At 42.2% G+C, this 140,379-nt stretch overlaps 8 protein-coding genes and 2 long non-coding RNA genes across 13 annotated transcripts in view; 5 read left to right on the top strand and 5 right to left on the bottom strand.

Annotated features, from left to right (window-relative positions):
• The window catches only part of tefb (TEF transcription factor, PAR bZIP family member b), an 8,442-nt gene extending 4,684 nt beyond the window's left edge, over positions 1-3,758 (top strand). The window contains exons 4-5 of the mRNA XM_083779173.1: positions 716-933; positions 2,092-3,758. Coding sequence (XP_083635299.1) covers positions 716-933; positions 2,092-2,307 — 434 coding nt within the window. The 3' untranslated portion in view covers positions 2,308-3,758. The remainder of the gene's footprint in view (positions 1-715; positions 934-2,091) is intronic.
• Positions 3,759-11,698: 7,940 nt separating this feature from the next.
• Positions 11,699-16,618, bottom strand: tob2 (transducer of ERBB2, 2). The gene is made up of 2 exons (XM_083780603.1): positions 16,438-16,618; positions 11,699-14,014 (listed from the first exon to the last, which is right to left on the bottom strand). The coding sequence occupies exon 2, from the start codon at positions 13,753-13,755 to the stop codon at positions 12,463-12,465; it is 1,293 nt and encodes a 430-aa protein (XP_083636729.1). The 5' UTR covers positions 13,756-14,014; positions 16,438-16,618; the 3' UTR covers positions 11,699-12,462.
• Positions 16,619-19,092: 2,474 nt separating this feature from the next.
• Positions 19,093-55,015, top strand: LOC310869887 (aconitate hydratase, mitochondrial-like). Its single transcript, XM_083780859.1, has 18 exons — positions 19,093-19,149; positions 23,695-23,837; positions 26,109-26,367; positions 27,699-27,791; positions 29,491-29,649; positions 30,953-31,103; positions 36,162-36,266; positions 37,542-37,633; positions 39,660-39,765; positions 44,266-44,423; positions 45,245-45,318; positions 45,901-46,012; positions 46,268-46,450; positions 48,996-49,091; positions 50,744-50,935; positions 52,090-52,222; positions 54,160-54,281; positions 54,839-55,015. The coding sequence occupies exons 1-18, from the start codon at positions 19,114-19,116 to the stop codon at positions 54,968-54,970; spliced, it is 2,346 nt and encodes a 781-aa protein (XP_083636985.1). The 5' UTR covers positions 19,093-19,113; the 3' UTR covers positions 54,971-55,015.
• Positions 31,884-33,037, bottom strand: LOC310869576 (echinoidin-like; the record flags this gene model as incomplete). The annotated part of the gene is made up of 3 exons (XM_083780388.1): positions 31,884-31,894; positions 32,242-32,589; positions 32,812-33,037. 3 exons carry the CDS (start codon positions 33,035-33,037, stop codon positions 31,884-31,886), a joined length of 585 nt encoding a protein of 194 aa, XP_083636514.1.
• LOC310869197 lies at positions 33,829-34,712 on the bottom strand. Its single transcript, XR_014570138.1, has 2 exons — positions 34,596-34,712; positions 33,829-34,343 (listed from the first exon to the last, which is right to left on the bottom strand). It is a non-coding gene; the product is annotated as an uncharacterized lncRNA (long non-coding RNA).
• A 945-nt stretch (positions 55,016-55,960) lies between the features above and the next one.
• Positions 55,961-58,655, bottom strand: LOC310868786. Its single transcript, XR_014570095.1, has 3 exons — positions 57,274-58,655; positions 56,923-57,200; positions 55,961-56,795 (listed from the first exon to the last, which is right to left on the bottom strand). It is a non-coding gene; the product is annotated as an uncharacterized lncRNA (long non-coding RNA).
• A 1,299-nt stretch (positions 58,656-59,954) lies between these two features.
• polr3h (polymerase (RNA) III (DNA directed) polypeptide H) lies at positions 59,955-66,067 on the top strand. Its single transcript, XM_083778896.1, has 6 exons — positions 59,955-60,087; positions 60,518-60,614; positions 60,800-60,886; positions 62,436-62,499; positions 63,919-64,177; positions 65,759-66,067. Exons 1-6 carry the CDS (start codon positions 59,977-59,979, stop codon positions 65,807-65,809), a joined length of 669 nt encoding a protein of 222 aa, XP_083635022.1. The 5' UTR covers positions 59,955-59,976; the 3' UTR covers positions 65,810-66,067.
• Positions 66,068-71,192: 5,125 nt separating this feature from the next.
• On the top strand, positions 71,193-82,282 carry csdc2b (cold shock domain containing C2, RNA binding b). 4 transcript variants are annotated; one of them, XM_083779835.1, is made up of 4 exons: positions 71,193-71,336; positions 73,078-73,271; positions 77,039-77,161; positions 82,104-82,282. In XM_083779835.1, the coding sequence occupies exons 2-4, from the start codon at positions 73,084-73,086 to the stop codon at positions 82,267-82,269; spliced, it is 477 nt and encodes a 158-aa protein (XP_083635961.1). In that variant the 5' UTR covers positions 71,193-71,336; positions 73,078-73,083; the 3' UTR covers positions 82,270-82,282. The 4 variants fall into 4 exon arrangements, with proteins under 4 accessions (XP_083635961.1, XP_083635960.1, XP_083635958.1 ...); XM_083779834.1 differs by having other exon boundaries at positions 71,193-71,340; XM_083779832.1 differs by having other exon boundaries at positions 71,193-71,344.
• Positions 82,283-88,492: 6,210 nt separating this feature from the next.
• pmm1 (phosphomannomutase 1) lies at positions 88,493-111,949 on the bottom strand. Its single transcript, XM_083779719.1, has 8 exons — positions 111,588-111,949; positions 109,458-109,578; positions 105,001-105,077; positions 103,411-103,502; positions 102,874-102,973; positions 99,607-99,682; positions 93,246-93,361; positions 88,493-89,501 (listed from the first exon to the last, which is right to left on the bottom strand). The coding sequence occupies exons 1-8, from the start codon at positions 111,666-111,668 to the stop codon at positions 89,379-89,381; spliced, it is 786 nt and encodes a 261-aa protein (XP_083635845.1). The 5' UTR covers positions 111,669-111,949; the 3' UTR covers positions 88,493-89,378.
• A 19,103-nt stretch (positions 111,950-131,052) lies between these two features.
• gucy2ca (guanylate cyclase 2Ca) overlaps positions 131,053-140,379 on the top strand; it is a gene marked incomplete at both ends in the record, with an annotated part of 47,020 nt that continues 37,693 nt past the window's right edge. Inside the window, 4 exons of the mRNA XM_083779172.1 lie at positions 131,053-131,278; positions 133,077-133,189; positions 136,944-137,011; positions 137,817-138,038. Coding sequence (XP_083635298.1) covers positions 131,053-131,278; positions 133,077-133,189; positions 136,944-137,011; positions 137,817-138,038 — 629 coding nt within the window. The remainder of the gene's footprint in view (positions 131,279-133,076; positions 133,190-136,943; positions 137,012-137,816; positions 138,039-140,379) is intronic.

Genomic DNA, 140,379 nt, shown 5'->3' with positions numbered 1-140,379 from the left:
AATGGGTTAAACTCTGTTATTTGCATAGATATAAAATAGTATAGATGAATCTTAGGTACTGTACCATGCTTACGTGTACATAGACAACTACTGTGCTGGCCCGGGGGGACCCGATGATGCGTATTGCTATATCATAATCAACATGTCATTATTATATATCGAACAGACTTGTGACAGAGGCCCCCCTGGATTGGTTACCTCCTCTTTCATGTTTTGACACAACAGGCAACAGCGTTGATAACATGAATGGATATGTCTGTTCCATACATTTATTTCTATGGTGTCTTGCTTTTCTTTTCTTTTTCAAAGCTGGAAAGAGTAGTACGTCGCGCATCAAAAAACATTGGATGTAGGCCTCCCTACACTTTCCTCACTCTATTCCACCAGAATAATTAGGAAGACAAATAAAATCATTGCAAACAAACTCCCATCCTGCACATCACCTCTTCAATCTCCTCCCATCAGGCAGGAGATATAGAAGTATCCAGAGCTCAACATCTGGCTTCAGAGATAGCACTTACCCCGTAGCCATTAGACATCTGAACATAATTTCCTATGCTGCTGGTTTTTGTATTGTATTGTCCTTCTTGTTTGTGTATCTATGGTTGGTTGTCTGTTATATGTTGAGTATGAACCAAGACAAATTCCTATCAACTTGTTGACATGGCAAATAGATTATTGAATCTTGAATCTTGAATCTTTTCCCCCCCTATAGAACGTAAGGGTGTAGGTCGAAACACACCCTCCCCTATCGATCCGGAGGCCATCGAGGTGGACATTAACTTCCAGCCGGACCCGACGGACCTGGTGCTCTCCAGCGTTCCGGGAGGAGAGCTGTTCAACCCACGCAAACACAAGTTCTCCGACGAGGAGCTCAAACCACAGCCGATGATCAAGAAGGCGAAGAAGGTGTACGTCCCAAATGAACAGAAGGTGAACAGAATGATTGGTTCATTCACACTATAGTATATGCAAATGTGGTGACAAGAACCTCACCCTGAAAGATGTTCAGTGTTGCTCACACATAGATCGCTGGTAGTTAATTATCCCATTTTGACCTGAGATCAGATTCTAAAAATGTCTTCTACATCCTGACAGTTTTCTGAAAAAGCTATGTTTCTACGTCAGTCGTTCTTCGATTTTTCAAAAATAGCAGACCTACAAGCTCGTAGCGCGCCACTCGGTGGCGCGCTATGAGCTTGTAGATCTGCTATTTTTCAATAGCTAAAGCATAACATAATGCTAACACCAAAAGGGTTATCTATCAATGACATAGGAGCTATCTACGTTATCTATGACAGGTAAAGGTAATATTGGAGATATTGCAACCGCTTTAGTGGTGAGTTTAGGCAATTATAAATGAATAGTAATGTCAGTGTTATAAAAGGATTAGATAGATTGTTCTCACTATTAATAGTAAACTTTTAATATCCTGTTGCCTGAAATAGCAAGTGTATATGCAATGGGTTTGAGACGGGTGGCTCTACGTCACCATGTTTGTGATAATTGGATGGGACAAGATTAAAGCACTATTACTGTTGCACGCAGAGGCTTGAAACGAACAACAATAAAGGCATGTCGGTGGATTAAAGAGCAACGATAGGGTGGATGTTCTCACAACACAGATGTCTGTTGTGATGTCGTCATCTGTCCCTCAAATCCTTAACCCACTTTGGGCGGGGGAAGGAACCCCTTTTGGTGTTAGCATCATGCTATGCTTTAGCTATTGAAAAATATCAGATCTGCAAGCTCATAGCGTTATACGAGCTTGTGGGTCTGCTATTTTTGAACGTTTTTAACTCAAATCTTTGCTTCTGGGAGGTGGGTCCCTGAAACAACACATTTTCAGATGGGGGGGTCAGCGGCCAATTTCATATATTTTTGGGGGTCCTTGACATGAAATATTGAGAACCACTGATCTAGAAACATGAGGTTTTTCAGAAAAAAATACATTTTAAAAAAGACATTTTTTAAATTTCGACGTCAGGCCAAAATGGGTTAACTCAGCTCCCCATCACTTTTATATCTGACTCCTGTTCTCTCTCTCTCTCTCTCTCTCTCTCTCTCTCTCTCTCTCTCTCTCTCCATCAGGACGATAAGTACTGGTGTCGGCGGAAGAAAAACAACGTGGCGGCCAAGCGCTCGCGCGACGCCCGGCGCCTGAAGGAGAACCAGATCACGGTGCGCGCCTCCTTCCTGGAGCGGGAGAACGCCGCGCTGCGCCAGCAGGTGGCCGAGCTGCGCAAGGACTGCGGCCGCTGCAAGAACGTCCTGGCCCGCTACGAAGCCAAGTACGGCCCGCTGTAAAAAAAGACACCTGAGCAAGAACCTTATACTTCTTATCTTCTTCTTCTGAAGTAATCAAAGAATCACTGACGAGACAGAGAAAAGAACTCCCGATTTCCCCCCTGCTGAATACAACACAGACACAACAAACATCCAAGGGAAGATAAAACTAAATAACTGCTGTTATTGTTGACCAGCGCCGAGCTCCAGGCGCTCCTGCCGCCAACACGATGGTCGTTGGAGTTGTGGATACCGACGGGTCGGGCAGGCGGTGTAAGGGCAGCTATATACAGGAGCAGGTCTGTGGAGAGAGAGCGCCTGGCTCCTACACCATGTAGAGGAAAGGAAAAAACACGGTGGTTCTGGGGGCAGTCCACACTGTCTGTCAAACATACAGGGAAAAATATGCAAACATTTCATAACACTGACTTGTTGGTCTTTCTGAATGGGTTGTCGAAAGTCAGGAGATGATGAGAGATGCGAAATGAATAGGCTTGCATAAAAGGACGCTGGCCTTTTAAATGCACATATGTACTAACATGCAGCGATTAGTTTCTGAGTGGACCAAAGCATGGGTATGGCATACAGTAAGTTGTGAATATTCAAAGGCACACTTCTTCAATTCTGGTACCCTTCCCCCCTGTCACTCACTTTAGTTATACATTTGAGCCTTTGAGGCTCAAAAGAATGACATGTGAAATCATGATTTATTCACTATGGGGCAGGAGAGGAACATATTAATAGAAAAAGTTTGGAGGACACTCAGACCCGACCTGAGAAAGAGGGGAGTCTAGAAAGGTAAAGAGCTAATGTACCTCCCCAGCCATGGGAGAGGTAAGGGAGTTGGTATTAAGCAGTGCAATTCAGTCATAGTTCTTCCTTTTGCAGTAGCCGTGGCTTGTAATGTAAACACATACACACAGATGTGTGTCTTGTACCAACATTCACACAGCACGCAAAAACTTGAAGGAACTCGTTGTGTATATATTCTTATTCTCCCCACACCATCTAGATGTGTGTAAACATTTCTTTTTTGCACTCTTCCTTGGAAAGCGACACTGTGCCCGAGGATTCAGTATCACAGTGGTGGTGAAGATGGGCAGACTCCTTATTTGTACTGATGATACCACATGGGGTGAGACCTGAGAGTTAAAAACTAAACTAAAAAACAATGCATGTTGTAAAATATTGTTTTTCCTTTTTTTTGTTTCTTTTTTTAATTTCTTCTCTTTTCTTTTTTTTTTTTACTTTAACAGCTTCCAGTGTCTCACACAGAGTTTCTAAAACAAGACCATTATTGGGGATTTCCCCAATGATGACTTTTATTATGAAAAGGAGGCTAAAAATGTGTTCTTCAGTTTTATGCTCAGTAGGTCACTGCCTGTTGATGAAGGCGATTGGTCATCATGATGTTGGGTGACTTTTTCTCGGGCCCTCACAGGTGGAGGGGTAAAGTATAATGTAGACTTGTTTATTTTACTGCAAAAATAGCAGACCTACAAGCTCATAGCGCGCCACCGAGTGGCGCGCTATGAGCTTGTAGGTCTGCTATTTTACTGCACACTGCAAGTGGGTTATTGAAGGCTGGATTTATTTTCTTTTTTTTGCCAGACCCAAAGATGTCTGCTCTTATGATGCTTGTAAATAAATGACTACCGGTATGTCATTGTCTTTTTTTCTTTTCTTCCCTTGTTGTGAGACTAGGGATTCTGTTTGTGTCTTTATTAATGAAATCCACTTATGTTTGCCAAATATACCCAAGATATGAAGAGTGCTGTTATTTATTCTAAACGGTAATGGTGATGTAAAAAAGGCATCCATTGATTGTGATGTGTCAGGTTATTCTATATTTCCCATTGAGGAACAAAACTCTTAACTTAACCAATGACAACAACGCAGGGACTTCAAAGGGTAAACTGTGCTTTTGAACTCTTTTTTTTTTCTTCCCTTTTTAAACAGCTTTATAACAAAACCCCCCCAACAGTTATATGGGAATCATTTTCATTTTTTTTTAAATATGTAAACTTAGTACAGGGCAGGCAGGTTCACATTTACCTCATACAACACTTTCTTTCATGAAAAGCTTCAACAGTAACGATTTTAAGAAATCGTAATCTTTGGTTTCTTGTGTTTCATGGTTACCACAAGCAATGTTGGGTTTAGAGAGCAGACTTCAGGCAGCTTAGCTTATAGTTTGGCAAAACCTTGAGTCAGAAAATTATGAGTTCAGAGTTCTGTGTCTGTATACATTAGTAAATACAGTACATGACAGACTGTTAAGCAATGGGACTCAACATCTCAAGTGTCTTCAGCTGATAGAGACTATATTGTCAGCTTGTGCTCATTATTGACATTGTATAAAGTTGCAGACGTAAAACGTATGGCAATAATACTCGATGATATTCAGTGCTTGTTTTTATGTTTGTTTTGTTTTTCAATGATGTTATTATATGTAAAGTCGCTATGATATTAAATAGACAAAATGCCCCCCCAAAGTCATTTGTGCTTCCAGTTTAATAGATCCCTGTAGTTTGGGATTATGATTATGCTGCATGAAAATCCAGTAAAATTGTCTTTCTGCATATTTTACACCAAGTGTACTTACTGTCTTTAAAAGTCACACTGAAACAAACAGTTGACATTGAAATAATTGTTATCGTATGGGTATATTCATACATCTGTGTGCTGACGACATTAGCAAAATATATTTTCTAGACCAGGGGTGGGCAACTTTGAGATGGAGAGGGACACTATATTTCCACACTCACTCCAAAGGGCCAAAAAATAGCCGATCTACAAGCTCAAGTGCGACGCGTTTTGAGCTTGTAGATCGGCTATTTTTGCTATATTTGAATTTAAATCCCGAATTATTTAATTGGATCCTGAAAAATAACCTTTTTATTTAATTTCAAATGCATTGTTAGTTATGTTAACTCGGCAAACTAAATCCAATTACATTGATTGGACACAAAAAAAGACCAGGTCATGTTTGTATGTTTGGAATTTTAAACAGCTGAAATCAATACTGTATCAGTATTCTGATATTAACATGTGGGGGCCGCATTAAGTGAAGGGTGGAGGCCGCATGTGGCCCCCGGGGCCGCCAGTTGCCCACCCCTGTTCTAGACATACAACTACTTCCTTTGTTAATGATTTGCATTGTAGCGCCACCTCATGCACCGTGCAGTCAGTGTTTGACCTTGGGGGCGAAACATCAGTTGAAAACAAATGGCTTTGATCACTGTGTTGATTGCTTTTAATTTACTAAAATTCTAGTCTATTATAAATACACTGGACTGTGTCTGTCAGTGCTTCTGTGATGGTACATTACGTTGTTGTTTTTTTGTTAGTTCCTGATGGTTCCAGTATAATAGATATTTTTTCAGTGAGGTGGTTTTGCATTGACATTCAAAGTCAAAACGTGATTGCGTTATGCTGTTTGTACACTATATGGCTCACTTTCTATCCAAATGAAATGATGTCTTCTGCACAAGACTCATTAAAAGGTACTGGGTTGATAGAGCCTATTACAATAAAATCACAGTCATATTAAGATGTCATATGTAGCAATCACCTTTTTTCTACTATAGCTATATAATACTCTTGAAACCGCAGCTATCAAACATATTTTAACTTTTCTGTTTGTGAGGTCGGATCAGTCTAAATTTTCTCAGTTTTATATGATGGAATTTTGTTGTGATTTCTATTGTCCTACAGGTATAGGACATAAGTGTGATAGCAGTACCATGTCCTAAACTGTATCTTGTATCATGCATATTAAATAAAGTAGAATCTAATGGAACACACGATCGCTGCTCTGTTGACCTTGCCCGAATCATCGACCAACTGCGGTATATAGCTTTGGCCAGCAACACTGACGGGAGGACGGGAGTGATGCTGAGAGGGGGAACAGTAACACGATGAAAGCAAAAGCGATTGTGTAAAAAAAGGGGGGGTTGGTTTCGGGGGTGGTGGTGGTATATCTTTGACGGGCAGAATAGGAGATGTCCTTCATGCACACATACGTCGCACACACACCCACACACAACGAGATAAAACATGTTTTAATGTCCTTTGTTGTTGTCTCGCCCATGTCCCCTCCTTGACTTGTCCTCCAGTATCCTCATCAGTATTCTGGCGGAGTCTGAGATGTGTGTTACGTAACGATCACATCCACTCACAGAAGAGCAGTGTTGCATAATAGCAGTATAGCCTCGTAGGATTCAAGGGGGGGCGCGGGGGGGGGGGGGGGGGTGGGGGGGTGGGGGGTGTGCGGGGGGGAGAGAGGATGGAGCGAGAAGAATTAGGAGAGGGGATTGGATTGTCGGTTGGTTGGATGGATGGATGGAAGGATGGAGTGGAGAGTGGAGAGTAGTGGTGGTGATAGAGGTGTGGGGTAGTACATGGGAATAGGTGGGGTGAAGGAGAAAGGTGGAGGAGACAGAGTAATGGGTGGGGTAATACATGGGAATAGGTGGGGTGAAGGAGAATGGTGGAGGGGACAGAGGGTAGTACATCATGGGAATAGGTGGGGTGAAGGAGAATGGTGGAGGGGACAGAGGGTAGTACATCATGGGAATAGGTGGGGTGAAGGAGAATGGTGGAGGGAGGGAGGAGGTAAAAATAGGGATGCAATGTGGAGCGTGAGATAAAGCAAGGCATGTGAGCCAAGAGATGGAGATAGGGAGGGATACGCTTCGATGTGGTGAGTGAGTGAGTGAGTGAGTGAGTGAGTGGGCGATGGAGAGATGGTGGAGAGAGCTGAGGAAAGGCCCAGGAGGGGCAAGGCAGCCATGCATGTTAATGTCAACCCATTACAGGCTTACTATAGGAGGCGAGAGCCAAATGGATTCCCCTCACAGCGGGGAGCCATAGGCTGACTACATGATTGCCAGATATACAACACAACCTTAGACCAGACTAGAGAACATTCCAGTAGAGGTAATGTCGACTATATATAGGATCCCAAGGTCCAGCTGAAGTGGGTGGTGGGTGGACAGCCTCAACTGAATTTTGAGCTATGGATTGTAATGGTAAAATGACATTTCAGTCTATGTAAGATAACTGCTGACAGAGGTAGTAGGTTAAATACTCTTTCACCTGTTACCAGCAGTCAAAACCCTATTTGTGTGAATTCTAGCAGACTGGAAGAACAGCCATATAAGGCCATGTGTTAAAGGAGTGTCTTGTTGCTTTTCAACCATGTGTTTTCTTTATTTTGGGAACTCTCGAATTGTATAAGAGAGGGTGGAAACTTGTAATTGGGAGAGGTTCAATGGTCATGATACTTTGGTGTTGTGTCATTCTCCAGGAGCGCTCTTGTAATAAATCCGTGATTGTGTTCTCAACACTTTCCTTGATCTGGACTTCAACTTCATTACACTTTGATTGTGAGTTTAAGATATCCAGTACAGGATCAAACTTAATTTAGCTTACTGTAATGACAGGACATTTAGATCTGAGGTTCTCACAAGTCAATTAAGGTGCATTTGTCAACAGCAGCACATTATTAACTGGGTAGGCATAAGGAGGTACTCAAACCTATAGGAGTTTACTTTTTCAGTGAACCACATTCTTTGATATTGTCTTTTCTGAGCGAGCATATAAGTGCATACCTGACTGTATACTCCTGCAGTCTGCACTGCAGACAATGAGGACAAGACAATCAGGGTTATTTTCCATGCGAATTTTTAGCCATTCTGTTTTTTTTTTATTACAAACATAAAAAAGAATCTGATACGATAAGAAACTGCAGTAGTAACTCCCCATTCCCACGGGGTAGCACAGAAAACAGGTCATTGCATTTCAGTAGTGAAAGTCAACGGACATCTACAAGCGAGTACAGATATCGGATACAAAATCGGAAAGAACAGAAAAAAACTTAAGGAAAAGATAACAAAATACAGGCAGAAAAGAAAGCACTATATTATATTATCATCTGTACTTTATCAGTTATATCCAATTGATTCTTAAACATTACATAGAAAATAAACTTCTTTTATAACAACAAAATATTCCAAAGTGCAAAAAAGAGGGGGGGGGGAAAGAACAAAGAAAAATACATACATAGTACATAATAATAATAATACTGTAAGCCAAAATACAAAAACTGCGTTTTCCCACCTCAGTAATTTTCAATCCTGATTGTAGATGAGCCTGCTTTGAGACTGGATTTACAAAAGAAAAACACCCAACCATCTTGAGAGTACCGCCCATTCCGTTCCATTCATTTTAAAAGTGAAATCCTATCCAGTAATTAATAAAGCTGACACAGCAACACAAGGTATAGAAGAAGGTGCAAGATGACACTTTTGCAGATTTCAGTTCCAGTTTCACACCCACTCTCAACTAATTTCCCTGGATTTACTTCTAATCTAACAGTTGGTAGCCTACTTTCACCACCCACCCCACCCCACCCCACCCCACCCCACCCCACACACCTCCAGACCTACTTTGTAGACAGGAGGAGGAAATTAAATACAACTCATATCAGCTTACTCTGAGGGGTCTGATAAAATATTGAAGCAATACGAACACCAGAGGCCAGAGACTATATTGGGATGTTTGCGTTTGAGGGGAGGGAGGGGTGTGTGTGTGGGGCATCATGGGGAAACAAAATAGGCCATCTTTCATCCAGGACTGACGAATTACTGATCACAATCAAAAATCAAATTCACAGCACATTCATTGCCTTCATCTTTTCAAACCTGCTTTAGTACCGATGTTTTATACAGAGGAAATATATCAACCTTTGTTTTCAGGGTGAAGAAGCATGTATATTCTTAATTATGGCATTACATTGCACTAGATAAGAGTCAGTATTGGTGTAAAGACAGTCTGAGATATGGCTATAGTTTCAGGAGCACTAGACCATTTAAGGGACCATGTGACATGCATGTTAAAATGACATGAATTATAATAAACAGAGGGTAGAATGTGGTAACCGGAAGGGGTTTCTGTTGACTCGCCCTCAACCTTCGAGTGGGGCTACGGTTGGAAGCCATCGTATCCACAGATTAATGGAAAGATGTAGAGGCTTTATAGTCAGTAATAGGAATGGCATGGAAAATTAAACCAGATAAATTAAACCAGGTTTGAGAGGCACTAATGTATGGCACAAAGAAATGGGAAGAGCCAAAGGAGAACTTATGACTGACGGGGCAGTAGCAGTATAGTGTCGATAGATCTTAATTTATAAACGGAGATGATCTTGGCATTAACATGAAATGTATTTAAAATAATGGAATTGGTTGTTTCGTTTTTGGTTTTAAAATATACTCATGTGTTGAGAGCAATTAGGGGCATATAGCGTTGTCAAGACTGCCTTGGAAACACAAGACAAGCGACATTTAGGCATCTTAATATCCTACTATACCAACCCATTTGTAAACATTCATTTCTGAACCTCTCCAAAAGCCCATCTTGGAAAAAAGGAATACATTTACCCGTCTTTATTGGACAAATGCTGTACAATGTACCATTACACATTCAATACTTTATTCTATACATCTTTATTTTTGTCTCAACTTGCATATATTCATAGTTATTTTCCTGGAAAAATAACCTCAGCACATAAGGAATCTGAACATAAGAACTTTATATATATATATATATATCTATATATATCCCTAGAGTTATATCATAATCTCTTACTTTTACAAATGTACTTCATAACTCGTTGAAAAAAACTATATATAGAAAATTGTAAATAAATTATAAACGAATGTAAAAAAAAAAAAAAGAAAGCTCAACAACATTTATAAAGAGATATGTGAACCTCCCCACCCATCCCCTTTGACGAAAAACAAAACAAAAGGAATAAAACTTGCATGACTGCATGCATGCATATGACATACTGTCAGCAATACCAGAGTGAGCAACAAGTCAAGGGTCCTCGGGTTATAAGCTTATCCAAAGACATTTTTTACGGGTACAAATCTTGAAAACATTCAGTAAATGAACAAGACTGAGAACGGTCGGTTCCCCCCCCCCCCCCCCTCCCCCCGCGCCATCATAAGAGCAACAAAAATACAAATCCATTACATCTTTGAAGCCTTTCAAAGACAACTGTAACAAAATGTGCCTTACCATTTTTTCCGAGGGCAGAAGGAAGATTAACCTCCCGTGGCTATGGGGGGGGGGGTCACGCACGGCTGCGGCCGGGAGGGAGCCTTATAATATAAAGTGCTGAATGGCTCATGCTTCATTTATAGGATGGTGTCACATGCTGAAAAAACAGCAGATCTACAAGCTATAGGTCTGTTGTTTTCGCCATGCGACACAGACGTAGGATGGTGTCACATGCTGAAAAAACAGCAGATCTACAAGCTACAGGTCTGTTGTTTTCGCCGTGTGACACCGACGAACAACAAAGCAAAAAAAAAGAAGATCAGGCATGGGGAGGTATGGGGGTTGCCCAACGTCTGTGACTATAACCAATCACAAATAGGACACAACAGATTGCCTCGATACAAAACAGAAATATGCCAGAGATCAAGACACATTTTCCTATATATTGACGATAAAACGAACAGTGAAGGAGGAACATTCATTATAGTCTGAAATACTGCAACTGAGGTGAGGGGGTAAAAAAATAAAAGATAAGACGATTAACAGTAACATTAACAGTATGATCCTGGTTTGCTCATTGGTGGAACAGCGATAACTGCAGGATTTTAAAGAGCAAAGGGAAACGACTCGTGTGGCTCGCCATAAACATGCAGTAAAAACAAAAAAAAGCTAAAAGAAAAGAAAAATCACTTAAGTCACTCTTAAGTCTAAGACAATACATGTTGGACCGGACGCCAGCAAAAAGGTTAAAATCCTCCGCTAGCCCTCCCATATCTCCCTGCTCTCTTTGAACACCGTCTTCTTCATTCTGCCCTCATCTTCTTCCTCCTCCTCCTCCTCCTCCTCCTCCCCCCTGCAGAGCAAGACCTCTCCTTCATAGTCAAAGTCATGCTAAGCCATTTATCACCATCCATACCGCTGCGTCCCACACCACCCGTTCAACCTTCACACCCCGTTGACTGGGATACTGTGGCGTGTGTGTGCGCGCCTCATTTGTATCGAAGTACATACTTACGTGACAGTGTTGTATAAATCAACCAGAGATATTAATACACAGATAACACTATGGAATGGTCCACATAGGACAGACAGACAGACACGCGGTCATTCGTGACACATTATAATTCCCTGAACAACTCAACACTCGCCTCTTTGCTATACTACTTCCCACTGTGCTCACTTCTTTTCGAAAGCACGCCGTGTGCACATTTCAGCTGACTGGCAACAATTCCTTTTCGATATACGATAACATGACAACATGTATAAAATAAAATAAACACTGTCCACAAAGACCCACCATATATAAATAACAAGTCTCTCGATTACAATAAGCCACAACAAAACAAAACCAGAAGACTGCACGTCAAGCCACACACACACACACACACACACACACACACACACACACACACACACACACTACTGTCATTTATACTTCCGTTTGTGTGACAGCCTTTTTCACTTGAAGATCAGTGATTTTGGGTGAGTGACATGGCCGTGCCAACAAAGTATACATTAGACTTAAGACAGCACAGCCTCCCTCCCTCCATGTATTTGTGGCAACTAGGGCAGAGCAGATTGCAGTGCAGAATGCTGAGCTTTACACAGCCATCCTTCCCTGCAGGACTTGGCTAGGTCCTCTCTCTCTCTCTCACAGCATGACAGTGCAGTGCAAAATGGAGCTATTATATATATATATATACACACACACACTGCTGTATATACTAACTGGGGCCCATTATACTTTTAAGTATTAACGGACATCAATCTCTCTCAACGTCAACATTCAATGCAAAAATAAATAAATAATAAAGTATTGCAATATAGTATAGAACTCAACTTCCGCAGACAAAAACAAACCAAACCAGAAAAAGTGTGATATACAGAGGAAGAGAAGGGTTGGAGGGGGGGGGGGATGAAAACAAGAATATGCAGTGAACAATGTTTTACATTTAATTCTTTGTAGTAAAACTAACCCTAATCTTGTTGAATTAGCAGTAAGAACAATTCATTAGAAAAACTGAAAATATTTGGGCGCATCGCCGGCCTATGCTAAACTCTTGCTACAGCGATACTCATGGTAATTTTCATCCTTAGTAAAAAGGCTTAGTTGGCCAACACAACAGGCTGGAAGGACTGGCTGGGATATTGCAGGTTGTAGCTCCCCAAACCCTCCACAAAGGATGGCTTCTCCATATACGATATTCCACCGTTGCCTCCATTAATGATGCCTACCCCCGGGGCGGGCGGAGGGCTAGAGAAGGGGTCGAAGGACGGATGCGAGTTGACGTTGGGGTGCTGGTGGTGTGGGGGCTGAAAGGGGCTGGCGTGGGGGGGCGGAGGCATGGGCTGGCTGTCGGGAACGTCGAAGTAAAGCGGGCCCGGTGAACCCGGATACACAAACTCTTTGGCGTTGGGGGAGAGCTGGCTGGGGACGGGGGGCGCCCCGCCGAGGGAGTGCAAGGACAGGGAGAGGGGCTTGTGCTTCAGCAGCTCCGGCGGGGAGATGGTGGTCGTCGGGGAGCGGGACAGCATCCTCTGGGGAGGACCAGGCCCACCAGCCACGACGGCGGAGCTGCCCCCTGCGGAGCCGCCCGAGCCGCCGCCCTTCTTCATCTTGGTCGAGCCAAACTTTGTGGCGGCGAAGCTGGCGGTGGTGAAGGTGATGGGCTGCACCGGAGGCCGGGGAGCAGTGGGCGGCATCGGCTGCTGCTGCTGCTGGGTGGCCAGGTAGGGCAACCCCCCGTTAGGAGGCGACGGGGTGGAGGTGTTGGAGGAGTGGGAGGTGGCGTTGGTGCTGGGAGTGCTGGAGCTCGGGTAGCTGAAGAGCTGAAGAGGGCAGGAGGACTGGGAGGCCATGCAGGGCGTGGGCGAGCTGGAGAGCGACGGCAGGAGGACCGGAGACACCTGTCCCCCGATCGGCACGAACACCTGAGCTTCCGGGTTGAAGCCTTGAAGAGTCCTGGCCTCCTCCACTTCCGTCATGTCCCCTATGCTCTCACCGGTCACCCCCTCGGCCCGTTCCCCGCCGTCTCCCCCCAGGCCCGGAGGGTCCTCGAGGTACAGGACCTTCACGGCGCCCTTCTCTCCGATCTGGTAGGAAACCTCATACGGGTCAATCCACACGCTGAGCTCCGCGGGGACGTTGGCGCGGACCTCCTCCGTGTCCAGGCCGCTTCTCCTGGCGGCCAGCTCCACCAGAGGGTCCCGGGGAGCCCCGAGATGAAGGCAGCGGAAGGCGGAGCCCCTGAGGGGGGACTCGGGGTACCAGTGACCCTCGAAGCGGGACACCAGTATCCGTTCCAGCTCCTCTCCGAACAGGTCCGCTCGACGCCGAGGCAGCTTGTTGTACAGGTAGGAAACGATGAAGTTAAGAGCGACCTTCACTTCCAGAAGCATGGTCCGACAGGTCCGACACTGCTATAGCAAACCGTGTCAGATAAAGAGTCCAAACAGATGCAACGCAATAACCGCTAATGGGGATTCTCTCAATGACTGTTAAGTGTGCAGCGATTTTGCCATCATGGTAAAGAAGGCATCTTGAAGCCAGGATCTCTGATTTGCAGGTTAGTTAAGAGTCCATTGGTGCTTTCCTGAGAGGTTGAGGAGAGGTCCAATTGTCTTCAACTGCAACATCCACTGGTTGGTCGAGTCCCAACTGTGAGGGGAAAAAGAAAAAAGTCTGTTACAATGTGAGGAAAGAAAGTACCTATACCCATAGGCTACCCTCTTTTTACCCTATATATATTATTTTTGAGTGGCGCTAGCCCCTCCTATGCCCATCTCTGTGTGTGTGTGTGTGTGTGTGTCCGTCCAATAGCGATGATTTGATTGGATGAAGGCTTAAAAGGGGTATCAGGTACCGTCGCCCATAATCCATCTCGGTGCCCGCTCGGTGTGGCGGTTCCTGTATTCTTTATATTGTTTTACTGAGAATAAGTTTAGGTATAGGGTTATGGTTTAGGCATAGTTTTACTGTTAAGGTTAGGAACAAGGTTAGGTTTAACTGTTTAAGCATAATTTACTTAGGTTACTTTAGAATACCCGGGGCAAGTTGGTATAAATGGGCGACTCGTTGGGTATTCTTAAAAAGCGGGGATAAAAAGTGCGGACGCCAAAAATGATTGCCTGGAATGTGAAGATGTATGATGATAAGACTAGTGCCCCTCACTTCAAACGAGTGTGAATTTTTTTAACCTGAGAATATAAAAAAAGCCAATAAAAAAACAAAAACAATAAATTAATTGAATATAGGCTAACCCATTTTATATTATATTCATAAATATATTATATTTTGTCCTTAAAATAAAATCCCACAGTGTAGACAAAATGCAAAATATTATTGAGCATGATAAAAGAAAATGGCATGCAGGGTCCAGGGCAGATTGTGTGAGACTGTAGAAGAACACCATTTCCCACGATGCCATGCGCATAACGTCATCACAACGTGCAATCGTCCACCCACCCCCGCACATAAACAATTCGCTCAAATCCAGTAGGCTACCGTAACCCTATGCCTGGCAGGTGGGCTTGATCGTGACTTCGTCGACTGTTGGTGTCACGAAATCTTCTACAGTAGAGTTAGTATAGCCTACAACAGAATTTGATTATTATTACCAATAGGCCTATATAAGAATGCACAGTTTTTGTTGTTGTATCAAAGCACAAATATAATGGCAGGATATTATCGAGATTTGGGCTACATTAATCGTATGAAAAAGGAGACAGTTGCTGGGTGATTTAGAAGGCGCGCAGCTGCATGCGTAATAGACTATAGTCTATAAAGTAGGGTATATACTTCAATAGTATAAATTTTGCGACATCTGCAAACAAACTTTGGATGTGCTTTTCCAATGTTTTCCCTCAGTAGGCCTATAGCCTACGGTTGTTAGGTAGACTATATGCATCAGTTGATTGTAGATAAACGTGGTCATTTTAATGACACGAGGATCCGCGGAGGGCACAAACGGCAACTTTACATAAAAATAAGCCAAAAATAAATTCAAAATTAAATTGATATTTTGCACGTCGGTTTAATAATTGACATAGGCCTAGTTGTATATTTATGAAAAATAAGATTCAATGTCATCCAATGTCATTAGGCTACAATTAGACATTTTAAATGTGCATATATATGCTTGACACGTCGACTGCATCCACCTATGACAGACCCTGTTGTAGGCTACCTTTGAAAGACACCTTTTCAGCCTCATCTCCCATTTATTTACAATCTCATATAAATAGTCTTATACCCACTAGACCACAAATGAATTGGGGTGCGTTATGGCTGTATGTTTGCTGGCATCGATGTCAGTGCAATCCCGTGGCTATGCATTTGTTTACACGGAATCATTATGGGCAGACAGTGCTTTTGTAGGCTATCCATGTATCGGAGCCAGCATGTCCGCTTTGTGGCAGACTAGACTATAAATTATACCGTTCTCATATTTATGGGAACCCTGATGCTCATTAATGGATCTACTGAAATGCAAATCATTTCACTTAAATGCCAATTTGCAAAAAAGCAATAAGCAATTACAATTCAGCTGTTTACATTTGGGAATAAACCAGTATATGGTTTACATACGCATTTGGGGAGGGAACTAAGATCAATGGGATGACATGGGCTATACAGCAACCGAATGTAGCCTATTAAATAAAAGGTGAATATTACAATGTGGGATGAAACGACCCAATAGATACTTGGCAATGAAAGAGCGTATACAATCAATCCCCCTTCAGCTTAAATAACCCCATGTAATAAAACCAATAAAGGTTAAAGTGATATTTGACACGAATAGCATGCTTTATACTTTCATTTGGAGTTCTACGTTTTCCAGTATTTATATTCTCTGAGGGGGGGACAAAATACATCAGATTCTAAAATGGATGACCGAATCCATTACGATTCAGTTTACCCCCCCCCCCCCCAACAGTCAGTGCATTTGCCTGTATATTTGGTCGATAATTCTCATATAGAATTAACTCAGATCAGCTCCCACTATAAATGCCCCGTGTGCAAATAAAATTGTCGCACTTCATGGTATACGTTTAAACTATAGATACGCTTGCTATACTTACCAGTCTACTGATGTCAAGCGCACAAATTATTGCGTTTTTAAATCCTTGGCGTTAACGTGGATTTCAAGGTGATCTTGCGTGACATGCACCCACAGGAGCTCATCGACAGATGTTTCGGGATGATTTTTTTTATCCCAATGTTGATGGCAAAGAAACGGTGTCCCTGTTTCCTCAACTGACAGTTCGCGTGAAACGTCCAGAGAAAACTTTACTGTTTGACAGCCCTGCGTATTTATACAGCTTCACTCGCCCACACCCCCCTACCCTACCAACGTGACGACGGTATATACACAGAGCAGAGGAACTACTTTCTTTGATATTAATCATAAACCGTGATCCGTCTAATTGTCTTTCAAGTTATTTCTGTAGCCTATCTTTTATACAATACGTAATTTACCATTCAGCCCTTTCCGTTTGTGTGTCCTCTGTCTGAATAAGTAGCATATACCACGGGAACCGTTAAAATATATCACAACGGAACGGTGTTGTAGCAAATGTAATATGTAGCTATATGTGAGCATGTGGGTCCCATATGTTTTGTATAGATATTCAATTGTGCTCAAAATAGTTGGGCAATTCTCACTTCGTTTACTATAAATAAAGGGCTCTAATTTATTTGGCGAAGGGATATATTTGGAGTTGCCTGTGGTGGGCCGAACGATTGCTAAAAATATAAGCTGTGATAGCAACAGAATCTCTATTGGTTGAGATGGAGGAGGACCCGTAGTTTATTGGGTTGCAGTTCCCATTCAGGCAAGTAAAGAGATATGCCAATCAACAGGGGTTATGGGTAATGTCGTTCTTTGGCAAAATATAATAATAGTGAACTACTACTGAATTTGAAATAATTACATAGAATAAAAGTAACTGATGTTGTTAGGCTACCTTGATAGAGTACTTTCAATTGTCAGTATAGGCCCTATAAATCAAGAATCAAGAATAATTTACTTGCCACTAAAACCTTCAACCAAGTAGCTTACCGTGCTTCAACAGCAATGGCAATAATAAAAACAAAAAACTAAGATATGATATGAATACAAAATATATAACATGAAGAAGCCTTCTGCAGTATCAACAAGACCACATAAGGCATAGAGGGAAAAAATAATATAGGCCTATAGCTAGGATATAAAAATGTCCAGAGAGGACTTTAATTGTGCAACAGCCCTTAGCTGTAGAAAAACATATACTGCACTAAGGCAGCAATAATAGACACACTAATGAAACTTCTACTTCTATAGTAGTAGGCTATAGTAGTAGCCTATAGTATACCCTTATTATTACCAGTAAGACGCCTGAGGGCAAGAAGTCGTGTGCACGCAGCACGCATCTGCCTGGGTGACAGCAGACTGCTGGGCGATTGCTGGCGCTTTAGAATGGGTGGTCAGATCAACATATCCACCTGGGTGACAGCAGACTGCTGGGCGATTGCTGGCGCTTTAGAATGGGTGGTCAGATCAACATATCCACCTGGGTGACAGCAGACTGCTGGGCGAGCGCTGGCGCTTTGACATGGGCGGTAAGATCTTAATTTTCAGGCCTGTTAAGAGCTCTAGTTTTCGCCGGCTGCCGGGGCGCGGCTGCACTAATAACTTTGGGGCAGGCCCCGTCTAGAGTTTAAATGGACAGGTATCAGTCAACAGGCCCGTCTAGAGTTTAAATGGACAGGTATCAGTCAAAAGGGAGACATCGAAGAGGAAGGACGGGTTCAGAACAGATGTAGAGTTGCTGGCCAATATTGATGACATCAGGGATCTCCATATATGGGCTTAATATATGGTCTCCATCCCTGATTATGTCAAGGACTGTCTAAAGAGGACGGGACGCGAAGACCGTAAGGGCGCCGTCATGTTGCTCACATGGTGCTCCATGGAAGGAAAGAAACATGCGCAATGGGCTTTATGCAGACAACACTTCCTCGTTCAGCTTCCTTGGTCTCAACTGCGCATGTTTCTTTCCTTCCATGGAGCACCATGTGAGCAACATGACGGCACCCTTACGGTCTTCGCGTCCCGTCCTCTTTAGACAGTCCTTGGATTATGTCACGTGATGTCACATGCTCTCTCACCTGGGGTGTGGCCAACCGACACACAGGAAATGCACGATTACATAGTTTATTATTATTATTATTATTATTATTATTATTATTATTATTATTATTATTATTATTATTACTATTATTATTACTATTATTATTATTAGACAGTGCACTATAATTTTGTACGTTTTTACTTTTAGGTATCACAGCAGTATAAGTTCATTAAAGTCGCAAAAGTGTTTATTTTTATTTTATTTTTTGTTTATTGATTTATAGTGTATGCTTCATTTGTCAATTCCAACACTTTATAGCCGCGTGTCATGTCTTAAACTATGACATTTCTAGGTCACAAGAGAGCATTTTGATGAATTGAACAATGTGGACCCTGTTGTAAACAAGTGTAATGCTTAATTGGGTCGTCCACTCACAGTTAACAGTCTTTGTATTGAGTTTGTGCTTAAAATGTACTGTAATTCTGCAAACTGTTAATAAATATTTCAATCAATCAAAAGAGAGCAAAAAGCCATAAATAAACATAACGGTCTCCTATGTGGCTCTCTTTACAATTAAATCCCCGACGTCACATTTCGGCGACACACACACACACACACACACACACATCTTTGTCAGTGAGCAAAATGGCGTCTTACTGTCTGACTGTCACTAGGCTGCGGGTAAGAAATTAATATTTCATACGGTTACATCGTTTAAAGGCATATTTATGTTGAACGCACGCGTTGAGGTCGAAACTGTGTTCGACGTCCTGATACTCCCATCGTCAACGGAGTCACGACGGTGCGTAAACACTGAGAAGAGCTAACCCAGCTGCGTCGCTTTCCGCTAGGTCACAGTGTCCCCGGTTGACTCTTGGATGCAGTACGCAGGCAGCGGCCAGCCAAGAACCAACAATAACAATGTCGATTTAGACCACCCAAGTTGACCTTGAGCAGGGGTGGGCAACTTTGAGATGGAGAGGGCCACTATATTTCCACACTCACTCCAAAGGGCCAAAAATAGCCGATCTACAAGCTCAAAACGCGTCTCACTGCCACGCGTTTTGAGCTTGTAGATCAGCTATTTTTGCTATATTTGAATTTAAATCCTGAATAATTTTTTTGACATTTAATTGGAATCCTGAAAAATAACCATTTTTATTTAATTTCAAATGCATTGTTAGTTATGTTAACTTGACAAACTAAATCCAATTACATTGGACACAAAAAAGACCAGGTCATGTTTGTATGTTTGGAATTGAAACAGCTGAAATCAATACTGTATCAGTATTCTGATATTAACATGTGGGGGCCGCATTAAGTGAAGGTGGAGGCCGCATGTGGCCCCCGGGCCGACAGTTGCCACGCCCTGACCTAGAGAATGATTGGAAGTTGTCGGAATTGTCCAGTAGATTACAAGGTTACTGAATTTCTACACATTGCGCACTAGCTCTGGTCTGCAACGGCATTAGAGCTATGGACCAGAGCTAGCCCTGAAACATGACTGTCATGATAATCATGAGCGTCATGTGAACCAATAATGAGAACCATTCTTTATTCGTTTATTTGCTCGGGACAGTGTATATTGATGAACATTACATTACAAATGCAGTGTAAATAATAAATATACCAGATTTAGCAAGACTTGCTAATTTCCATCTGCAGTCCCCAGACATCAAACAATACAAACAGGACTGACATTCAGGACATATAGCATACAAATACCTAGTACATTTCAAACGTAATAAGACTAGTAGGAATAAGAAATAAGAAAAGATTAAACTATTAGATAAAACTATTATTAGGGTAGGTTTATTCTAATAATCACTTTAACACAGCATACAAAAGAAATACACCTAAAATAATCATGAATGGTTTCAGCTTTGGTTTTCAAGCAACCATTTTTTCAGATTGATCATTGCCAATCCCAATCCATGGGATATTTTGGACTATAGTGACGTGCGAATCTTGTTATAACGATCTCGAATCTTCTCCCAATAGATTTTGTGGTCATATGCTTTGATGAGGCCAACATCCACCTTTTATGGATCAAATTTGGCAGGGGATTTGGTGATTTTGATCTGGCATCGTTATTTTTGTTTTCATGTGTGTTTGTATTCTATGCATGCATGCAGTAATAGATGATGAAACATATTAAAATGGCATATTATTGATTTTAGCCTTTAATGCAACATTGTTCTCATGTTTTACAGAGTTAGCCTCCTACTTAGTCAACCTCTTCTATCTTTATTTTTTCAGAAGGAATGTGAGACACAATCACACAAACCATGCTGCTGATTGGTTGACTAAAGTCCTATTCTGTATTCATAGTCTAGTTTTGGGTGAAGAGGTGACCTCTGTAAAAAGTATGTTGCAGTTTTCGGTGGTCACCTCTTCACCCAAAACTGGACTATGAATTGGCCTTAACTATAACAGTATACTTCATACATAAGTAAAGTGACATTCCATTATGCTTTTGTAGCCTGTAAAGTAGGCTATCCCTCTAATTTCTCGCCATAGTGCGACTGGTGTGGCTTGAACCTATAAGTGTTATTTGCAGTAGACGTAAAGCCTAGCCATCTTAACGTTTATGATAATCACCTGTGGCCATGGCACAATGATTTGGATTGCTGTTTGACTGCAACTTGTTATGGCCCTTATTTACTTCTCTTTGCAGAAGTTTAATGCCATATATAGAAACTCTACCAGCTCAGTGGCCTTGTGGTTAGAGTGTCCGCTCTGAGACTGGGAGGTCGGGGTTCAATCCCCGGCCGGGTCATACCAAAGACTGTAAAAATGGGACCCAGTGCCTCCCTGCTTGACACTCAGCATCAAGGGTTGGATTGGGGGTAACATCACCACAACATATGCCTGGAGACTAGAGCAAGGTTTTACGCTTTACTCTAGTATGAGAGACATTACAGTTTTGTCAAAAAGTATCAGTGTAATGTTAATTTAATGTTTGCTAGCTAAAGGACGATCACAAACATCATCGACTGTAAACAATGAACGATGAGGGGAGTCATGTTGTCACCCATTGGTTTCTAGTTCTACAGACATGTTTTGAAGCCACTATTTCTGCAAATTCAAATTCATCATCTTGGAATTTTCCGGTCCCGAATGGAACCAGAAACAATGGTTTAAATGGTGAATTTATATAGCGCTTTTATACAAAGCGCTTTACATAGATTTGTGCATTACATTCACCCATTCAGTCAATGCTTTTAGCTGGAAGTGCAGTGAGGGTGGGTCTTGTTGTCGATTAAATAATCTTGCATGATGAAGGAATGACAAAGTTCTTCAGGGTGAAGTATTGAGAATTTATTAAGACGATTCAGCAGAGAAACAACATACAGACAGAGAGTGAGGAACAGGCCTCCTTGCCTGTTCCAGCAGCCCCTCCGGGTCACACTGAATGTCCATATACGGATCCGCGCTAAACATAAGGGCGACACACAAATAAGTATACCTTTGCTGACAGCGTGGAGGAGTCAAGTAAGCTGTTAAGATTGACAGCTGCATGAATTAGACTGAGAACATTGGTGAGCAAAGAGACGTAATGGAAGGAAGATAAATACACAATAATGCATATATCTGGCACTGTAGTTGGCATTCTAAAATTAATAGTCTTCACTCAGTAGAACCAGTAGAAGCCAAAGCGCTAGAGGCATACCCTACCTTATCATCAATGTACGCATATCATGATAATGGAAAGAAAACTTTAAACTAGTTACTGAAAGCATAACGTTTTTAAGATGGTGTTTAATAAGGTATAATCCAGTCCGCTCAAATGTCCATTGTGTTTAACCCATTCTGACCGGGCACCCATTTTGGTGTCAGCATCATGTTATGCTTTAGCTATTGAAAAATAGCAGATCTACAAGCTCATATCGCGCCACCGAGTGGCGCGATACGAGCTTGTAGGTCTGCTATTTTTGAAAAATCGAAGACACTTTTAGAATCTGATCTCAGGTCAGAATGGGTTAATGAAACTGTCAGGATGTAATAGACATTTTTAGAATCTGATCTCAGGTCAGAATGGGTTAATGGCATGAAAAGTCTTCTGCAACCTGCAGACACCCTCTAGGGCAGCAGGCCATTAATGAGAACTGCAGCGTTTTGCCGCCTGGGTTCATCCTGCAATCTGCTCAATAGATAATGAGGTCTTTTGTGCAAAGTTGACATTTTGGAGTTTTGGAGTTCATTCCACAAAGTTGGGCCATTGACGGAAAAAGCTGTCCTGCCCAACTCTGTCCGGGCCTGAGGAACCTTGAGCCTTAAGAAATCACTAGAGCGGGTCTGATAGGTGCTATTGTTCAGTTCCTACTTCATCATTCTTCATCATTCATCATCATCATCATCATCACAGTTTGTTACCTTCTTCCGGCAGCATTGAGTGCTCTGATGGAGGCAGGGACAAAGAAGTATTTGTACCTGTGTTTTGTGGTCCTAGGGACACACAAGTGAAGGTCGGATGGCAGCAGCATATACTCCGAACTGAGTGGGTGTTGGGTGGGCACTATTGGAGCGGATGGACAGGGCTTTTTTGAACAGCTGTGTCTATCATAAAAGAAATCAAGGTTTTTAGAAGCAGTTTAGACTATTCTCCCAAGGGATTTTTTTATCCTCGATAACGAGGTTACCGTACCAACAGATACAGGAGAAAGAAATGACGGAATGTATGTAGGCAAGGCACTATAGAACAGTTTCATCAGGCCTTTGTCAACATTAAACCTAGCCAGTAAAGCCAGTAAAGGCGTTGCTGGCCCTTTTTTGCACAGCATGTCACTTGTCGTCAGTGTTTGCATGCAAAGTTATTGTCAAGTTATTGTCGATAATTGTAAATTAAAGTTGATTTATTTTCATCATACCAACTTGAAGGCTTATTGTGTCGTATCCCCCAAACTCAAGACATGAAGTCTTTGTTTGTCTTTGAATTGACGGGCGGCGGTGGCTCAGGGGTAGAGTGCCTGGATGGTAACCGCAAGGTTGCCAGTTCGAACCCGGGCTGCCCCCAGAGTTAGTGTCGAAGTGTCCTTGAGCAAGACACTGAACCCCTAATTGCTCCTGATGTGCTGGTTGGAGCCTTGCATGGTTTCCGCTGCCATCTGTGTGTGAATGGGTGAATGTAATGCACGATCTATGTAAAGCCCCTTGGATAAAGGCGCTATATAAATGCACCATTTATCCATTTAATTGTCTTTTCAAACCTCTTTCTTGTTGCAGCTCGTCCTCGGCACCGGGGTCAGACGCCTTCATGTCTCGGCAGCGTTCAGCGCCAAGGCCAAGGTGGCCATGAGTCGCTTTGAGCCCGCCTCATACATCAACTATGAGACGCTGCACCAGAACATCAACATAGTGCGCAAGAGGTCAGGACACGCACGCACACACGCACCAGTGCTGTTTTTGGCAGCAAATTTCTATTTTCGTTTTAGTCACATTTTAGTCACCCGGTGTTAAGTCTGCTTTAGTCCACTAAATATAAGATTTTTGTCGACTAAATCTACAGGTGATTTAGTCGACTAAAATGTATCTGGGCGGGCCTTGATGACTGATTTTACACTTGCAGAAAATAGCCTATTTTCAGCATGCAACCAAGTGTACAATGACTTATACTGGATCTCTTGTCCACTAGTCCCTTCCTAACATTTTAGTCTAGTTTCTGTTGACGAAATTGTCAATACATTTAGCTTAGTTTTAGTCGAAATAGCTCAGTTTCCATTTAGTTTTCGTCAGTGAAAAAAGGTAGTTGACAAAAAATGTTCGTCTTAGTTTTAGTCAACAAAAACAACACTGGCGCGCGCTCGCACACACACACACACACACACACACACTTCTAGTCTTTACTTTTATGTTTACGTCTATTCTTGTAACTGGTGTCTGTTACTCTCTCATAGTAAATCCATTGACACTGTTGATATCTCAGCGCCAACAGGGCTTCACTAGACTAATTATAGATGACCACCAGACATGCCCCTCTCCCTTATGTAATCACTGGCTATATTCCAGGAACAGGAGCAAGTAGTATTTTGGATAAATGTAGTTAATAATAATAATTTTAAATATGATAGGTATCCGGAGAACTCGCCAGTTTACCAACTCGCCGCGAGTTAGTGCATTTTAGTTTTACTTCACCTTCAGAGAGAGAGAGAGAGAGAGAGAGAGAGATGAAGTTGTTTAGAGTTGACACTAGAGAAAGTAGGAATGCTAAAAGTTTAAACACCAAAGTAATGAAACGATGTAATTCATTAGTAAACAATTCCTGAAATGGTAGACCTACTTATCATTGGTATTCACATACTCACCTTTTTATCATCATCTAGCTGACCATTTAATTTCACAAAATAATTTGATCACTTTGTAAATGAACCATAACATCTGTGGGTTTGACATAAACTACACTGATGAAGACAGCATGTTAGCATAACGATGAAGACACTGATGAAGAATTGGCGAGTTCTTCGGTATCCGAGAGAGAGACAGGAAATGGTGAGAGAGACGGGACACATTGGGGTCGGGAGTGGAACTCGCAACACGCTGTCAGGTGGCATTAACCCATTCTGACCGGGCACCCATTTTGGTGTCAGCATCATGTTATGCTTTAGCTATTTAAAAATAGCAGATCTACAAGCTCATATCGCGCCACCGAGTGGCGCGATACGAGCTTGTAGGTCTGCTATTTTTGAAAAATCAAAGAGCGACTGACATTTTTAGAATCTGATCTCAGGTCAGAATGGGTTCATCAGACCAGTGTGTGTCCGGCGGAAACTTCGTATGAATCTGATCTCGGGTCAGAATGGGTTAACAGCCATAATAATAATGATGATAATAATAATAATGTATACGATGTCAATGTATGTAGAGCTTTTCTCCTCCCCATGTAAAAAGTCTTAGGGAAAAAAACCACTTTGCTACTACTACTAATACACATTATCTCTGTAGTCATGTGATCAAGAATCACATGACTTTTCATATTCTATTAAATATAAATTAGCATTAGCTTTTTTTTGTTGCAGTTTTTATCAGCCCCCACGCACTGGAAAGCCAGTCCTGACCACCAACGCAAACACATCTACTACCTTGCAGTGTTGTTTTTGGCAGGAAATTTCTATTTTAGTTTAGTCATAGTCTTTGGACTGAAACTTCATTTAGTTTTAGTCACATTTTAGTCACCTGGAATGTCTTAGTGTTAGTCTAGTTCTAGTCGACTAAATGTCATAAGATTTTAGTCGACTAAATCTACAGTTGATCTGGTCGACTAAAATGTATTTTGGCGGGTCTTGAATCTTGACGCCGTCGTAATGAGTGTTTTTACACTTGCTGAAAATAGCTGATCTACAAGCTCCCAACGCGTCGCAACCAAGTGTAACATGACTTATACTGGATCTCTTGTCCACCAGTCCCTTCCTAACATTTTAGTCTAGTTTTTATTTGTCGACGAAATTGTCAGTATATTTAGTCTTAGTTTTAGTCATCATAGCTTAGTTTTCATTTAGTCTCCATTTAGTTTTCGTCGGTGAAAATAGGTAGTCGACGAACATCTTTCGTCTTAGTTTTAGTCGACGAAAACAACACTGACGCGAACACATCTACAACCTTGTCATAAACCTCCCCTCCTCCTCCTCCTCCACCACCACCAGGCTCAACAGACCCCTCACGCTGTCGGAGAAGATCGTGTACGGCCACCTGGACGACCCGGCGGGGCAGGAGATCGAGCGCGGCCGCACGTACCTGCGCCTGCGCCCGGACCGCGTGGCCATGCAGGACGCCACGGCGCAGATGGCCATGCTGCAGTTCATCAGCAGCGGCCTGCCCACGGTGGCCGTGCCCTCCACCATCCACTGTGACCACCTGATCGAGGCCCAGACGGGAGGCGCCCAGGACCTGCAGCGGGCCAAGGTACTGTACCCCATCCGCTTCCCATTCTGACCTGAGATCAGATTCATACGAGGTTTCCACTTGACACACACTGGTCTGATTAACCCATTCTGACCTGAGATCAGATTTAAAAAAATGTCAAGTCGTTCTTCGATTTTTCAAAAATAGCAGACCTACAAGCTCATAGCGCGACGCTCGGTGGCGCGCTATGAGCTTGTAGATCTGCTATTTTTCAATAGCTAAAGCATAACATAATGCTAACACCAAAATGGGTTCCCGTTCAGAATGGGTTAAATATATTTTTTATCCCACGATTTTGTAACCCATTTTTCACCCCTGTGTCAATCATCTAATGTGATCCTGGGCTCTACACACCCTCCGCCAACCTAGTCCCCATATATGGGGGACATGGGGAGAGCAACGGACTTGAACTCATGCTTCCTTCATGCCTGAGTGTCCAAGTTGCTTCTTTTACACCTGACAGGGGGGAAGTTTCCCTGGTTGGACGTAGCGCGTGGAAGAAACACGTTATTCCAACCAGTTCCTTTCCCCTCCATCAGGCGCCCCGGCTGGCCAGGGGGAGGCTTGTGATTTGTTAACCCATTCTGACCTGAGATCAGATTCTATAAATGTCTTCTATACATCCTGACAGTTTTCTGAAGAAGCTATGTTTCTATGTCAGTCGTTCTTCGATTTTCCAAAACATAGCAGACCTACAAGCTCGTAGCGCGCCACTCGGTGGCGCGCTATGAGCTTGTGGATCTGCTATTTTTCAATAGCTAAAGCACCACATAATAATCACAAGTCAATATTATCCCATTTAGACCTGAGGACGATTCTAAAAAAAAAAGTCTTCTAAATCAGTTTTCTGAAAAACCTATGTTTCTATGTCAGTGGACCCTATTATGTAATTGGACAACGACCCCCATCTGAAAATATGTTGTTCCAGGGACCCTCCCAGAAGCAAAGATTTGAGTTAAAAACTTTCGCTGTGAAAGAATACAATATAATAGCAGATCTACAAGCTTGTAGATCTGCTCTTTTCCAATAGCTAAAGTATGATTGACATGATGCTTAAAACACCAAAGGGGTTAAATGCCATGGTTTGCTTGTATTATTCTTGTACTTCATATAGTTTTGATTGGGCCCTGATTGGACTGATATGATGTGATTATGCTTCTTGATTTTCACTGCTATGATTTGATCCAAAACATGGAAGATTCAGTCCATTTTATTAATAAGTCCCACGTTTATTCTCATTTATTCTTAATACGAAAAGGATGACTTTTACACGAAAACACCGTGTCCTCAAATGAAGCCCTATAAACTGCTCCCTGTTTCTTCTCACCCAGGAAGTGAACGAGGAGGTCTACAACTTCCTCGCAACTGCTGGAGCCAAATACGGTGTTGGTTTCTGGAAGCCAGGCTCTGGTATCATCCATCAGGTACAACGCTGTGAATTAAAATGTGACTACAAGGGACTGGGGCTGTTTGCAAAACAAATGGACTCCTAGTTACGGGTCCATTTGGTTCCATTTGTAAACTCTCAGAGTTACACACCCATACGGGGCCGGGCCATTTGGAACCCACTCAAGAACACGACCCGCGGGAGTGTTTCCAGTGAGCCACCAACACACACAATAGCAGCACCCTGACTCTGTTTGACCAGAATAGAGCGTTGCAGTCCCGCCCCCTCGAGAGACCCGGAAAATAAATCCCCGTTTAATCTTCCTCATAGACTTTTCAGAAAGTATTTATTTAAAGACGTTTACGCCGCGGACAAAGCCAACTCTTGTCGTGACAAATCATGACAATAAACACAATATTTTGGGCCAAACAAAGAATTAAAAAGTAGAAAGAAAACGGCAGGTTACAACACTTTTTTTTGTTGTTTTTCTTCTTTGTAATTATTTGTTTGGTCCAAAATATTGTGTTTGTTGTCATGATTTGTCACGACTCGAGTTGGCTTCATACGACGCTTAAAAGGTCTTTAAATAAATATGTTTTGAAATGTCTATGGGAAAAATGCATTGGGAACTATTTCCTGGGCCTGACGTCGTCATGAAAGGGGGCGGGACTGCGACGCTCTATAGCAGCACCCTGACTTTGTTTGACCAGAATGGAACAGGGCCTTCATTAGTATCATTGGTAACAGCTGTGAAGGAAGGAAGGAAGTAGGGAAGGGGCCCAAGTTCTTTCCAAAATGTCGTGTGTGCATATAATTATTGCCCTTTTGGATGAATGGTAGATCTTTGGTTTCCCATGTACAATTGAAGATCTCCATGTTCCTAAAGAAGGGCTAAAAAGCCAGAGGAGTTCTTGTTCTCCATAGCAGGATGCTTTCCTGAGTGTCACATAACGGCCGGCTGTGGCTCAGGAGGTAGAGCAGGTCGTCCAATGATCCCTGGGTCGGCGGTTCGAATCCCGGCTCCTCCTGTCCACAATCTTTCTCTTTGGGCAAGACACTGAACCCCACCCTGCCTCCAATGAGTCGGTCGGTGTGAGCTCGCCACCGTCGGTGTGTGAATGTGGGAAGTGAGGACGCTGGCGTCGACTGTTCACCGCTTCACCTCCCAATGTATGAATGAATGAACCTTCACCTCCCAATGTATGAATGAATGAACCTTCACCTCCCAATGTATGAATGAATGAACCTTCACCTCCCAATGTATGAACCGTTGTAAAGTGCTTTGAGCACTTGGAAAAGCGCTATAAAAATGCAATTCATTATAAAATGCAATTCGTTATAACATAACCTTCCCTTTCCCCACTCAACTCACCATAAATCAGACCAAAACGCAAAATGCTTTTAGACTATTAAGGGGGATCACAGATGTAATCAAATCCATTTCTAATAGTAATCTACAGTTACAGTAACACACCTTACAGGATTGTAAGGTGACCCGAGATCAGATTCTAAAAATGTCTTCTGAATCCTGACAGTTTTCTGAAAAAGTCAATCATTCTTTGATTTTTCAAAAATAGCAGACCTACAAGCTCGTAGCGCGCCACTCGGTGGCGCGCTACGAGCTTGTAGGTCTGCTATTTTTCAATAGCTAAAGCATAACGTAATGCTAACACCAAAAGGTGTTCCCGCCTAAAATGGGTTTTAACTAAGACAAAGCCTGTTTCTTCATTGTCCAGATAATCCTGGAGAACTATGCCTATCCAGGAGTGATGCTGATTGGCACAGACTCCCACACGCCCAACGGCGGCGGGCTGGGGTCCATCTGTATCGGAGTGGGCGGAGCCGACGCTGTGGACGTCATGGCGGGAATCCCGTGGGAGCTCAAATGTCCTAATGTGAGTTCTCTCATTTTGCTCTTTTTTTTATGGACTTACTATTTATTAAATTCCATTGAGTTTCTTTATTTTAGGCTTTCATATTTAAGCAATAGCTTAGCAATAGCCTAGCCACCGAGTTTGCTAGCGCTCTGGGAGAACAGAGCAGCTGAATTCTTTGTTTTGATTAGGTGGTGAACGGTGCTGGTTTAACCCACGGCTATAGAAGGCTGTTTCAACCAATCAGATTGCTTCCTCGAAACGACCTGTGGTAGAATTCTCCTTCTACAGCACCGCCAGCCAAGCGTGGGAGGCCCTGACCACCTCTCTCAAAAAATGCAGATCACTTTTACCCTCACTGTACATACACATACAGTTTTATTTTTCCTGTGATGATATTGAATTTGTGTTGTTATTCTTCATGTCATGTCTATGAATTGATTTCATAGGGCCTAAATGGAAACAAGAGGGCCTAAATGGAAACAAGAACAAGTGTTTGACTGTACTCTGTTGCTGTTTTTTACATTTCTGCCTAATCAACTTTTCAATCAATTTATCAAAACCTTTATAATTCTTTATCCAAGGCGCTTTTACAATGATTGTGTATTGCATTCACCCATTTCACACACACACATTCATGAAGGAAACCGTGCAAGGCACCAACCTGCTCATCAGAAGCAATCAGGGATGGGTTCGGCGTCTTTCTCAAGGACACTTCGACACTCACTCTGGGGGAGCCGGGCATCGAACTGGGAACCTTCCGCTTTCCCCAGAGGCCAGAGCCACTGCCGCTCCTTTGTTTTATTTCCCCCCCCCCCCATTATTAAAGGTCCACTTCACCACTTTTCAACCTATCTTCATATAATAGGTCCTCACTAATAATCATGAAATTTTCAATTACATTTTTTTCCACTCGGTCTGTGTCTCATAGGAGGGCTGTGGGCAGTTCAGAAACCGTCTTCCATCATCAATGGGGAATACAAGCTAATAAAAACAGCAGGCTTTCTAATCCTGAACAATTGCAATGCGAAAATGGAAGCCATCGTTCTCACGATAATGAAAATCTAAATATTTTTGTACAAAAAATCTTGTTTAAAACAAAATCTGCCTAATGATGATGTCACTGGAAGACGGTTTCTGAACTGTCCACAGCCCTCCTATGATACACAGACTGAGTAGAAAGAAATCGTGCCATTTTTTTCATGATTTAGTGAGGACCCATTATATGAAGATAGGTTGAAAAGTGGTGAAGTGGTCCTTTAACATTTTGAAACGTCTTTTCCATTTCTCTAACGGTGTTGGCTCTCTCTCTCTCTCTCTCCAGGTGATCGGGGTGAAGCTGACGGGCAGCCTGTCTGGCTGGACGTCTCCCAAGGATGTCATCCTGAAGGTGGCCGGAATCCTGACCGTGAAGGGAGGAACCGGCGCCATCGTAGAGTACTACGGGCCTGGAGTCGACTCCATCTCCTGCACCGGTGAGACAAAGGAAACCCAGTGGGTTTAGAAAGGCATGCTTTGTAAATGGAAGAGAATGGATTTCCTTTTTAACCCATTCTGACCTGAGATCAGATTATAAAAATGTCTTCTACATCCTGACAGTTTTCTGAAAAAGCTATGTTTCTATGTCAGTCGTTCTTTGATAAAAATACAAAAATCACACCTGTGTGAACTGAGTGGTGCAGCTCCCCCCCCCCACCTCTCTCTCTCTCTCTCTCTCTCTCTCTCATTAGCAGGCAACATTGCAGAACTATCTCTCTCTCTGTTTCTGGCGCCCCCTACTGGTACCCTATAGTCATATACTGGGGCTCATGACCACATGGTACATACATACATGACCACATGGTACATACATACATGACCACAAGGATACATACATACATGACAACATGGGTACATAGGTGTACAAGGACATTGCTGGTTGTAGGAGGGGTTGCACCACTCAAAAATAGCAGACCTACAAGCTTGTAGCGCGCCACTCGGTGGCGCGCTATGAGCTTGTAGATCTGCTATTTTTCAATAGCTAAAGCATATACTACCGGTAATACTTATATACCGAGATCTCATTTAATACTAATACTTATATACCGAGATCTCATTTAATACTTATATATACCGATATCTCATTTGGCTGACCAGTTGAAACACTCTAACCCCACTTTATTTTTATTCAAAGATTTACTGCACTCTCATGCAACACCCATTCTATTGTGTTCTTTAAATATGTGATGCATCAATGATTAAATGCACATTTTGGGTCATTCTCGCCCTGATGAAGATCAGTTAATGGTCGAAACAAGCCTTTTTTTTATTCAATAAAGGCTTTCCTCCTCTTTTCAACTTTGGAAAGTACCATGAAAGATGCCCGAACCCAACCCCACCCCGCCCACCCAGCCCACGGTCTGTTTTTAATTGAATTAATACCTTGAATCATTGTGATACCAATAACGGAGACACTCTGAAATGACGGCGCCAGTAAACACATGGATTATATTTATGTCATGCTCTTTTATTGTGGAGATGTTTATGTACGAAGTACACACACAGAAGACCATGTAAGAGAACACGCGTCGTCCCACCATAGATATGCACCGTATGTAATCGCACATTGTGTACCCTCACCACCATCTGGCTGATTACTAAGCGTAAGCCACTTGGTGTAGTTCACATCGGAGCCATCAGTCCACATCCATCCACCCTCGAGGGAGAGGTCATGCAGTCCAATCCAGGTGGGTTTATGTGGTGGGTCATAGTGCTGGATCAGCGTACGGACAAAGGTGTTCTCCTCCTCGCTGTGGATGGACGCCAGCTGGGCATCTTGAGACTGGCAGTTCTTCTCTGCGTCGTTCCAGGTCAGCTCTGTGGGTACGTAAGTGAAGCAGCGACCGTTGAAGCTGAACCAGAACATGGGACAGCTCCCACGCTCCAGCTTCAGCTCAGCAGAGGGACTGGCGTGCACAGGGCCTACGCACGCATGCACACGCACACGCACACACACACAGGGAGAGAGAGAAATAAAGGTGCCAAATGAGAGTGATGCCATAGAAGAACTATTTATGGTTCCAGAAATAAAACAGTTAAGAGAATAAAGGTATTTAAAGCAAGGGTCAAACTGGGGTCCTTAAAACCATATTATGGAAGCACATGAAAAACAATACAATAACAATTATATTACAATTCTATTACCTAGCGCGATGAGGCCCAGGAGGCACAGGAGTTGAGGACTCAGCAGCATGTCAGCCTGAGAGGTGGTCTCTGTGTCCGTGGATATTGGGGGGTCGGGGGCTTCTAGAAGGGTGTGTGTGCGCGTGGAGATCGGGTCAGGGTCTCCTTGAAGGGTGGTGTGTTGCTGACTGTCTGGGTCTGACTTTTTATGTGCTCCAAACGAGGGTGTTTTCACCGCTGGCACCATTTCATTGGTCGTGACACATTAGCAGCTGTGTAGTTCACACACAGTCAGTGCCATGATGTCAGGAGAAAACCTCATACAGTATGTTCAAAACTGTTGCTTTTCACCATTAAGTTTCTAATTCAGCAAAAATAGCAGATCTGCAATGCGACGCGGTTTGAGCTTATATATCTGCTTTTCTTTTGCTACTCGTGTGGCCGATGTAGTATGATTTGTGTGTTCATTTATGGGAAAATTATGAAATATAATTATGGAGATATGAGGATTCTGACCAACATACATACTAATACTTATATACCGATATCTCATTTAATACTAATACTTATATACTGATATCTCATTTAATACTAATACTTATATATACTGATATCTCATTTAATACTAATACTTATATACTGATATCTCATTTAATACTAATACTTATATACTGATATCTCATTTAATACTAATACTTATATATACTGATATCTCAGTATATATAACTTTGAAAGTACCATGAAAGATGCCCGAACCCAACCCCGCCCCACCCACCCAGCCCACGGTCTGTTGTCTGACCCCCCCCTCCCACCCACCCTACGGTCTGTTGTCTGACCCCCCCTCCCACCCACCCTACGGTCTGTTGTCTGTCCCCCCCACCCCCACCCCACCCACCCAGCCCACGGTGTCTGATACATAGTATAATATAATGTACAAATACATTTCATGTTGCTTTTAATTGAATTGATACCTTGAATCATTGTGATACCAATAACGGAGACACTCTGAAATGACGGCACCAGTAAACACATGGATTATATTTATTTCATGCTCTTTTATTGTGGAGACTCGGTACACGTCAGTGAGAGTTGAATCACACATTCCACTCAACAAGATGTTTCTGTACGAAGTACACACACAGAAGGATATTTGTAAGCACATGGCTGGTCCAACCATAGATGTGCACCGTATGTAATCACACATTGTTCACCCGTACCACCATCTGGATCACCACTACGCCACTTGATGTAGTTCACATCGGAGCCATCAGTCCACATCCATCCACCCTCGAAGAAGAAGTCATGCAGTCCAATCCAGGCGGGTTGATGCGTTGGATCATTGTGCTGGATCAGCGTACGGACAAAGGTGTTCTCCTCCTCGCTGTGGATGGACGCCAGCTGGGCATCTTGAGACTGGCAGTTCTTCTCTGCGTCGTTCCAGGTCACCAATGTAGGTGCGTAAGTGAAGCAGCGACCGTTGAAGCTCCACCAGAACATGGGACAGTTCCCACGCTCCAACTTCAGCTCAGCAGAGGGACTGGCGTGCACAGGGCCTACGCACGCACGCACGCGCGCACACACAGACACACACACACAGACACACACACACACACACACACACACACACAGGGAGAGAGAGAGAAATAAAGGTGCCAAATGAGAGTGATGCCATACATAGAAGAACTATTTATGGTTCCAGAAATAAAACAGTTGAGAATAAAAAATATTTAAAGCAAGGGTCAAACTGGGGTCCTTAAAACCATATTATGGAAGCACATGAAACCATACAATAACAATTATATTACCTAGCGCGATGAGGCCCAGGAGGCACAGGAGTTGAGGACTCAGCAGCATGTCAGCCTGAGAGGTGGTCTCTGTGTCCGTGGAGATCGAGTCGGGGTCTCCTTGAAGGGTGGTGTGTTGCTGACTGTCTGGGTCTGACTTTTTATGTGCGCCAAACGAGGGTGTTTTCACCGCTGGCATCATTCGATTGGTCGTGACACATTAGCAGCTGTATAAGTTCACACACAGTCGGTGCCATGATGTCAGGAGAAAACCTCATATGTCCAAAACTGTTGCTTTTCACCATTACGTTTCTAATTCAGCAAAAATAGCAGATCTGCAATGCGACGCGGTTTGAGCTTATATATCTGCTTTTCTTTTGCTACTTGTGTGGCCGATGTAGTATGATTGTGTGTTCATTTATGGGAAAATTATGAAAAATAATGATGGAGATATGAGGATTCTGACCAACAGCAACGGGCAGAATCCTCGTTTGACCCACCTTTACACACACACACACACACACACACACACACACACACACACACACACACACACACACACACACACACACACACACACACACACACACACACAGGAGAGAGAGGTAGGGGGTTGATATGATGCAATACATTCTTCAACTGGAGTTTACTGTATTCAAACATAATGCTAACACCAAAAGGGGTCCCCGCCTAAAATGGGTTAAAGTGAGCCAGTGACTGAAGCCCTGGCTTTCATCTAAAAAAAAGTTGGAAATGCTTTTATTTGTATTTCTCTCTTGTCTTATTATAAACCAGTTGGTAGATTTATTGTGTAGTGATTGTGTGTATTGACTGATTTGACTTTGAGCAACACATTATGTTTTTTTTTTTTCTTCTTTTGTGTTCCAGGTATGGCCACTATCTGTAACATGGGAGCGGAGATATGTTTTTTTTTCTTCTTTTGTCTTCCAGGTATGGCCACTATCTGTAACATGGGAGCAGAGATATGTCTGTGTATTAAATTATGTCTTTTGTCTTCCAGGTATTGCCACTATCTGTAACATGGGAGCAGAGATATGTCTGTGTCTGTGTATTAAATTATGTCTTTTGTCTTCCAGGTATGGCCACTATCTGTAACATGGGAGCAGAGATATGTCTGTGTATTAAATTATGTCTTTTGTCTTCCAGGTATGGCCACCATCTGTAACATGTTTTTCTTTTGTGTTCCAGGTATGGCCACCATCTGTAACATGTTTTTCTTTTGTCTTCCAGGCATGGCCACCATCTGTAACATGTTTTTCTTTTGTCTTCCAGGCATGGCCACCATCTGTAACATGTTTTTCTTTTGTCTTCCAGGTATGGCCACCATCTGTAACATGTTTTTCTTTTGTCTTCCAGGCATGGCCACCATCTGTAACATGTTTTTCTTTTGTCTTCCAGGCATGGCCACCATCTGTAACATGTTTTTCTTTTGTCTTCCAGGTATGGCCACCATCTGTAACATGTTTTTCTTTTGTCTTCCAGGCATGGCCACCATCTGTAACATGTTTTTCTTTTGTCTTCCAGGCATGGCCACCATCTGTAACATGTTTTTCTTTTGTCTTCCAGGCATGGCCACCATCTGTAACATGGGAGCAGAGATCGGAGCTACCACCTCTGTGTTCCCCTACAACCATCGCATGAGGACCTACCTGGAGAAGACTGGCCGTGGAGGTCAGTCATAATAATAATAATAATAATACAATTGTATTTGTATAGCACCTTTCATGACATGAAATGCAGCTCAATACAATGGAGAAAAATTGAAAAGAAAAGCAAGGCATAAACATAAAAAAAAACAAGCAGTAATGCAATACAGTGAGGACATGAATAACAAAAAATAAAAGATCAATTAAAAGCAAGGGTGTAGAAGAGGGTCTTGAGCTGTGCTTTAAAAATGTCCACAGAGGCTGCCTGACGAAGGTACAGTGGGAGCTTGTTCCAAGCCGATGGCCCGTAGAAGCAGAAAGCCGTATTTTTTTGTTGCCATTTCTTTAGGCAAAGAGAGCAGGCCAGCAGTGGAAGACCTTAGGGGGCGGTTTGGGACATATTTAGGCAGGCAGTCATGTAGGTAGGAAGGTGCGAGACCATTGAGAGCTTTATAAACAAGTAAAATTATTTTAAAATCAATCCTAAAAACAACAAGCATTGTTAACAAATAGAACATTGTAGTTTGTACCAAAACGCAGGTTAGGGTTTGGGGGGGTTTGAACATTTTGCTCAAAACAGGCTGGTGGTTAAAGGACCACTTTCACCACTTTTCAACCTATCTGCATTATAATGGGTCCTCACTAATAATCGTGATAAAATGGCACACCTTTTTTCTACTCTGTCTGTGTCACATAGGAGGGCTGTGGGCAGTTTACAAACCCGTCCACCAGTGACATCATCAATGGGGGAATCCAAGCTAATAGAAACGGCAGGCTTTCTAGTCCTGAAAAGTTGCAATGCGAAAAAGGAAGCCATCGTTCTCACGATAATAAAAATCTAAACATTTTTGTAAAAAAACATCTTGTTTAAAAAGAATCTGCCTAACGATGATATCACTGGTGGACGGGTTTTCCGAACTGCCCACAGCCCTCCTATGAGACACAGACTGAGTAGAAAAGAATGGTGGTATTTTTATCATGATTATTAGTGAGGACCTATTATAATGAAGATGGGTTGAAAAGTGGTGAAGTGGTCCTTTAACCCATTTTGGGAGGGAACCTCTTTTTGGTGTTGGCATTATGTCATGCTTTAGCTATTGGAAAAATAGCAGATCTACAAGCTCATAGCGCGCCACCGAGTGGCGCGCTATGAACTTGTAGGTCTGCTATTTTTGAAAAATCGAAGAACGACTGACATAGAAACATAGCTTTTTTAGACATTTTTTTTAATCTGATCTCAGGTCAGAATGGGTTAAAGCCAAAATCTAATTCCATTCTGTTTGTGTCCCTGTCCTCTCAGAGATTGCAGAGCTGGCTGATCAGTTCCAGGATGATTTGAACCCTGATGAGGGCTGTGAATACGACCAGGTGGTCGAGATAAACCTGGACGAGGTGAGACCATGTCCTACAGAAACTTGCTTTCTTTTCAGTGAAATTACTAATGGGACCAGGAGAGACATTGTGTGTTATTTCCAAACTCCTATATAGTCTTATACAGGGGTTTTTATACTTTATAACTCTATTTTAACACAATCAGTGCCGGAAGTGCTTCAAAATAGGAGCTCTGGGGTGGCCGGGGTTGTCTCAGCGCTTTTACTCTGAAAGCCATGACCCGGAAACGATCTAAAAAAAGTTGACTTTACATTGCTAGCTTACATTGCGATCATTTTAATTTATACGATATATGATCCAAAAAGCGTTCATATTTTGCGGGAGAAACGGATTAGGAGCAGAAATGAAGCGCCAGCATATCGATCCGTTCATCACCACGGAGAGCGCCCTGGATTAGGAGAGACGAGTCATTCTTTCCGCCGCGCTAACAGCTAAGTCAACGGCAAGCTAATAATTGCCCAGAGCGTAGCATACGGCAGCCGAAAGGCGAACGGGCCAAAAAAGAAATAGGAAAAATTCTTAATATTCTTATCTCGCCCCGTATCATTGAGGATGCGCTAGGACGTCCTCAGACGTTCTTTGTACAGCTCGGTTCGAATCCCTAAGACATTCCCATACGTCGGATGTACAGATTTAGTTAATGTGTGGTTAGGATTGCTCTGGCATGCTTTATATGGCCAGTTCACACTCCTATGTGCACACCTTCCCCGGGTTTCTTCGGATCCAGAAGAGAGCAGTTTGCCGGCCACTGCTACAGAGCCGACGATGAGGTTATATCTTCCCTTCTTCTCTGGAGTCCTGCCTCAAAGCGGACCAGAGGTAGAAAACTGTCGTTCCCTCTGATGTCATCGCTATAGGGGACACATGCTTCAGTAGGCAGGAACTGGGGGTGGCAATGAAGGACCGGGAAGTCTGGTGTAGCATTGTGGAATCCGTGATCTCGACCGCGGATGATGTGGAAAACGTCATAGTTTTTCCATGTATTTCAGTCGGCCTCATCCGTTGCTGAAGATTGTTGCTTAACAATGCAGTAAAATAGTTGAGATTTGTCCAATGTGTGTCACGTGGCATTGCAGCATAGCCGAATGGGTAGACAAATAGCAGACCTACAAGCTCGTAGCGCGCCACCGAGTGGCGCGCTACGAGCTTGTAGATCTGCTATTTTTCAATAGCTAAAGCACGACATGATGCTAACACCAAAAGGGGTTTCCAACCCAGAATGGGTTAAGCATTTTGGTTATGCTTTAGCTATTGAAAAATACAAGTTGAGCTACAAGTTGAGCTTGTAGGTCTGCTATTTTTGAAGAATCGTAAAAAATGTAGTGCAAATCTTTGAATATATATTCTTTCAGAGCCAAAGTTTTTAACTCAAATCTTTGCTTCTGAGGAGGTCCCTGGAACTACATATTTTCAGATGGGGGTCGGCGGCCAATTACATATAATCTCGGGGGTCCTTGACATGGAAATGTTTGAGAACGACTGACATAGAAACTGCCAGGATTTAGAAGACATTTGTAGAATCGTTGTCCGGTCTAAATGGGTTAATATAATCCAGTAACGGACTGGTGACTGTGGTAGCCAGCCACTCAAATAATAGAATCAAAAGGCAACAGTTGATTGAAGTTGCTCAGCGACAACACAGAACAGGGAAAGCAAAAACAATGCAGACTTGTGTGTGTAACTGCACCCCAGGGTGCAGTTTGAGATGTTCATCTGGGTTAGGTATGTGTGTAACTGTACCCCAGGGTGCAGTTTGAGATGTTCCTCTGGGTTAGGTATGTGTGTAACTGTACCCCAGGGTGCAGTTTGAGATGTTCCTCTGGGTTAGGTCTATGGCGTGTGAGGAAGGCATGGATGGCATGTGGTTTAGTCAAAGGAACATTTGAACGCCTTGACTTCAAATGAAAGCCAATCACCTTTTTTGAAGGATTTTGTGTTTTAGTAGCCGTTAACAAACATCTTAGATGTCAATTATTGGTCACATCTAACTAGACTACATGGTCTTTTGCTCCTCTTCCTCGGACAGCTCAAGCCCCACATCAACGGGCCCTTCACCCCCGACCTCTGCCACCCCGTGTCTGAGATCGGAGCCACGGCTAAGAAGAACGGCTGGCCTCTGGAGGTGAAAGTTGGTCAGTATCTAATGACATAGATATTGTTACCATATTTAGTTACCGCCTGGTATATCTGTAATGCTTTGTCCTGCGAAATTGGATATTATCTTCTCTTGTTTTCGATAAGATGTCTTTTATTGACCACTAGATGACCATGCCATGATATACGGCAGCTGTTGTCCATTGCATGGACATTTTGTTCACAGAGAATGCTAGCTAAATAGAATATAGTTACGGTCTGAGGTAATCGATAAAATAGCATTACGAATGTCCAGAAACATACTCTTTCTGGTTCCCCTTTGGTGCATTTTCCACCAGCTTTGCTGTTGACCATACATTAGTAATAATAATAATAATTAGTATTATTATACATTAGTAGAGGTTCAAGCCTGAAGGGATGAGAGACCCTATTGTTTTTGTGCAGGTTTTGTCTCCTTCTTTTTAAACATCTGTTTATTATGATTACAAGCATTTCAAGAATGTTTAATCAGTAAGTTACAGATTTGAAAAAAATAGCAGAAACATACAAACAAACAAAACAAGAGACTTACACTAAAAAGAGACAAAACATAACCATCAAAGAAAAAGACAAAAACGGACTGAAAAAAAATAATAACTGACATGGCTGATGACTATACCGTGCTCCGGACAGAAACAACATCACAATCAATTCTAGAAAACATTTCTGATATGTAAAAAAAAAAACATATGTATACATGTGTACCCACATAGACAATATAAACATACATACAGTATACACATAAACATTCATAGGGTTTTGTCTCCTCCTACTGCGGTTTTGCATATATTTGCATGAGCTGGTAAACAGTAGTGACATGAATGGCTGCAACTGTGCATTACTTTCACAACAAACTCTGACCTCAATCGGTCACAATTAAAGGTCAAAATGTTGATCTTTGATACAGTCATAAATGACCAATTGGCCTTCCAATACATGACCTTGAATGAACTTCTAAACTTCTAAATCATCTCAAAGCCTGTGGGATATGTCTGATATTTCAGGCTCCTCCTGTCTACATGTGGAAGTGTCCTTGGGCAAGACACTGTACCCCACATTGCTCCTGATGTGCTGGTTGGTACCTTGCATGGCTTCTGCCGCAATCGGTGTATGAATGTGTGTGTGTGAATGGGTGAATGCCTTGGATAAAGGCGCTATATAAATGCACCATTTACCATTTATTTGTATTCAAACAACTAATAGGGGGTGGTAGAATTACAAGTAATGAGCGTGGCATAAGACAAATTGCACTATAAATAAAAAATGTTTTTGTCCAATCTTAACAAAACTCACATAACGCTGTCATGTGTGTAATTTTGTTTTATTTTTAACCCATTCTGACCGGGCACCCATTTTGGTGTCAGCATCATGTTATGCTTTAGCTATTTAAAAATAGCAGATCTACAAGCTCATATCGCGCCACCGAGTGGCGCGATACGAGCTTGTAGGTCTGCTATTTTTGAAAAATCGAAGAGCGACTGACATTTTTAGAATCTGATCTCAGGTCAGAATGGGTTCATCAGACCAGTGTGTGTCCGGCGGAAACCTCGTATGAATCTGATCTCAGGTCAGAATGGGTTAAATCGCACAATAGGAGACAGCATTCAGTTCCTTACACATGCATGGGCCTTCATGGCGCATATTTGGCCAATAACCATTCAGTTTGTCCAGACATCCTCAAACTTGCTAGATGTTTTTAACCCATTCTGACCTGAGATCAGATTCATACGAGGTTTCCGCCGGACACACACTGGTCTGATGAACCCATTCTGACCTGAGATCAGATTCTAAAAATGTCAGTCGTATTTCGATTTTTCAAAAAATAGCAGACCTACAAGCTCGTATCGCGCCACTCGGTGGCGCGATATGAGCTTGTAGATCTGCTATTTTTAAATATCTAAAGCATAACATGATGCTGACACCAAAATGGGTGCCCGTCAGAATGGGTTAATGAAGCTGTTTGACTTGAAACATGTTTCCAAGTTCCTCTCCTCCTCCTGCCATGTTTCCAACATGCTTTTGAAATTGAACAGATGGCCCTTTTTAAATCAAATAAATAAAAATAAATGGGAGATAGTGGGCATAGTGCAAAAGTAAAAATGGGTGTCATCCAGCACATATTTGGCTGTAAACGGACCATCGTCTGTAATCATAAAACCTGTTAAAACCCTTCAAATGTCTAGACTCTAGACATTTGAAGGGTTTTAATAACAGGTTTTATGGGTCTAGAGACTCTAGGCCCTGCTGGCAGATTTAAACTTCCAACAGTCCGTGTTGGCTTAGATTTGGCTGTAAATTAATGAGTGTAATTCATTGTAATGAAACCTGTTGAAATGTTCAAATGTCTCCATAGAGCCCTCGCAGCTTTCAACTTTTAACAGTCTTGTGTTGGCTTCAACCCTGGCTTGAATTGCCTCTTATATAATTATTTCCTATTGCTCTCGTTGTTACGTAGGTTCTTCACTATTATCCTAGTTTACTAGTCCGTACTGCTCTCATTTTTCAAAGTGTATATAATCATATCATCATTGTAACATCCTCCGGAGGCTAATCTTTTTTTAGCTTTGATAACTTTAACATTTTCAAACAGGTTGGGGTCATATAAGTAATGAATGATCTTAGGGTGTCTGCTGACAAGAAACATGTATCCGTTCTCTTACTTCTAGATCTAACGGCTGCATTTGACACGATTGACCATTCAATTTTAATACAGCGTCTGGAGCACTGGATAGGCCTGTCTGGTACGGCCCTGTCCTGGTTTTCCTCCTACCTATCAAACAGAAGTTACTTTGTCAATCTAGCCGAGTTTGACTCAGACAAACATGACATCAGTTCTGGTATTCCACAGGGCTCGATTCTTGGCCCTCTGCTTTTCTCCTTGTACATACTGCCATTGGGCGAACTCATTACCAATCACGGAGTCAATTTTCATTTCTATGCTGATGATACCCAACTATATCCTTCTGTGGCTCCAGATGATCCCTGTGCTTTAGACCCGCTGTTGACCTGCCTGTCTAGCATCAAATGTTGGATGAGTGAGAACTTTCTCAAGCTAAATGAGGATAAGACAGAAGTTCTCATAATCGGTTCTAGTGAGCAGAAAGAATCAATAAGCAGACTGGGCAACCTAACTGTAGAAACTAACAGTACAGTAAAGAACCTGGGGGTTATTATTGATTCTGAATTGAACTTTAATTCACACATTAATCATGTCACCAAGATTGCCTTTTTTCACCTTAGAAATATTGCACGAATCAGAGCCTATTTGTCCTAAAACGCTAATCCACGCCTTTGTTTTTTCTCGGCTTGATTACTGCAATGCACTTTTTTCAGGACTGCCTAAGAAAACAACTGACAGATTACAACTTGTCCAAAATGCAGCAGCCAGAGTTTTAACTAGAACTAAGATGAGAGAACATATTACTCCAGTTTTGGCATCACTGCACTGGCTTCCGGTTGTTTTTAGGATTGATTTTAAAATTATTTTACTTGTCTATAAAGCTCTCAATGGTCTCGCACCTTCCTACCTACATGACTGCCTGCCTAAATATGTCCCAAACCGCCCCCTAAGGTCTTCCACCGCCGGCCTGCTCGCTTTGCCCAAAGAAATGGCAACTAAAAAATACGGGGAAGCAGCTTTTTGCTTCTACGGGCCGTCGGCATGGAACAAGCTCCCACTGTACCTTCGTCAGGCAGCCTCTGTAGACATTTTTAAAGCTCAGCTCAAGACCCACTTCTACAACATTGCCTTTAATTGATCTTGTATTTTTTATTTTTCATGTCCTCACTGTACTGCATTACTGCTTGTTTTTTAATGTCGTTGCCTTGCTTTTCTTTTATTCTCCATTGTTCTGTAAAGCACTTTGAGCTGCATTTCATGTCATGAAAGGTGCTATACAAATAAAGTTTTATTATTATTATTATATACAAGACCCTACCTACCATGGTCCGTCTGTGCCCGCCCCCCCTAAGTTAATTCATTAAACGAAAGCCCGATAGGCGAAGTGCCGCACCGGAAAACAACATTCGGCCAAAATGTCCTCTCAGTGCAGGGCTGTGTAAAATGGAATGGACTTCCTCTGCATATACTGTAAGGGAATGTGCTACATTTCCCTCTTTTAAATACAATCTGAAAAAATGGTTGCTTGAAAAGCAAAGCTGCAACCATTCATGATTATTTTAGGTGTATTTCTTTTGTATGCTGTGTTAGATAAAACTATTATTAGGGTAGGTTTACTCTAATAATCTCTAATAGTTTAATCTTTTCTTATTTCTTATTCCTACTAGTCTTATTACGTTTGAAATGTACTAGGTATTTGTATGCTATATGTCCTGTATGTCAGTCCTGTTTGTATTGTTTGATGTTTGATGTCTGGGGACTGCAGATGGAAATTAGCAAGTCTTGCTAAATCTGGTATATTTACACTGCATTGTTAATGTAATGTTCATCAATATACACTGTCCCGACCAAATAAATAAATATAATGTGTCTTCTGTAGGTCTAATCGGCAGCTGCACCAACTCCAGCTACGAGGACATGGGCAGGGCAGCCTCTCTGGCCAAGCAGGCTCTGGACCACGGTCTGAAATGCAAGGCCCAGTTCACGGTGACCCCGGGGTCGGAGCAGATCCGCGCCACCATCGAGAGAGACGGCTATGTGAGTCTGACGAGCTGTTATCCCTGAACTCCTAGAGAGCGTCGCAGTCGAGAGACCTGGAAAAGAATCCCCGGTCATTTTCCTCATAGACTTTTTAAAAAGTATTTATTTAACCCATTTAGACCCGGGTTAAAAACATTCACTTTGAAATAATATATATTCAAAGATTTGCGCCACATTTTTACGATTTTTTCAAAAAATAGCAGACCTACAAGCTCGTAGCGTGCCACTCGGTGGCGCGCTATGAGCTTGTAGATCTGCTATTTTTCAATAGCTAAATTATAACGTAATGTTTAAAACACCAAAAGGGGTTCCCGCCCCAAAATGGGTTGAAGACGTTTACGCCGCGGACAAAGCCAACTCTTGTCGTGACAAATCACGATAATAAACAAAATAAATTGGGCCGGTCAAATAATTAGAAGAAATAAACGGCAGGTTACAACACTTTCTTTGTTGTCTTTCTTCTTTGTAATTATTTGTTTGGTTCAAAATATTGTGTTTGTTGTCATGATTTGTCACGACTCGAGTTGGCTTCGTGCGACGCTTAAAAGGTTATTTAAATAAATACCTTTTGAAATGTCTATGGGGAAAATGCATTGGGAATTATTTCCGGGGCCTGGCGTCGTCATGAAAGGGTGGTGGGACTGCGACGCTCTATAGGCTGGGTTTAAAGCTATTGTAATTCTTTAGGTAGAGGTTGTGAAACTTTGGAGAATTGTAGTTTTAAGACTGACTAGTCTAGTCTTAAACTACTGTAATACAATTTATGGTCTTGAACTATGATCTTTTCCCATTGTGTTTTTTTTGTTTTACATTCCCAGGCTAAGATCTTGAGTGATGTAGGAGGAGTGGTCCTTGCCAACGCATGTGGACCCTGCATCGGACAGTGGGACAGGTACATTATGTTGTTTTACCTCATTCTTTATAGAGCGTCGCAGTCCCGCCCCCTTTTCAGAACGACGAGTGGCCCAGGAAATGATTCTCCATTCATTTTCTCCATAGGCTTTTCAAAAAGTATTTATATAAAGACGGTTACGCCGCGGACAAAGCCAACTCGGATCGTGACAAATCATGACAATAATTACAATGTTTTGGGCCGATCAAATAATTAGTAAGAAGAAAAACACTCTATTGCGACACTCTATTCATAAGTCCTGTTTTTTACGAAGTTCTAAGTGTCTGTACCGAGTGATTGAGGGACAAAGCTTTGACGATGAAGCAGAACAAGAAATGGTGCAGTTCCACACATCACTGACCTGACCTTGCCATTATGCTCTGTCTTACATCACTGACCTGACCATTATGCTCTCTGTCTTACATCACTGACCTGACCTTGCCATTATGCTCTCTGTCTTCACTGACATCACTGACCTGACCTTGCCATTATGACATCACTGACCTGACCTTGCCATTATGCTCTCTGTCTTCACTGACATCACTGACCTGACCTTGCCATTCTGCTCTCTGTGTTCTTCAGGAGGGATGTGAAGAAAGGAGAGAAGAACACCATCGTCACGTCCTACAACAGGAACTTCACAGGCAGGAACGATGCCAACCCCGCCACCCACGCCTTCGTCACCTCCCCCGAGGTAAATAGTAACCCATTAAAAAATAAGTCTTCTGAAAGAATATATATTCAAAGATTTGTGCCGCATTTTCACGATTTTTCAAAAATAGCAGACCTACAAGCCACCGAGTGGCACGCTACGAGCTTGTAGGTCTGCTATTTTTGAAAAATCGTGAAAATGAGGCACACATCTTCAGAGCGAACATTTTATTGTTTTTATTGTATTAAATGGGTTAAAGAACACTTTGTCACTAATGGTACCCCCTTGGCTCCCTAGATCGTCACTGCTATGGCCATTGCTGGCACCCTGGACTTCAACCCCGAGACCGACTACCTGACAGCCGCCAACGGAGAGAAGTTCATGTTTGAGCCCCCCAGCGGAGACGAACTCCCCACCAAGGACTTTGACCCCGGCCAGGACACCTACCAATACCCACCGGCCGACGGCAGCTCTGTGAAGGTGAGTTCACTTCACGGTAGTGCTGTCGCCTCACAGCTAGAAGGTCCTGGGTTCGATTCCCGCTCGGGAGAGCTGTGGGTGCTGGCGGCGTGTTTCCTCCTCCGCGTCATCAGTGCCCATACCCGAAGGCAGGGGTTGGCGAAAGGGCCTTTCTGTGTGGAGTTTGCATGTTCTCCCCGTGTCCCCTAGGGTAGGTACCCTCACAAAAAACATGCAGTAATCCTGGTCACTAAACTGCCTCCCCCTGGCCAGCCGGGGCGCCTGATGAAGGGGAAAGGAACTGGTTGGAATAACGTGTTCCTTCCACGCGCTACGTCCAACCAGGGAAACTCCCCCCTGTCAGGTGTAAAGGAGCAACTTGGACACACTTGGCATGAAGGAAGCATGAGTTCAAGTCCGTTGCTCTCCCCTTGTCCCCCATATATGGGGACTAGGTTGGTGGAGGGTGTGTAGAGCCCAGGATCACATTAGATGATTGACACAGCGGTGAAAAATGGGTTACAAAATCGTGGGATAAAAAATATATAATTAAAAACAAAAGAAGAAAGGGGGCGGGACTGTGACGCTCTATAGTCACATGATGTAAGTAGGATGCAAAGAGTGCTTCAAAGAAAGTGCTTCAAAGAAACCAGGATGCCAGGTAAGCATCAAACCTAAACGACACACAAACAAATCTATACCAAAACGTATCCATTATAGACCCAGTATAACTAGCACAAAAAAGGTGACTAAGCATAATGAATAATTCATATGACTCCTTAATAATGTATATGGTATAATTAATTTATGCATGATCTTAAAATACTGTGTTTTTTGCGGTCTGCTATGTCTTTGAGAAGAAATCCTCCTTTCCTGTGACTCACATAGGTTTTTCTGTACCTGTGCACTGCTATTAACAATTATACAGTAATATTATTTTTTACTACCATGCCTTGTTCCATTAACCTATTCTGAACGGGAACCCATTTTGGTGTCGGCATCATGTCATGCTTTAGCTATTGAGAAATAGCAGATCTACGAGCTCATAGCGCGCCACCGAGTGGCGCGCTACGAGCTTGTAGGTCTGCTATTTTTGAAAAAATCGAAGAACGACTGACATTTTTAGAATCTGATCTCGGGTCAGAATGGGTTAAGGATGAGTACCTAAAGTATATAAAAACCTAGATGATGACGGTATAGGTGTTTGTGAGAGCAGACGTGTCGTTTTGGTTTGAGAGGGAGGAGGTGAAGTTTGAGATATCGTAGCTATTTTATTTGCCCCACCCCCCCCCCACCCCCCCCATCGCAGAGCCCCCTCTATAGTAATAAAAGGGTACTGAAAATGGACTTGGTCTTTGAACTGAACTTTGCACTATTACATTGCACCAGCACTATTGCACTTGGGTTATTGTACAGTGTGGTTATTTATTTGATGCCAGTGGTGAAGCTCTAAACTGAATTTCGTTGTTTCATGCAAGCAATGACAAATAAATATCTATCTATCTATCTGTCTAGCTATCTAGCTAGCTATCTATAGCTATTTATTGAGGCATCGACCTACGCGTTGCGGTCCACGCATGTCTTACCAGGGTATCAAATTTGCACTTGAGTACTCTTATAGGCACCTCCTGGCTTACACGACAAATTAAAATACATTAATTTCATCTGCAAGTACATAAAATGCAAATGTACAATGCAGTGCACAGTAAAAGACTCCTTGTTCATTATTCAATTATAAGTCTACAATTTGTTTGTTAAATTAACCCGTAAAGATTTTACCGTGTGAGAGGCACTTGAAGCGCTTTTATCTTTTCTTTCTTTTTTTTAAAACATTTTTTATCCCAAGATTTTGTAACCCATTTTTCACCCCTGTGTCAATTATCTAATGTGATCCCCATATATGGGGGACATGGGGAGAGCAACGGACTTGAACTCATGCTTCCTTCATGCCTGAGTGTCCAAGTTGCTCCTTTACACCTGACAGGGGGGAGTTTCCCTGGTTGGACGTAGCGCGTGGAAGGAACACGTTATTCCAACCAGTTCCTTTCCCCTCCATCAGGCGCCCCGGCTGGCCAGGGGGAGGCCAGGATTACTGCATGTTTTTTGTGAGGGTACCTACCCTAGGGGACACGGGGAGAACATGTGAGGGTACCTACCCTAGGGGACACGGGGAGAACATGTGAGGGTACCTACCCTAGGGGACACGGGGAGAACATGTGAGGGTACCACTACCTACCCTATAGGGGACACGGGGAGAACATGTGAGGGTACCTACCCTATAGGGGACACGGGGAGAACATGTGAGGGTACCTACCCTAGGGGACACGGGGAGAACATGTGAGGGTACCACTACCTACCCTATAGGGGACACGGGGAGAACATGTGAGGGTACCTACCCTATAGGGGACACGGGGAGAACATGTGAGGGTACCTACCCTAGGGGACACAGGGAGAACATGCAAACTCCACACAGAAGCCCTTTTATCTAATGAATGTGTTGTTGAACCTCTGAAAGGTGGATGTGATCTAATGAATGAATGAATGTGTGTCGTTGAACCTCTGAAAGGTGGACGTGAGCCCCACCAGCAACCGCCTGCAGCTGCTGGAGCCGTTCGACAGGTGGCACGGGAAGGACCTGGAGGACATGAAGGTCCTCATCAAGGTAAGGGAGACCACCTCTTCTCACTGAGGAAAACTAAGCTATGATGACTAAAACTAAGACTAAATATACTCACAATTTCGTCAGCAAATAAAAAACTAGACTAAAATGTTAGGAAGGGACTAGTGGACAAGAGATCCAGTATAAGTCATTTTTCACTTGGTTGCATGCTGAAAATAGCAGATCTACAAGCTCACAACGCGTCGCACTGCGACGCGTTGTGAGCTTGTAGATCAAGTGTAGATCAAGTGTAAAAACAGTCATTACGACGGCATGAAGGCCTGCCAAAATGTCAAGGCCTGTCAAGGGAAACGACAAAGGACTCAAATAAAAGAGAAGGTATCCTTAAATGTGATGGATTAGAACAGGATTTGTATTGAAACCAGGGTGCATGGGTTAGGTTACAACATGGCATACTTTTCAATGAAAACAACAAAAGGTAGAGCGGCAGAGCGATTACATACATGAGTCCATGCAAAGACGGCAGCCTGGTGTCTTCGCCCCGGCTGGAAAAATCCAACTGAAGCCCTGGAAACGTTTTGTCGGTTTGATTTTATTCATCCAACTGAACTGACTCGGCTGAAACGGTGGAAAAAAACAATATACAAACCCTTTGCAAAGACGGGTCCATTTGGTTACTCTCCCAATTACTGGATCTACAGCCAATCGGTGTGCGACGCAAGCTAAATTACTTTTTTTTTTTTACCAATGCTGACCTGCGCTCCAAAATAAAGAGATTGATGCACCTGTAAACGGATATACTGTATATCTTCAGGTTTGAATGCACCTTCACTGCGACTAAAAGCATCAACCTGTATGAATGAGGCATCCCTAAATAGTTCCTCATCATGTTCCCGGTGTGTAAGGACTGTGTGAAATGAATGGTGTACTGAACCACTATGATGAAACGTTATTATCATTATAGTTAGTTACTGGGCAGAGTGAGGTCTAGCCAACACCAACTCGGGATTCCTGGATCGCTGCCCTCCGCATTTTCCTATCTAAAAATCAGGTTCTAGTAGTTCTGTAGTGTTGTTAGCTAAGCCGTTGCACCGCAGTATGTCTACGTAGGTGGTACGGGTATACGATCTTTCCCCCTCCTGGCTTTGCCCTGGGTTTGGCTCCCATAGAGTTAATTTACTTGCCTCTAGTTCTGGGTGTCTGACGCAGTGCCCTGCCAGCCTCATCCTTCTCTCTCTGACTTTGTCAAATGGTTGCTTGAAAACCAAAGCTTGCAACCATTCATGATTATTTTAGGTGCACTTCTTTTGTATGCTGTGTTGGAGAGATTATTAGCGTAAACCTACCCTAATAATAGTTTTATCTAATAGTTTAATCTTTTCTTATTTCTTATTCCTACTAGTCTTATTACGTTTGAAATGTACTAGGTATTTGTATGCTATATGTCCTGAATGTCAGTCCTGTTTGTATTGTTTGATGTCTGGGGACTGCAGATGGAAATTAGCAAGTCTTGCAAAATCTGGTATATTTACAAATAAACGAATAAAGTAAAGTAAGTAAAGTCTGTGACCCGTGGTACGTAGGTCCCGGTCCCCAATTTAATTATATTATAATGTTTTCAAACTTTTTCCTCCTCTTCCCACCTCCTTCTCCCACCTCTACATCATCTCCTTCCCACTCCTCTTCCTCTGCAGGTGAAAGGCAAGTGCACCACGGACCACATCAGCGCCGCCGGGCCCTGGCTGAAGTTCCGCGGCCACCTGGACAACATCTCCAACAACATGCTGATCGGCGCCGTCAACATCGAGAACGACGGCATCAACAAGATCAAGAACCAGCTGACCGCGGACTACGGAGGCGTGCCGGACGTGGCCCGTCACTACAAGGTGAGGCCCGCCAAGCACCTGAAACCGTATGTGGTCCTTTTGGGTTCCATTTGTACACTCATCCAGGTTAACCCATTCTGACCTGAGATCAGATTCTAAAAATGTCTTCTACATCCTGACAGTTTTCATTCTGACCTGAGATCAGATTCTAAAAATGTCTTCTACATCCTGACAGTTTTCTGAAAAAACTATGTTTCTATGTCAGTGGTTCTTCGATTTTTCAAAAATAGCAGACCTACAAGCTCGTAGCGCGCCACTCGGTGGCGCGCTATGAGCTTGTAGATCTGCTATTTTTCAATAGCTAAAGCATAACATAATGATAACATGAAAAGGGGTTCCCGCGCCAAAATGTGTTAAATTAACTCAAAGGATTTTATGATGTACTCTGTTGTTATATGACTGCGTACCTACTTAACCCATTTAGGACTAAGGCCGATTCTAAAAACACCTTCTTCTAAATACTGACCTATGTTTTCAAAAAATTCAAAAATGTTATTTTGCTTACTGAACAATTAGCCCAAAAGGGGTTCCCGTCCAGAAGGGGTATAAAACACCAAAAGAGGTTAATTTATAACAAACATAAAATTAGCTGAACTATGCACTCACAATGCCTCGCGATACGATGCATTGTGAGCTTGTAAATTGGCTGCGTTTTGCACACATCATAAAATGTGACTAACTTTGACTGAGGGACTGCCATTGGATATTTTTTAATTTGTCATATGAAAGCAGGGAATCATAGCTTCAAATTGACATTGGTTGTTCAGTTTGGCCCACCAGTTTTGGAGATATGATTTATAGAGTAATGTCTTGCAGAGAAACAGCGAGTTGAGAAAACAGGCTTGAAAGGTTCACTTGAAAGGGTCTCTAACATCACACCTAGCTTCATCTTTAAGCATTTATTTCATATTTACATGTCGATTTCAGCTCTGACACTTATTTCAGACATGCTCTAGTATGTGACGAGTCTGCCTGTGCCATTAACTCATTTTGAAAAGCTGTAATTTGCGCGGCGGCAGTCTCTCAGTCAGATTATGGTCACACATGATAAACTATATAATTGGGCTTAATCCTTGATATTTTGGCATGTTATCTCTCTGCCACTTCACTTCCCCCCACCAATGCCTATAATTCTGATCTCATGCCCCCCCCAGGCTAACGGAGTGAACTGGGTGGTGGTTGGAGATGAGAACTATGGAGAGGGTTCTAGCAGAGAGCACGCTGCCCTGGAGCCCAGACACCTGGGAGGACGCGCCATCATCGTCAAGAGCTTCGCCAGGATTCACGGTGGGTTGCTTTGAAACATGAATCTACATCAACGCATTCAGTGTTGTTTTTGTCGACTAAAACTAAGACGAAACATGTTTGTCGCAATGTCGCCTACCTTTTTAGACCCATTCTGACCTGAGATCAGATTCTAAAAATGTCTTCTACATCCTGACAGTTTTCTGAAAAAGCTATGTTTCTATGTCAGTGGTTCTTGAATTTTTCAAAGATAGCAGACCTACAAGCTCGTAGCGCGCCACTCGGTGGCGCGCTATGAGCTTGTAGATCTGCTATTTTTCAATAGCTAAAGCATGACATAATGCTAACACCAAACTAAGCTATGATGACTAAAACTAAGACTAATCTAGACGATTTCGTCAACAGATAGAAACTAGACTATAATGTTGGGAAGGGACTTGTGGACAAGAGATCCAGTATAAGTAAAAGACATTTTACACTTGGTTGCATGCTGAAAATAGCAGATCTACAAGCTCAGCGCGACGCGTTGTGAGCTTGTAGATCGGCTATTTTCAGCAAGTGTAAAATCAGTCATTACAACATTACATCCAGGCCCACCAGAATACATTTTAGTCGACTAAATCAACTGTAGATTTAGTCAACTAAAATCTTATGACTAAAACTACAGTAAATGAAAACTATTCAAGAGACTAGGACTAAAATCAAAATTTGCAGTTATCCTTATTGCCTTCTCATGATGCCTTCTCTTCAGAGAATACATAATTAATTTCACTTTGAAAAGTCAAATGTATAGTATTGCTAATGGAGCAATGACCACTATCATTGGCAGTGACAAATATCCCCAGTTTTAGCTTATTTTTCACACGGTGACAGAAGCATTGTCCTTGTTTATGGGGAAATGGAGAGGATTGCATAAGAACCTTATCTAGACAAGGTCTGATCATTTCATAGGAAAGGTACAACCAAGGATATCTTCCTCACATACTGTACATCTGTGAGTAGATGAGCATGGTACATTCTCTGACCTGAGATCAGATTCTAAAAATGTCTTCTACATCCTGACTGTTTTCTGAAAAAGCTATGTTTCTATGTCGTTCTTCGATTTTTCAGAAAATAGCAGACCTACAAGCTCGTAGCGCGCCGCTCGTAGCGCGCCACTCGGTGGCGCGCTATGAGCTTGTAGATCTGCTATTTTTCAATAGCTAAAGCACAACATAATGCTAACACCAAAAGGGGTTCCCGCCCCAAAATGGGTTTTAAACGTAGGGAATTACATTTAAAGGTTTTCAGCCTGGGCTCAAGAAATCGATTTTAACCCATGTTCGCGGCCATGGATTTTATGAAGTTTTAATGGAGGCTGTAAAATCATTATGAGGCCTGTTTGCACAAGAGAATGAGACAGGCCTGGAATAAATATCATTCTCTCTCTCTCTCTCTCATGCGCACGTTCAGAATATAATGTGTGCATTGTTCTCAATGACCTTGTGCTGCACAACGTAATGGAGCCGTTCTACTCGAGCTGAGAGCCCTTCTCTGTTTACAAAATGGGAGTTAAATATGACACATGTCACCGCCACCCTCCCTACCTGCTTCCTTTTCTCTTAAAGGTAATGCTCCTGTGTATACATGTGTGTAATCTGGCACCACTGCCGTATCAGGCACAAGTAGTCATTACGTCATTTGCTGCGACGGTGCGTACGCATCGAAAATGCTGGGACGGTGCATACGAGTCCCGGGGCGAAACTAGTACTTGCGCGCTCTGCTTGCGCAAGTAAATACACTGACAATTTCGTCAGCAAATAAAAACTAGACTAAAATGCCAGGAAGGGACTAGTGGACAAGAGATCCAGTGTAAGTCATTTTACACTTGGTTGCGTGCTGAAAATAGCCGATCTACAAGGTCATAACATAGGCCATCACGTTTGCCTTAGTTTCCACTTCCCCGTCCGTTTTTACGTTCTTGTTCTCTTTTCCCACAGAGACCAACCTGAAGAAGCAGGGCCTGCTGCCTCTGACCTTCTCTGACCCCAGCGACTATGACAAGATCCGCCCTGACGACCACATCTCCATCATGGGACTCAAATCCTTCACTCCCGGCAAGGTGAGCAGGCTTTTAACCCATTTTGGGGCGGGAACCCCTTTTGGTGTTAGCATTACGCTATGCTTTAGCTATTGAAAAATAGCAGATCTACAAGCTCATAGCGCGCCACTCGGTGGCGCGCTATGAGCTTATAGGTCTGCTATTTTTTGAAAAATCGAAGGAACGACTGACATAGAAACATAGCTTTTTCAGAAAGCTCTCAGGATGTAGAAGACATTTTTAGTATCTGATCTCGGGTCAGAATGGGTTCCACACACACCTCTAATGGTTCTTCTCAAAGGCCCCACGGCTCAACAAAGCACAACATGGCCCCAATGTGGCTTTGGCTAAAAGCTGTACAGACTGTAACTGTACCTCCTGTGTGATAAAAGTTGTACAGTTTGTACCTCCTGTGTGTGATTCTCTGCCATGTTTGCTTTTTGTACGTTATTTCCCTTTGCCCAGGGGGGGGCCAGGTGGGCATAACTCAAAACCATGCCTTTTGAAGAAAAGGAATCTGTAATAAATGAAATACCCCCACAAATCATCTTCTGTGTCTCCCCCTGTCTTCCTCATAGCCCCTGACGGCGGTGCTCAAACACAGCGACGGCAGCCAGGAGTCCATCGCTCTGAACCACACCTTCAACGACAGGCAGATCGAGTGGTTCCAAGCCGGCTCCGCCCTCAACAGGATGAAGGAGCTCCAGTGATTGGATGAGAGCGGAGGAGAGGCGGTGGCCTGAAGGGGCCAATGGGGGGGGGGGGGGGTCGGGGGGCGATGTCCCAGGACATTATGCGCCTGGAGAGGCTAAAGGGGAGGGGCTTCACCAGGGAGGAAGAGATGATGGGGATTGATTGGTAGATGGTTGATAGATGTCCTAATGTCTGTGTACGAGACAAGCACCACAATCAAAACATGACACACACACACACACACACACACACACACACACAATGTCGCTGTACAAATGAAAAGCGCACACGCACACACACAGATTAATGTGGAAGCGACACCGGTCGCACCCAAACACGCACAAATCCACATCACTGGCATCGCTTTTGTCTGCACTACACTGTCGCTGTTCTAGGCAGCGTTGGTAATGTCGGCAGCAATCATTGGTTTGGTTTCTAATTGTTGTACGTTTCTGTTCATTCCTACCTCGTGCGCGCGCACGGCACGCACGGCACGCACACCTAAACTAGCTCACGCCTCACACTCCGTCCTTCCATGTGTTTCTTTCTGCTCATTCCGCGTGTCTCTGACATTTTTAATTCATTCCATCCAAAAACGATTCAACGCGTTTAATGATATGTTGATTTATTACAATTCCATTATCACTGGACATGTCCATGTATAGTTCAACCAAGGTGTATAATTAATAACGTCATGTAGATTTTCTGTGGGTTTTCTGTACAACCTAATGGTAAAGAGTCCTAATGGCCTGTACAGTATATTGGCTATACACTGCCCATGTAGTGGATGTTTAGTGTAAGTCCTGACTGGGTTTTGGTAGCTGTTATTCACAACAAGAGACAAGTACGTCTCCACACGGTCACTGAATGAGTGCCGTAATTGGAGTCGGACATCTTGGCTATGAGAGTGTAAGAGCTACAAGACCACCTGCATGAATTTAATTTGTTGTGGTTTCAACAGTCACATTACAGCTTCTAGACTAACTAAAAAAACAACGTTATTTGGATACTGCCATAATACTATCAGTGAAACCATTGGCCTCCATGGCCATTATATTAATGTACCACAACACCTCTGCATCGGAGGTGTTGTGAGTGTATCACCGTATGTCTCTAAAAAAGAAAATGCTTTTGCTCCAGTTTGTGGCTCACGACGTCACTCCGAAGCACTCCAGCCAACACTCCGATGTTAGTATGCTCCATTTCCTGTGGTCTTTCTTTCTGTCTCTCTCTGCTGTTGCATGACTCGTACTGTAGGACTGTTGAACCAGAATACAACCTGCTGCTGTGTTTGTGTTGGTCTAGTGGCCATATTGTCTCTTTTTGTACCCCGTCCATTCATGTCCACATCCCCCCCATTCGCCTGTTGTCCTGTGCTCGTCCCGTCCGTGTCTCGCTTTTGGCTGTCACCAGTCATTAGACGTCTTCACTCCCATTCCCTGACCCTGTTTAATAGGGGATTGTGTTTTGTGTCACTATAGTTAACGTTGTTAACGGGGAGATATGGAGGAATGTTTGTGCTCGACTTGAAATGAATGCGAGTTTTGTCAGCTTAGGGTTTGGTCTCTCATCATCAGTAGCCTCGGGAGAGAGAGAGACCCTATTGTCGTCTTACGGAAACTTAACGCACAATTAAGTGTTCAGACACCTGTACACTAGGCACTGTGTAATATATATATATATATATATATATTAGGAAAGTAGTTGTATGTGTGCTTTGCCATTATGCTGTATTGTTTAACCTTCGACCATTTATTTATCTCCCAATTTAATATTATATTCCTGTGTATTATATATATATAGTCCCCCTTCTGCTGTCCCTACAGTTGGTCAATCGCGTGTCTTCTCTGATACGTGTGTTTGTTTGTTTGTATGCCCGGCCAAGCCAGAGGCACTGCAGAGGATTCAAGATTCAAACCCCTACTCTAGTCTCCATGGTGGTGGGCAGGAACTTTGCTCCTGCGACCACCTTGCTTTCTTTATCCTTTTGTGTAGATATATATATATATACCCCACTCCAATCGTTGTGTGTGATATTGTGGCTGAGATGAGATATTGACAATACATTCGGTACAAAGGCAAATATAAAGATTAGCTCTCATTCGGTGTTGATGTTGGCCTACAGTCTTGCGACGGTATGATTATGTTTTCTAAATGTTTCCATTTGCACTTGTGGCTGGTCGTCGGCGCTACTATAACCAAGTGATTTGTTTTAAAAGTGTGGTCTGTCCAGTGTCCACTGGACCACTGATAACCACATGTCTGTCCACTGGACCACTGGTCTGTCCACTGGTCTGTCCATTGGACCACTGATGACCACATTATGTCTGTCCATTGGACCACTGATGACCACATCATGTAGAATCATGTCTGCATATCTGTTCCAGTCTCCACTAACTGCTGCAGAATTCTGTTGAATGACAAATGGAGAAATCCCAGAATATATATATATTAATCACAGATTTCGGACCTGTGTGTACAGTAAATAGTGCAATATACAGTATATATATATATGTATAGCTTAACTTTGTATAGGGGTGTGTACATACTAAATAAAATAATATATGTGTATATATATAAGAGCGAGAGATGTGCTGTTACTGCTGTATGCTGCCTGTCTAAATGCAGAGCCTTTCACTCTGTCACGCGTTTTGTAAAATACTGTGATCTAGATTCAATCTTAACCAAATGGTTTTGTGGCAAATGACCTGTCTGTCACTCGTCCTTCCCTCAGCTTTATTTGTGTTGACGTGAACTGTGGGTTAAGAGTGAGTGAACTGTGGGTTAAGAGTGAACAGTGTTCTGTTCTGGAATTCTGCAAGTTCTGGAATTCTGAACACTGTTGTACTGAATGACAAAGTGTCTCTTGGTATGTTGCTGCATGACTGACATTTTGACCGATTTTGATAAAGGAAGTGGAGTGTTTTTTTTTGTTTGTTTTTTTAGGATTATGTTCAAGTGGTTTCAGATGTGTTAAAAAGTAGTGGTCCCCAGATAAAATAATGTTCACCGGTTTATTGCAGTAATCGCCACAGATGCCTCAATGAAATTGGTCACGGACTCAATCTTCTGGCCCCAAAACGTGTGATATAGTTTTCCACTTTTTTCCACATTTTCCACTTGTTTTCCACTTTTTGGATTTGTTAAGAATTGCTTCAATAATGACATTTCAGAATTCATCCATCATGAACTAACTGGGTATTGTCAACACAGCCTAATTCACTGCAATGCTGTGATTTTTTTTCTCTCTCCTATTGGCTAATTTACAGTAATACAACATCACAAATCATCTTTGTCTCGACAGTACATTCATAACAGGCTCTTGTGAAGCAGTTTGCTGATGTACCGGTACAAATAATACTTTGCTGTTCAGCTGGTTCAAGTCTGTGAGTTTCTGCTTGTTGCTAATGCATTAACGTTGTCCCACAGCGTGTGTACTCGGTGTGTGCTTCATTTGGATAGGATGTCTTCTTTGGATGTACTTTTAACTGTTGAAGATATTTGTCTGACAAGATTTTTTTTTTTTTTCATGCATCTACAGTATGGCAAAATAAATGAGAAATGTAATTAGTTGAGTCAATCAGCTCAGCTGTTGTATAGCAGCTTATTAAACAGTAAAAACAGTAAACCCTTCACTGATTTATTTTAAATGTTGATTCTGTAAATGTAGATGATTTGAATGCTTGAAGGTTTAGAACCTGTTACCTGCAAACCTAAAAGAAATGAGAGATCTCAAACATATTTCCAATTTAAAAGAAATTATACTTACCACTTTAATAAAGATTAAGCTTCCTTTCTGAAGTGGATTGTTTTGTTGAGCCCTTTCATATGTGTTTGAATAGAGGTAGACAGAGATTAATACACACACGTAGAAGTACAATTCTTGAATATTTTAGTAGATGGTTGATGTGTGTGTAAAGACTGTAATGGTTTGTGATACAGCCATGAATGTATAGTGTAAAAATAATCACATGCAATCCTCATGCCAGCCAGAGAGAGGCAGTATTGCGCTACACGGCAGATGGAATCAATGCCGTACGGCGTACGCGAATGACGCAAATAATATGCCGTACGCGGTGAAAAAAAAACTTCCTGTCGAAAAAATAGCTGCATGTTGGTGTTTGTTGCTTTAGTTTGTTGAAGATTCTTACAGTCGCAACTTTCTAAGACTGACATTATCTTAAGTGTCCAGGAACGTGTTAATGGTATTTGTGATTTATAACGTAACAACAATGTCTTGAAGATAAAAAAAAAGGAACAACTGAAACCAAACGTGACGACAGAGACAGACCCAGGTAAGCAAAGTGTGGACTGAGAGTAGTCTGAGATCTGAACCATGCAGCTGAGCCGTGTGTGTACCTTCCAAACGAATGTAGTGAAATTAGCCTAAGATTTAGGCTCTCATCGATGTCTTTCTTTTATCTGTATTGTACTGTGTTTTTGTATGGACGTAGTGATGGGTGTCTGCACATACGTATGCACACATGGCATCAACGCATGGTGTTGTGTGCAGGCACACTACCCTAGCCCCTCTCGGAACCCTCCATAAAGCTTTTCTGATGTCAAACGTCAGTACCATTGGGTTCTGCTTGTAGGGCTAGCACCCTACCCTACACTCTGTCTTTCTTTTATCATTCATTTTTTAAGAGCCTGCCCAGGGACTACAGATGTAATTTAGCTTTGGCTAACTCTGGCCCATTTACATTGATGTGAAAACTGACATGTTGATTAATGAGCTTTGTCCCCCAAATAAATACATAAATAAATGTATTTATCGATTCGATTCTGACATCACTCTGATGTCAGATTCTGACATCACTCTGATGTTAGACTCTGTCAGAACTCAGAATCGATAAATACATCTACAAGAGTCCAACTCTTAGTTGTTGAACTAGGGAGGCTTATGATCAATCATGCAATGTTATTATAACTAACACATGTTACAGTTACACGCATATCTTCCGTGCTATTTCCCCACACACACAGACAGACAGACAGCTCTGCTGAACCAACAACCTCAACCATGTTCGTGGTGGTAGAAATGGTTGACACGGTCAGGATTCCCCCCTGGAATTTCCAACGACAACTCAACGAAGCAATAGCTGAAGAGCTCAACAAGAAATTGGCGAACAAGGTGCGTGTGTGTGTGTGTGTGTGTGTGTGTGTGTGTGTGTCAGTGTGTGTGCGCCATCATGTGGTGCACTGGTGGCACATACAGTACTAGTACATAATATGCTTTGATTTAAATATTTATTAACAGTTTGCAGAATTACAGTACATTTCAAGCACAAACTCAATACAAAGAACTGTTAACTGTGAGTGGACGACCCAATTAAGCATTACACTTGTTTACAACAGGGTCCACCATGTTCAATTCATCAAAACATTTAGAGACGTACGAATAGACACTTCTTTGCTTCTGTCCAAAACTCTTATCAGGAGCCTAGGATTAAAAAAAAAAAAAATACCCTAGATACGTTCGACTCTGTAGTATAATGAATCATCATGAATCAATAATCATTTTACGACACACAAAAAGTTAAAATTAATGTTTATCCCCAAAGGTGGTCTACAAAGTTGGTCTCTGTATCTGCTTATATGACATCACCAAACTGGAGGACTCCTATATTTTCCCAGGCGATGGGGCATCTCACACTAAAGGTATTTTTTTTGCGGTTAATATTGTGGTATTTTAGAAGAATAAATTAAATACGATGAATTGTATTTTGTCTAGGCTTATTTTCCCCACATCGTTTTTTTTCTCCATTTCCTACAACTTTGGTTGTAGTATGATATTACTTACTGGGTAATGTCATTTGATTCGATGTGGCCTTTCTTTCTGTCAGTTCATTTCAGGTATGTCGTATTTCACCCTTTCCTTGACGAGATCCTGGTTGGAAAAATCAACTATTGCAGTCAGGAGGGTGTTCACGGTAAGTTGGCATCCTTGGCTGTAAGCGGGTTTTGGTCTGGGACAGCCATGCATTTTGGTCATCATAGCTCCCTGCTTTCAACCGCTAATAATGCCCAAATAGCTGATCTACAAGCTCACAATGTGAACAACACGTCGCAGTGAGTTTGTAGATTTTTGAACGTTTTGAAATTCTTTGAACTGGTGGGAAACCACCAGCGGGAAAGTGTTTTCCTCACAGATGATGATTAAAGTTTCTTTATTAGGAAAAATACCCTAGGGGCTCCCAACAGGGGCTCCCAACACAGATACATGTCACAACATTATTGTACATGTAAACGGTAAAACAAAACAAATTACATACACCTAACATGGACAGGACAAAACATTAAACATTGAAACCTTGAAAACCTTACAACCTCATTACGGCTTTGAATCCAATAATATAATGTAGCACATTATGAAGATTCTATGTCCTATACAGTGAGTGCATAAAATAAAATAAAATAATAATAGTAATACAAAATAAAATAATGAAATAAAGGAATAAACATGGTGATATAATGGCATATTTACCTACAAATAGACCTGCATTGCCTATTAGGCTCCCAGTCTACAGGTCTTGCACTCAAGTTGCTTTTATGTTGTGTGTCCTCCTATTCATAGCCAGGGTTAACTAAAATATAGAGCTGGGACTCGATTAAAAAAATTAATCTAATTAATCAGAGGCTTTGCGATTAATTAATCTAGATTGATCGCATTTTAATCGCATATCAATATTCAACCCGAGAACAGCGAGAAACCTTTTTTTTAAATGTTTTTTGGTATCCCAGTGAATCAACGAATAGTGGAAAAGAATTAGTAACAGTAACAAGTACATCTCAGTGACATCACAAAGCTGTACTTACTTCATATTGTTACTGTTTTTTGTCAGACCTCCAGTTCTAGGCAACACAAAATGGGGTGACTTTTTTATTATTTCCAGTTTTCAGTACTATAGAAAAGCGCCCAGTGAGAAACGTTCCGCGGTGAAAAAAAAGGTGCGATTAATTTATCTGTAGTTAATTAATCTAAATTAATTGCAATTAGTCCCGGCCCTACTAAAATACCATTTGAGCAAATCAATTAAGAGTGGAAAAACACCAGTAACCTCAAACCATTACATGGTTTGATCCAGAAATCCATCAGTCTAAATGAGGGTTACGGTACTGTAAACATGACCTCTCTCTTTCCACCCTTCTGCTACCATCATCACCACTGCCACCTTTCCAGTGACGTAAAAAGCCACTGGTCTAAAACACTGACTGCACTTAACACATTTTGGGTGGAACCCCATTTGGTGTTAGCATTATGCTATGCTTTAGCTATTGAAAAATAGCAGACCTACAAGCTCATAGCGCGCCACAGAGTGGCGCGCTACGAGCTTGTAGGTCTGCTATTTTTGAAAAATCGAAGAACGACTGACATAGAAACATGGCTTTTTCAGAAAACTGTCAGGATGTAGAAGACATTTTTAGAATCTGATCTCGGGTCAGAATGGGTTAATGACCCTTTCTGTTTCACACCCACAGTGACCATGGGCTTCTTCGACGACATCCTCATCCCGCCGGAGGCTCTCCAGCAGCCCGCCAAGTTGTATCCTTTTTTTTGATTGATTGAAATATTTATTAACAGTTTGCAGAATTACAGTACATTTCAAGTACAAACTCAATACAAAGACTGTTAACTGTGAGTGGACGACCCAATTAAGCATTACACTTGTTTACAAGAGGGTCCACCATGTTCAAATCATCAACACATTTAGAGACGTACAAATAGACACTTCTGCTGTATATAGTAAAAAAACAGGAATTCATCATAAAGGGAAAAGAAACATACAGTGAGGGGGGGGATTCAGATTTTACGGGGGCCAGTTTCCAATTGCAGCCGTCCGTAGGTGCCCTTTGAGAGCGGTTTTGAAGGAGTCAAGGGATTTGCATGTCTTAATGACTGTTGGTAGGGCGTTCCACATTTTGGTGGCATAGGAGCGAAAATAATTTTGTCCCTGCCTGCTTCGTATTTGTCATAACAGGGGTACATTTTCACTGTTGTTCCTCACTTTGCAGTCAAATTGTATGCCAACTGACGAGTCAAGTATTGGTACAATTAAGCAATATTACACGAGAGGGTGTGTGTTAACGTGATTATTGCCACGACAGGGATGCGGTCAGGAACGAGACGAAGTCGAGTTCCGCAAGCATCATTGAAGTGGCAATAATCACGTTAAACCACACCCTCGAGTGTAATATTGCAATTCTACAACAGTTACCCTTAAAACTAAGAAAATCGCGGAAAGATTTTTTTTATGACAGATGTAGTCACTACGACCACAAATGTCCCAAGAAACTAGCTAGCCTAGCCACCGAGTTTGCTAGCGCTCTGGGAGAACAGAGCAGCTGAATTCTTTGTTTTGATTAGGTGGTGAATGGTGCTGGTTTAACCCACGGCTATAGAAGGCTGTTTCAACCAATCGGATTGCTTCCTCGAAACGACGCCCCCCTCATCTAGACTGAGTGGCAAAACATTGAGCAGCATGGGAGTGTTGGAGTTTGGAAGCGCTCGTTGGAAATCACTCAACCCACCTGTTCCTAAATGTCACATAATGCAGGAGGCAGCAAAATGTTGTGTTATTGAAAACAAGCACTTCCAAACTCTGACACCTAGAAAAATAATCAAATGCAGGGCATTTCTTGACAGAAAGTAGCTCATAACGTTTCTATGGTGGATTCTTATGAAACAATAACTTTGCAGATAGAGGATAATTCAAGCTTTTCGTACAGCTGCAATGTTGGTGAGTTTAACATTGTTTAATGCAATCAGACAGGACTTTTCTGTTTGGATGAATGGGCTGTCAAGGCCAGAAAGTAGTTTTTTTTGCCACTCAGTGGGCGTTCCCACATAACGTCCAGGTACGATGATGTCACGCGCATATACCCTCTATACATCAAGTCAATCAACCAACCAGTGAAGCTGTGGATATAGCTTTCCTTAATTGAAGCGTGACCCGTTCCTCAGCGACGAGGCGGAGGTGGTGTGGCTGTGGGAGTACGAGACGGACGAGGGGGCTCACGACCTCTACATGGACGGAGGCGAGGAGATCCGCTTCCGGGTCACGGAGGAGATCTTCACGGACACGTCTCCGACGGGCCCGGCTAGCGCCGCCAAGAGCCCGGACGCTGCCGCCGCGCAGCCGGGACAGTCCAGCGCCGCTCCTCCTCCTCCGCCAGTGGAGGAGGAGCCTGTGCAGAAGAAAGAGGCGCCGTACACTCTCCAAGTAAGAACAGAGAGTCTTAACGTTTTGGTGTCAGCATTATGTTATGCTTTAGCTATTGAAAAATAGCAGATCTACAAGCTAGGTCTGCTATTTTTGAGTGGTGCAACCACTCCTACAACCAGCTTGCAATGTCCTCGTACGTGTTTGTGTGTCTGTGTGTCTGTCTGTCTCGTACTTGTTTGTGTGTCCGTGTGAGCATGAGTATGTGACTTTGAAAATAGCAGTAGGGGGCGCCAGAAACAGTGAGAGGGGTAGTGACTCTAATGAGAGAGAGTGAGAGAGGTAGTGACTCTAATGAGAGAGAGAGATAGAGAGAGAGAGAGAGAGGGGGGGGGGGGGATTGCACCACTCAGTTCACACGTGTGTGATTTTTGAAAAATATCGAAGAACGACTGACATAGAAACATGGCTTTTTCAGAAAACTGTCAGGATGTAGAAGACATTTATAGAATCTGATCTCAGGTAAAAACAGGTTAATACTTGACCAGTCCCTCAGGCTCTATACTATAGTAGTGACTTTTATGTTTTCGCTCTACACTAAATATCTTCGATGAAAATGGCTGATCTACAAGTTCACAAGTGTGTATGTAGATCTTCTATTTTCTGTGACGGTTTTTCCACAGAATACAGATGCTGGGGTTTTTATTGATTGATTGGAAATTGTATTCACAGTTTAGTAAAAATGGGTACAGTTAAAACTGCTACGAGGATGAAACCAGAAAAGCACTAAGACTTGTTTACATCGCCTCCATTTTCAATTCATCAGAACATTTAAAGACGTACAGATATACACTTCCATGATAAAAAATAAATAAATACAAATCATCATATATATATATATATATATATATAAAGAAAGTAAAAAGGGAAACACGTGTACAGTACAGTGTTGTTTTTGGCATCAAATTTCTATTTTAGTTTTAGTCTTTGTCTTTTGAATAGTTTTCATTTAGTTTTAGTCACCCGGAATGTCTTAGTGTTAGTCTAGTTTTAGTCGACTAAATGTCATAAGATTTTAGTCGACTAAATCTGCAGGTGATTTAGTCGACTAAATTTCTTTTTGGCGGGCCTTGATGCCGTCGTAATGACTGTTTTTACACTTGCATGCACTTGCATGCAACCAAGTGTAAAATGACTTGTACTGGATCTCTTGTCCACTAGTCCCTTCCTAACATTTTAGTCTAGTTTTTATTTGTTGACGAAATTGTCAGTATATTTAGTCTTAGTCTTAGTCATAGATAGTTTTCGTTTAGTTTCCATTTAGTTTTCGTCAGTGAAAAAAGGTAGTCGACGAACATCTTTCGTCTTCGTTTTAGTCGACGAAAACAACACTGGTACAGTATGGAGTTTAAGTGGTTAAACTAGTTCATTAATTAACCCTAAATAAACCCAAAATGGGGTGTAGTAATATAACAAAAGATTTTCCAGTGGGTCTCTGAATGAACGTGTACACGAGTAGTGTGTCAAAAACATGCATGTATAATATTATTATCAATAATTAATATATGTACGTAATAAAGCAATCATCTGTCTCAGTCACACTTAATAGTGTTTGTTTTTCGTGTGGGTTTTTTTTTTTAGGGCACCATCTGCGAGCCGGGTTTGGGTCTCCTGTCATGGTGGAACAGCTAACGGAAGGACCCAGACAGACCATCGCTGTAGTGGACACTGTAGTGGACATGGACACAGGCAGACCATCACTTTAGTGGACATGTGGACAGACAGACTATCACTGTATGTAGTGGACATACATGTGGAGGATCCAGCATTGAAGAACAGGTTCAGTGCATTGAGAGGAGGAGAACGAGGGAATCGTGAACATGCTGATAAACGGTGGACGTTTCAAGAAGAATCTCAGCTCGATGGACATGACATGGAACGCCTCTTTTTGGAAGCGCTATTATTTTTTTATTTTTGACAGAACAGTTTAACCCATTTTTAGGCGTTGAACCCCTTTTGGTGTTTCAAGCATTCCGTTATACTTTAGCTATTGGAAAATAGCAGATCTACAAGCTCATAGCGCGCCACCGAGTGGCGCGCTATGAACTTGTAGGTCTGCTATTTTAGAAATAGCAGCCGGTTTCCAGACAGAATGGAACTAGAGATGACGTTGTTCATTTCTCTACGTGGTCGACCTGCTGCCATCATGTCGGCTCCCTTTTGTGAAGCTCTTTTCATTCACTACCGTGGATAGCATGATGGAATCTTTAGCCATGGATAAACCGCACACTGATGCTTTTACCGAGTGTTCTGAGGAACCTGGAGCTATGCGTCACTGTTTCATTGAATTCCTTCAACGTTTAAAGAAGAGAGAGAGAGAGAAGCGTTGTCTTACTATAACACTATGCCTGCTGACATACCAGTATTTTGCCCGAGACGGATTCCTCGTTTCCAAACATGCCTCTGAGCATCACGTTGACATGTAAACTTTGCAAAGTTCACATCAGGCTATACAGGGCTGGATTTCAAATAAAAAATGTTACACATGCATGAGACTCACTCCACTAAAATGTCTATTTTGTTGTACAATTAAAATTGTGACATTTTAGTCAAATAGAACCTTGTATATGACTGCATCTATTAAATGTAGTGTTTGTGTTAAAGTTTAGTTTGATGACTTGTACATTTAAGACATTCCTGAAGCAGGCAGAAATGTTTTGTGCAATCAGTGTTGTTTTCGTCGACTAAAACTAAGACGAAAAATGTTCGTCGACTACCTTTTTTCACTGACTAAAACTAAATAAAAACGAATCTATGATGACTAAAACTAAGACTAAATATACTGACAATTTCGTCAACAAATAAAAACTAGACTAAAATGTTAGGAAGGGACTAGTGGACAAGAGATCCAGTTTTATGCTGGGTTGCATGCTGCTAAGATTGTAGATCTGCTATTTTCAGCATGCAACCAAAGTGTAAAATATGTCATTACAACAACATCAAGGCCTGTCAAAACACATTTTAGTCGACTAAATCAACTGTAGATTTAGTCGACTAAAATCGTATGACATTTAGTCGACTAAAACTAGACTAAACACTAAACATTCCAGGTGACTAAAATGTGACTAAAACTAAGTGAAAACTATTCAAGAGACGACTAAAACTAAAATAGAAATTTGCTGCCAAAAACAACACTGCTAGCAATATGATGCTTGGTGTGAGCCTCCCTTTATAGTGACTTAAAGGACAACTTTAGTTTTTTTCAACCAAGGTTCATGTTTTAGGTTGTTATTAGAGAAACTAAAAGGTGAATGTAAATTTTCTTTCATTTGCTGCTTTCTTTCGTTTTAGGGATTTTCGCCGTTTTTGACAGGGGGTCATTCGAGCATGGGGCTAAATATGTATTTCTTTACAATTTTTTATGGCGATTTTTTTTTTAAATTATTTACTATAGTCCTAATAAACCCCAAGAAATTACATCTGGCCACAAAAGATCACAGGATCTATTGAATGTGACAAACTGACATATTGAGCCTATACACACAGTATAAGCCTTCCCCCAGTATAGGCTACCTTCACATTCAGTAGATCCTGTGATCTTCTGTGGTCAGATGTAATTTCCTGGGGTTTATTAGGACTATAGTAAATAATAATAAAAGAAATCGCCATAACATTTTGTCAAAAAATACATATTTAGCCCCATGCTCGAATGCCCCCGCCCCCCTGTCAAAAAGAACTAAAATCCCTAAAACGAAAGAAAGCAGCAAATGAAAAAGAAATAACACTCATATTTTAGTTTCTCTAATAACAACCTAAAACATGAACCTTGGTTGAAAAAAACTAAAGTTGTCCTTTAACTAATGCATTATATAACCTTGATTGTAATGCATTATTTTACAATGTGTTATAATTGCATTGTGTGCTTATAACAGTAGGCTAATTATACAGTGTTATAAGCAGATTACATGTAATGCTTGACCATAATACACTTTATAATGTGTTTGGATTATTGATATGAAGGATTATGAGTTATTATACTCAGTGCAAGTATAATTATGCAGTTAATTAAGACGATTATAATGTCCTATAAGTAGGCCTATATGTTTATAATGCATTAGACATGGGATATCTTATACAAAGTGCTATCAATATTGTTTTACCATGCACATATATATATATATATATATATATATATATGTGTTAAAAGGTTTTGAATATCAGACTTTTTATAGCATACCAACTGTAGGATATTGTTTAAAGTTAACTTTAGGAAAATAAATGAGACTAAATTATTGGAAATGGTTAATGTATTACTATTAGCCTATTAAATTGTTATAAGTGAGTAAATTATTTTTTTAAACTATGCAAAATTAAAACTTGCAAAATCAAATGAGTCATTCGGCAGATGAGTCATCTTACCCCTTGACTTTTTTTTAAGAAGAGATATTTTCATGGCCCTCTGTTATAGATGCATACTTATTTAACATGACATCCTGAAATAAGGGTAGAATGTTTAGAACTTTAGATATAATTAGAGGACAACATTTGTGGAATCGGCCTCAGGTCTTTAATGGTATATTAAGTGTTTGTTTGTTAAACAGGGCCAGTTTAAGTGAAGTGTGTTTATGTGTAAAGTAGGCTTTGTTTGCTGTGAACACACGAACACCACACAAAACATTCTCTCGCTCTCTCTCTCTCACACACGCACACAAATCCATGCAAACTGCAAAGATAAAGATACATTAAATAGCAATTTATTGTATTGACATCTCTCTCTCTCTCTCTCTCACACACACACACGTCACACACACTCTCTCTCTCTCTGTGTCTCTCTCCTCTCTGACACAGAATCTGTGTCATCACGCCATTGGAATCTCCGCCAGCTGCGCAGCCTCACCACCACCCGGGTATTCCTTCCGTTCGTATCTACGCGGATTTAGTGGATTTATTTATTTAATTGCACATTATATAACTCAGCAGCGACACAGAAGAACACACACACACTGACTCCATCTCTCCAATCGACAAAACGCGCGCCGAACTGCAGCAAAGAAGTAAGTCAAACATTTAATAACAAAAGGCTGTCTGCAGGGAGTATCCATCCGTGGCATGCCTTCAGCCATGGCTATTGTTTGGGGCTGGATTTGTTCCGACTGCATGCTTGGCATACAGATCGTGACTGAATGATGAATGAATGACAGACGGACGGACGGACGGACGGACGGTGTGTTTGGTGAATCTATAGCGATATGTCACATTTATTTTTGCAGAATTTGCCCACCGACTATAGTGCTAAATCGTCTGATTTACAGTTGAGTGGAGAGAGAGAGAGAGAGAGAGAGATATAAAACCAGTTATTGTTTTGGATTCCTTGAAATGATATTCTGAGAGAATTATAATGTTACGGAAAGACTCGATGGTTCTGGGGATAAAAATGGAGCAATCACGCCCACAGCATGATGAATCATGGGCTCTAGAAAGGAGAGAAACAAAGTGTTGTGACACACTGTCACGCTGTCACGCTTATATGCATCAGTGTGTGGTGCCTTTTCTCCAAAAAAAATCAGACATGATTTTTTTTATTTCACGCCTACTACACACAAATGTAATGTTTTGGTCTTCTGGGCGATTCGTTGAGCCAATGGCAATGCAGGGATCGCACCGTGACGTCAGCAACACACCACTTGACTCAAGACAGTGTGAGTGTGGCAGTATAGTGGCGTTTTGCAGCGGCTCTGACGTCACGATGCCACCGTGTGTAACCTTGATGATGGCAGCAGAGGAGTGGGTGTATAGGTCTATACTCTAAGGTGTACTTAGCAGGGACCAAGGAAGGGAAAACAGACCCATCTAATAATTTAGGGCCCAAGCTACTATGCCTCTTGCCTCGCCTTCCTTTTTGCTATTAAGCTATGCCCTCGTGGCACATTAGCCTATTAAATACACTACAGTCTTGTCTCTTATTATAGCCTATTTTCAGATGATGATGATTATAGCCTGAGGTTGCAATGAGCAGCCAGTGTTTATTGTCTTGTTGTGTGGGATTATGGACATCAGCTGGTTAGGGTAAAAAAAAAAAACTGTATTAATGAGGTCTTTTTTAAGGGCTCCCTTTTTCTTTGCCCTTGAACAACGTCGTGGATCACCTTTAAAACCTTCATTCACCACTTTCATATTATAGAAGATGAGAAATTAATTGCAACTCTCGTCGTCATTAATTCACTTAACTGAAGGGCATGTGCTCGTAGATCTGGTGTTTAGCATTCATGGGCTACACTGGACGCCAACCGGCGGTCACTCCTTTTTCCACATGCTGTGTTGGACCATTGCCAAATGAGCCAAAGGGGAATTTCCCTGGGATTCAACAACCCAACGGAAATAGCTGTTCCTTTCAGTGTTTCTAAAAAAAAAAGGATACTACTGATGATAGCTGACACTAGTGTGGACACAGACAAATGTACCTGCTTTCTTTTACCACTTTTATTACCACTCCAATCAGTTGAAAACCATGTTATCATGTCCTATATAATAATAATAATAATAATAATAATAATATCTCAAACTTATATAGCGCTTTTATGAGTACCCAAAGACGCTTTACATGGGGGGTCTTTACAGAGATAACACAAAAAACAACTTTTATTAGAAAAATGAATGATCACTAGAAGCTAAAAAACATTAAAAGACAGTGAAAAGGGTTAGCTATAGTGAAGGCAATGTTGAAGAGGTGGGTCTTGAGGGCGGTTTTGAAGGTTTGGAGGGTGGGGGCATCTCTGAGTGCCTTAGGGAGGGCATTCCACAGGGTTGGGGCACTGCAAAGGAAAGTGCTCTGTCACCCCCATGTCCGGGAGTTTGGTCTTGGGGACGTCGAGGAGGTTTGCGTCACCAGACCTGAGGGAGCGGGAGGGAGGGGACATGACGTTTGAGGAGGTCACAGAGGTATGGGGGAGCCAGGTTGTGTAGTGCTTTGTAGGTGTTCAGGAGGGTTTTGAAGTGGATTTTGTGGTTTGACCGGTATATATATATGTGTCTCTTGTTCTCTCCCCTTTCATAGCTCAAAGTCCCCCTGACAGCCTTGGAAGTGACAGCGGTGAGCCGGTGACCGGTGGTATAATCGGTTGCCTTCTGACAGCGGTCGCAGGAAAACACGACCCGAGCGAGACGCTAAAAAACGACAGCCAGGCGGTGTCAGCGGTTCCTCGGCAGCCCGTGAGGAGCAGTGAGTGAGTGAGTGACAGCCGTCAGGGAAACCCAGACGGCAGCAGCAGCAGCTGTGTTGTTGTTTTTGGCAGCAAATTTAAGATTTTAGTTTTAGTCATAGTCTCTCGAATAGTTTTCCTTTTAGTTTTAGTCACATTTTAGTCACCTGGAATGTTTTAGTGTTTAGTCGACTCAATCTGCAGTTGATTTAACCCATTCTGAACGGGCACCCATTTTGGTGTTGGCATCATGTTATGCTTTAGCTATTTAAAAATAGCAGATCTACAAGCTCATATCGCGCCACCGAGTGGCGCGATACGAGCTTGTAGGTCTGCTATTTTTGAAAAATCGAAGAGCGACTGATTTTTAAAAAATCTGATCTCAGGTCAGAATGGGTTCATCAGACCAGTGTGTGTCCGGCGGAAACCTCGTATGAATCTGATCTCAGGTCAGAATGGGTTAATCGAACAAAGTGTATTTTGGCGGTGCCTTGATGCCGTCGTAATGACGCCGTCGTCGCTTGCTGAAAATAGCCGATCTACAAGCTTGTAGATCGGCTATTTTCAGCATGCAATTAATTGTAAAATGACTTGTACTGGATCTCTTGTCCACTATAGTCCCTTCCTAACATTTTAGTCTAGTTTTTATTCGTCGACGAAATTGTCGGTATATTTAGTCTTAGTTTTAGTCATCATAGCTTAGTTTTTTTATTTAGTTTCCATTTAGTTTTCGTCAGTGGAAAAAAAGGTAGTCAACGAACATTTTGCGTCTTATAGTTTTAGTCGACGAAAACGACACTGCAAGCAGGCAGCACCGTATACTATACACCAGGGGTCCTCAACTAGAAATGAAGGTCCACAATATTTTTTTGAATAAGACCGAGGTCCGGTCCCATGCGCGGCGTCCATCGGAGAGCGGGGCTCTATGCCCGTTTAGTATGGTCAAGCCAAGCTTATACAAATCAGATCCCCTTCCAACCAACCAATAATGGGGTGCAGAGTGCAGGCCCGGAGTGGAACTCCAAATCAGGCCGGGAGTTACACGCCCTGGCAGGCCACACTGTGCGCGCGCATAGCGCGCGCCAGAATTTTGGAGGCCCTTGGGGGACATTTTGGGGGCCTTTGCAGCAATTTCACATGAGAAATGTACCATCTGATGTTATTTATAATATTAAAACATTCTTTTTTTGTTTTTGGGTGGTCCGCAAAGAGGTGGTCCGCCAGTTGAGTACCCCTGCTATACACCATGTACAACCCAGATTCGGCACAAACAAGGGACTCAATTATTTTAGCTCCTATGCCACCAAAATGTGGAACGCCCTACCAACTGTCATTAAGACATGTGAATCCCTTGACTCCTTCAAAACCGCTCTCAAAGGGCACCTACGGACGGCTGCAATTCTAAACTGGCCCCCGTAAAATCTGAAACCCCCCCCACCCCCCCACCCCCCTTTTCCCTCACTGTGTATGTTTATTTTCCCTTTTTACCTCCATTATGATGAATTCCTGTTCTGTTCTTTGTCTATATAGAAGTGTCTATTTGTACGTCTCTAAATGTTTTGATGAATTGAACATGGTGGACCCTCTTGTAAACAAGTGTAATGCTTAATTGGGTCGTCCACTCACAGTTAACAGTCTTTGTATTGAGTTTGTGCTGGAAATGTTACTGTAATTCTGCAAACTGTTAATACATATTTCAATCAATCAATCAATCAAACGTTGCGTTTCACAAATGTTGCACTTCATTCCTTTGCCCTCCAGAGAGAGATGGCGGACCCCAGCCTGGCGTCGCCGTCGGGGACCCCCCTGCGCTCCCCCACCTCCTCCCTGTCCCTCTCCTTCCCCTTCCTGAGGGAGGGGAGCCGCGTGTGGGACGAGGGGGGAGAGCAGCCCCCCCATCGTCCCCGGGAGCTCCCCAGCCCGCTGCCGACCAAGCGCAACCGCACGTACTCTGCGTGAGTATAGAGAACTCTCCGTTTTAAACCATTCCGGGGCGGGAATAACCCCTTTTGGTTGTTTTAAGGCATCAGGTTATACTTTAGCTATTGAAAAATAGCAGATCTACAAGCTCATAGCGCGGCACCGAGTGCCGCGCTACGAGCTTGTAGGTCTGCTATTTTAGAAAGATCGTGAAAATGTGGTGCAAATCTTTGAATATATATTCTTTCATGAGTGAACGTTTATAACTCAAATCTTTGCTTCTGGGAGGGGTCCCTGGAACGACATATTTTCAGACGGGGATCGGCTGCCAATTACATATCATTTTTGGGGTTCTTTACATGAAATATAACCACTGACATAGAAACATAGGTATTTCAGAAAACTGTCATGATTTAGAAGACATTTTTAAAATTTCGATGTCAGGCCTAAGTGGGTTAAAAATTCAAATGTATTTAAGTCCTGAGACGTCACTCGCTCATCCCCTGGTTTAGGCGGAAGTAATTTCTCTATGGAGAATAACATTGGGTCATCTTAAAGGTGTCTCATATAAGAAGTGTGGTCCAAACTGTCTCTGCGATATTGTCTCTGTATCGTTTACGACAGTCAGTCACTCATATTTGATAGTCTGTTTCTAGCGAAAATGTAACTAGTGACATTAGTGTTTTCTCGCAGTCAGTTGATATGATTCTTTATATCCATATGAGATGATTTGTTTACTTTTCAAACAGTTCTTATATGAGGCGATCTGAGATCTCCCTATGGGGATTATAATACAAATGCAAACAATCACACCTGTGTGAAGTGAGTGAGTGGGTCCCCGGGGGGTCCCTGGAAGTTCCAGGGGGGCCGGGCCGAATCCGGCGAGCCGTACCACGTCCGGTTGAGAAATGACCGTGTGGGGGTCCCTCTACTGTACTGTACTGGCACACCCGAAATCATCATAATATACAGTTAATATGTGCGCTTGTGTGTGTGTGTGTGTGTGTGTGTGTGTGTTAGTTAGGTTGCACACAGGTGGTGAAAAACAACCATGCTGTTTTCATGCTCATACCCAGCCAGGCACCCACCCAGCCAGCCAGCCACACACAGCTTCGTAAGGGAGTGGTTTGCGCCACTCAAAAAAATACACAAACCTGTGGAATTGGCGCCCTCTAGCGATATTGACGCCAGACTTTGGTAACAGTGTCACATGCCGGAAATCTGTTATTTTCAACAAGCGATGCAACAAATCATAAATTAGACTTCCCTGGTTACATTCTTGGTGTTGACGGGGTCCAGTCTGCAGTCCTGTGCAGGAGTATGGTCCAATGAGGGCTGACAGCGGCGTCTTTCCTCTGCCACTGGGAAAGCTCTCTCCTAATCAATCAATTAATTAATTCCTGTCTTTGTGGAAACATTCAGCTTAAATCGGCATACAATGTGACGGGCTTAAAAGGATGGGGAAAAAAGAACATTGCTGTGGTATGACATCTAACTAATAATTCACTCAATGTCTGTCTGTCTGTCTGTCTGTCTGTCTGTCTGTCTGTCTGTCTGTCTGTCTGTCTGTCTGTCTGTCTGTCTGTCTGTCTGTCTGTCTGTCTGTCTGTCTGTCTGTCTGTCTGTCTGTCTGTCTGTCTGTCTGTCTGTCTGTCTGTCTGTCTGTCTGTCTGTCTGTCTGTCTGTCTGTCTGTCTGTCTGTCTGTCTGTCTGTCTGTCTGTCTGTCTGTCTGTCTGTCTGTCTGTCTGTCTGTCTGTCTGTCTGTCTGTCTGTCTGTCTGTCTGTCTGTCTGTCTGTCTGTCTGTCTGTCTGTCTGTCTGTCTGTCTGTCTGTCTGTCTGTCTGTCTGTCTGTCTGTCTGTCTGTCTGTCTGTCTGTCTGTCTGTCTGTCTGTCTGTCTGTCTGTCTGTCTGTCTGTCTGTCTGTCTGTCTGTCTGTCTGTCTGTCTGTCTGTCTGTCTGTCTGTCTGTCTGTCTGTCTGTCTGAATGAATGTCTGAAACACTGTCGTAGCTCCTCCCTGGCTGCACCAATCGCTCCGAGTTTTCACACAGGCATTGACCATAATATTACGGAGGTCTTAACGAAGACCCTTCTTTCAAATTAACATATTATTTTAGTAGTGAATAAAAATTCCCATCGACTTACATGGGAAAATGCAAAAACTCACATCAACTCTGTTTTAAAACATTTGTTGCAAAAACACAAACTTTTTGGGGTATAAATCCCCTCTACTTACACATGATCACCAGACTGATTACACCTCAAAATACATACATCAATAATCGGATCTATTACATCGCTGTACCCACACTGTACATCATTTGGTGTTCATATATTAATAACGGGTAAGGACTAGTTGTATAAACAAACAAATTTGCGTTTTCAAAATCAGAATCAAAATGAACTTTATTGTTACATCATGTGATTACAGGTGTGATAGAGTGGGTGAAAATATTTTGTGCAAGCTCTCAACTAAATGCAGAGCTGCAAAAACTTTTGAAGGACCTTAAAAAAAATGGATTACCTTTTTGAATAGTTAATAGTTATCTTGTATCTATTGTTTGAGAAGTCGATTGTCCTAGTATTCTTTTCCTGAATGTGTTTCCAATTTGGTAGTGAAATACATGTCATAATAAGTAACAGTTCAGTTGAGTTTTTCATTGTTATTGACAGTTCTTGTTTATCCATCCGGGTGACTGTGGCTCAGGAGGTCGGCGGTTCGAATCCCGGCTCCTCCTGTCTACATGTCGAAGTGTCCTTGAGCAAGGACACTGAACCCCAAATTGCTCCCGATGTGCTGGTTGGTGCCTTGCATGGTTTCCGCCGCAATCGGTGTATGGTTAAGAAAATTGTGTCTGACCCCTCCCATGTACTATACCCTGAGTATCGGCTAATGCCATCAGGTAGGAGGTACGAGGTCCATGCGTGCAAATACAATAGGTACAAGCATTCCTTTGTCCCTCTGTCAATCACACTCCTTAACAGTTTCCGTGCTTTGAATGGATTACTCCAGGTTAATGTCGCTGCCATATCGGACATACGCGACTTTTGTTTTATGTGTTTAATCCGCCGCAATGTAAAAAATAAATAGAAAATCCTTCTTCGCCGCGGAGATAGAGAGTAGATGCATCTGTTTTGATGAGGAAAACGGAAATCGTCACATGCTGTGGGCTGCTAGGGCTTCTGGGAAATTGAGGCCAATGCAAACGAATGGGGTTCAACGCCTCATGGAGGAGGCTCCTGTGCTGCGTCTTCCGGGTGTACCAAGATGGCGGGTGGTCCGGCCGTTCATAACAAACGGGGGAAGCTTTTTTCGCTCGATTTTCGCGGATTAAAAGCCCAAATAATTCAGCGTATGCTCTAAAGGTAATACAACAATCTCGGCAGTGAAGGGGGGTTGATTAAAAGTCTGGTAAATCGTTTTCCGCAGTCAAACTGTTAACAGAGTCCTTGCAGAGGGCAGACAGGGTAGGGGTCGAAGGTTATGAGGTGATGTTCTTCCTTTTTTGCACTAGGTATGTTGGTGTGTGTTTTTTTTTAAATGTTGTACGGTTCACTGTGTGCCTTTGTTGTATTGTATTGTATTGTATTGTATTGTATTGTATGCTGCAGAGCGGGTCCTTGGGGTCCAAAATAAAGAAACCTTGAATGTGTGTGTGAATGGGTGAATTTAATGCACAATCTATGTATAGCGCCTTGGATAAATGTGCTATATATATAAATGCACCATTTATCCATACATGTAACTTACTCTTTGTGTGTCTCTCCCCCCCCCCCCCTCTCTCTCTGTCTCTCTCTCAGTACGGTGCGAGCTCACTCAGGACCAGCATATAAAGGTGTGTGTAAGAACTTCTCCAGGTCACAGGGTCACGGGTTCCTCCGCCCCACCCACGGAGGGGAGGACGTCTTTGTTCACATCTCAGAGTGAGTCCGTTCTTTCTTTTTTTTTTACTTCCAACACTTATACAATAACGAAGTGAAAACATGTATCATTTTTTTTATGTTTCTGCATTTATTAACCCATTTTGGGCGCGGGAACCCCTTTTGGTGTTTTAAAGCATGATGTTATACTTTAGTTTAGCTATTGAAAAATAGCAGATCTACAAGACCTTCAGACCTTCCGTCTGCTATTTTTGAAGAATCGTGAAAATGTGCCTCAAATCTTTGAATATATATTTTACAGATGAACATTTTAACTCAAATCTTTGCCTCTGGGAGGGGGGTCCCTGGAACAACATATGTTCAGATGGGGGGGGGGGGGGGAGGCATATTACATATAATTGTGGGGGTCCTTGACATGAAATATTGAGCACCATTGATACAGAAACATGAGGTTTTTCAGAAATCTGTTTTTACAGACATCAGGCCTAAATGGGTTTAAAAATAAAACCTGCATTATTGCATTCATTTTCATATGGGGGGGGGGACCTTGTGAATCAATCAATCTTTATTTTTATTTGTCACATACATATTAAAAAAGTTCTTTAAAATGCAGTGAAATGTACGTAGGTCAGCCCCACAAAAGTGAGCAGTAAAACAGGACAAGAGGACTAAAACACTTCCAACCCTAAAAATAGCAAGACTATAATAAATTATTAAGTTAGACTGCAATAAATAATGTCCATAGAGGTATTAACCCATTCTGAACGGGCACCCATTTTGGTGTTAGCATCATGTTATGCTTTAGCTATTTAAAAATAGCAGATCTACAAGCTCATATCGCGCCACCGAGTGGCGCGATACGAGCTTGTAGGTCTGCTATTTTTGAAAAAAATCGAAGAACGACTGACATTTTTAGAATCTGATCTCAGGTCAGAATGGGTTAATCAGACCAGTGTGTGTCCGGCGGAAACCTCGTATGAATCTGATCTCAGGTCAGAATGGGTTAATGTCCAGTTCAATGTGAACTGCTTCTATTACAGCATCGAGGGGGAGTACGTCCCAGTAGAAACCTTGTCTCTGCTTCTATTACAGCATCGAGGGGGAGTACGTCCCAGTAGAAACCTTGTCTCTGCTTCTATTACAGCATCGAGGGGGAGTACGTCCCAGTAGAAACCTTTTTTCTGCTTCTATTACAGCATCGAGGGGGAGTACGTCCCAGTAGAAACCTTGTCTCTGCTTCTATTACAGCATCGAGGGGGAGTACGTCCCAGTAGAAACCTTGTCTCTGCTTCTATTACAGCATCGAGGGGGAGTACGTCCCAGTAGAAACCTTGTCTCTGCTTCTATTACAGCATCGAGGGGGAGTACGTCCCAGTAGAAACCTTGTCTCTGCTTCTATTACAGCATCGAGGGGGAGTACGTCCCAGTAGAAACCTTGTCTCTGCTTCTATTACAGCATCGAGGGGGAGTACGTCCCAGTAGAAACCTTGTCTCTGCTTCTATTACAGCATCGAGGGGGAGTACGTCCCAGTAGAAACCTTGTCTCTGCTTCTATTACAGCATCGAGGGGGAGTACGTCCCAGTAGAAACCTTGTCTCTGCTTCTATTACAGCATCGAGGGGGAGTACGTCCCAGTAGAAACCTTGTCTCTGCTTCTATTACAGCATCGAGGGGGAGTACGTCCCAGTAGAAACCTTGTTTCTGCTTCTATTACAGCATCGAGGGGGAGTACGTCCCAGTAGAAACCTTGTCTCTGCTTCCATTACAGCATCGAGGGGGAGTACGTCCCAGTAGAAACCTTGTCTCTGCTTCTAATACAGCATCGAGGGGGAGTACGTCCCAGTAGAAACCATGTTTCTGCTTCTATTTCAGCATCGAGGGGGAGTACGTCCCAGTAGAAACCTTGTCTCTGCTTCTATTACAGCATCGAGGGGGAGTACGTCCCAGTAGAAACCTTGTCTCTGCTTCTATTACAGCATCGAGGGGGAGTACGTCCCAGTAGAAACCTTGTCTCTGCTTCTATTTCAGCATCGAGGGGGAGTACGTCCCAGTAGAAACCTTGTTTCTGCTTCTATTACAGCATCGAGGGGGAGTACGTCCCAGTAGAAACCTTGTCTCTGCTTCCATTACAGCATCGAGGGGGAGTACGTCCCAGTAGAAACCTTGTTTCTGCTTCTATTACAGCATCGAGGGGGAGTACGTCCCAGTAGAAACCTTGTCTCTGCTTCTATTACAGCATCGAGGGGGAGTACGTCCCAGTAGAAACCTTGTCTCTGCTTCTATTACAGCATCGAGGGGGAGTACGTCCCAGTAGAAACCTTGTCTCTGTTTCTATTACAGCATCGAGGGGGAGTACGTCCCAGTAGAAACCTTGTTTCTGCTTCTATTACAGCATCGAGGGGGAGTACGTCCCAGTAGAAACCTTGTTTCTGCTTCCATTACAGCATCGAGGGGGAGTACGTCCCAGTAGAAACCTTGTTTCTGCTTCTATTTCAGCATCGAGGGGGAGTACGTCCCAGTAGAAACCTTGTTTCTGCTTCCATTACAGCATCGAGGGGGAGTACGTCCCAGTAGAAACCTTGTTTCTGCTTCTATTTCAGCATCGAGGGGGAGTACGTCCCAGTAGAAACCTTGTCTCTGCTTCCATTACAGCATCGAGGGGGAGTACGTCCCAGTAGAAACCTTGTCTCTGCTTCTATTACAGCATCGAGGGGGAGTACGTCCCAGTAGAAACCTTGTTTCTGCTTCTATTACAGCATGGAGGGGGAGTACGTCCCAGTAGAAACCTTGTCTCTGCTTCTATTACAGCATCGAGGGGGAGTACGTCCCAGTAGAAACCTTGTTTCTGCTTCTATTACAGCATCGAGGGGGAGTACGTCCCAGTAGAAACCTTGCTTCTGCTTCTATTACAGCATCGAGGGGGAGTACGTCCCAGTAGAAACCTTGTCTCTGCTTCTATTACAGCATCGAGGGGGAGTACGTCCCAGTAGAAACCTTGTTTCTGCTTCTATTACAGCATCGAGGGGGAGTACGTCCCAGTAGAAACCTTGCTTCTGCTTCTATTACAGCATCGAGGGGGAGTACGTCCCAGTAGAAACCTTGTCTCTGCTTCTATTACAGCATCGAGGGGGAGTACGTCCCAGTAGAAACCTTGTTTCTACAGCATCGAGGGGGAGTACGTCCCAGTAGAAACCTTGTCTCTGCTTCTATTACAGCATCGAGGGGGAGTACGTCCCAGTAGAAACCTTGTCTCTGCTTCTATTACAGCATCGAGGGGGAGTACGTCCCAGTAGAAACCTTGTCTCTGCTTCTGTTACAGCATCGAGGGGGAGTACGTCCCAGTAGAAACCTTGTTTCTGCTTCTATTACAGCATCGAGGGGGAGTACGTCCCAGTAGAAACCTTGTTTCTGCTTCTATTACAGCATCGAGGGGGAGTACGTCCCAGTAGAAACCTTGTCTCTGCTTCTATTACAGCATCGAGGGGGAGTACGTCCCAGTAGAAACCTTGTCTCTGCTTCTATTACAGCATCGAGGGGGGGTACGTCCCAGTAGAAACCTTGTCTCTGCTTCTATTACAGCATCGAGGGGGAGTACGTCCCAGTAGAAACCTTGTCTCTGCTTCTATTACATCATCGAGGGGGAGTACGTCCCAGTAGAAACCTTGTCTCTGCTTCTATTACAGCATCGAGGGGGAGGACGTCCCAGTAGAAACCTTGTCTCTGCTTCTATTACAGCATCGAGGGGGAGTACGTCCCAGTAGAAACCTTGTCTCTGCTTCTATTTCAGCATCGAGGGGGAGGACGTCCCAGTAGAAACCTTGTTTCTGCTTCCATTACAGCATCGAGGGGGAGTACGTCCCAGTAGAAACCTTGTCTCTGCTTCTATTACAGCATCGAGGGGGAGTACGTCCCAGTAGAAACCTTGTCTCTGCTTCTATTACAGCATCGAGGGGGAGTACGTCCCAGTAGAAACCTTGTCTCTGCTTCTATTACAGCATCGAGGGGGAGTACGTCGCAGTAGAAACCTTGTCTCTGCTTCTATTACAGCATCGAGGGGGAGTACGTCCCAGTAGAAACCTTGTCTCTGCTTCTATTACAGCATCGAGGGGGAGTACGTCCCAGTAGAAACCTTGTTTCTGCTTCTATTTCAGCATCGAGGGGGAGTACGTCCCAGTAGAAACCTTGTCTCTGCTTCTATTTCAGCATCGAGGGGGAGTACGTCCCAGTAGAAACCTTGTTTCTGCTTCTATTACAGCATCGAGGGGGAGTACGTCCCAGTAGAAACCTTGTCTCTGCTTCTATTTCAGCATCGAGGGGGAGTACGTCCCAGTAGAAACCTTGTCTCTGCTTCTATTTCAGCATCGAGGGGGAGTACGTCCCAGTAGAAACCTTGTCTCTGCTTCTATTTCAGCATCGAGGGGGAGTACGTCCCAGTAGAAACCTTGTCTCTGCTTCTATTTCAGCATCGAGGGGGAGTACGTCCCAGTAGAAACCTTGTCTCTGCTTCTATTACAGCATCGAGGGGGAGTACGTCCCAGTAGAAACCTTGTCTCTGCTTCTATTACAGCATCGAGGGGGAGTACGTCCCAGTAGAAACCTTGTCTCTGCTTCTATTACAGCATCGAGGGGGAGTACGTCCCAGTAGAAACCTTGTTTCTGCTTCTATTACAGCATCGAGGGGGAGTACGTCCCAGTAGAAACCTTGTCTCTTTCTTCTATTACAGCATCGAGGGGGAGTACGTCCCAGTAGAAACCTTGTTTCTGCTTCTATTACAGCATCGAGGGGGAGTACGTCCCAGTAGAAACCTTGTCTCTGCTTCTATTACAGCATCGAGGGGGAGTACGTCCCAGTAGAAACCTTGTCTCTGCTTCTATTACAGCATCGAGGGGGAGTACGTCCCAGTAGAAACCTTGTCTCTGCTTCTATTACAGCATCGAGGGGGAGTACGTCCCAGTAGAAACCTTGTCTCTGCTTCCATTACAGCATCGAGGGGGAGTACGTCCCAGTAGAAGGGGACGAGGTCACGTACAAGGTGTCCCGGGTCCCGCCCAAGAACCTGAAGGTGCAGGCGGTGGAGGTCAAGATCACGCATCTCAAATCTGGGACGAAACACGAGACCTGGTCCGGTCAGATCTTCAGCTCCGTGTAATAAGGCCTATATACCAGCCAGGTCAGAGGTCACACTGGATTCATTCATCACTCTATCGCACAGATCGACAAGCCCACAACGCATTGTGATGCTGCACGTGTTGTGAGCTTGTAGATTAGCCGTGTTCGGGAAAGGGGGGAGAATAAAAAAGTAAATCTTTGAAAATGGGACATATAAGCGGTTATGGGACTACTGTGGGGTCGTGTTGGGGTTTGGCTTGGAGAGGGGGGAGGGGGGGGGTGCATGAAGATGAGTGAGAGGTGCGGAGGAAAGCCTGAGACGGATTAACGCAGTTAAACACACCTCAAATTTATTTTCTTTCACCTATTTGTTAAGACACCGTATTTTACTATTTTCCCACGTTTTGACGGTTCCATTGCAGTCAAACTGTGGGGTAAAGACGCATTCCTTTGGTTGTTTGGACTGCAGGGAAATTAATTTGATTGATATCGGTTAAAATGTATCGGATCAGAACCAGGAATAGGTTTCAGAGGTTTATGTAGGGAAGAGTTTGTACTGTACGCGTGTCTTTCCTAGAGATGGACCCCGCATAGCCTGCCATGGTGCTTACGGAGCTTGATATACTGGCCATTAGGACCATGCAGTTATTCAAACGTAAGTTACGGTTTTAAGTAAGGTTTTTGCGTAAGTATAAGTTATAGTTGAGAAGAACGTGTTGTGGTCAAATGAAAGGCATGTATCAGCACCATTATAATTATTCCTCCTATACATGTACAGCCAAGTAGTTGCACACTTACGTACGTACGTATTAAACCGAAATAGATTTAAGGAACATTACGTTATGCTTTAGCTATTGAAAAATAGCAGATCTACAAGCTCATAGCGCGCCACCGAGTGGCGCGCTATGAGCTTGTAGGTCTGCTATTTTTGAAAAATCGAAGAACGACTGACATAGAAACATAGCTTTTTCAGAAAACTGTCAGGATGTAGAAGACATTTTTAGAATCTGATCTCAGGTCAGAATGGGTTAAAGCCTATACAGGATTGGTGTAAGCACCGGTGAGATGAGTTGTCTTATCCTACATTGATCACTTGTGTTTTCTTTTTATTTATTTTGTATTTATTTTTTTAAATAAATAAGTGCTGAGGTGAAATCCGAACTCAAAAATGAAGAAAGCGTAAGAACAAGTATAATGGAGGGAGTCATGGCTGAAGAGATGTGATGTTGACGTGGTGGAGGGAGTCATGGCTGAAGAGATGTGATGTTGACGTGGTGGTGTTGGAAAGAGGTTCAGAGCAGGACGTTTAGTGACGGCTTGCTGACAGTGTTTTGGTGCAGTACGTTTTGACTGGCTTTGGTTTGGGGACCCAAATGATATCTAAGGGCCGATTCATACTCCTATTTTACCGCTGTTTCGGCGCTGTAGTGCCGAAATGATTTCGGCTCGTCAGAAATTTTCAGTAGCACCGAAGAGCCGACTTTAGGACGGTACCCGCTCCCCCCGAACCTCAAATGACGTCACATTGTAGGCTCTACAGAGCCGAACCCACTTTTATTCGGCTCTAAAATAGGAGTATGAATCGGCCCTTATAGGCTTGACGTTGTGTTTATTAGCTATACCACAAGTGTTCTCCTAAATGAATTATTGCTTTGGGTTCCAACTCTTAGGTTGAAAAATCTTAGAGGGCAAGAAGTTGAACTGGCTATGATAAGATGGAAAGGGTAAGGGTTTTGAAGGATTTGAGATAAGTTAGAGTAAGTATTTTAGAAATGTAGTCTATGTCAGAAAGAGCAAGTGTGAAGGGAAACTGAGATTGAATAAGGCAAAAACACCAAGCATAGATGTTTGAAAACCTATTTATTTTTTACTGTGAATGGAAAAGTGAATATAAGTATTTTCCAGAGGAATGCATAACCGTGTCTGTATTTTCTCTTTTTGTTTTTTGTTATTGATTATTTATGTTATTTATTTTTGTCAATGATTTATGTAGATTTTTATGTTACATGAGAGATGGCTATCTTTACATTAAGGGTAATATAGTCCAAAAAAAACATTGCACTGAAAAGGTTTTGAACTTCCACGGAGAATAACCCATGATTTATGCTTGTTTTCACGTAGGTGTTGCACACTGAAAATAACAGCACATCACTCTGCAACACATTGTGAGCTTGTAGATCGACTATTTTCAGTGCACAACCCCCGGCGCACAACTAAGTATGAGTTAGCCCTAGAATGGCTCTTGTTGTTTCATACAGGAACCCCTTCACAATAAAAGTTTGACCATCCCGGGGTCCGTTACAGTATGTACAGTATTTCACATACAGAGCCATAGAACAGTCTGCTTAACTTCTATTCGTGTTGTAAATTGGCGGCCTAGATGTGATAAATGCTCCGTTTGTACTCGCCCATTAAATAATTCCAAAGACGTGGAGTGAAATATGGTCCTCTAGTTTTATATCGATGTGAAAGTTTTGGCACAAAACGTGTATTTAGCACATTTATCACATTTAGGCCGCCAATTTACAACCTGAATAGAAGTTAAGCAGACTGTTCTATGTATGCTCTGTATGTGAAATACTGTACATACTGTATGTAACAACAAGAGCCATTCTATAGGGCTAAGTATGAGTTACCCTCAACTGCCACACGTTTCGAGTTCAATTTGTCGTCCTGTTTGAAAAAGTCTCGTTTCAAAAGGTTTCAAGCCATGAATTGCTAAAAGAAAAAAAAACAACTTTCTAAACCATTTTCTATTGTTAGAGAAACAATATGTTACCTATCTGTGTGATTTCTTGAGCATAGTGTAACGGTGAACCACATAATTAATTTGTTGTCACTGAAATGTTGTAGTTTATTTATTATTTTATGTTAGCCTGGTATACTGTATACTGTGTGCCAGTTTCTACTGTAGCTACTGTATGCCATGCGTGTCTATGCATCTTGTCTGTCTGTCAATCTCACTGCCTGGATTTGTTCGACACGAGATGTTGTTGTGTTCAATTAGAATACAGATTCATTTCAATGTCACGTCAAAGAGCACTTTCTTTTGTGGACCAAAAGCCACCGTGGTGGTTTTATGCCATTATTACTTATCGAGCCTTGAAAGAACATTAAAGCATTTTATGATTCACATATTACGTGTCTTTATTGCTATGTAATTAACCTGTGTGTGTAGGCGATGGATGAAGATATATGGACCAAGAGGAAAGATTGTTGTTTTCTTAGGGCCTTAGACAATTATGTAGTATTGATTAATATTAATGTGCCTAGAGTGACATTTTGTTTAGTAGGTATGGGTGATATGGCTTTCAATTTAAAATGTCACAGTATTTTAAGGAATAACAATATTCAAAAAAACATAATTAATTTTAAGACCAAACTAACAAACCAATTATGAATCAGCATCAACATTGTCAAATAAACATTAGGTTATATTTTAACAAAGGAATCGGTAGTCTTTCTTCATGAAGATATAGTTTTAGTTGTAAATAATCTTTTTGGACTAGTCCATGTGCCCTCTCCCTACGCTCATTCTGTAGCTCCGAGATGAGGTCACACCCTGGGCCCCTCCCACCGCGGTTCAGAAACGGCGCATGTTTCCACAAGGAACGATTCTTACCCTTTTCTGCACAATGAATCCAAAAAGTGAAGGGGCAGAAAAGGTTTACACTAATTCAACCTTAGCAACGCCAAATAAAATCCAACTTTAAAAGGTTACACGAGCGTCAGAGCAGGTTGTTTAGCATGTTTTTCAAGGAAGTTGAAAAGCGTTAGCGCCTCCCCTGGTCGAACATTTCCAACTGACTTCAGTTCACTCGACATGCACGCGCACACGCGCGACTTCCTTGATAAACATGGAAGCGGCTGACTAAACAACCGCTGAAACGCTCGTGTAACCGTTTTAAACTGGGATTTTCTTGGACGTTGCTGAATTTGAATTGGTGTAAAACCTTTTTAGCTCTTCACTTTTTGGATTCATTGTGCAGAAAAGGGTAAGAAGCGTTCCTTGTGGAAACATGCGCGGTATTGCACAGCTGTTTCTCCTGACTGAGTTATTTGCCTGTTGACTGAGCAGATGGCTCAGTGCTCTGTGTGGCTACTGGCACAAATGACAGACCAATAGGCCTTGCAAATCCATCTCTGAATCTGTTCTTTCCAACTCTTGCTCAATTGCCCCACAGTGCCTGCTTTTTTTTTTTTGCAAAAGAAACATTGACCAAAAAGGTGTAGTGCCTACCCTTCTAACAAATAAATGGCTTTCATAGGTAAAATAATACAACAAAGCAAACAACAGAAGGGAAAAAAAACAAGAAAACAAAACAAAAACAAACAAACATAACATAAAACAAAAACAAAGACAGACAGGACAATACAGTTAACAGGAACAAGACAAAAAGAACAAAACAAAACTAGAAAACAAAACATATCAATGTTCTATATGTATCTACTATTTTTTAAATGTATATATTGTACTACAATTTTTTAGTTCGTCATCCAATCCATTCCACAGCTTGACCCCTCTGACCGATATGCACCTCTCTCTGATGTTTATTCTAGCATCTGTTTGTTTGAATATGGAAGTGCCTCTTAGGTTGTAGCGGCTCTCTCTAGGCCAGAACAGCTCTTGGATACAGCTCGGGAGCAGGTGATTGTGTGCCTTATACATTGTTATTGCGGTATTTAGATCTACTATATCTTGGAGTTTTAGGGTGTTTAAAAGCCAATGGGTTGGCCATGATACTGTAGCACGTTTGTCAGAGCATTAGATCACTACCATGCTCAGCAGTTGGCTGGATGTGTAACGCTAACCCCCCCTCCCATCTATCTACTGCTTAATTATATTAAACAAAATTTACGAATTACTTCACGTTATAAAAGTTATCTTATAAATTAAAGTTGCAATGAAAAACAACAACAAAGCAAAGTGTGCTAAAGGTATAAAGACCATTTTTGTTACATCCTTTATTTGAATAAATCACAGTTCATTACATCACAAGAAAGGGGCACCATTGGGCCATATACATGTTCAGTAAAATCATATATAAAAAAAAAGTTGTATTAAAATGAATTGACACAACATCACACAAAATACAGCTATCTTTCCTCGAAACATTTCAAAACAATGTGATTCACACAATTATGCTTGATGCAATATTATGATGACCAATCATATAATACTTTACAACAACGACCAGCAGTGACGATCGCTCAACGCCTCAGTGTTTAGGAGTGTCATAGTTTTCCCATAATCCTGCCATCTGTGCCCCTCACTCAATCATCAAATTCATGTTTTATAATGATCAATTAGTCACAAACAACGCCACTAATTCCTCGTCATAACCATAAACAAAGGGTTACCGCCCGGTATTACTTGATTCTCCCTACACATTCTTCATGTGAAAAGATGTACAGTTTCTACACATTTTTAATATTAATGCATGAATTCATATTTAAATTGTGATTAATAAAGCCCATGATTAACACTGTTGAAAAAAACGATGTGAATAGGAAATCAATAGTGGTTGATAATTGCAGGTAAAAATCCTGAACTTGAGCCACAAACAATTGAATGCGTTCACCAGTATTAAAGTATTTGGGCAGTGACATACAGATACAGTAGCTCATAAACATTTGTTCAAGATTAAAGAAAAAGGCTTTTGTTGACCCACTGACCTAATAGGCACGATGATATCATTCATTGGTTGAAATTGATTCATGGGATTTGTCTTGAATGAATAAATAAATGGTCAGTTCAGTTCCAAATACCCGTTGAAACCTTCTCAGTCTGGTGTGCAGTAGAACTTAGAAGCAAGAGATAAAAAAATCTAAATGTATTCTACATTTTGTAGCAGCAAATCTTTCCGCGCCTTTTGGATGATCTAAACACAACATGTCAGTGATGGTGTTTTGCAGTGTAGACCATTTAAAAAAAACGATATGCATTTCCGAGTCTTATAAAGAAAAACGTTACATACTGGAATGATTCATAGAGCAACGTCAAGGCAGGAAAGGCCAAGATATTTCAAGCATGAGCTTCAATAGCCTTATTTTCAATGTGGACACAGAGCGAAAGTAAATGTCTTCTACATCCTGACAGTTTTCTGAAAAAGCTATGTTTCTATGTCAGTCGTTCTTCGATTTTTCAAAAATAGCAGACCTACAAGCTCGTAGCGCGCCACTCGGTGGCGCGCTATGAGCTTGTAGATCTGCTATTTTTCAATAGCTAAAGCATAACGTAATGCTATAACACCAAAAGGGGTTCCCACCCAAAATGGGTTTAACAACACTAGTGCTACCTTCATGGCATGTACATAAGTTCCCATTAAAACAAAAACAAAAACTAAGCCAACATTAAAAAAAACAAAAAAACAAGCAGATATCATGACATTATTGTATAGCAATACTATAGCTCTTTACAGTATTAAAATCTCCAAAAATGAAAACATACACAAACGTACATGGAGTTTAGCATTCAGTTTAAAAGAAATGCTCTTGTCAATACTCACTGGCTTCGCCGTCCATTCACGTCCTAACATACAGACTCCCTGGTAGACCAGTCTGGTAGACCAGTCAAAAGGAATTAGTGAGGTGATCCCTCTGAGATTCTGCTCCAGGGGGGGGGACTTACTAAGACACTGCAAGAGCATGGTGCTTTAAAAGAAATGATCACATTAACAATGTGTAAATTTAGCTTACTAAAAATCAGTAGTATTATTATTCATTATTTATTTTGAACAGTTCCAAAGATGAACCTCCCTGCCTCAGCACCTCTCAAGGTGCTGTGTTGTACATAAAGTACATAATGGCTCTTTTGGACTGAAACCTTCCAGAACCCATGAAATTCTGCTTCCATTATAACCAGAACCACACCTGATGGGGCGAGGTACATCATACAAATAGAAAACAAATTATAAAAAAAGCAAAAATAGCCAATCTACAAGCTGTGCACTTGTATATTTTAGATATTTTTGTTATTCTCGGTTCTGCCTTCCCCAGAACTAGCACCTCCTCCTGAGCCCGTACGGCCCAAGTAAGGTTGTGAGAACCTTGTCTGAAACCCAAGTCAGCCACAGCGGAGTTTATGGTACCAGATCCAGAACACGGTTCACTAATAGTTCTTGTAGTAGGAAAAGAGCCTCGGTTCGATCAAGACTCGTTGGGCGGAGCGTCGAAGAAGAGCTCTCGACAAAGCCTCGCCGTGTCTTCTGGGCAGTAGACCGTGAAGCCGATCGTCCGCGGGTCGTTGAAGATTTCGTAATCATTTCCACCCTATAGGAGAAGAAATGAAGTAAGTAAGACAATAGAGGGTATATGCGCGTGGCATCATCATCATCAAACCCGGAAGTTATGCAGGAATGCAGGAGTGGCAAAAAACTACTTTCTGGCCTTGACAGCCCCATACATCCAAACAGAAAAGTCCTATCTGATTGCATTAAACAACATTAAACAATGTTAAACTCACTTTGCCTGTTGCTTTGCCACTCGATGTAAGCATGCGCATACCCCCTATAGAATAATCATGTAGGACTTAAAGGGACCCTTTTTTGCAAAAATAAATAAATGTTAATGACGTTTAGAAGATTTAGAACACATTCCTGGGGGTCTTTATGTGTGTAATATGTGGTTTAAGATATTTTAGATTTTAGCAGTGAGCCCAGTGTCTACAGTATGATGTCATGGACACTGGGCTCACTTACTTCCTGGACTACATCAAGGACTATTTTAAAGAGGAACGTACGGGAAGTGAAGACCGTACGGTGGACTCCATGTTGCTCCCTGGAAGGAAAGAAACATGCGCAGTTGAGACCAAGGACTGTCTAAAGAGAGGACGGGACGCGAAGACCGTAAGCCGTAAGGGCGCCGCCATGTTGCTCCATGGTGCTCCATGAAAGGAAAGAAACATGCGCAATGGGCTACATGCAGCCAACACTTCCTCGTTCAGCTTCCTTGGTCTCAACTGCGCATGTTTCTTTCCTTCCATGTGAGCAACATGGCGGCACCCTTACGGTCTTCGCGTCTCGTCCTCTTTAGATAGTCCTTTTTCAGACCAGGAAGTTGTACATGACAAATCATAGATATGGCACAAATGGCCCAGCAGGTGGCGTGATGCCACTGAAAGGAGAGATGCTTCTTACATAATGTCACGTCTGACCAACATTACTGTCTGTGTGATGATCCATGCTGGGACTTACTTATCCACTTGCTGTTAAAACGTTAATATAAAAAGGTAAAATGCAATGATGTGACATGATATATGTACAAGCATCTCTCCTGGGCCATATCTATGATTTGTCATGTACAACGTCCTGGTCTCAACTGCGCATGTCCAGCGTACGGTCTTCGCTTCCCGTCCTCTTTAAATAGTCCTTGGACTACATGTTGTCTCAGTAAAGGCTCATACATAGTCTGGATTTCCGGTGGTGAGGTGACCACCGAACTACAACATGACGTCACTGAGCCGCGGGGAAGAGCAAACCACCGCCCCAGCGGCCAGCCCTTCTCTCTGTTTTTACTCACCACCGCTCAACGTTATTTCGCGGTGTTCAGCGGTGGTCGCGGTGGTCAGCTCACCACCGAAAATCCAGTCTATGAATAGGCCTTGAGACAGCCCTCCCCCTAACCAGAAGGAGGATCAGTGCACCAAAGCATTATGGGAATTGTAGTCCAGGAAGGAAGTGAGCCCATGACATCATAAGACACTGGGCTCACTGTTAAAAATCTAAAATATCTAAAACCACAAGACCCTTAGGAAAGTGTTCTAGATCTTCTAAATGTCATTAACATATATTTTTTGTGTCCCTTTAATGCTGTATTAGTCGACAGTATTGCTTGTGCACAAACATGCCTATACATGTCTTTATGTATTGTGTTTCTGCTGTGGACGTGAAAACCTGTCTCTCCTACTTTGTAAAAGAAGTCAATCACAGACACACAAACGGCAACATTCTTTCCGCCACGGGTCAGCTCCTCTGACCCAAGTCCATGACCTTTCACCTTTGATCTTTTCCGACAAAAACATTCCACAACCCCTGTGTTATCTCTCTGTTACTAAACTCCTGGCAAAGGTTTTGTCACCGTCTTATCCTTGTCGACATGTCCACAGCACCACAATATCTATTTATATATCACTGCTCTGCACCTTTCACTCTCTCTCTCTCTTGACACATTTTTACAAAATTTGCGACAATACTTTTATACGCCTATAGATTTACATATAGTATGCAGGGCTGGACTGGCCACCGGGCATACCGGGCATTTTCCCGGTGGGCCGCGACCGTAGGGAGGCCGCCATGATTTAAAAAAGAAAAAGACCAGGAAAGGTCCGGGCTTGCTGCCATTCTGCCATCATGATAATGTCACTGTACCTGTATCAGTGAGTGACAAATAAACCCTCTACAAAGGGTTGTGTAGTTGTCTGTTGGTTTGTATCATTTATGTTGTTCAGTAAAAGTGGTGGTATTAGGGCTTGTTTGTTTGTGTGTGCCTCGACGGAGCGGGCGGTAGAGTTTCTGCTATCTGCGCGCTGGTTGTGGTGGGTCGGTCTGGGCCAAATTCACGCGAAAATGCCCCGGGCCGAATTCTTGTCCCAGTCCAGCCCTGATAGTATGTCATGGTCTGGCTCTCTGCTTGTCTATTCTTCTCCTTCTGTATCTCTTCCACACTTCCCATTGCATCTGTCAGTCCTAGTTACACACCTGGCCCCTAACCTAGGCTTTCCACCACCTCGGAGGAAAGCCTGGTCTCTGTTTCAAAAGTCTGTATGATCCTGTCGGGAGCGGATGATAATCGTTACGTCATGTTGTAGTATTGTTTTGTAGTCGACAGGCAGGAACAACAGGCGGCAACTTTATTGAGAGGGAAAAGGAAGGTTCCTTCCTTTTCCCTCTCAATAAAAGCTCTCGTAGCCTGTAGCTTTTATTGAGAAAAAAGGAAGGAACCTTCCTTTTCCCTCAATAAAGTTGCCGCCTGCTGTTCCTGCCCGTCGACTACAAAACAATACTACAACATGACGTAACGATATCATCCGCTCCCGACCGGATCATATACCCTAAATTAAATGGTGCCCAGGCTAGCTGGCCCCACTATCAGCCCAGGCCATTACAAACCTGTGAACTATTCTCCAATCTACCTGCTCCCTATAAATACTGGAGTCATGGCACACACACACTTTCAGAAATCATTGTCCGGTGCTCAAAGCAAAGCAAAGCAAAGTTCTTTGTTTACCCAGGGAAGTGGACTAAGCTCGAGATGCTTGTTTACAGCCACGCCCTGCTCATAGAACATTTCATGGTAGGGGTTCAATGCCTTGCTCAAGGGCACTTAAATTTTAACGTGCCGGTCCGGGGATTCGAACTGGCGACCTTCCGGGATCAAAACCGCTCCGCAAACCGTTCGGCCACCGCTGCTCAACTTTGGTCTTCCTGTGATCTACCGAGAAATTCTGGATTTCCTGTTATATTGCCTTTATACTTTGAAAAGCTTTGCCTTTTGGCTTTCCTGAGTTACTCCTTCACAACTGCTACTTTTGATTGTAAGCTAAGCTTCTTTTCTGCTTTCATGAATCAGTTATTTTCAAACTGCTCTTGTTAAATTTGTGCAGGCTCTGCATTTTGGGTTCAGTCATTCTGGAAACCGTGACAACATAACCTGCTCTAACCTCTAATAATCTACTATTCAAGTATAGTCATTGTTTTCATATTGCATTGTAATGTATACATTTAGAGTAGCCTTGCCTTGAGGCCATGAGGCCCATAGGGTGAGGCAGCTTGATGTACAAGTACACCCCCTGGACATGACGCTAGTATGTCGCAGGGACTTATACCCCCAAACCAACCCTTGATGCTGAGTGTCAAGCAGGGAGGCACTGGGTCCCATTTTTACTTCTTTGGTATGACCCGGGCCGGGGATCGAACCCCCGACCTCCCAGTCTCAGGGCGGACAGACACTCTAACCACAAGGCCACTGAGCTGGTTATACATTTAGCTTCATATTACAAACATTCTCTTTACTTACTAATGAGGTCTCGTTGCCAAAGAAGTAGATGGCGTTCAGGCCCTCCCCCTCTAAGGCCTCCAGACAGAGCCTCTTGTCCCAGCCCTCGGGGAACACGTCGAAGCTGATGAGGCCACCTGAGCAAATGGGATGGACATCATGGGTATTATTGCCATTTATATTGTGCTACTCCAATAATGGTCTTGGACCAGTTATGCCTAGAAACATAGAAAACGGTTTCCTTGAATTGAAAATTAAAGGGCAATAAAGGAGACACACAGACAGAGACACGCATCAAAAATATCATAATGTTGTCTTATCTCCCAGCATTATGGTGACCACATTTACAACTCCACACATGGTACGTCTGCATTTGTATACAGAGCTGGAGAACATAGTGTTTTCCATTCCCTGTGTGCGGTGACTGTGATCTGATGTTCTGGCTTTTTAATTGTTATTATGGTGAGAACTGACGTACATTCTTTGCAGACAGCCAGGTGGTGGAAACAGCCCCACTCACACTGACTCAACCCTAGCATCCCCTATTGTTGTGGGCATGTCATTGTAGGGGGACAGGTTCCCCGGGGGCCTTAATTATCTTCCACACTGCGCTATATCCCTCGGTACCACCCGTTAAATACGCACAAGGCAGCTGGCATGTAACGGACCGCCAGTCTATACCTTATTTTCATATTTCATATTTCATAATTTGACATTATTGGGCCAGCCGAGGATAATTGGTGATTGATTGGGACCCAGCTCAGCTGTGGAGCTGGGCGAAATGGCCCAGCAAAATGGACATAGTGGCCGAATTTGTTATTGCAGCGCTGGGCCAATTCTGGTCCGTTGACTATCATTGTGCACGTTCATGATGACACGTGAACGGCTGTTTCATACGTGAATGATTAGTCAACAGCACAGCGCGTTCACGATTTGGCCCAATCCATCCCAGAATGCACTCTGTTCCTACCCGGAAGGAGGAGTGAAATCGCCTCATGCGCTTTTTCTCATCTAAAGCGAATCCGTTCTCGTGTAAAAAAGGCAACGGCATCTGGCACGCTGATTGGTTTCATTAATGAGAAGAAACGTTGACACCGTTGTGTCAGGAAGGCCATGAGTATTATGACCCACCCCTCCCACCATCTCCTTGAACTCCTGCCATCTGGTAGGAGGTTCAAGAGCCTATAGGAGGAAGCACCAGCAGGCTGACCAACAGTTTCTTTCCCCAAACCATCAGGACACTGAACACTCGCCACATACTGCCCCCCAAGGAGGGATGAATAGCACCTTACACACATCCACTTTGAATGCATCAGCACTTTCTCCTGCCAATGTTGTCTGCTCCTTTTACCTTTTTAATGTTTTTTAAAAGGCTTTGCCTCTTTTTAATGTGTATTGTTTTTAAATGTGAAGCATCACGAGCCATGGAGAACGGTATTTTGCTCCTCTGTATGCCCAGTGTATATTGTGGAAGTGACAATAAATCTGATTGATTGATTGACGATGTAAAGTGTTCAGCCTTTTTTACGCATGGAATGTGACCGACAGATCCCCTGCCTTGCTTTTTTGAAAAGGAACAGATTAGATGCTATACTTCATCGGTTCATTCATTCCCACCCCCCTTTAAACTGAACAACTGAACAAGCGTGACAGCTGATGACGATCCAGCCAATGGGATTGTCGTGTTCCTCTCACACCCCCCTGACACACCTCCCTCTGATTTACTGATTTACTACCACTGTTTCCTTTGCTGACCCCTCCCCCGCTGCATCTGTATAGACCCTCTTGCACAAACAAGGGACTAAATTATTTTTGCTCTTATGCCACCAAAATGTGGAACGCCCTACCAACAGTCATTAAGACATGATGCGAATCCCTTGACTCCTTCAAAACCACTCTCAAAGGGCACCTACGGATGGCTGCAATTCGAAACTGGCCCCGTAAAATCTGAATCCCCCCCCCACCGCCCCCCCTTTTCCCCTCACTGTATATGTTTCTTTTCCCTTTTTGCTTCCTTTATGATGAATTCCTGTTCTGTTCTTTAACTATATATTTGTACGTCTCTAAATGTTTTGATTAATTGAACATGGTGGACCCTGTTGTAAACAAGTGTAATGCTTAATTGGGTCGTCCACTCACAGTTAACAGTCTTTGTATTGAGTTTGTGCTTGAAATGTACTGTAATACTGCAAACTGTTAATAAATATCAATCAATCAATCAAAGACACTTGAGAGCTAGAATAATTGTCCCCGTTCTGGCGAAAACACCAGGTAAAAATAAATGAATGTCACAGAAATTGTCAAAAGTAGCAAAAACAGTGATTTAAGAATCCTGGTTTGGGTTTTTTTTTTTTATATGGTCACCCTATGTTTTATAAACAGCCACCAAATGACGGGATGAATAGATGAGTTGAAGCCAGGGGAACCTTGGAATTTGATGCAGGCCATTTTCTTCTTGTCAATAAGTTAAAAAGTTAAGTTCGGTTAAAGTTCAGTTTCCCTGGTTTAACAATGGGGGGAAACAACGAAAAAAGGAACTCGTGTGAAAAGCAGTGTTAAGATTAAGAATATACAATAATGAATGAAAATTTGAGATTATAGCCATATCAGTCATTGCTGCAAAGGCAGATATTGAAGGCAAACACATAAAACTTGCCCTGTACACAATATATACGCTTATATCCGTGGCACTGGCTCTTCTGCAGCTAATTCTTATCTCAACGTCCCACCTCAGCACACTAAATTTGAACGACACATTCATTTTCTAGATTCGCGATTTTCTCTGTGCAGTGTGCATGTGTGTGTCTCTGCATAGTAAGTAGCCTTGCCGAGCCATGAGGCCCATAGGCCAGGAGCCTAGCTATCTCCTGTTTCTGTAGCATGAGGCAGCTTGATGTACAAGCACAGCCCCTGGACATGACGCTAGTATGTCGCAGGGACTTACCCCCAATCCAACCCTTGATGCTGAGTGTCAAGCAGGGAGGCACTGGGTCCCATTTTTACAGTCTTTGGTATGACCCGGCCTGTCTCTGTCTCTGCTAGGGTGGCCAGACGCCCGGTTTCACGCCGGACAGTCCGGTTTTAGACCCACCTGTCCTCCTCCCACCTCAACCTCTGGCCGGACACATAATTGTCCGGTTTTTTGTGATATACAGTGCTTGTGTCATTTACGTCGCCTGCCTGGGTATTAAAATCTCCGCAGCGCTGCTCAGCTCCACCTCCGCAGCGAGCCGGCCAAACTGTCTTAAAAAGAGAGTGGAGACGTTCAGAGTGTTGCCATGTCCGCTTAATTATAAGCGACTTTGGGCTTGTTTTATATAATAGGCTACTAAGCCTAGTCAGGCTTCTTTTGGGCTTGTTTTCATAGACATGGTTGCTTGGTTCTTTTCCAAAACCTGGCAACACTGCCAGTGGGATGGTCTGTTTGTTTGTTGTGCTCTCACAATCACTTTAGTATAGTTAATGCAGAGATAAACAAACCAAATATGCCGAAATGAAAAACTACATTTAATGAGCAATGGAGCAAGGAACTCGACATCATAAAGAAAGGGAGGCTGGCATCATTCTATGTCCCACACCGATGACCATAAAACTGTATAAAAAAACCCACAAGAAAGAGATTAAACATAAAACATATCTAAACATGAAATAAAATAAATTGATTATAAAATGAATGGCCTTTGTGGTACCCTATAATTTAAAAAGGTGAATTTAATTAGCAAATATATGTTCTCTGTGGACATAATGCTGGAGATGATGGTGGTGAAGGGGGAGGGGGGGGGGGGGGGGGCGGGGGGGCGAGCCCCGCAAAAGTGTCCTCCTTTCTGAGGTCTTGCAGGTGGCCACCCTAGTCTCTGCATATGTCCGAGTTATTATATCTGAGAATCAGTATCACACACTGTACACAACCAACCGTCATAAAATTCCAAACGCATCCATTTGTAACCGAGAGCGTACAAATGGTACCATTTGGACCGGAGTGAAATGAACACTGAGGATTAAAACCCATTTTGGGGCGGGAACCCCTTTTGGTGTTAGCATTATACGTTATGCTTTAGCTATTGAAAAATAGCAGATCTACAAGCTCGTAGCGCGCCACCGAGTGGCGCGCTACGAGCTTGTAGGTCTGCTATTTTTGAAAAATGGACTGACATAGAAACATAGCTTTTTCAGAAAGCTGTCAGGATGTAGAAGACAGTTTTAGAATCTGATCTCAGGTCAGAATGGGTTAACACAGAGGACACTGTCTAGTATATAGCATAGCATGCCTGCAGGCCGCCCATAATGTACTGTAACTGTACTCTGTTTAATGATACTTCCCGCTCTGCCTACGAGCCAAAGTGCCATTAGCGAGGAGACGAGATGAGATGAAACAGCCGAGTCTGTCTTGTTTGTTTTGTGCACAGCAGCAGCTTGTCTGTAGTGTACTCTGCAAACTGTAAACTGTGTACAGTCTCACAAGTCATTAACAGAACCTCTCACCTCGCTGGACCTGTGAGCAAACACCAAGTTAATGTGATTATTAAATATTAACCTGAAGAAAACCTCTCACTCCTCTCCCTGCTCCTACAGTGCGTTTATGCCACGGTATAGGGAAGGTGTGTGTGTGTGTGTGTGTGTGTGTGTGTGTGTGTGTGTGTGTGTGTGTGTGTGTGTGTGTGTTGTTTTTGGCAGCAAATTTCGATTCTAGTTTAGTCATAGTCTTTGGACTGAAACTTCATTTAGTTTTAGTCACATTTTAGTCACCTGGAAATGTCTTAGTTTTAGTCGACTAAATGTCATACGATTTTAGTCGACTAAATCTACATTTAGTCGACTAAAATGTGTTTTGGTGGGCCTTGATGCCGTCGTAATGAGTGCTTTTACACTTGCTGAAAATAGCCGATCTACAAGCTTGTAGATCAGCTATTTTCAGCATGCAACAAGAGTAAAATGACTTATACTGGATCTCTTGTCCACCAGTCCCTTCCTAACATGTTAGTCTAGTTTTTATTTGTCGACGAAATTGTCAGTATATTTAGTCTTAGTTTTAGTCATCATAGCTTAGTTTTCATTTACTTTCCATTCGTTTTTGTCAGTGGAAATAGGTAGTCTTAGGTAGTTTTAGTCGACGAAAACAACACTGGTGTGTGTGTGTGTGTGTGTGTGTGTGCATTAGCACGCGCGCGTCACTGTAAAATCCCTACTGTTCATTTAACTCTGAGAATGTACAAATGTAACCAAATGGACCCGCAAGGGCACGCTCTCTCAGGAGGGGGGTGAATGAACACTGAGGATGTTATTGTGTACGAGTCTGTGTGTGTACCGGGCATGCATGTGTGTGTACGTACGTGTGTGTGTGTGTGTGTGTGTGCGCGTATGTGTGTGTGCACATGTGTTCCAATGTCCACAACAACATGTCCTCTTTACACTTCAATAACTATGAGGTAGTTGAGTCTCTTATGCCACAGATAACGTACAACAAACAAAGTCTTTGTAGAACAAGCGCGATAACAGTAGTATTGGGGAGATAAACGGATGTACACCGTGTTTGGATGTCTCATTCCGTATATAAACGGATGTAATAATATCCGACAGAGCATTCTTTTATCTCGATTATGGATAAGAACGTGATTTGGCTGCATGGGTGAAAGTCACAACCAGACATTGCTGGCATCGCCCAAAGTCTCCCATAATTAGAGCTATTGTGTTCTTCTACAGAGGCCCACACATGAGCATGACAAAATAAAACAAAAGAAAGGAGGAAAGATAGTTAACTATCTTCCTTACCACAAGAAAATTATATAAACAGTTCCATTTCGTGAGAATGATCGGTATGGTAAGAACTAAGAATGCATCTATTTTCCCTGTCAGAATGCTTTACTGAAACTCCGTAGTAGGCTATAATGACATGTTATGACTTCTGAAGAACATTCACACACTTTGGAGAAGTAGTAAACTATATAAACTGAAGATACCAGTAGCATAGACGGTACAGTACACAACTTATTTCATACTTTCACAAATGTTTTGTATATATAGCTGATTTAAAAGCTCACATATCACATTACGATATGTTGAGCTTAATGTAGATCTACAATTCTTTGCACATTACGATGCTCAAAATAGGGATGGCAGGTTAGAAAATGGTTAGGGTGATTCCTACTGTCCACTAGGAAGTTCTAGGAACACATTATTTCCCCTTGAGAGAGAGAACCACATTCTAGTCCAACTAAAGCGCTAGAAGATGCTTGTGTCCTTTGAGTTAGCAGCGTTGTCCATTGACTACAAATTCAGACAGACCTCCAGTAAGGAGGAATAATGTCCTTCTTTTCTTCCATTTCCCGGGAAACACACATTGGTCTGTTGGCCAGCTGACCGTTGGGGTATAATTAAGACTCACCTCTTGTGAAGCGCAGTCCCTTCCCAGCAAACTCCTCTTGTAGTGCAATAACAAACTTCTCTCTGATCTTCTCTCTCTGTGGGGACATGGCACGGACAATTAACAATGTTAATTTACTTTATGTGTTTATTTGGACAGGACAATGCATATTAATGGACGTCACATGGACGTAAAAACACCGGATAGAGCACAGTTGCTAATTCTCATCCGCAGTCCTCACAAGAAACACAAAACGGCAAAACAGACAGTCAAACAGTGGAATACATTTACATGACATTACATAGGGAACACGGCATAGAAAAGAAATGCACCTAAAATAATCATGAATGGTCACAGCTTTGGTTTTTCAAGCAACCATCTTTTCAGATTGTATTTAAAAGAGGGAAATGTAGCACAGTCCCTTATACGCAGAGGAAGGCCATTCCATGCTACACAACCCTGTACTGAGAGGACATTTTGGCCCAATGTTGTTTGCCGGTGCGGCACTTAGTTCGCAGTCTCCTCGAGTTGTTGCTCTGGTACTGATTCCCCTATCGGGCTTTCGTTTATTTTTATTTTTATTTATACCTTGTCACAAAGTGTCACAAAAAAACCCACAGCAAAGTGTAAATGTGTCTTTACTGCATAAACAGGGCTGCATTGTTATGACAGTTATGGCAATGGTAGTGTACATGTAATGAAAACTAATTATTGTAACGTCCAATTTCATCTAATACTGTATAGTATACTGTATTTTATCAGTCAATTCCCCTTTGTATAATTTTGAAGTGTTGAGTCTCACCGTTGGTTAAGATAACCGCAATCCAATAAATGTGATATGTATGTTCACAGACAATATCAAATGACCTGATCGTACTGTGTAAGCTAAGAATGTAATTCTCTAAAAAACAGATATATTCAGATGTTCTTATTCTATTCTGAACTTCTTAAAGATTTGCCATGACAAATACAATAAAAATAACTAATACTAAAACAATGAAACTAACTACTATTAAAACAAAACATTTTTTAAACTAGCAAACACACTCGTTAGTCTGTAAACTGAAACTACATTGAAAAGAAGAACCTTTCTCTGCAGGGCCAGTATTATCCTTCATCAGAGCATTCTCCTTCTCCCTGTCTCATGGCTTTGTGAAACGTCAATGGTCTCCCTGTTAAGCTCTCTTGAAAGAACAACATTGTTTTGACTTGTCCCTGTGTGTCCCTGTGTGTCCATGTGTGTGAGTGTCCCTGTTTGACCCTGTGTGTCCCTGTTTGACCCTGTGTGTCCCTGTTTGACCCTGTGTGTCCCTGTGTGTCCAGTTCAAACTCAGTCAGTGCATACACTTTCCCTATCAAATTCTCTGGCCCTCTTCTCTCCTTCCCAACCATGCTTAAAAAAACCCAGACCCAAACCCAGAGAGACAGACACACACTGACTGATCACTCAGTGATCATTTAATTTAATTAACGAGAGTAGATTCCTTCCGGTAAGTATCAGTAAAAAGACATGCTTTTCTACATTATTTCTATAGTTATTTGTTCAATGATAATTGTATTTATTCTATTTGTTTAATTGGACGTGGCAGAGCATATTAATGAACAGTACACATAAATGTAGCGTAAATATACTACGTTTTAGCAGTGATGCTAATTTACATCCGTAGTCAGTAGACACTTTACACCAAACAATATCAACATAACAGGAAATGAGCAGACAGCATACAAAAACATGATACATTTCAAACACAGTAAAAGGAGAACATTTGAAATTGAGAAGAATAAGAAAAGATTAAAACGAATTACTAGGGTAGGCCTACTATAATTGTGGACTGAGAGTCATACGTGATCACAGGACTTCCCATAGACAGCCCATTCATCCAAACAGAAAAGTCCTATTTAATTGTATTAAATGACGTCAAACTCACCAACATCGCAACTGTACGAAGAGCTTGCATTATCGTCTTACTATCTGCAAAGTGTATGTTTAATAAAAATCTACCGTAGACATGTTATGAGCAGGAGTACTTGTAGAGAGGCTGTGGAATTGGGAATTGGCTATACTAAATTGGGACTTGAAGGGGAGAAAATGTTTTTCTTTTGTCTTGAAGGGCCATGTTTTGCACAATAACAGTCTTTTTCATTATGTCTGCCCACGATCTCTGCCGTGATTCATACAGTACGTTTGTTTACCTCAGTCACTGATACTAAAATCTGATATTTTATTTTTTATTTTTTCTATGAATCTGTGACCTGACAGTGACACCCATACTGTTACAAAACGGGGGAAAAAAAGATTTTGAAAAGAAAGAACTAAAAAAATAAAAAGACATGTTATAAGCTACTTCCTGTCAAGAAATTCCTTGCAGATGATTATTTGTGTCAGAGTTTTGAAGCACTCGTTATCGGTAAAGCAACCTCTTGTTTGCCTCCTGCATTATGTGCAAATTCTAAACAGGTGGTACGCATGGGCTGGAGAGTGATAGTCAACAAGCACTTCCAAACTCCAGCTCTTAGGAAAAAAAAAAATCATCTGCAAGGAATTTCTTGACAGGGAGTAGCTCATAACATGTCTACAGTGGATTTTTATTAAACAAACACGTTGGAAATAGAAAGAGGATAATTCAAGCTTTCCGTACAGCTGCAATGTTGGTGAGTTTTACGTTATTTAACCCATTTTGGGCGAGGACCCCTTTTGGTGTTGTGATTTAGCTATTGAAAAATAGCAGATCTACAAGCTCATAGCGCGCCTCCGGGTGGCGCGCTACGAGCTTGTAGGTCTGCTATTTTTGAAAAATCGAAGAACAACTGACATAGAAACATAGCTTTTTCAGAAAACTGTCAGGATGTTCTGTTTGGATGAATGGGCTGTCTATGGGAAGTTGCACCTAGGTAGCACCTTGCTGACAAGATGGCAGCCGTGTGCATATTATCAATTGTCCTCTGTGAAAGTGGGGGTCGTTCTCCCTCAGTGTGACAAGTGGAAGTTCATAAACATCAGCAATGAACCCATTCTGACCTGAGATCAGATTCATACGAGGTTTCCGCCGGACACACACTGGTCTGATTGACCCATTCTGACCTGAGATCAGATTCTAGAAATGTCAGTCGCTCTTCGATTTTTCAAAAATAGCAGACCTACAAGCTCGTATCGCGCCACTCGGTGGCGCGATATGAGCTTGTAGATCTGCTATTTTTAAATAGCTAAAGCATAACATGATGCCGACACCAAAATGGGTGCCCGGTCAGAATGGGTTAAATGAAATGCACGTCGCACATCTTTCTCACCTTGTCAATTTCGGAGAATTCTATTCGCTCTTCGAGTGTGCAGCTCCGGCCAATGGGTGAAATGTTGAGCATTCCATTGCGGAACTCGATGAAGGTGCCCCTGTGGGAGGAAGAACAGGGATGGATTTTAAAGAGAGGGATCTGCTTTTAGAGAGAGGGAGAAAGAACAGGGATGGATTTTAAAGATTTGGAATTAGGGTTTGGTCGCAGTATGTCAGTCCCAGTAAGGTTAACACTCTTAATGCCCAGCGTCATTTGGAACCATTAAATCAAAGCGCCCTGCAGCGATTTGCAGCTTCAGAGCCCATTTCAAGGTGGCACAGCGCCATCTTGGATAGTGCTAGGTATAATAGCATTTAGCCAAAAGACCCTTTGGGAGGATCGGCAACCACCGGAGGTATGGTTGCAATATTGTCTTTATCTATCATTCATAGGAAGCTTACACAAAATAGTTTCACCCACTCCTTTATACTTGTGATGTGACAATAAACTTCACACAGTCTATATATATACGTGCATGTCTTATGAGTGCTATACCTTTTCTTAGGCAGTTTGATGAGACCCATATAGCTGAGACAGAAGTTGATGAGTTCTTGTAGAAGCTCCTCTCCTATCTGGTTCTGAATGGCCTGCAGGGATGAAAGTAATAAATACCACAGGAACAAAAAGTTAAAGTTTACAGTCTTCCATCTATCCAAGCATTAAAACATCTATTGTTTACAGAGTGCATGCCTTTTTGTCCGACGGGGCATATAGGTCCGATCCATTGGTCCCATCGACTGTACTTACCCCAAACCCTCACCCTGACCATAACCGCGAGCACGGGGCAGCACACCTAAACCTAACCCCAAACCCTGACCCTAACCATAACCGCGAGCACGGGGCAGCACACCTAAACCTAACCCCGAACCCTCACCCTGACCATAACCGCCAGCCCGGGGCAGCACACCTAAACCTAACCCCGAACCCTCACCCTGACCATAACCGCGAGCACGGGGCAGCACACCTAAACCTAACCCCAAACCCTGACCCTAACCATAACCGCGAGCACGGGGCAGCACACCTAAACCTGACCCCGAACCCTCACCCTGACCATAACCGCGAGCATGGGGCAGCACACCTAAACCTAACCCCAAACCCTGACCATAACCGCGAGCACGGGGCAACACACCTAAACCTAACCCCAAACCCTCACCCTGACCATAACTGCGAGCACGGGGCAGCACACCTAAACCTGACCCCAAACCCTCACCCTGACCATAACCGCGAGCACGGGGCAGCACACCTAAACCTATAACCCCCGAGTCGGACCAATGCTACGGTCGAACCAAATGCTCCGTCGGACCAAAGTTTATGCCTCCCTTGTTGACATTCATTGACAAAAGATGAGGTCATGTAAGGTAACCGGCAATGTCGGTGTACTCATTAACCCGTTTAGCTCTGGAACACCTACATGGCGTTTATGCCTTTCAAGCCGGGAACGTCTCTGTTCTTTTTTTTATTATTTTTTTATGGATTCTTTTAGGCCTTTCAGACAACAGTGTTGTTTTTGGCAGCAAATTTCTATTTTAGTTTAGTCATAGTCTTTGGAGACTGAAGCTTCATTTAGTTTTAGTCACATTTTAGTCACCTGGAAATGTCTTAGTGTTTTAAGTGGAAAATGTGTTTTGGTGGGCCTTGATGCCGTCGTAATGAGTGTTTTTACACTTGCTGAAAATAGCCGATCTACAAGCTCACAACGCGTCGCATGTAGATCAGCTATTTTCAGCATGCAACCAAGAGTAAAATGACTTATAGTTGATCTCTTGTCCACTAGTCCCTTCCTAACATTTTAGACTAGTTTTTATTTGTCAACGAAATTGTCAGTATATTTAGTCTTAGTTTTAGTCATCATAGCTTAGTTTTCATTTACTGTAGTTTACATTAATTTTAGTCGACGAAAACAACACTGTCAGACAACTTAGGTCATGGTTTAGAAGGCGTTTTTAGAAGCGGCTGCAGGGCTAAATATGTAATTATCCCTCTTATCTTATTCTGGGTCACACCCATTTGTAAACGGTCACACACACCCACAGAAATGTAAATTGGCAAAACAAACAACAAACAAACACAAGTATGCACACTCACATGCTTTGAGATGAGTTTCCCATCTTTGTATTGTACTGTGCCATTCTCAGCAAATACATAGTCAAACTTGTGTTTCACTGCAAAACAGAACATGAGGCAATTTAGTTACATTTCAGACAGTCAGTAACACAGACCCGTCCCTGATTATCTTTTCTAGTGCTCCATTCTCAAAGTAGGCTGATCTATTTTTTACCACACCAGACATCACAAGGTGATACTGATAACAGTTCGTCCCAGGATGCTGGCCTGCTATTAGCCTGGGCACCATTTCATTTCGGTATATGATCCGGGCTGGAGCCGGATGATATGCTTACGTCATGTTGTAGGCAATGGTTTGCCTACAACAAACAGGAAGAACAGGCGGCGACAACTTCCTTTTCACTCTCAATAAAAGCTCTCGTAAGCGAGAGCTTTTATTGAGAGGGAAAAGGAAGTTGTCACCGCCTGTTCATCCTGTCTGGCGACTACAAAACAATACTACAACATGACGTAACCACATCATCCGGCCCCAGCCCGGATCATACGGACTTTTGAAACAGAGACCAGGCTTTCCTCCGAGGCGGTGGAAAGCCTGGTGATGCGAGGTTAGCCTGCTATAGAGCATCGCAGTCCAGCCCCCTGGCGAGGACCTGTTCTGTTCCTTAACTTCTGTTCTGTTCTTTAACTATATAGAAGTGTCTATTTGTACGTCTCTAAATGTTTTGATGAATTGAACATGGTGGACCCTGTTGTAAACAAGTGTAATGCTTAATTGGGTCGTCCACTCACAGTTAACAGTCTTTGTATGTTTGTTTGTGCTTGAAATGTACTGTAATTCTGCAAACTGTTAATATATATTTCAATCAATCAATCAAAACCAAAAGTGAATTCCCCGTTCATTTTCCTCATAGACTTTTAGAAAGGTATTTGGTATATAAAGACGTTTACGCCGTGAGTTGTGACGACAAATGGCAGTAAACACAATGTTTTGGGCCGGTCAAATCATTTGTAAGAAGAAAAACATGACAGGATAGAACACTTTTTCTTTTGTTTTTTCTTCTTGTAAATTATTTGGTCAGCGAAAAACATTGTGTTTATTGTCATGATGTGTCACTCACAACTCGAGTTGGCTTTGTCCGTCCGTGGCGTAGTCGTCTTAACCCATTCTGACCGGGCACCCATTTTGGCGTCAGCATCATGTTATGCTTTAGGTATTGAAAAATAGCAGATCTACAAGCTCATATCGCGCCACCGAGTGGCGCGATACGAGCTTGTAGGTCTGCTATTTTTTGAAAAATCGAAGAACGACTGACATTTTTTAGAATCTGATCTCAGGTCAGAATGGGTTGATCAGACCAGTGTGTGTCCGGCGGAAACCTCGTATGAATCTGATCTCAGGTCAGAATGGGTTAAAATAAAATACTTTTTGAAAAGTCTATGAGGAAAATGAATGAGGAATTCACTTCTGGTTCTAGCGTAGTCATGAAAGGGGGCGGGACTGCGACGCTCTATAACTGTCTCATGGGATTATGCTTCGTCACAGATTACAGTAATGCTTCGTCACAGATTACAGTAACACTACCCGGAATATAGGCATGTTTAATCTGCATGAACTTTACACTAACGTTGGCTCCCTGTTAATTGGTCAATGGGTCTATATTTACAATTACAATTTAGGCATTTAGCAGACGCTCTTGATCCAGAGCGACTTACATTTAAGCAAATACAAAAGCATCACATATATAAAAAGTAGTTATCATGAATCATGTATAAACTAAGAACGTAACAGTGGAGTATCTATGTCAACTATACATACTATGCTATATTATATATTATACAATATACATGTGTACTATAAAGTGCTATGACTACATGATATGCAATTCTAGTGCTGTCTACGTAACGAGCTATAAGTCTGTCTAAAATACTATCTAAGTCTACATAAAGTGCTATCTAAGGGGCTAGGCTAGGGCAAGTGCTACGGGCCATGATGGAGTCTGAAGAGGTGGGTTTTAGACTACGGCGGAAGATTGGGAGTGAGGCTGCAGTTCTGACTGTGATGGCATTGCCCATATTATTGCCCTGGCTTGTGCATATATAGCAACATCCACGTCTAAACTGGGTCTCCGGTAATCAGAATCTGCATACTTTGAAACGAACTCCTGATAGATTTTTTTCTGCCATCCCTTTGCAGCTTTAGCCAATCACGTGTCTCACAGAGTCTTAACCCATTCTGACCTGAGATCAGATTCTAAAAATGTCTGTTTGAAAATGACAGTTTTCTGAAAAAGCTATGTTTCTATGTCAGTCGTTCTTCGATTTTTCAAAAATAGCAGACCTACAAGCTCGTGGCGCGCCACTCGGTGGCGCGCTATGAGCTTGTAGATCTGCTATTTTTCAATAGCTAAAGCATAACATAGTGCTAACACCAAAAGGGGTTCCCGCCCAAAATGGGTTTTATGTGGCACTAGTTGTAGTCTAATATTGACAGCTGGGCTTCTGGTATATGGTACCCACTGTCCACTCAGCTGTATTTTAATGGCTATAGTGTAACTTTGAGGGGTCAAGAATGATGGTGTGTACTGTGGTGTTATTGTAAGCAGGTTGAGTAAACAAGCTCAGGACATTATAGGGTCCATGAGCAACAGAAGTCAGTTTACTCAGTTGCGATGACGACGCAGGTCAACTGTGTTCTTGTGAATACAGATAGACATGAACAGATTGACCCTATACATTGGTGTGGCGACTGTGGTTCAAGAGGTAGAGCAGGTCGTCCAATGATCCATGGGTCGGCGGTTCGAATCCCGGCTCCTCCTCCTGTCTACATGTTGAAGTGTCCTTGGGCAAGACACTGAACCCCAAATTGCTCCCGATGTGCTGGTGGGTACCTTGCATGGCTTCCGCCACAATCGGTGTATGAATGTGTGTGTGAATGGGTGAATGTAATGCACAATCTATGTAAAGCGCTTTGGATAAAGGCGCTATATAAATGCACCATTTACCATTACATACAGTTGAGAAAGCTGATTCAGGGAAATTATGACGAGTCATGATTATGTCTTGCTGCGTCAGGGCAGAATAAGGACAATAATGAGTCAATGACTGTTCTAATTACAACAGCCTCCAGACATTTCCCTTTGCTGAAGTCTGATGTTTGAACTCTCTCTCTCTCTGTGTGGCTATCTTTAGTGAACGTACGTGCTCGCTGTATCAGTGCATAACGTAAAGTACTCGGGACACTTGAGTCTGCGTTTTTGCACATGACTCATATTGCATGTTATCTTCTCTCTCCCAGCTTCCCTGTCTCACTCACTCTCTACTCTACACTGGCCTCTGAACCCCAGATTAACATCCAGATATACATTCATCCATGTGAATTCAGTTAGTTGTACAGCATGTGCTGTAGTGTAATTGAAACATACTGTACAGGCGTTTCTTATGTAGGATAGAGAAGCCTGATGGAGAAGTGAGTGACACGGCGGTTTATCACATGGTGGCCATTTTGAGTTTTGACCTTACTTAGCCCATTTTGGGCGGTAACCCCTTTTGGTGTTAGCATTATGTTATGCTTTAGCTATTGAAAAATAGCAGATCTACAAGCTCATAGCGCGCCACCGAGTGGCGCGCTACGAGCTTGTAGGTCTGCTATTTTTGAAAAATCGAAGAACGACTGACACAAACATAGCTTTTTCAGAAAACTGTCATTTTCAAACAGACATTTTCAGAATCTGATCTCGGTATTCCTATACCCCTGAAAATGAAGTATAAGAGCTAAATGTAGAAACCTAGCTGGGTCAGACAATCTATCTGAGGCTAATAATAACAATACTAATTACAATTTATAATTTAGGCATTTAGCAGACGCTTTTAATCCAGAGTGACCTACATTAAGCAAGAACAAAAGAATGGCAATACATCACCATACATAAAAAGTAGTTATCATGAAACGTGTGTAAGCTATAAGAACGTAACAGTGTGGAATATCTATATAATGAATACATATAAACTATACTATACTATATACTATACACATATAAGTGCTATGACTACATGAAATGCAATTCTAGTGCTGTCTACGTACCATGCTATAAGTCTGTTATCAAATGCTATCTGAGTCTACATAAAGTGCTATCTAATGGGCTAGCTAGGTAAGTGCTTAGGGCCGTGATGGAGTCTGAAAAGGTGGGCTTAGGGCCGTGATGGAGTCTGAAAAGGTGGGTTTTCAGACTACAGACTACTATAACCCCCTTTTGGTGTCGGCATCATGTTATGCTTTAGCTATTGAAAAATAGCAGATCTACAAGCTCATAGCACGCCACCGAGTGGCGCGCTACGAGCTTGTAGGTCTGCTATTTTTTTTTTATCGAAGAACGACTGTCATAGAAACATAGCTTTTTCAGAAAACTGTCGGGATGTAGAGAAGACATTTTTAGAATCTGATCTCAGGTCAGAATGGGTAAATAATTCCAGTAACTCACCACCATCCTCCCCCTCTCCGAGCTGTTCTGCAATCTTGGAATAGTCTGAGCCGCCCACTATCCCGATCTTCACTTTCTTCCTCAGACTCTGGAAGAACTCATCCAGCTCTGGGTGAATCTTCTGTTGAGGGGAAAACACACAGAGGCAGAGTCTCAGCAACAAAACATTGTCCAAAGTTCAATACCCAGCTAGCACTTGATTGATTGATTGATTGATTGATTGACAGACAAGTAAGTAGTGAGTAACCTTGCCCATAGGGCCCATAGGGCAGGAGCCTATCTCCTGCTTCTGTAGCGTGAGGCAGCTTGATGTACAAGTACACCCCCTGGACATGACGCTAGTATGTCGCAGGGATTGATTGACAAGTGAATACAAAAACTGTTACTGTGGACGACACCATATGATAAAGCATTACACTTGTTTACAACAGGGTCCACCATTTTCAATTCATCAGAACATTTAGAGAGACGTACAAATGTATACTTCCATGGACGGTGGACGATGTATTGCCATAGCTCCTGCATGAATGCTGAAAAGCATATGTTGCGTGATGTAACAAAAGTATAATAAAAGAAACAACAACAGACAGTCAAATTCGTGTGTCGTCTGTGTTTCTGGCTCAGGAGGTAGAGCAGGTCGTCCAATGATCCGTGGGTCGGTGGTTCAAATCCCAGCTCCTCCTGAGTCCTGTGTACCTCCATGTCGAAGTGTCCTTGGGCAAGACAACCCTACAATACATTGCTGGCGTCGACTGTTCGCCGCTTCACCTCCCAATGTATGAATGAATGAACCTTCACCTCCCAATGTATGAATGAATGAACCAATGTAAAGATTCACCTCCCAGTGTATGAATGAATGAACCTTCACCTCCCAATGTATGAATGGATGAACCATTGTAAAGATTCACCTCCCAATGTATGAATGAATGAACCATTGTAAAGCGCTTTGAGCACTATAAAGCGCTATAAAAAATGCTAATTGTTGTATAATTGTTATTACATAGGATCACAATGGAAACAAGTCCCCAGGACTATTTTGTGTTATTTAAGCTTAACTGTTTACTGTACCTCCAATCAATCAATCAATCAATCAATCAATGTTCACACTTTGATTAACTGGTGCAGCCCTAATTGTTTTGTTAGAAATGAGAAAAAGACAATAGAGTGCAATCTGTTTCAGTAGAACTATACTTTCCTTTGTGTCTGTAAGAATACCCACAGCTCACAAAAGGGAAGCTGCATTATATGTAATATATAAGTCAGTGGGTTCAGACTCAACAGTATGTACAGTGTCAGACTGTCAGTAACACTATATGCGCTTCTAATCTGTGTCAAAACGAAGCAACCAAATGCTTGCTCAGAAACACATCCTAAATATTTTCGAAAGATACGGTAGAGACATGATATGAGTTATGATATTTGTTTGTGTCTATGGGTGGACTGTCACATATATGTGCACTTACTTGTTCTGGCGGCTAATCAATAGTCAATAGTCAATTAGGCCTACAGTTTGATGATGACTATGTCAAACAGTCAAATCCATGTGTCGTCTCTATAAGCCACGCGGCTGTTATGTTGTGTTTATAAACAGCTAGAAAAAGACACCTGACACCACAGGTTTGACTCATGCTGGCTACACTATTATAAGAATATACGCGCACAGTCTTGTGCGTGTTAGCTCCGTAGACTAGAGGACATTTTGTCATAATTTAACACTAGGCGTATGAATGAAACGGGTTGGTAAATTATCATTTGATTCAATTTGAATTTAGCCTTAAGAGAACACGGTGTTCCAATTAAAGATGTTTGCCTTTGCCTCGAAAACTAGTTGGATCTCGAAGGGATTCTATAGGATTGATCGAGATCGATCATAATCAAATCCTTGAAAGGTATACGGATCGGATGAATGCAAGTTTATATTTAGAATCCTGTCTGACTGTCACCCAATGCATAGACGCTAAGTTGTGTTACACAACAAGGATATTGTTGCATCTTCTCTTGTAGACATGTGCAGCTAAACCGGAGACAAGATATCGCGCATGCTAATCTTAACATGTTGACAATCCTGCAATTGAAACGGAATTAAACAAACGGTTATGAATCAAAGTGATTAACAGGTTGATGTCTTACCTCTCTTGGAGGTGTGAGAGTTCCATCCACGTCAAACAGGCAGAGGATGTTTCTGTCTGTTGAAAAGCCGTTTGATTCCATTTCTATACTTTTCTCATTACAAAAAATAAATAAAATAAATAACAATACGACCGCTCTAATAGTTTGATTAAGAGCAGGCCTATAGGCTTAATATAAATAAACAAAAAAAGAAGATAAAAAATAGTAGTAAAACAATATGCTACAAGTTCAAGATTCAACCATGAGGTATAGTGAACTAAATAGACGTGCAGCCTGCCGGTTTTGTTTCGTTTTCAATTCTCGATATACCCGTCTTTTAATTCGGTTGGAATAATATAAGGCTCAACCCATTCACACTTCGCAGCATGAGGCTGTGTTTTTCTTTTGCAAGCAAGCAGCGCTGGAGGATATTGCACGTACAGCCTATCTCTGACACATGCAGTGACGTTCCGAAGTGGGCGTAGACTTGGCACACGTCGTAAACATTGGAGCCATGATTCAACAGAGAGAACAGAACAGATCTTGTTCTTTAGCTACAGACAGACAGTCAGCGGGCCTATTACTCAATGCGACCTTATCTGCCATGATTCTGCATGCATGCCATTTGTCTTTGTGAGCGGAAACCAGATCGTGGTCAGGTGATAATGGGTAGGCCTACACAGCAGTCTCTAAATGTTTTGATTAATTGAACATGGTGGACCCTGTTGTAAACAAGTGTAATGCTTAATTGGGTCGTCCACTCACAGTTAACAGTCTTCGTATTGAGTTTGTGCTTGAAATGTACTGTAATTCTGCAAACTGTATTATTTCAATCAATCAATCAATCAATCAATACACACAAAAAATGATATGGGTTAGGGTTATAGTATAGGTTATATAATATAATATTATAGCCTATACAAAGAAGAAAAGAAAAAAAGAAGAGAGATACTGCTATGTGTGAACTATAGCCCCAACATTTAGAGAATCGAAAAAAAACCTCAACGAGAGTCTAAATGTTTGGGCTATGTGTGAACTATGTATTTAACACTGTAGAATAATTTGATAGTCTTTTAAATATCTTTAGGCTAATCACACGTTACCGTACTGTTACCACTCAGATACATGCACCCCCCAACATGCATCATTTGTATTCCCTAATGTTGCACCAACCGATCAATGACCTTTCGTGCATGCATTTAGGCTACTCAGGATTTTCTGAGTGCAATGTTCTGTAGGCTATGTTTTTTTATACATATATTTTTTTATCCCACGATTTTGTGACCCATTTTTCACCGCTGTGTCAATCATCTAATGTGATCCTGGGCTCTACACACCCTCCGCCAACCTAGTCCCCATATATGGGGGACAAGGGGAGAGCAACGGACTTGAACTCATGCTTCCTTCATGCCTGAGTGTCCAAGTTGCTCCTTTACACCTGACAGGGGGGGAGTTTCCCTGGTTGGATGTAGCGCGTGGAAGGAACACGTTATTCCAACCAGTTCCTTTCCCCTCCATCAGGCGCCCCGGCTGGCCAGGGGGAGGCAGTTTAGTGACCAGGATTACTGCATGTTTTTTGTGAGGGTACCTACCCTAGACCAGATCTGTAGGCTATGTTAATATAATATTACTACTACTACCACCAGACAGTAAGACACCTGAGGGCGAGAAGCGACCGAGGTCGCATGCACGCCTCCGCCTTGTTGACGGCAGACTGCTGGGCGAGTGCTGGCGCTTTGCCATGGGGGGGGGGGTCAGATCAACATGGAATGAATTCTGTACTTCACTGCATATAAGGAGCATGTCTTGAGTGTAACAGGCCCAGGGTTTGATGAGGTCAGATCAACATATGGAATGTGTGACAGAACAGGTCAGCTCCATACAGTATATGGAGATCTAAGGGTGGTAGCGGGGACATTCTCTTGAGTGTAGTACAGGGTTTTGATGATTGAGGGCCCAGGTAGGACCGGGCCTTAATTTTCAGGCCTGTTGAGAACTCTAGTTTTCGCCGGCTGTCATTTAAACCTTAGTTTAAATGGACAGGTATCAGTCAACAGGCCCGTCTATAGAGTTTAAATGGACAGGTATCAGTCAACAGGCCCGTCTATAGAGTTTAAATGGACAGGTATCAGTCAACAGGCCCGTCTATAGAGTTTAAATGGACAGGTATTAGTCAACAGGCCCGTCTAGAGTTTAATTGGACAGGTGTCAGTCAACAGGCCCGTCTATAGAGTTTAAATGGACAGGTATCAGTCAACAGGCCCGTCTATAGAGTTTAAATGGACAGGTATCAGTCAACAGGCCCGTCTAGAGTTTAAATGGACAGGTGTCAGTCAACAGGCCCGTCTAGAGTTTAAATGGACAGGTATCAGTCAACAGGCCCGTCTATAGAGTTTAAATGGACAGGTATCAGTCAACAGGCCCGTCTATAGAGTTTAAATGGACAGGTATCAGTCAACAGGCCCGTCTATAGAGTTTAAATGGACAGGTATCAGTCAACAGGCCCGTCTAGAGTTTAAATGGACAGGTATCAGTCAACAGGCCCGTCTAGAGTTTAAATGGACAGGTATCAGTCAACAGGCCCGTCTATAGAGTTTAAATGGACAGGTATCAGTCAACAGGCCCGTCTATAGAGTTTAAATGGACAGGTGTCAGTCAACAGGCCCGTCTATATAGTTTAAATGGACAGGTATCAGTCAACAGGCCCGTCTATAGAGTTTAAATGGACAGGTGTCAGTCAACAGGCCCGTCTATAGAGTTTAAATGGACAGGTATCAGTCAACAGGCCCGTCTATAGAGTTTAAATGGACAGGTGTCAGTCAACAGGCCCGTTTAGAGTTTAAATGGACAGTATCAGTCAACAGGCCCGTCTATAGAGTTTAAATGGACAGGTATCAGCAGTGTTGGCAAAATATTACTTTAACACTAATATACTACTTATTACTTATTACTTTTAAAAAAAGTAATAAAGTTACACTACTTATTACTCCCTGAGAAAAGTAACTAGTTACTTATTACTTTACTTATTACTTTTTTCTCTCGCCCCCAGTAATTGCATATTTTGTCCCCAAAAGTCTTACTTTGCATTTTCAACATTAGCAGTCCCCCCTCCCCTATTCTGCAGTGTTTATTTAACTCATGATGATGGGTCCATTTGTACACATAGATTAGAAGTAGATTTCGACGTGGAATATAGCTTCTTCCGTATGCACAACTTGCAGCGGACAATAATGTTCATCTCGTCTTGATCACGGACATACTCAAAATAATGCGAATACTTCCAAGTATTGAATGTTATAACGCTTTGTTGTGCCGGTGTTTCTGTCTCCTCCACCTCCTCCATTGTTAGTTTATTTACATCTCTTCTCTCTAACAGTGCAGTCTAACGAGTTACACACACTAGTTTAGGTTGTTGTTCCGTGTTCCAGACGGTTTAAGGCCCGCCCTTCTGCATCCGATACTTCACACATACGTACCGACGAGTGTGCATCGTTTCCGTATCCGCTGTAGAGTCTAGATCTAGCAACTTGACTTCAACCCAGTCTACCATTATGAATAAACACTCAAACCCACAGTTCCACCAAGGCTCGTGAAAATAGTAATAATATTACTTTTGAAAAAAAGTAAATGTAATATTATTACTCAAAATGTGAAAGTAACTAGTTAAGTTACATATTACTGGAAAAAAGTAATAATATTACTGAAAGTAGTATATTACTTAAGTTACTTGCCAACACTGGGTATCAGTCAACAGGCCCGTCTATAGAGTTTAAATGGACAGGTGTCAGTCAACAGGCCCGTCTAGAGTTTAAATGGACAGGTATCAGTCAACAGGCCCGTCTATAGAGTTTAAATGGACAGGTATCAGTCAACAGGCCCGTCTATAGAGTTTAAATGGACAGGTGTCAGTCAACAGGCCCGTCTATAGAGTTGAAATGGACAGGTATCAGTCAACAGGCCCGTCTAGAGTTTAAATGGACAGAATTCAATGGACCAAACTACACCAAAGGGTCGAGATGGTTTTAGCGTTAACTCCTTGAGAAATGTAGGCCCTCATGAGGACACCTACTGGTTCACATTTAGCCCTACTTGAAACTCATAAGCCGAAAAAGATTCCTAATTCTTGGCTGACCGGTAGATAATCTTGGTTTCCCATGTGGGTAACAAGGCTTTGTTTAAATCCTGGGCAGTATGACCTCTCTCCATGGGTATAAAAATACTTTCCAGGCCTGCCCTGTGAATTGTGTTGTTTTTGGCAGCAAATTTCTATTTTAGTTTTAGTCGTTGTCTCTTGAATTTAGTTTTAGTCATATTTTAGTCACCTGGAATGTTCTAGTGTTTTGTCTAGTTTTAGTCGACTAAATGTCATACGATTTTAGTCGACTAAATCTACAGTTGATTTAGTCGACTAAAATGTGTTTTGACAGGCCTTGATGTTGTTGTAATGACATATTTTACACTTTGGTTGCATGCTGAAAATAGCAGATCTACAATCTCGCAACGCGTCGCGAGATTGTAGATCTGCTATTTTCAGCATGCAACCCAGCATAAAACTGGATCTCTTGTCTCTAGTCCATTCAAACAATTTAGTCTATTTGTTGACGAAATTGTCAGTATATTTAGTCTTAGTTTTTAGTCGACGAAAACAACACTGCCTGTGAATTGACTTCAACGCAAACCTTTCCTATAATTCTTATTATTGATTCGTTATAGTGTCAAATGAGGCATTTGCTGTAATAATTAAGCAACATTTGATAGTACAGTTGTGAAATGGTGCAGCAGTCATATTATTACACACCGATAGCTTAATGCAACTTTGAGAAGGATGTTCATGTTGGGAGGGCATGACCCCCAATGCACAAATACCGGTACATTCTCTACTTCACCACAAGAGGGCAGGCTGGACAAGGAAAACGATTCCTTGGTTTAAGTTATCTCTCAGTCCCTTACAATCTGAAAACACTCTTTTTAGAACCAAACAAACTAAACATTTCCTAACCTTTAATAACTTTATTCATATAGCACTTTTCTGGACAAAGTCCCAAAGTGCTGTACAGCAAATTCACAAAAAAAGCAGGAAAATTGAACACAATTAAATAAATGCAGCATAGCAAATCAACAACTTACAGCCAGATGGCCAACAGTAGAAAGCATATTTTAAAGATGCAATATAAAAACAACAACAATGTAATAGAAAAAATACTAAAAATACCGACAGACATTAGTGAACAAGCATTCAACGGGGCTTTAGCTATTGAAAAATAGCAGATCTACAAGCAAATAGCAGATCTACAAAATAGCAGATCTACAAGCTCATAGCGCGCCACCGAGTGGCGCGCTACGAGCTTGTAGGTCTGCTATTTTTGAAAAATCGAAGAACAACTGACATTTTTTTAAATCTGATCTCAGGTCAGAATGGGTTAATCAGACCAGTGTGTGTCCAGTGGAAACCTCGTATGAATCTGATCTCAGGTCAGAATGGGTTAATAGTCAGTCAGTCAGTCACTTAGAAGGCTGACAAATTGGGACTCAAATATGTTGATTTGGACTCACATGTTGTCAAATGCGAAACGCATACTAGTAGTCGTCTGTATATCACATACTGTACATGCATTTCCTCACACAGCTTCCTCTGGCCCCTGAAGGCTGCAACCCCATGACGTACTGTACACAGCGCTGGCTATATAGTTCAACCCAGCTGAGCCTGGCGGAGATATGCGCTCCGCGGAGCACCCCTTTCCAGTTGGATCTACCCTTCAAAGGTAAAGTAAACCGTTACAAAAATATACATTTTCTTATTTTGAATCACCCCGGAGATCTATTTGTGCCACCGCCCACCAAGATTTGTGTGTTTTCCGAAAATAAAAGAACAGTTTTCTTTTTAGGAATTGCATTTTCTATTCCTATAATGATTAGAGTACCGGCTGTATCCTAATGATTAGAGTATTAGTATCCTAATGATTAGAGTATTAGTATCCTAATGATTAGAGTATTAGTATCCTAATGATTAGATATTAGTATCCTAATGATTAGAGTATTAGTATCCTAATGATTAGAGTATTAGTATGCAGTGGCGTGCACAGATAGACACTAGGGGGTGCTAGAGCAGAAACGTTTTTTTCTTTTTTTAAAAATTTGTAGTGTGTGGACCATGCAGTGACATTGATCAAATCTTGATAAAAAACGCTTCTAGCCTTCTACTATATTATTTAGGCCCCCACAATCTAAAGCTATGTTTCTATGTCAGTGGTTCTTCGATAAATAAATAAATAAATAGGATTGATATTTGGATAAAATCTGAAGGACTAATATTTAAAGAGTGTTGCACATTATCATAAGTGCAGTCCTGGTGGCGCTCGAAAAGGCAGAATTAAAAAATGCAGGCCAGACGTTTTTCCTTGGCCTGGGCTGGCTGTAGGGAGTGTGCATACAAAGTTTTGCAGATCAGTGCAATTATTATTATGTAAAGACGCCACCACAGAGATTAAAATATTGTGCATTTTGCATCCCAAAACGCAGTTTATAGTTAAGGGACGCAATAAAACAACGACCTCTGCATACACGGGATGCACTACTGTACTACTGTACTGTTTTTTAATTCTAGTTTATTTTGCTAGCTTTAGTTATAATAATCATTTCTTCTTCTGTTTTCTACATGAATATACTGTAACCACATTATAACCATATAAAATTAAATGGGAGTTAAATGCTGCAAAATATGACTCCTAACGTAGTTGAAAGGGGACTCATAAAATGTCCCTGGGACTCATCTATAAAAGACCATCCCTGCATCCCGGGACTCATTACATTGAAAACCTGTTTACATCACTGTAATGCATGAGGCTGATTTGAAAAATGTGGTATTTCTTCCTCAGCCTAGTGGGAAATTGGGTATGCAATGCATGCACACATTGCACAGTTTCACCGGTGCAAGCAGACATTTGCGGCATTTGGTTCAAAATGGGCCACTCCTGCAAACTTTGGAAGCCAATCTTATCCAATCAGGGTGGAATATGAGAAATCAAACGACCCCATCTTGATCACATGACTAATTTACTATAGAGATCATGTGTAGCGATTTGCGTGATATTTTGGATAGAATCCGGAGTATAAAAAAATGTGTTTTACATATGTCGGCCTCCTGGTGGCGCTATAAAGAGCAGAGCAAAGTTAAGCAGGGAGTGTGCATACAAGGTTTTGAACAGATTGGTGCAGTTAGACGTTAAAAACAATAATCGGACAGTTATAGCGCCACCATGAGGCTGAGTTGAGTGGCATTCCTTCCTCCGCCTAGTGGGAATGTTCGTGCACAATTTCACAGAAATCACACAATGTGTAGCGTTTTGTTCGAAACGGAAGCACTCCTGCGATCTTTGGAAGCCAATAGCCAATCAGGATGGAGTATGGAATATCTGAAAGACCCGTTTCGCTTAATGGCGAATAGAGAGACTGTGTGCACCAATAACGGGCCACTCCTGAAAGTGTTGGAAGCCAATCTTAGCCAATCAGGATGGAATAATTTATGAGAAATCAAACAGACCCGTCTTGATGGGTCTTTTTCATACACTGTAAAAGAATCTGGACAAAGCGTTCTCCGGGTCTGATATGGACGTAAGATGAAGCCTGTCAGTAAATCGCCATCTTTCTAGATCCGTTTGGGCCCAGCTGGCCATTGGCTGGCCCAGACAACGAGGCGGGACTTCCCCCCTTCTTCTTCGTTGGTTTTTATTTTGACCCGATCATAGACTGCAACGGTAGCCACGCCCCTCAGAACATACGCGACTTTATGGTCATTTTTTTAATAAATGGGACCATAATTTTCCAAAAAGAATATTATGACATGAGAAATGAGACTTTAAACTATAGTGACTGGAAGCAGAAAGTATTCATGACCATGTTTATTAAGGTAATACAGTCTAGGTGAAGGTTGGGCCCAAATACATGGACCTCTATGGAGCTTTTTTTGGACCCAATGACAGCGCCACAACAGGCCACATTATATGAACTTTCAGGGAGTCAGGATTTCCTTACTGGCTTCAGACACTATTGGCTTCACTGCCCCCCCTGGTCTGTTTGCTGGGCATGGCAGCAAACATGGGCATGGCACCTCCTGGATGCTTGAATGGTGGTGATTTAGGCCTACTTTATATCAATCCGCATGTGATTCTGATCCCTCCATCCAATAACTTCTATTTTAGTTTTAGTCTTTGTCTTTTGAATAGTTTTCATTTAGTTTTAGTCACATTTTAGTCACCTGGAATGTTCTAGTGTTTAGTCTAGTTTTAGTCGACTAAATGTCATACGATTTTAGTCGACTAAATCTACAGTTGATTTAGTCGACTGAAATGTGTTTCGACAGGCCTTGATGTCGTTGTAATGACATATTTTACACTTTGGTTGCATGCTGAAAATAGCAGATATACAATATCACAACGCGTCGCGCTGCGACGCGTTGTGATATTGTATATCTGCTATTTTCAGCATGCAACCCAGCATAAAACTGGATCTCTTGTACACTAGTCCCTTACTAACATTTTAGTCTAGTTTTTATGTGTTGACGAAATTGTCAGTATATTTAGTCTTAGTTTTAGTCATCATAGCTTAGTTTTCATTTAGTTTCCATTTAGTTTTCGTCAGTGAAAAAAGGTAGTCGACGAACATTTTTCGTCATAGTTTTAGTCGACGAAAACAACACTGGTCTGCAAAGCAAACACAAGCTTGGAGATCAACATGACATGCAGCATAGCAGTGTCACATGACATTCTGAACTTTATTAGCCCCACACAGAGAATATAATAGGCTATACAGAGCAAGCCAGATTACAGGAAGATAATGTGAGTCATCAGGATTATAGGCAAGAGAAGATAGTAAAACATGACTAGCATGCAGACGACAATTTAATTGTGCTTCAACAGTGACATCCTGTGTTCTTGGGACTGCAGTATCTAGATAAACAAACTTTTTGCTCTTCCACCTAACGCACGCACGCACACACACACACACACGTCACACACACACACACACACACACACACACACACACACACACACACACACACACACACACACACACACACACACACACACACACACACACACGTCACACACACACACACACACACACACACACACACACACACACACACACACACACACACAAGAGAATAAAAGGCAGACTATACAAACTCGACTTCGGGTCACAAACAAGTAAAACAATTCTCTCAGCAGCAGAGACAAATAAGCATTCCAAAAACCTTTCACATCTCACCGCCCAAACAATTAATTCAGTTATTTATCCCCTAGATTACTGTGACTTCTCACAGTTTCTTGTCATGTAGGCCTATGGAATATTATCTAATCTAACATATATTTGTACTTTGTAATATATAAAACGGTATAAAGATTTCTACATCCATGAGGCTCCAAATGAAGCCAAATTTCAAAGTCAAAGGACACACACTTCTCCTACAAACCTACTGTACCTGGGCCAGTGGTTACAATTCCGCAACAATAGCACTATAATAATTAATAACAGTTATTCAATATTAGCTGGTTGTGTTTGTTGTATCTGAGATGATTGTTGTATCTGAGTTGAATAGCACAGCAATGCAACACGCAGTAAAAAGCAGGCTGTTTTTCTTTTTCTTTTTAAATAATAGATAGTGGACGATAATTACTTTTGTCTTAGTCAAAAGAACAAGATAGTGTGTTTCAGACTCCCTTTTTCTGTTTCTGGGTTGTTGAGTTGCCCTCAATAGCTAAACTATAAGTCATAAAGATTGTCTTTTATCAAGATCGACCTATCAGCATTTGAGCACGAGGTCATTTAATAATGGGCTCTAATATAGTGAGTAAGGTAACCGAGGGAAGATAGTGAGTGATAGATACGCCGAATAATTACTAATATAGTGAGTAAGGTAACCCAGGGAAGATAGTGAGTGATAGATACACCGTGTTAAATAGATAAACGTGTCTCCTCGTCTGACTTTAGCACGACTACTTTTCAACGTTGCATCGATCCAATAAGCCACGGTCTTTAGCACTGATCGATCGGCAATGAAAGGACCCTGACACAATTATATAGAGGGATTAATTGTGGCCAAATACATTCCTCAGCTCAGAAGTAATTAATTGAGAGTAAAACAAACAATGGAACAGGAGCGCTAGTAAAATATCGGTTTCAAAGAGGTCGCACAGCTCGTAGTCACGATGCAATAACCATTTTTTATTATTTAACAGACCAGCGTTTCAACTAAGTATGCCTTTTTTATATTTTTATATTTATTTATAAAAGTATACAATCCCAGTGGCGACTGGCGAGGCAAAGCCAGTGCCACAAAGGGTACTATAGTCTTTTAACCTTTTAAACTGGATCGCTTTTTATTTAAAAATAAAAATATATGTTATATGCTATGTACTGATGTACCATAACCATTGTGCCACATGGGGAAAATAGCCGATCTACAAGCTCACGTGTCACATCGTAATGTGTGCTTATGGAGGTCAGGTATTTTGGCTAACGTTGAAACACTTTGATCATTTGGCAGAAAATATCCTACAATGAAATGTGCAAAATGAAGACAGCTTTACACAGCAGCATATCAATTGAATTAACTTCACTCAGTGAGCGAATTGGACACTTACAGCATTATGTGTATAGACTAGAGCAGCATTTAAGATTCAAGAGGCCTTAAGGCTGTAAGGCTTACATAATGCTAGTCTATTTCATACATACAGTACATACATACATACATACATACATACATACATACATACATACATACATACATTCTGCAAGCGTTTGGCCAAAATAGAAGATCTACACTGGCTCACAAGGAGTCACGTTGCAATGGCTTGTGTAGAATGGCACTTTCTTTCTATATATTTCTTTCTTCATACTATCATCATCATCATCATCATCATCATCATACTATAATTCTAACAATGTCTGTCCGTGTGTGTGTGTGTGTGTGTGTGTGTGTGTCTGTCAGAAACAGTGCCGTAACTCCTTACTGCCTGCACCAATCACTCCCACTTTTCACACAGGCATTGACCATATGAATATGGAGGGTGTAACGATTTCGATTTGACACATTAATGATTATAAATTAATTTATTAGTCAATTACAAACGCACCCGGGCGCAGTACCCTTCACGGCCACAAGGGGGGGGGGGCAAATATCTCACAACGGGTAAGGACTAGTAATGTATAATCAAGCATTACATGTTGGCGTGTATCAATGAAAAACATATGGAATAAGGTTATAGAGCCAAGACAGATGAGGCACGGAGTCCATATGGACCATTAAAGTGTACAAACACAAATGAAAATATAATGAGAGCATGCTATAAGTACAGTATAACTATAGGATGTAAGGATTTACAGCTTTGATGTACAGGATATCGAGGCTGTAAAGCCACACGCACACGCACACGCAGATGCACGTGCAGACGCAGACGCATAATGCACACGCACGCACGCACGTGCGTACACACACACACACACACACACACACACACACACACACACACACACACACACACACACACACACACACACACACACACACACACACACACACACACACGGTGTGAGAGCAAATGTATACTGTATACAATATAAGTGCAACAGTGCAACATAAACCTTAACATGGTGGTCACTTGTGTGTGTGTGTGTGTGTGTGTGTGCGTGTGCACGCGCACATGCGCATGCGTGTGCGTGTGCTCACTCGCGCGTGCGTGTGTTTGTGTTGGGTTGGATGCTCTGTAGTTACTCAAGGCCTCCATCATCTGAACCATTTCCTTATCTATTTTTACACTCTGTGGTTAAAGTGTCCGCAGCCGGATCCATTTTCTCACACTTCCAATAACACTCCTCACAGTGTCATAAATATAGCATTAATGTTCTCACTGTTAAATGGCTTTAAATGGGTTAAAGAGACAATAAAACCCATTGTTGTGTCCCTTTACAACAACACGTCAGTGTTTCCTGCGTCTGATAATTGCCATAGGGTGTGTGTTGAAACGGAAGCACTATATGCAACACTACTGTGTGTGTGTGTGTGTGTGTGTGTGTGTGTGTGTGTGTGTGTGTGTGTGTGTGTGTGTGTCTGTCTAAATGGCTCGGTCTCCCAAGCCAACCGTGTGTGCTCTCACGATAGCAGAGCCACTCTGTGGCGTGTGTGTGTTTGCTCAGGACATTTATAGCCATGGTGACACAAACCTATAAGGGTTAAGTGTTCTGATTCCAAAACATATCAGAACACCCCGAGTACTGTAAACACAACATAAACATCACGTTCAGTATTATCACAGAAGAATCTGTTTGTACTTTTGTATACTTGTGAAACTGTATATTATAGTCCGGCAGCCGGGCTTGTGGGGTGGGAAATATGCTATATAGTCTTTTTTTATTGGCCTAAAAATATTGTCTATATACATTTAGGTTTATTTATTTAGCATGTAGTACAAAAAATAGACAACTAGAAAAAGTGCCCTTCCGGGCACAGGTCTCCACCAGGTTATCCACAGATCCGTGCAGTTAGAGGTAAGAACACTTTTCGGCCAGTTATAGCGCCACCTTGAGGCTGAGTTGAAATTGTTCATGTGGCATTTCGTCCTCGGCCTAGTGGGAATGTGGGTGCACAATTTCACGGAAATCACGCGATGTGTTCATGATTTGCAGCATTTTGTTTGAAACTGAGCACTCCTGTGAACTTTGGAAGCCAATCTTAACCAATCAGGATGGAGTCTGATAAATCTGAAAGACCCGTTTCGTTGAATGGCTCTAGAGAGACTGTGTACCAATTTGCGTGATGTTTGGACAAAATCTGTAGGTGTACTGTGCAAAAACTTGTTTTGCACAAAGCGGCCTCCTGGTGGCGCTATAACAGGCCGTTCTGGAAAGTTTGGGGCAGAGGTTCATGGTTGGCATCCAGGGAGTGTGTGTGCAAAATATGGCATCGACCGGGTTAACGGTGGCCGAGATTAGCTGTTCACGGACACACGGACACACGGACGGACACACGGACACACGGACGGACGGAGTGCAAAACATACTCTCCCCACATGCCTTCGGCCTGGTGGAGACAATAACATATCAAAGAACAAAAAGACAATGCAAGGAAGGGAAGAAGCCAGCTGGCTTATTTGGAATCCTTTCCTGTATGGAAGAGGTAATTGGTTTTTAAACAGATTAAAAGTTCATAAAGAACAGTACAAAAGTCTTGAAGTTGGCAAAGGGGGGCAGCTGTGCAGTAAAGAAACTAGAAAAAGTGCCCTTCCGGGCACAGGTCTCCACCAGGTTATCCACAGATCCGTGCAGTTAGAGGTAAAAACACTTTTCGGCCAGTTATAGCGCCACCTTGAGGCTGAGTTGAAATTGTTCATGTGGCATTTCGTCCTGGGCCTAGTGGGAATGTGGGTGCACAATTTCAGGGAAATCACGCGATGTGTTCATGATTTGCAGCATTTTGTTTGAAACTGAGCACTCCTGTGAACTTTGGAAGCCAATGTTAACCAATCAGGATGGAGTGTGATAAATCTGAAAGACCCGTTTGGTTGAATGGCTCTAGAGAGACTGTGTACCAATTTGCGTGATGTTTGGACAAAATCTGTAGGTGTACTGTGCAAAAACTTGTTTTGCACAAAGCGGCCTCCTGGTGGCGCTATAACAGGCCGTTCTGGAAAGTTTGGGGCAGAGGTTCATGGTTGGCATCCAGGGAGTGTGTGTGCAAAATATGGCATCGACCGGGTTAACGGTGGCCGAGATTAGCTGTTCACGGACACACGGACACACGGACACACGGACGGACGGACGGACGGACACGCGGACGGACGGAGTGCAAAACATACTCTCCCCACATGCCTTCGGCCTGGTGGAGACAATAAAAACACAGACTGCACAAAAAACAAAAATAAACAATACAACAACAAACACACAAAAGAAAATATAACACATCAAAGTAAAACATGTAATCTACAGAGAGGAAGAAATAAGTTTATAGATGTTTTTTGAATATTGGCAAGGATAATGAGGATTTAAGTGATAGGGAGTTCCATAGATGAGGGCCTCTAAACATACATTCATGAATCCACTTGCTGACCGGCTGTCAGTATTGAGCAATATTTTATAGGGGTTTCTTGTGTGACCCTACCTTTAACATCCAATATAAGGCAAAAATGTCAAACTTTCCTTTTGCTTTAATTAAGTAGCATGTGACATGTCAAACTAGGGGAGTTTTGAGATTCTGAATCCATTCCAAGCATTAGTTTCGCACAAAAAACACTCCTTGGGCTAAAAAATGGCCATAGCCGTCATGACAAATGTGATGAGGTCAGCACAAATGTGATGAGGTCAGCACACTTGATTCTCAACCCGTTTATTTTCAAGGACCCCCAGTTTGACATGCATTAGTCTACGGACCACTAATTAATAGCATTTCTATCTCTGGGACCTCCAATTTATATTGTAAAATCAATGCTAATTTAACTCTGAGAGTGTACAAATGGAACATTTGGTTCCATTTGTACACTCTCTGAGTTACAGACCCATAAGGGACCATTTGGTTCCAAACTATATCATTTAGATGGGTCCTTGGAACTCCCTCAAGTACCCCTGGGGGTCCCCGGACCCCACTTTGGGAACCACTGGTCTAAGGTCATCACCACGCGGCACACACACGCAAAGCGTGCGATGTGCGGCTTAGGTGGTCAGGGGCACGGGATGTGGACGGCAGTGAGATTAAGGGGGTTTGAGGGGTTGTGGACACCAGATACTTTGGTTTAGGGGTCAAGGCGAGAGCTCCTCCTCCTCCTGTCTACATGTCGAAGTGTCCTTGGGCAACCCCAAATTTGCTCCCGATGTGCTGGTTGGTGCCTTGCATGGCTTCCGCCGCAATCGGTGTATGAATGTGTCTGTGAATGGGTGAATGTAATGCACTATCTATGTAAAGCGCCTTGGATAAAGGCGCTATATAAATGCACCATTTACCATTTACCAAATACCGCCAGTGGTTGGGGTGGTATAAGGAGTGGTCTGCCTGGTTGAGGGTAGGTGAGTGGTTGGCACGGGTGGCACAGGGTGCGAGTTGATAGTGGCTGGTGGTGAGTTGTGTTTGGTTTGGTTGTCTTCGTGCTTGGTCAAACCCATTTGTTTGACCAACTCCATTAGTTGGGAAATGACCTGGTGATGTACAGTAATATGAGTCATCATGAGTTACTGAGATGTTACTGAGAAGTCGGATGTCGGAATTTCAAGGGAAAGTGTACCGGATTGACTGGTTGAGTCACCATTAGGAGGAAATGTGCCCATATAATAAATGCAATCACACGTGTCTGCTATATTGTAATGAGTTTAAAATGTTATAGGTTAAGAGAACAGAATAAGGGGCAACCATAGAAAAGGAATAAATCTGTGTCTCTCAGTCTTGTTTGAGCTCCGGAACCGACTAGCATATATAATGTCAGTTAAATAATGACTGTTAATATGACTTGATTTTACCTCAAATTAACAAATTCAATTAAGCCCTTTCATTTCAAGGTTTCCCAAGCTGGGCAATGAATTTTACAAAAAAAAAACACATTACAAACAGTAGAACATACATACAGTAAACAACAACAGACACACGTATAGAGTACATTATCACAAGATACAGATTATCGTCCCATTCTGGACGGGAACCCCTTTTGGCTTTTAACTAAGCATTATGTCATACTTTTAGCTATTGAAAAATAGCCGATCTACAAGCTCGTAGCGCGCCACAGAGTGGCGCGCTACGAGCTTGTAGGTCTGCTATTTTTCAACACCAACACAACACAGGTGGTCCCCACCCAGGTTGATTCTTATAGTCAGGGTGGTGGTCCCTAGTTCACAATGAGTTGAAAAGCCCTGACTTACAGGCAGCATTGTGAATAATGTAATTATGTGATAACGGATATAGTAACCCTCACACACACACACACACACACACACACACACTCACACACACACACACACACACACACACACACACACACACACACACACACACACACACACACACACACACACACACACACACACACACACAGGCAAAGAGATATAAAGGTTATATATTTACCACTGACCAAGATTCATGTCGTTTACATTTATTTTCTCTGCCTTACATGACATGCAGTAAAACGGCAAATTTATGCTCTACATTTTTGTTGCACCTTATCCGATGCACTTTAACCCTTTTGGTGTTTTAAGCATAATGTCATACTTTAGCTATTGAAAAATAGCAGATCTACAAGCTCATAGCGCGGCACCGAGTGCCGCGCTACGAGCTTGTAGGTCTGCTATTTTTTTTTTAAATGGTGAAAATGTGGGCGCAAATCTTTGAATATATATTCTTTCAGAGACGGGGTCCCTGGAACAACATATTTTCTGATGGGGGGGCCGGTGGCCAATTAAATAAAAATGTCGGGGTCCTTGACATGAAATATTGAGCACCACTGAGAAACATGAGGTATTTCAGAAAACTCTCTGGATTTTGATGACGTTTTTTTTATTTCGACGTCAGGCCTAAATGGGTTAAGGGCACTTGGGTGGTGCAAGTGGTAACCTGCCCTATTATACCACCTGCAGGGGGTTCGAATCCGGCTTTGCTGAGTGCCTATACCAGTAAGACGGCTAAAGTCGCGTGCACGCATCCACCTCGCTGACGGCAGACTGCTGGGCGAGCGCTGGCGCTTTGGCATGGGGGGGGGGGGGGGGGGGTGGTCAGTTCAACATGGAATGAATTCTGTACTGGCCATATAAGGAGCATGTCTTGAGTGTACAGGGTATACACAGATTTGTTCTTGTTGTGTGGTTTTCCAGATCGAGCTCTTATAATTTGTGATGTCATTATAGGCCAGTAATTTACCCGTTCACGTACGTACAGTATGTGTACTAATGATAGAAGCAACCATGTAACGAAAGCCATGTAATGAACCATGTAAGCCAACCCACCTGCTCATTGGAAGCCATTAGGGTTTAGTGTCTTGTTGCTCGATGACACTTTAACCCATTCTGACCGGATCTTTTGGTGTCAGCATCATGTCATGCTTTAGCTTATAGGTCTGCTATTTTTGAAAAATCGAAGAACGACTGACATTTTTAGAATCTGATCTCAGGTCAGAATGGGTTCATCAGACCAGTGGGTGTCCGGCGGAAACCTTGTATGAATCTGATCTCAGGTCAGAATGGGTTAACACAATACCAGAGGAGCCGGGTGCCCGAACTGAACCAGGAACTGAACCGTCCCCGGTTCCAAGATGGCCTCTCTATCTCCTGAGCCTGCCATGTGCTGCCATTAAATGGCATCCTGTGCGACATAAAGGCAAATTTACGCTGCTGGTTATCCACCTTTGACAGACTATGTGAGTAGAACTTCTGACACTGCCGTACCTCTGTACAGTATATATAGGCTATGATGGTGTGGAAGTCTGGAGCTCTCTGGTGGAGCTGTTGCCCCCGCGACCCAAGTACGGATAAGCGGTTGAAGATGGATGGATGGATGGATGGATGGATGGTGTGGAATGGCTCATAGATGGCCACCCCTAAAAGTACCAAACTCACTAGTTGGGGCACGAAAAAAAAGGACAATTGATTATCAGTGCCAATATAAATGTTTATTAATTGTAATTAATTGTACATATTATAAACGGCAGCAAAAGCTTAAAAGAGAAATTTTAATAATTGAATATGAGTAAAAGACGTTTGGCCTATAAGCCCCTAAGGGTGTCGCAAGAGGAAAGGCCTTGCAATCTTATATTATTATGAGATATCTTGTCTGTGTGGAAAGTTGACATTTTGGCTTAAGGGTGGCGCTATAGCTAGGAGAGGTCAGTGGGTCAACTCGCATGGGTTTGGTTTGTCCTCAGGGTGAGGTGAGTGGCTCCATTCCACGCTAATCCCAGCCGTTTTTCTTTTGAGATATCTTTATTAGTGAGGGACAAAAAAAGTGCTCTATACTTTGGGGTTTGGGATCTTTGCCATATAATAATAATAATAATAAACCTTTATTTATATAGCACCGTTCATATATCACAGAATGAAGGGACGGTGGTATATAATACGAGTGGCCGGCTGAGACTTTTATTGACTTAATCTAACCTCCGTTTTATAACAGACGATATTTATCAGTGGCACACAAAGCCTGCACTTTTATGGCCGTATTTGTGACCTTTGCTCCCGTCACAGTGTAAGCTGTAAGCCTTCGCTTGGAGAATCTTTGTCTTTGGGACATTCTATAGACTGAAAGGCAGAGAATATGGAACATAGAGGGGGTTGTATTGATTCCTTTTGTCTCTGTGTTGAGATCATTGAAAGTCTTCTTGTTCCGTTCCTGTGCACGTTGCAGTCTATATGTCTGTGTATGGTTAGTGTATACCTACAAGTCTGTCCATCTGCTGGTTAACTTCTATAATCTTATATTCGAGTGACAATCAGCATGCAAACTTTTACCGTCAAATCAAAATGTATATACGGCTATTAATTAAGTACTGAGGTATTACTTATACAAAGGTATATCGATCGTCTACGGTCTACCCAATTCCTTTCATGATTGACATTTTACTATATTGTAACTGTTTCATTTTCACATCACATTAATTCATTAGAATGAGAGCCATTTAGTTAAAGGTAAAGAGCATGTTTATAAACATGACGGGGACTGTGATGTAAGTGTGTTACAATCTACAAAATGAGAGTCTAACCCCCCCCCCCCTTAACACATTCTGACCGGGCACCCATTTTGGTGTTGGCATCATGTTATGCTTTAGCTATTGAAAAATAGCAGATCTACAAGCTCATATCGCGCCACCGAGTGGCGCGATACGAGCTTGTAGGTCTGTTATTTTTGAAAAATCGAAGACACTTTTAGAATCTGATCTCAGGTCAGAATGGGTTAATAATTAAACTGTCAGGATGTAATAGACATTTTTAGAATCTGATCTCAGGTCAGAATGGGTTAACACACACACACACAGGCTGTCACTTGACAGTTGTTCATTAACGCATGTTAGTATACTGTAGACGGGCTCTTCCCAAGCTCATTGAGGACAATCTGTTGATCTTATGCCTTTTTTCTCCCCCTATAAAGGACCAAACCGAGTTGATTTTTGTATTGAGTCTTTCTTTTGTCCACTAAACCGGGGACGATTGGATCAAACGCTCTATTTATTTCTATACCTGATGTGTTGTGGAGAGTTCTACGTGTCTCAAAAAGAGTGACTGCTTTCTGCCCGCTGGGACATTGAAAATGCTGATTATTATAGTTCTGCTTTCACAGAGAACTATGTAAGGGGGTTGAGGGGTCAACGTTCATAATGGAATTCCATCTTCTCTCCTACCTGCAATGTTTGGAGATCTGATATCATCATCATCGCCGCGTTTGGAATTGATTTGACAACTATATCAACAGACCGCTTAGTCGTCGTCGTAGCTGTTGAGAAGAAAACCCAATATCTCAAATCGTGATATGATGTTCTACGTGCACTGCTTTATACCATTTGGGATTCTGCTTATCGCGGCGGCCACGGCCACGGCCGCGGCCGCGGCCTCTGAGATGCTGGACGACTGCCGCGAGCGCCCGTACACCATGAACGTGGTTCTGCTGGAGGACAACACCGAGTGGAGTCTGGCTTTTGTCAAAGCAGCGGTGGAGCAAGCGATAGAAAAGGACCGGAAACTGAACGAAGAAGCAGGTATTATAGAGCATAAAGGGCTTCTCAAACCTTTTCAAAGTCAATTAAGGACCCCCAAATTGATATGTATGTATATCTGCCCTGATGTGTTGGCCCTAAACTGGACCCTTAATTAACCCATTTTGACCTGAGATCAGATTCTATAAAAATGTTTGTTTGAAAATGACAGTTTTCTGGAAAAGCCATGTTTCTATGTCAGTCGTTCTTTGATTTTTTCAAAAATAGCAGACCTACAAGCTCGTAGCGCGCCACTCGGTGGCGCGCTATGAGCTTGTAGATCTGCTATTTTTCAATAGCTAAAGCATGACATAATGCTAACACCCCCCCATCTGGAAGGGTTTTGTGCCAGGGGCTCCCTCAGAAGAGTTATAGTCGATATATTTTTCAGATATTTTCAATTGAATAGCCATTAGCCAACATTTAAATGGATAAACTATGATGCCGAAATAACTAAAAATAAAATTGATAGATATAGATCAAAAATAGTAGATACATATAGAACATTGATATGATGTTTTGTTTTCTCGTTTTGTGTTTTGTTTTGTTGTTTTTGTTCTTTTTTGTCTTGTTCCTGTTAACTGTATTGTCCTGTCTGTCTTTGTTTTAGTTTTAGTTTTATGTTATGTTTGTTTTGTTTTGTTTTGTTTTCTTGTTTTTTTCCCCTTCTGTTTGCTTTGTTGTATTATTTTACCTATGAAAGCCATTTATTTGTTAGAAGGGTAGGCACTATAAGCTTATAGGCTTCAGCCTACACCTTTTTGGTCAATGTTTCTTTTGCAAAAAAAAAGCAGGCACTGTATTGATTTGTTTTAATGACCAAAATAAAGAAACTACTACTACTTTTCCTGGGGACCCCCTGGAGCCCCCCCCCCCCCAAAGGACCTTGGGAACCACTGAGAATAAGGCCAAATACATGCTCTATCATAAGACATACAAAGTCTACTGCAGGCTTCAAGAAGACAGTTTGTTAGATTAATGAATGGCTTTGGCTTTTGGCATATGCGCTGCAATTGTGATTGTTCTTTGGGTATACAATTTGGACAGTACTGAACCTTTAATGAAAATAATGTTGTTAATAGGTCAAAGTAGTAGAGTTAATAGGGGGCCATTTTAAAAACTAGTTTGATAAAGAAAATGTTCCAGTATAGGCTACAGGGGACAGTAAAATCATTGTACTCTGATCTTGATAACAAGATTAATGAGGTGTTCAATTTGCACTAATGATTAATGAGAACCTTTTATGTTGTCTTTGGTCAATTAATGTGTAATTAATTAATACTTGTCACTTACTACAAACACATTGTCACACAAAACTAGCAAACGTAGCTGATCTATACAAGCTCACAATGCATCACATCTGCTATTTTTCCTATGTCAGATTTGTTTCGTGAATGTGAAAGTGTTTGAGCGTGTCTGTGGGTTTTAGTTTTATTAATTTTTTGATCCAATGCAAAGTATTATCAAGCGCTTATCAGTAAATAAGTTAACCCATTTTGGTGTTAGCATTGTGTTATGCTTTAGATATTGAAAAATAGCAGATCTACAAGCTCATACGGGCTTGTAGGTCTGCTATTTTTGAAAAATCGAAGAACGACTGACATAGAAACAGCTTTTCCAGAAAACTGTCAGGATGTAGAAGACATTTTTAGAATCTTATCTCAGGTCAGAATGGGTGAAACTACATTTGGATCCATTGAAACATTCCTGTTTCCTGGAAAGTAAAGGGCTTTTTGGACATACAAGATTTCCGCCCGACAGCGACGGTATCTATTTTTATTTTCCTTTTCTATGTCCCCAGATTTGAACTTCACGTTGACGGCCAGCTACCATGGCTTCAACACCACGCTGTACCGACGCAGAGGCTGTGGCAGCAGCTCGTGCGAGGGGGTGGAGATACTCAAGAAGTTACATGTAAGTACATGTGCACCTATCCCATTCTGACCTGAGATCAGATTCATACGAGGTTTCCGCCGGACACACACTGGTCTGATGAACCCATTCTGACCTGAGATCAGAATCTAAAAATGTCAGTCGCTCTTCGATTTTTCAAAAATAGCAGACCTACAAACTCGTATCGCGCCACTCGGTGGCGCGATATGAGCTTGTAGATCTGCTATTTTTAAATAGCTAAAGCATAACATGATGCTGACACCAAAATGAGTGCCCGGTCAGAATGGGTTATACTGTGGTCTCTTTCCCACATGTGTGTACTCACCCAGGAATCAGCCCAGCTCCTAATCCAGACAACAGTCTTGTCAAAACTCGACTATTGTAACTCCCTCCTTACTGGCCTACCAGCATGTGCACTTAAGCCTCTCCAGCTGATCCAAAATGCAGCAGCTCGCTTGGTCTTCAACCAGCCAAAATTCTCACATGTCTCCCCCCTGCTCCGCTCCCTCCACTGGCTCCCGGTCGCTGCCCGCACAGAATACAAAACTCTGATGCTGGCATTCAAAGCAACCAAAGGTATGGCTCCCCCATATCTTACAAGTATGATTGAACCCTACAAACCCTCCCGCGCACTCAGATCAGCCAACGCAGGGAAACTGGAAGTACCCTCACTAAAAACGCCGGGCCAACGCTCCACACGTCCCAAACTCTTCTCCCTTCTGGCTCCAAAACTGTGGAATGCACTTCCCATTGCAGTCAGAACTGCAGCATCACTCCCAATCTTCCGCCGTAGCCTGAAAACCCACCTTTTCAGACTCCATCATGGCCCATAGCACTTACCCTAACCCCTTAGATAGCATTTCTGTTGGCTTAGATAGCATTTGACACAGACTTATAGCATGTTATGTAGACAGCACTATAATTGTATTGTATATAGTTATAGCACGCCATAGTACATATGTATAGCATAGTAGTGAATATGTATAGTTTATATGTATAGTGTATGTATAGTTTCATTATATAGATATTCCACTGTTACTTTCTTAGCTTACGCATGTTTCATGATATTGATAAATGCTTTTATGTGATGTATTCCCATGCTTTTGTTCTTGCTTAAATGTAAGTCGCTCTGGATTAAGAGCGTCTGCTAAATGCCTAAATTGTAAATTGTAATTGTAAAATTGTGTACAAATGTAAAAAGGTTTTGGCTACGTTTGTACAGTTGTGTTCCTAACAGTGTTGTTTTCGTCAACTAAAACTAAGACGAAAGATGTTCGTCGACTACCTATTTTCACTGACTAAAACGAAATAAAAACGAATCTATGATGACTAAAACTAAGACTAAATATACTGACAATTTCGTCAACAAATAAAAACTAGACTAAAATGTTAGGAAGGGACTATAGTGGACAAGATATCCAGTTTTATGCTGGGTTGCATGTGTTTTGCGAGAATGTAGATCTGCTATTTTCAGCATGCAACCAGAGTGTAAAATATGTCATTACAACGACATCAAGGCCTGTCAAAACACATTTTAGTCGACTAAATCAACTGTAGATTTAGTCGACTAAAATCGCATGACATTTAGTCGACTAAAACTAGACTAAACACTAGAACATTCCAGGTGACTAAAATGTGACTAAAACTAAGTGAAAACTATTCAAGAGACAACGACTAAAACTAAAATAGAAATGTGCTGCCAAAAACAACACTGGTTCCTAATGACCAACATGAGATGGAAATTGTCTTGAAAGGTTTGTCAGCTCGTCTTGTTCTTGTTCTTGTCTTTGCATGCGGCTCAATGACAATAACGTGTACCCTAGATTTTCTAACTTTCAGGGTGAAATCAGATTTGGCTAATGAAAATAGTAGTAAAATGTACAATGCCAACTATTCCATACTATATTGTATAGTACAGGGTTCCCCAATAGGCGGCCCCGTTGTGGTATATATAAATAGATATAAATGGCATTAAATGGGGGTCAGTAGCCTATGCATGTCAAACTGGGGGTCCTTTTCAAATGGGGTCTTGCCCTGAAAATGAATTTTCAGGGAAAAGTAATTTTCGACCTCGCGCATGCCGACTCGGCCCCCAGCCTGGTACCCTAGTCAAAATATGGCCCTTGAGGAAAATTAATTGGGGAACCTGGAGTAGTAGGTAACAGGTACGGTCGTCCGCCCCACTACTCTATACCCAGCGGGGCGACTGTGGCTCAGGAGGTAGAGCAGGTCGTCCTATGATCCATGGGTCGGCGGTTCGAATCCCGCCTCCTCCTCCTGTCTACATGTCGAAGTGTCCTTGGGCAAGACTCTGAACCCCGAATTGCTCCCGATGTGCTGGTTGGTACCTTGCATGGCTTCCGCCGCAATCGGGTGTGTGAATGGGTGAATGTAATGCACAATCTATGTAAAGCGCCTTGGATAAAGGCGCTATATAAATGCACCATTTAACCCATTCTGACCGGGCACCCATTTTGGTGTCGGCATCATGTTATGCTTTAGCTATTTAAAAATAGCAGATCTACAAGCTCATATCGCGCCACCGAGTGGCGCGATACGAGCTTGTAGGTCTGCTATTTTTGAAAAATCGAAGAGCGACTGACATTTTTAGAATCTGATCTCAGGTCAGAATGGGTTCATCAGACCAGTGTGTGTCCGGCGGAAACCTCGTATGAATCTGATCTCAGGTCAGAATGGGTTAAATAACAAACATAATTCATGTTGGTGATTATATAAAAGGTGTCATGTTGTTCTTTCTAAATCTCACAGAGTATAGAGATCAACTACTATACATTAAAATCAAATAAATCTGTATACAAGATCATTTCACGTTTTAAAGAAAGGGAGGGAAATACTAAATGAACTGTTTACTACATTAAAACATTTCGCGGGGGCGAGTTGGTAAAGGGGTGAGTGGTTTGGTATTCCTGTAGTGTAACCAGTGTTGGGCAATATTACTTAGGAGAGTAATATGTTTACTTTACTTATTACTGCTTAGAAAAAGTAATAATATTACATTACTTATTACTTGGAATCAAGAGTAATATAGTTACATATTACTTTATATTACTTTTCAACCGGGCCCCTTCCACCCGCAAAAATAATCTGTTTAGCCAGCTCCTTTTACAACTGAATCCAATTCATTGGAATAAGAAGTCTCCAATCAGCCAAACTGGATATTTGCAGGATATAAAACAAACATAGTCAACAGTCTCTCATCAGCCTTTTTTCTGCTGCATATTCCACATTTGGAATTCAACATCAACAATCTGAACTGCACACAGCCACCAATCAGCCAAAAAGGCTATAAAATAATAAAGCAGCAATCTCTCACTACCTTTTAAAGGTATATTCAGTGATTTCACTTAATTCAAATATCACTTATTTTTTTGTTTTGTTGCGATAATCCTCCCTACTATAGAGTGTGCTGGCCATATAAGGAGTTCCTCCCTGTCCCCAGTTAACCCCTGGGGGTCAAAAAACCTTAGGTTTCGTTTTTGACTCTCTATCCTGATTGGACGAAAGGCTGGGTCCCACAGCCAAAAACGAAACCTAAGGTTTTTTGAGTGAAATCACTGAATATACCTTTAAATGAAATGTTTTCAAACGGCAGCCAACAAAACAAAAAAGTAATATGCAAAACAGTAATATTACTGTTTTGGCAGAGTAATAACTTACTTTACTCGTTACTGCGAAAAGTAATAATATTACAGTAATATGTAACTAGTAACTTGTTACTGCCCAACACTGAGTATAACCACAATGTCTTCTGCAGAAACAAGGTGAAATCGGCTGTGTCATGCTGGGGCCCTCCTGCACATATGCCACCTTTCAACTAGTGGAGTGAGTACATTTAATACATATCCTATTCTCCTATCTTCTTCTTGTTAACGTCTTTCTCTTACAACTTCAACAATGAGTTGTAGTTAGTGGCGGTGACTCATGAGCATAGAGAGGAGAGAAAGAAAGAAAGAAAGTCAGATATCGAGACAGAAGACTATATAAAATATGCAAATGTATGTATGATCAAAATAGAAGACAAAGAAAGAGGAAGGACATCACAGTTTCTTTGTAAAAGCAGGCAACAGTTCGCAGCAGGTATACACATGCACGCACAGTCGCACACATGCACGCGCGCACGCACGCACACACACACACACACACACACACACACACACACACACACACACACACACACACACACACACACACACACACACACACACACACACACATACACACACACATCGCTCGCTGAATTGACTGGTTGAATTTACTGTTGACGACCAAGCTACACCGGGCATGTGTGCGTTTGACGTAAGCGCACTGCGTGCACAAAGTATGCGTGCGAAATGCCCCGGCTACACCAGATCTGTGGCGCACGGCAGATTTGTGGGGACCTTCCGGGAGGATATATAGATATTTTTTTTAACCGATCCTATTTTTAGAGCACGCGTAGGATGGCCCGCGGTATCCGTGCGTCTGGTGTAGATGGTATCATTGACATATATTGGTCCTATCCAAACGCACTGTACGCACGCAGTAAACGCACGCAGTAAACGTGCGCAGTAAACGTGCGCAGTAAACGCATACGCACACACGCAAAATTGCCTGTTGTAGCTTGGCCGTTACTCTCTCTCTCTCACAGCGAGGACATCGGTTTCAAACTGAGCATTCCCATCATCTCCGCCGGGAGCTTCGGCCTCTCCTGCGACTTCAAGAAGAACCTGACCCGCATCCTGCCGCCGGCCCGCAAGATCGCGACCTTCCTGACCTCGTTCATGGCGGCGACGTTCCCGTTCAAACCTGAGTGGGACCAGGTCTACGTCTACAAGCAGGACAAGGAGATCTCCACGGAGGACTGCTTCTGGTGAGAGAGAGGTCTAGGGCAGTGGTTCCATAACTTTATCCTGTCAAGGACCCCCACTTTGACACTCATTACTTAGCCCGCGGACCCCCATTTGAAAAGATATGCCATGCAGGGACCAGTGTTGTTTTCGTCGACTAAAACTAAGACGAAAAATGTTCGTCGACTACCTTTTTTCACTGACTAAAACTAAATAAAAACGAATCTATGATGACTAAAACTATAAGACTAAATATACTGACAATTTCGTCAACAAATAAAAACTAGACTAAAATGTTAGTAAGGGACTAGTGGACAAGAGATCCAGTTTTATGCTGGGTTGCATGCTGAAAATAGCAGATATACAATCTCACAATCTTGTGAGATTGTGAGATTGTATATCTGCTATTTTCAGCATGCAACCAAAGTGTAAAATATGTCATTACAACGACATCAAGGCCTGTCAAAACACATTTTAGTCGACTAAATCAACTGTAGATTTAGTCGACTAAAATCGTATGACATTTAGTCGACTAAAACTAGACTAAACACTAGAACAGGGTTCCCCAATACATTTTCGTCAAGGGCCATATTTTGACTAGCGTACCAGGCTGGGGGCCGAGTCTGCACGCGCGAGGTCGAGGTCTTGCCCTGAAAATTCATTTTCAGGGCAAGACCCCATTTGAAAAGGATGCCCAGTTTGACATGCATAGGCTACTGACACAAGGGGGCGCTCTGTGGGCCGCAAATGGCCCGCGGGCCGCCTATTGGGGAACCCTGCACTAGAACATTCCAGGTGACTAAAATGTGTCTAAAACTAAGTGAAAACTATTCAAGAGTCTATGACTAAAACTAAAATAGAAATTTGCTGCCAAAAACAACAACTGGCAGGGACCCCCATAAGAGAAACATTTTACGGCTCTGGCAGTGATTTTCACCGATTTTCATTTCAAGGACCCCAGTTTGAATATTGTCTACGGACTCATTATTTAATGGCATTTCTATCTCTGGGACCCCAATGTATATTGTAAAATCAAAGTTAATTTAACTCTGAGAGTGTACATGGTTCCATTTGTACACTTCGGGGTGTATTTTGCGTGTCTTAAGTACCAGGTCTGGCAGGTCTTATTCCCTAACTTGAGTAAACTAAAGACCTGGAGGCGTGGTCAATGCTCTTTGGCCACTCAGAATAGCCTAATGGCATTGATCACGCCTCCAGGTCTTTAGTTTACTCAAGTTAGGGAATAAGACCTGGTACTTAAGACACACAAAATACAGCCCTTTGAGTCACAGACCCATAAGGGTCCATTTGGTTCCTAATTATCATTTAGCATGGGGATCCCCTGGAACTCTCTCAAGGACCCCTGGGGGTCCCCGGACCCCACTTTGGGAACCAGTGATCTAGCCCATTCTGACCGGGAACCCATTTTGGTGTTAGCATCATGTTGTGCTTTAGCTATTGAAAAATAGCAGATCTACAAGCTCATAGCGCGCCACCGAGTGGCGCGCTACGAGCTTGTAGGTCTGCTATTTTTGAAAAATCGAAGAACGACTGACATTTTTTTAATCTGATCTCAGGTCAGAATGGGTTCATCAGACCAGTGTGTGTGTCCAGTGGAAACCTCGTATGAATCTGATCTCAGGTCAGAATGGGCTAGAGAGCTCTGCGTGCTGGATCTCTGAAGCGTCGCATATATACTGTAGCAGCAGTGTTGTTTTCGTCGACTAAAATTAAAACGAAAAATGTTCGTCGACTACCTTTTTTCACTGACGAAAACTAAATGGAAACTAAATGAAAACTCAGCTATGATGACTAAAACTAAGACTAAATATACAACTAAAAACTAGACTAAAATGTTAGGGACTAGTGGACAAGAGATCCAGTATAAGTCATTTTACAATTAGTTGCATGCTGAAAATAGACGCGTTGTGAGCTTGTGGATCGTCTATTTTCAGCAAGTAAAAAAAAAAAACAATCAATACGACGGCGTCAAGGCCCGCCAAAATACATTTTAGTCGACTAAATCACCTGTAGATTTAGTCGACTAAAATCTTATGACATTTAGTCGACTAAAACTAGACTAACACTAAAACATTCCAGGTGACTAAAATGCGACTAAAACTAAATGAAAACTATTCAAGAGACTGCAGACTAAAAATAAAGTCAAAATTTGCTGCCAAAAACAACACTGTAGTAGGCCATTGGTTCCCTGAAACCTTTTAGCCTGTGACCTAAAAGACACATTTGATGTCTTCCCGGACCCCGGGACCCAAACCATAGTGAAAACAAAGCTACAAGCTACAACAAGCTCACAGCGCATTGATTTGCCCCGCGTTGTGAGCTTGCAGATCGGCTATTTTCACT

This window comes from Protomyctophum parallelum, assembly GCF_964188405.1.
Source record: "Protomyctophum parallelum genome assembly, chromosome: 13".
Taxonomy (NCBI): Eukaryota; Metazoa; Chordata; class Actinopteri; order Myctophiformes; family Myctophidae; genus Protomyctophum; species Protomyctophum parallelum.
This window is presented reverse-complemented; position numbering and strand designations above follow the sequence as displayed.

Bases quoted from the DNA above. Each gene is read 5' to 3' on its own strand.
- LOC310869887 (XM_083780859.1), top strand. From the start codon at position 19,114: ATGGCGTCTTACTGTCTGACTGTCACTAGGCTGCGG. The intron at 46,451-48,995 runs GTGAGTTCACTT...AACCTCTGAAAG, and splicing joins CCGACGGCAGCTCTGTGAAG to GTGGACGTGAGCCCCACCAG. The intron at 54,282-54,838 runs GTGAGCAGGCTT...TCTTCCTCATAG, and splicing joins AATCCTTCACTCCCGGCAAG to CCCCTGACGGCGGTGCTCAA.
- polr3h (XM_083778896.1), top strand. From the start codon at position 59,977: ATGTTCGTGGTGGTAGAAATGGTTGACACGGTCAGGATTCCCCCCTGG. The intron at 60,615-60,799 runs GTATTTTTTTTG...TCTTTCTGTCAG, and splicing joins TGGGGCATCTCACACTAAAG to TTCATTTCAGGTATGTCGTA. The intron at 62,500-63,918 runs GTATCCTTTTTT...CCCGTTCCTCAG, and splicing joins CTCCAGCAGCCCGCCAAGTT to CGACGAGGCGGAGGTGGTGT.
- csdc2b (XM_083779835.1), top strand. From the start codon at position 73,084: ATGGCGGACCCCAGCCTGGCGTCGCCGTCGGGGACCCCCCTGCGCTCC. The intron at 73,272-77,038 runs GTGAGTATAGAG...TCTCTCTCTCAG, and splicing joins CGCAACCGCACGTACTCTGC to TACGGTGCGAGCTCACTCAG. The intron at 77,162-82,103 runs GTGAGTCCGTTC...CTTCCATTACAG, and splicing joins GTCTTTGTTCACATCTCAGA to CATCGAGGGGGAGTACGTCC.
- pmm1 (XM_083779719.1), bottom strand. From the start codon at position 111,668: ATGGAATCAAACGGCTTTTCAACAGACAGAAACATCCTCTGCCTGTTT. The intron at 105,078-109,457 runs GTGAGTTACTGG...TCTGTTTTGCAG, and splicing joins CGGAGAGGGGGAGGATGGTG to TGAAACACAAGTTTGACTAT. The intron at 103,503-105,000 runs GTGAGTGTGCAT...TCATCCCTGCAG, and splicing joins GGAAACTCATCTCAAAGCAT to GCCATTCAGAACCAGATAGG.
- tob2 (XM_083780603.1), bottom strand. From the start codon at position 13,755: ATGCTTCTGGAAGTGAAGGTCGCTCTTAACTTCATCGTTTCCTACCTG.